This window comes from Lontra canadensis, unplaced genomic scaffold (assembly GCF_010015895.1).
Source record: "Lontra canadensis isolate GAN:19392208 unplaced genomic scaffold, GSC_riverotter_1.0 scaffold11, whole genome shotgun sequence".
Lineage (NCBI taxonomy): Eukaryota > Metazoa > Chordata > Mammalia > Carnivora > Mustelidae > Lontra > Lontra canadensis.
This window is the reverse complement of record NW_022631005.1, coordinates 11591072-11735250: the sequence shown is the minus strand read 5'-3', so window position 1 is coordinate 11735250 and position 144179 is coordinate 11591072. Positions and strand designations below refer to the sequence as shown.

The 144179-nt window shown below is 36.9% G+C and overlaps 1 protein-coding gene and 1 non-coding gene across 5 annotated transcripts; one reads left to right on the top strand and one right to left on the bottom strand.

Moving 5' to 3' along the window:
• Nucleotides 1–25932: 25932 nt before the first annotated feature.
• Nucleotides 25933–136719, top strand: EPC2 (enhancer of polycomb homolog 2). 4 transcript variants are annotated; one of them, XM_032856098.1, is made up of 14 exons: nt 25933–26367; nt 71245–71404; nt 99888–100033; nt 105506–105712; nt 112788–112936; nt 113917–114049; nt 116234–116425; nt 120207–120296; nt 121818–121963; nt 122073–122416; nt 131317–131447; nt 133043–133202; nt 134137–134470; nt 135451–136719. In XM_032856098.1, exons 1-14 carry the CDS (start codon nt 26215–26217, stop codon nt 135521–135523), a joined length of 2418 nt encoding a protein of 805 aa, XP_032711989.1. In that variant the 5' UTR covers nt 25933–26214; the 3' UTR covers nt 135524–136719. The 4 variants fall into 4 exon arrangements, with proteins under 4 accessions (XP_032711989.1, XP_032711988.1, XP_032711990.1 ...); XM_032856097.1 differs by having other exon boundaries at nt 25934–26367; nt 131311–131447; XM_032856099.1 differs by lacking the exon at nt 116234–116425 and having other exon boundaries at nt 25934–26367; nt 131311–131447.
• Nucleotides 52198–52304, bottom strand: LOC116866961. The gene has a single exon (XR_004382524.1). It is a non-coding gene; the product is annotated as a U6 spliceosomal RNA (small nuclear RNA).
• Nucleotides 136720–144179: the final 7460 nt, after the last annotated feature.

Below are 144179 nucleotides of genomic sequence, written 5' to 3'. Positions count from 1 at the left end.
AGGCTAAAATGGTGCCTTGAGAGAAATGGAAAGGTACAGTTGGATCCATACATGACCAGAGAAGTTAAAGAGAAGCAGAAACTGTGAGCAAGATGAGGAAGCCAAAATTCTGAGAAAGCAAAAATGAGAAGATGGTGGCTCAGACCTACAATGAGTAGCTAAATGGCCCCCGAACACAGCCCACCTGTGTGCAGCTGGAGAACTTCCTTCTCTCCATCTCACTATTCCAATTCCTGCTCTTCCTACCACAAGGGTATTTGGCTTTTTCTGGGTTCCCACCAGCAGCAGAAGCACTGCTCCCAAAACACATATGTTGAGGTAACTTGAGTGCGTCTCTGTCACTAAAACTATTTATAGTCTTTTTTTGAATGATGTAATTGTGGTGTGATTGAAGCTTATTAAACACGCACACACACAGCTTTTTTGGGCCTGCTTCCTGGATGTGAGGGAAGGGAGGTGGCTGTATTCTCACTCCCTCAGATGTGTCTTCTAGAAGTCCACTCACACCCTCCAAAGAAAGACCTGGCACGTTCTTGCTTGCTCTTCTACAGAGGGACAGGTTACTTTTGTGGGTCTGTGACAGCTTTAAGAGATTTGAAGTTCATTGACCCCAAATAACAAGAACACTATGCAATTACTCCCCAGCTTCATAAAGTTAATTTTATTCTGATGAACTCTTATCAGGGAGCAGTTGTTCCCTAAAAATCATTTCTTAGAAAGATTAAGTATTGGCTATCTCCCTAAAGAGAACTAGAATGTATAAATGGAAAATGCATCTGATGTCAGATCCCATCACCAGTCCTTCTACTAATACGAAAAAGAAATGTTTTGGAGCAGCTGAGATGTTTAGCTCTGAAAATTAGCCAGTAAGGAGCTACTTGGATAATGTTGACTATTTTTTTTTCTACAAGCCCCCCTTTGAAATAAACCAGACAGAGATTCCTTTCACGTCCATGGGAGTTTTCAGCAAAGGGAGAAAGAAGGACTTTATAAGCTCTAAGCAGCCTGGGAGGCCATTCATAGACTTCCTAGCATTCTCTGCCATTTCCCAGTGTTGAAGGCCCTGAGTGTGGCTTCTCACTATCGTCATTGTCCCTCTTGAGCACTGGCCTGGCAGCTGAGCTCTCTGAAGCTTATAGCTTTTGGGGTATGGGAAGAAGTTGCCATCAGACACGATTACAGCCCGTGTAGAAAAAAAGATGAGCCGGAACCGTGGTGCTGGGGAGATGAGGCACATAAGGCTATTTTCATACCGTCCTGAATCACACTTCCTGTCTCCTGTGCCCAGTGCTCCTACGGCGAGTCTGGAAAAAACCCTGCTGTGGGGGTATGCAGGGAAACCATCCGGACAGGCCGAGATTTCTCTGACTCTGCCTACGGCTGCTTCCAGGAACAAGACCTCTGTCACCTACTTCTTTAGAGTGTCCTCCTCTCAGCTCCATTGCCGCTGGCACTCCACAGACTTTGCTGCAAGAATCCCCAGTCTTTTGGGGGGTCATAAGCAGACCCTGACACCTAGCCAGTATGCTTTGTGTTAATTCACTATCTCCTCTTCTAGAAAAGCCTCATCCTCTTGGGGTTCTTATTTTCTCACATGTATAATGACATGTTCTTTTCAAATCTTGTTTGAAAGGGTAAAAGGTACAGCTTTTAGCCCCACCCCCATCTCTACCACTCTCTTAACACCTTTCATTTATTTGGCAGCTGTGAGTGAATTTCCCAGAATTCCTTCCTGGTAAGCATTTAAAATAACTCAGGATAAAATAATTCTAAAAAGATCTAAATGATAGTGTGCCTAGAGGAATAACCCCATGAGCAGGATCTCAAGATGCACAAGTCCCTTTAAGGACCTCAAAGTGATGTCCATCATGCTTGATTCAATTATAGTCGCTGAACAAATGTATGTGGGTCCAAGGGAAAGTCCCCAGACCTCCCCATTCCATCCCTGTCTTCTCTTCACCACGCTAGGGTCCCTTCTCACTCTGAGCCCTGTACTCTTTGAGATTAGAGCCAGGATGGGCTTTCTAGGTAGATAACACCTACAAAAGGTAATTTAGGAAACTTTGAAAAGATAGACGCTTTTACAATATATTACTCTCCCCATATTAGATTAGAATGCTTTTGGCTACAAGTAATAGAAACATGTAATTGTGGCTGACACCACTGTTATTGTGAGAGATGGGTCCAGGGTTCAATTAGTGGCTCAGTGATGCTGACAAAGAAATAGAAACTCTCCTCTCTTCCCCTCAGACATTTTCGGTGAATTGACTTTTTTCCTGCTTGCCTATTGCCTTATAGTCACATGGCATCGCATCCCCATACCAAACTGAATGGACAAAGGACTCAAGGGCTTTCTCCTAATCAGGGTCTGTTTTTTTGTTTGTGTGTTTTTTAAATCTGAGAAGTCAAAACTCAGTTGTATGTCCCCCGGAAAACCGATCACTGGTGAAGGAGAATCATATTACCATGACTGATGAGAGTAGTGCTGATCCATCTCTGGGGCTATAAATCCGCACAGGATCTTACCTTGCCTGAAATCAAGGAATCTAGCTCTGTGAGGAGGAAGAGGGCCTAGAACAAGGAAAGGGGTTGTTGGGGTGGTAGACAACAGCGTCTACCACAACCACAAAACTCACTAATGCCTGCAAGCCCATTATTTCTCATTGATAGTTTAATCAGACAGAGGCTCTATACCAGCACAAGAAAATTTATTCCATTTTCAAGACATTTATAACACAAAAAAATATTTAGTTCATCCTATTTTTTAGAACAATATCGAATAAGAAATTGAAAACCATGAGAAAAACATATTTATTATGAGCTATAGTGGTATGCTTATAAATCTTTAGCCCCTGGCTTGGGACAGGGGTGGGGGGGGACCCTGATTTATAGTTTGCTGATTTCCATGATATGACTACTCTTAACACGGTCGGTTTCCAGCTGCCAATGTTTTGGCCACTGGCTTACAAATTTCCCCAAAATATAATAATCAGTTCCTGTGAGCAATATAAATGTTTACACACCATCAAATGAATCTAGTCTCCATAATGTGCCAAGCGATTGTGCTGGACATTTGTATCTGTTTGATTTCACCTTTAATCTAGTACTTATACCCTGTGAAGTAGATATTATCATCACATTTCACAGATGGGAAGGTTGGCCTCGAAGAAGTTGAGTCTTTTCCCAATTCTTCTGACTGTAGGTCCCAAAAGGATGCCCATGGGAGCTTAAGGCTGAGAAAGCTCCAGATGCTGGCAATTTTACCCTGGTACCAAATAAGTCCTTACTACTAGAATTGTGAGCACTGTCAACTCTTAATGCCCTTGGAGCGGAAAAGACGAAGGCAAAGTGAAAGTCACCAGAAGCCTTTATTCTTGTTTTGAAGAAAAGAAAAAAGAAAAGAAAAATGTAACGATCTCATCAGAAACATCCAAAACAGAATACCTTCAGTTCTCATTGTGAATGTTCTACATTTGAGAGAAAGGTTAGGGTCTTCTTGTTTTTTATGACATCAAAAAGAAATTTTTCTGAAAGAGCTCACGTTGGCGTTCATTTCTACCTTGAGCTTTATATGGAGGAACAGCCTTGTGGCTCGAATGTATGGGCAACTCTTATAACTCGTGTATTTCCTTATTGTAGAAAAACTCCCCAGGCTTTCCGTGAGCTGTGACACTCACTTTCCACTTTGCCTACCTCCTTGGGTCGTGGTGTGGTGCAAGTGTGGCAATATGAAATGTGAAGAGGTCCCCTAACAGTAAAGTGCTTTTGAAGATGTGGGGTACCACTGCTTTTGTTTCAACAAAACCCTCGGCTCAGGCTGAGTTTTCTCCAGTCAGTGAGACTTTCCTTGTAAGAAGAATAGTCGGGCTCCTTTCCCCCTTCTGATGGCTCTTATTTCACAATGTTTTTCCTCCTGCCTATTGACATTGCAGGAATCAAAATCCTCTTGATTCCAATTCATGGGCCAGGGTTCCTGGCAGTGTCCATGTCCTCCACTATAGGGGCAGGGACGTGAAGCAGCTGTTGTCACATTTCTGGGATTTCACTGCCTTGTCTGTCCCAGTGCTCTACCTCCATAGTCACAAACCCTGCGGGTCACCACCCTCTTCCAGCCTGTTGCTGGCTCCCTGGCCTGGTGCTGGTGTGGAGTTTGGGTCAAGCTAATCTCAGGGAGGGCCCGAGTTCTGCCCATGAGAACTCGGTGCCACTCAGAGCCAGGAAGATGCCAAGAGGACAGAAAGTTTTGCTTCTCCTGACAACAAACTGTTGTGATGTGACACATAGGGCCTGTTCTCTTCCCCTCTCTCTTCCACTTCATCCAGATTCTACCCAGATTACCCTCTCCAAGGTCTGTTCTCTGGTGGTCAGCTTGCCAACACAACACAGGATCTCAGGTTTGCGGTGTTACACAAAACCATGTAAGCGATGGGCTCCCCTATTTACTATCCGTGACTCTGCACACAACCCATTTGCTCCACTCACAGCAACTCTACAGAGGCAACATTCCCGACAGGAACAATTAAGCTCTTCCTCTAACGAGTAAAGCCCACTCCTGCAAACAAATAATTGTCTTACAAAGTTGTCCTCTCCCAGATGTCATAAGCATTTATTAATGAGCCACTAAACACCCTGGAGAAAGAGAGAAGATGCAGTGAAATTGGACATAGGTGAGAACTCAAATCAGACTGGTAGGAAGACACAGAATTTGTGCTACAGGCAAATTACAAAGTGAGACATCTCCTTGCTGAATTTCTGTTCCTTTTTCCCACAGAAGCAAACTCATATTTTTGTGTACGCTGAGAATTAGGAATTAGAAGAAGCCAGCAAGACACAGTAACCACTGTGATTCTTCTTGGAGCACATTATACACAAAGAAAAGCAGATTTAGAATCATCGCCACTATAAAGCATTTGTATACAAAACACATTGTAACAAAAATTGCTTGACTATAACTGAGTCTCTGCTTTCCCACTTGTGATTTTAGAGGCATTTTCCAGTTTTAGGTTTGCAGTGTTTTATAGGGGTGTTGTCTGGTCACATTATACTGGAAGATAATGCCACAACTCTGCAGAAGGCTTTTGGAAAGTTTTATAACAGATTAGACAGGTACAGCTATTCTTAACAAGTGCCCTGTAGATTCTTGGGAAGGCACAAGTCCCTTTTGCAGGGGCAGGGGGTGGGGAGGGGCAGGGTGCAGATTCGAAAAGTCAAAACTATTTCCATCATAATACTAAGATGTCATTTGCCGTAGTTGTTATGTTGACATTTGCCCTGATAAATGCGAAAGCAGTGGCTGTCAAACTTGCTAGTATCTTTGCACAAACCAAGGTAGTAGAACCAGGCAGGAAAAAAGAAAAGAAAGGAAAAGAAAGAAAAAGCAAAGAAAAAGGAAATTCACAGTAAAAGAAAAAGAAAAAAGAAAGGAAAGAGAAGAGAAAAGAAAAAGGAAAGGTCGTTTCAGTTAAGGATTTCTTTGGTGAGCCCATAAAAATTATTAATGTCATGTACTATTGATTCCTGAGTTCACATCTTTTTAATACTCTGTCTGACACAATGGAAAGGACACATGAAGCCCTTCTCTGGGCTGACGGGCACTGCAGCTCAAGGAGAAGCACTTGTGTGAGGATCTGAATTGCCAACTAAGCTACCACTTTCACATGGTTATTTTGTAGAACTTTTCTTGAAAATGAACAAAGCCGGCTTATGATTACAGAGGAAAGTAACAGACAATATTGTTGTCAGTAATAAAACTCGAGCCTTCAAACAAAAACCGCTAAAATAACTAATTTTGGAAAAATTGTATCTGCCACCAGGAACTTGACAGCTTCCCAATACTGAAAGAATTGTCTGACAACAGCAGTAGTGATATTAATGAATGTTTATTTTTTTGACATTGCATAATAAGATGCATGAACATGTGGAAGACGTGCATAACTCAATGAACTACTGCTTTTCAAGAAAACAAATCACGTGATGTTACAAAATCATGCAAGGGTCCCAAGTGCAAGATAGGGGAATGTACCAAGGTACAAAAATTTTATTGATATGGTTTCATATTTCAACCTGAACTAATATTTAAGAAACTACCATTCATTGGGGTGCCTAGGTAGCTCAGTTGGTTAACCAACTGACTTCAGCTCAGGTTATGATCTCAGGGTCCTAGGATGGAGCCCCATGTCTGGGCTCCATGCTCAGTGGGGCGTCTGCTTTTCCCTCTCTCTCTGCCCCTACCCCCCACTCATCCTCTCCATCTCGCTCTCTCAAATAAATAAGTAAGTACGTAAACAAAATATTTTTTTAAAAAGGGAGAAAAACTACCAATCGTTGAGTTTTGGAATAGTATCAAAGAATATCCATAATTATCTGAAAAGGTTACTATCTGGGTGATGCTGGATTTTTTTTTTCATACACTTCAACCAAAATAACGTATCAAAAAAATGTTATTTTTAAGTGATGAAATAAATTAGGTCTCAGTTTTAATTTTCAGTATGGTAAATATTGCTAGATATATAACTCTCATTACAAAAGCTCTTTAGAGATCCTTAATTCTTTTTAAAAATATAAAAGGTTCTTAAGTCCAAAAAGTTTGAGGATACTTGGATTAAATTAGCATGTTGGAAATCTAATTAGAAAGCACTAAAGCTAATCTTGAACAGATGTGCTAGAATTTATGCAGCCAATTGAATCATTGCCTGTAGATTGCATGCTGGTCGGGACCATCGGGCAACAGTTAGAAGCCCCCTGTGCAGTTTCTATAGGACATGAACACACAGTCCTACTACTTTATGATCACAAGACATCTTGAATCAAAACTAGGTTACCTAATTGTCACAAACTTGCTCATTGCAAATCTGACCTCAAAAGAATTACCTATCTCTGGAAGTAAAATCTACCCTCAAAGGATGAATGTTTGCTCTCTCAGCAGTAAACCAATAGTAAAACGCATTTGTCACAAGTCCAACAACATAGGTTGTAGATGGAATTTTGGAAGGTTCCAGGGTGAAAAGAATGCCAGAAGGAAGTCTAGTCATTTATCCCCTTATTCAAAAGGCATTGACTGCTATGGGTCAGTTGTAGAGCTAATTGTTGGGGAGATGGTGCTGAGCCCACAGACCCAGTCCTAGCTCTTGCAAAGCAAGACAACGCATTAGACGAGTAAACATGCACAGGAATATTTATTGGGATAAACACACCAAAGGAGAGAAGAAACAGGATGTGTGGGAGACTAAAAGCAAGGGAGACCATCTTTAGTCTGGTGAGCAGGGAGGCTTCTCTGAGGAGGAAACATAGCAACTGAGACCTGAAGGCTGAGAAAGAGCTCATCATGTGCAGAATGTGGGTGGGGGGGCGGTCCAGACTGGAAGGCACAGGTCTGGGAAGGGCTTGGATCATCCACTTTCTGAAGGGTTAGGAACATTCCACGCACATGTAGCGCAGTGGCTGAGAGCATAGGATCAGAAGTCTGGTCGGGGTTTCAATCACAGCTCGACTCCCAGAGGACTATCTGACAGAGAATTTACTCAGCCTGTGGGCAAGAAGAGGGTGTTTTAGTGATGTATAATTGACATACAGCCTTACTGTGTTTTGGCATTTCCATCGACAAAATGGGAAGTGTAGTGTGCTCCTACAGATAAGTATTTCCTGTGGATTTCATGAGATAATTCATGCAAAGTGCTAGGCTCATGGGAACTAAAAATCAAACAGCAGTAGTGATGTAATACTGGTTTGTAGGAAATGAGATAGTTGGCCGTGGCCAGACTCAAGTATTCTAAGGGCAGTGTCATAGACTTGGGTTAGCTTCAGGCCCCAGGTATCCTTGTTATAATATAGGGATGGTGTGTGTCTTGAGCCAAGCCAGTGTCAATCCCAAAGAAGTTTGGAAGAAATATATCGGTGAGAAAAGCAGTTATCAAAACTCTTAATTCATATGCATGCTTAGGGCTACACCTTACAGAATGGGCTCATCAAAGTCACAGACAGGTGGAGGCTGAGGTTATGAACAGGAGAGAGTGCCAAGCAGTGAGCAGGACAGATGGGAGCATGGGCGACAAGCCCAGATCAGGACTCAAGAGATGGGGCAGGCATAAGCCAAGGCTTGGTCTCAGACGGCAACCAGAATCATCCCTACTAGGCTTCATTACCCTGAAAGGGGATCTAATAAGATCACAATATTAAACATTTGTGCCTGTTAGTACGCTGAGCTAGGCTCCACTTTCTTCATCCATGAACTTTTCATATTGCCCTTGATGAAAACGCTCTCTCCTCTTGGAAAGTGTGGGTGAGGGTAGGGGAGAGCTCACCTAGGCATCATGTTGAGGCTGGCATCTCTGAGTTCCCATGCTCTTTGTATTTTCCTTCTGGCTTTAGGGCCCCTGTCCAGATGGCCATCTGTTCTTTGCTTCTGTAGTCTACAGAAGGCTGGGACGACTTGGGGTCTTTAACTGAACAGCTTCATATTCAAATAAAAAATCTTTACTTAGGTCTTTCAGAAAATTCCAAGGAGGGAGATCTAATATTGCTTGACACACCAGCAAACATCCTAACCTTCCTTTTTATCCACTTATTGTCCCCCCCAACCCCATCCCAACAGCTGCTGTCTCCCCACCCCCAGCCTTCCTCAAAGGACCATGATGGCTCTTCTCACTTTGGTCACTTCTACTTCTCTCATAGGAAAAAGTAGAAGGCTCCATTGTGTGGTCCTATCACATTCCTCAAAGAGAGAGGCAGAGGTAGATTACGCTTCACCCAATCCCTTTCACACAGCCATGTTTAAGAGTATAACGGGGACTTGGAAGCTAGTGTTAGTGTAGTTTTTAATCTGAGCCAGTACAACAAAAATGAAAATTATCAAGTCATGTAGGATTTTTCTACATTGTATCTACTTTCAAGTATATACATATTCCATCTCCCAGTAAAAAAAACTATGTCACAAAATCAATGCTATTTTACAAAACATTGGTATTAAGTCTGAAATAATGTTATCATCCCCCCTTTGGGAATGGTGTGTAATGATACGCTGTGCTGGATGTTTTCTGCTGCCCTCCACTTCCTCTTTGCACACTTCTCCCTGTCTGGGACCAAGGAGACTCACCTTTGTGGACTTAATCAGCAGGTGACCTTGCCTACTTGATTGCTACCAATAAGGAATGATGCAGTCGAGAGAGAGAGAGAGAGAGAGAGAGAGAGAAAGTGAGAGGGAGACGGAGACAGAAGAGAGACAGAGAGATAGAAAAGAAAAAGAGAAAAAGGGTATGTAGCAATTGATTCTCCGTGCTCCCTCCCTGCCTGATCACAGCAAATTGGCTGCCTCCTCTTCTGTGGCCACAGTTTATTGCAGATGGTTTTATCTTTTCTTTTCTTTTCTTTTCTTTTCATTTATTCATCTAATTGAGAGAGAGAGAGAGAGTCGGGAAAGGGGCAGAGAGAGGGGGCGATAAATCCTCACGGAGACTGCCCACTGAGCATGGAGCCCATGCAGGCTCGACGCAGGGCTCGATCCCAGGACCCTGAGATCATGACCCGAGCAGAAACCAAGAGTCAGAAGCTCAACAGAAGCTCAACTGACTGCCTCCCAGGCATCTTGCAGATGGCTGTTCCTATCAATATAGCTTTCTCTTTCCCTTCCTGTAACCACTCTCCCCTCCTATACATCTCCAGGTCTGAAGGTGACAAGAGTGACTCACTGTTAGATCCAGACATGGCACTATCCTTTGATTTCCCAATACATCCTGTAAACAGTTCCCTTATCAAGTCTATCCTCTTCCTGTCAAGACCCTGCCTCTAAAACCCCTCTACTAAATAAACAACAAACAAATCAAAGGGATAAGTTTAGAGCAAGAAAAAGATGAGAAGAGTTTAAGACCACTCATTTAGAAAAGGTGCTGACAGCAGATAGAGAAGAGGATATAGTTTAGTTCTTATCTTGCTTACATCTTCATGAAGGAGAACGGTCTGTTATTCATTCATTAAAGGAAAGGGGAAAAAGGTTTATTTTGTTTTGGATTTAGCCATGAATACAGAATGTACCAGAACCAGGGAGTGATGATTCCACACATTATCCCCCAGTTTCTCCCTGTCCTGGGTTCCCTTCAAGGACTGCTTCTGTTGCTTTTCTTGCAGGTGGAGTCCTGGCATCTGAACATGGGACTGCCAAGTCATTCTTACGGTCCATTGCATGAACCTCAGCTCCTTTTGGGCATTAGCTCCATGGCACCATTTTTGCACCTAACTCCATGCTTGTCCGTGCCCATCCCTTCAATCCCCCAGAGTGTCTCAGCAGAGACTTTCCAGCCACATCATTTCAGAGCTACTCTCCACAGTCTTTCAATCACTCGGAAAGAATATTATTTAAAAGTTTTCATCCACTTGAATTGCGTTGTTTCTTAGACACTTTTGTCAATGGTTCACACCCATACTTCCTCTGAATTTTTAAAAATTTTGTTATTGAGGGCAGAAATTACATCTTCAATCTCTATATCCCATTCTCTATTTTTTACAAAACATTTGTTTATGGAACACCAGCATCAGGTACTGTGCAAAGTACAACAGTGAGTGAAAAAGTCCCAGTTTCTGTTTTCGTAGATCTTATAGCTTAATAGGAAAATAATAAGCAAAGAAACACATTGATAAATGCATAATTGAAAATTTTGAACCTCTGGGTGTGATGCACATGGTTCATTCAATCCCCTAAGCCTTCCTTCTTTGGGCCCCAGCCTACCAGTAAGAACTCCATACACTTGAGGCACCTGGGTGGCTCAGCCGGTTAAAGCCGTTAAAGCCTCGGCCTTCGGCTCAGGTCACTTCAGGGTCCTGGGATCAAGCTCCTTATCGGGCTCTCTGCTCAGCAGGGAGCCTGCTTCCCCGCCCCCTCTGCCTGCCTCTCTGCCTACTTGTGATCTGTTTGTCAAATAAATAAATAAAATCTTAAAAAAAAAAAGGAACTCTATACACTTATAGCTTTTATGGTCATTTTCACACATTTTGCTATATTTTACATTCACAGTGACCTTGTCAGGTTGGCAGGTTTGCCAACTGCAACAACAAAAACTAAGGGTGAGGGTAACTGAGGACTGTAACCAAACGGCCTTCCATAGGCAGGACCAAGACTGGAAGACGTGCTGATGTTTCCTAGATCTTTCCACTCAACCTGCTTCATTCTTCCAGTTACTGATCCTGGAATACATCCTATCCTTGCCTCCTTCATTCATTTGCTCACATAGTTCTTTCTGCCAAGAATGTACTTCTTACCCCATTTTCACCTGGTCACATATCTTTCAAAACTCAGATAATATTTCCCCCTAAAGCTTTCTTGACATAGAGCCAAGCCAATCAGCCAGGAGGTATCTCTCCATGGTTGCTCTTCCCATAGCATTTTTTGTGTGTGCTTCTCTAAGATACCTATCACTTTCTATGTTGCACCATAGTTAACTGTGTACAAGTCTTGTGTCCTCCACCAGGCAGTAGATACCTGGAGAAGATACTGTCTCATCTTTAATCATCATAGCTTTTCTACTTAGTAGAAAGCCTTACTTAGTAGTAAGTAAATAAGTAAGAAAGTAGAAAGCATAGCCAGCATTACTGAATATTTGAATGAATAAGTGAAAGGAGAAAGGTGAATGTCCTAAGGATGTGATCTTTGGAAAAGAAACTGTTTCGATACTTTCCTCCCTCTCCCATATCTCCTCTTTATTTGAGAGCTGAGAGCAGAAACATACTCTAGAAAAGTTCAAAGATTCCCAGTCAGTGTACTGTCTGTTTAATTTTTATGGAGGGATCATCCAGTCACTTACACAAAGTCAATCAGGCAGAGAGCACTAAACTTAGGTCAAGATATATGGTAAACCAATGTAATGTTTGTGAGTCTTAGACTTTTTAAAATAGGCCCTGGGCCAGTGTGCAGCCTTGTACTCTCCACCCTGAGATCAACACTTGAACTAAGATCAAGAGTCAGCCACTTAACTGACTGAGCCACCCCCGTGCCCCTGTGAGTCTTGGAATTTCAACTTATCTCTAAGAACAATGATCCTAGTCCATGATAGGAAAAGTCAGCCACTGAATTTCCCAAGATTCTTTCCCAGTGCTTTCTAGTTCCACCTTCCTCAACACACAGGTGGAAGGCCACCAGGAGACGTCTCTATTGTAGCTTAGGAAAGAAAGATTCCCACTGACAATGGCTTCCCAGCTCTGATACCTGGAAAAAGACAATGTGCATGGAAATTGGGATTGGATCAACAAAACTTGTCTCCAACTCACAGCTTGATTATATTCTCTATGTTTTTTAATAGATGGTCTCTAAATTCATTCTGTTTTTTCTATTGGTACAGAAAATATGTGTTTTTTAATGCTCCTGCAAAAACAATGTAGAACTTCACCCAAGAACTCTTGGGCCTGCTTTTTAATGGCTATTTGGTTGAAGTACTATTTCTCTCATTCTCAGTTTTTATTGTTGCACATGGCACAATATTTACCTGCCAACCCCATGGTGTTATTATAAATAAAAAACACAGCAAATTGCGTGAATGCTATCTAAACTTCAAAAAGCTATACAATCTGTTTACTTAGTTTTAATCAAATAACTCACTTAAAAAACCAGCACAGAACTTGAATAGACATTTCTCCAAAGAAGATATGCAAGTGGCCAACAAGCATATGAAAGATGCTTAACATCCCTTATCATCAGGGAAATGCAAATCAAAACCACAATGAGATATCATCTCACGCTCATCAGGATGGCTACTATAAAAAAAAAGCTAGAAAGTAAAAAGTGTTAATGAAGATACGGAGAAATTGAAACCTTTGCACATTATTGGTAGGAATGTAAAATGTTGCAGCTGCTATGAAAAACAGAATGGAGGTTCATCTAAAAAGTAAATATAGACTTACCATGTGATCTAGCAATTCTGGGTCGGTACTCAAAAGAATTAAAATCAGGGTCTCAAAGTAATATTTGTACACCATGTTCACAGTAACATTATTCATGGTAGCCAAGAAGTGGAAGTAATCCAAGTGTTTATTGCCAGAGGAATGAATGTACAAGTGTGATACATACGTACAATGGGGAATGAGCCTTAAAAGGAGGAAATTCTGACACACACTATGGCACGGATGAACCTTGAGAACATCCCGCTAAGTGAAATAAGCCAGGCACAAGAAGACAATACTGTATGATTCCATTTATGTGAGGTACCTAGAGTAATCACATTCTTAGAAACAGAAAGTAGAATGTGGTTGCCAGAGGCCAGCGGGGAGGGAGAAGGGGAAGTTGCTTGGCTGGTATAGGGTTTCAGTTTTATAAGATGAAAAAGTTGCACAGCGATGTAGATATACTGAACAATTAAAAACGGTTAAGATGATAAATTTTATGTGTATTTTGCTACAGTTAAAATTAAAAATCAGAACAAAAAACACAGAACTCTATGAAACCCAAGGAAATCTCCAGCTGTTGTTAATTTTTCTGATTGACTTCTCTGTCTGGATAGATGGTAAGAGTTGGATGTTAATATTCTTATTAATTGAGTAAAAGGAGGTAATATGTGCTTTACAGATGCTGATTTGCTCTCTACTCAACAGCACTTAATTCATCACCAATACTAGGTATAGGATAGAAAAGGAAAGGTATATTTGTGTCCTGCGAGGGATGGGAGGAAACATATCAAGCTTTGTGAATAGGAATAAAATGCAGGGTGAGCAGTGCAAAGAACATGGGTCGATAATATGGACTTCATTTACTTTTTAAAAAAGATTTTATTGGGGTGCCTGGGTGGCTCAGTGGGTTAAGCCTCTGCTTTCGGCTCAGGTCATGATCTCAGGGCCCTGGGATCGAGCCCCACATCAGGCTCTCTGCTCAGCGGGGAGCCTGCTTCCCCCTCTCTCTCTCCGCCTGCTTCTCTGCATACTTGTGATCTCTCTCTGTCAAATAAACAAATAAAATCTTAAAAAAAAAGAAGGAGAAGAAAGATGTTTCTATCCTAAGAACTCTATATGTCTTAATTCTATAAAATAAAACCATTTTTTCCTTATGTTATTCAAGGGGCATTTAAATATGGGTTGTGGTAATAATAACACCGCTGTTTTAATCCAGTCAAATAATTTTTAAAAAGCTTTCTAGTAGTTACTTTAAAAAAATAATTATAATAAAAATATATCTTAAGTAATAAGGAAATTTAAGAAACCAGTAGTTTAATTAAAAACTTTAACCTATTTTGAGGTCTATATTTTACCATTCTGACCACCTTTGTTTATATTCTAATAAAACCGGTAGGAAAATTGGCAGTCATTTAAGTTTGACTCTAGATAAGATACTGCTAGTTTGTTTGTTTGTTTGTTTTTTTAAAGATTTTGTTTATTTATTTGACAGAGAGAGATATAGCTAGAGAGGGAACACAATCAGAGGGAGTGGGAGAGGGAGAAAGCAGGCTTCCCGCCAAGCAGAGAGCCTGATATGGGACTCCATCCCAGGATCCTAGGATCATGACCTGAGATGAAGGCAGACACTTAACGACTGAGCCATCCAGGAGCCCCTAGTTTTAATTTTTTTTTTTTAAGGACAAAAGAATCATGTCTTCTGGATGCTAAAAGCATTGTTATAATTTACACCTTGCCTAATTTATCTTGAAGGGTCATGGAAAAGGAATCTTATTCGTTTTTATTCTGTATAATCTTAGAACCAAATGAGCATCACAGATAATTCCTCACTTTACAGAGAGGACAATGAGACTGGAGAGGGTGCATGGCTTATCCAACGTCACAGGGTAGCTAATGCCAGGGCCAGATGTGGGTACCAACTTTCTGTGTCCTAAATTGGGGCTCTCTAGTCTATACTGCTTCACTCATATTCAATAAAATAATCCCTGCCAGAAGTAAACAAAACAAGACAACCAATAAATAGGTGGAGAATGAGGGCAGAGGGCAGAGGAAAGGGATGATCACAGAGACTAGAGCTTCATTATTTACAGAGACCATTGGTGGGAAACTCAGAAAATAGTTGCTCCAATCCCAGTTCGCCATAAGTATTTTAAATGAAGCATCTTCTAGTTGGTGGAACCAGACATGAACAGTTGTAGGCTCAACCCAAGATCTCTGCCTATCTTCTCTTGGCTCCTGGTGACCTTCCTCCAGGAAGCATGACTGTAGCAAATTTGGTGGCATGATCTTTGTACTATAATTAAAGGCTGAAGGGAATACTGCAGTATCTTATATTGTTTTGGAACATGGCTTGAGGCTTATGAAATTGGCAGGATTTACTTTCTTCTCTTTTCCTCATGACCCCCCAACTAACCTCTCCAACCCTGCCCATACCTAGAGGAAGAAAAAAAATTAATGGAAGAGGAGAAAGCCAAGGAAAGAAAGAAAGAGAATGGGAGAGGAAAGGGAAGATGAAAATTAGAGAAAAGATGAGGAAGGAAAGAGAAGCAGCAGGATAAATCTATATCAAATACTCTCATGCAGTATCCCCTGGCCTAGCTGTTAAATGTACGTTTCTGGACCACATTCCAGAGCAGCCAAACTGGAATCTTCGGGAATAGCATCATTTAAAAGTAAGTGAAAAGGTTTTTGATAAAATAATTACTCTCCTTTTTGTTAATTTGATTTCAAATTTTGTTATTTTGATTTCAAATGTGCAAATTCATTTGCTTCTTTAAAGCTGGCAAAAAAGAAGTATTCCATTTATTCGCCTTAAAAGTTTTTCTTTTTCTGTTCCACACAATTGTTGATAACGTTACTTTACACAAAGAAGTTGGTGTATTTTCACATATATCAAAGCAGCTCAGAGACCCAGCACCCTCCCTCAAAAGGATGTACTCTAATGAGAAGCAGGATAATATCAAATGCGTCCTCTTCCACCAGAGGCACTGGTGGTGGGGGTGTGGGAAAATCCACACTCCACATAAAACAGTGTGCTCCTTGCCTTTTCCTTTGGGCCCGTTTGTCGTGACATTTTTCTAAATTACAGATCTTTGTTCATTAGGCTTTTGCTTATTGACACCTGGCTGAAGGTAGAACATTGCCTGTCATCCTAGCAGTCCTATTGAAAATCCTATCACATGTTTTCTGCATGGCCAAATCTATTTTCACCATGTCTGTGGTCAGATTTCCACATGGCAGAAATTGCTGTGCTAAACAACCTTGTGCGAGGTGTCTCTACCTGAGTGTGTACGTGCAGTTAGGTATTACATGACATGTTCCGTCAGGTTGTTTCTCTGGGGATGGTGGGTGCAGTTTGGATGCGTGCAACTTCCTGGTGTGTTAGTCATGGCCATGTTAGGAATCCATATTGAAAGGGGCCTGCTGTGTAGTGATCATGTTGTCTAACCGTATTGAACGGTGCCCACTGGGTAAGCGATCATGTTGTGTATCCAGATGTAGCTGGGCCTGCTGTGATAGTGATCACATTGTGTGTAATTGCGCAGCCACCCTGGGAATTTATTGTTATAGATCAGGCAACAGGGCACAGGAGTCCATAATTGTGCCTGCTCTGGGCTGTTAGCTATAATACTGAGAACAAGCATCACCTTCCAGGATGGGAAACAAATCTCTAGTTTGTGGATGGAAATGAAGTTGACATTCTCAATGCTAAGTGTCTTGGGGCTATTCCCTCTTTTGCTATTTCATATTATTTCAAATTAGGACAAGGTGAATCTTCAAGTGATAAAATTTCTATAAGACTAAAGGCTATATAAAAATTAACAAATAAAATTAAGCTTGCATACTCTTTCTTTTTCAAGTGGAGTGCCTTTAGAGCTGTTTGTAAGTTTGTCAAATTAATAAAGAAGAAATATCTTGTCAGGCAACACAACATTGGGAAGGATGTCTGCTCTTTTTGGGCTAAGCTCTTATCTGGAGAAATTTCTAGTATCTCGGGAGTCAGGAAAGGTTAGTAAAACCAAGGCTACCAGTCTTATGCTCTAGTATTTTCCTCTAAATTAAATTATATCAATGGATAATAAAGGAAGGTCACTGGGCAATGGACTTGGGTTAATATGCACACCAACACCAAACACCCAAGTCAGAGTGATCCTCCAAAGTGGAAAGTTGGATAAGTTTACTGTATCTGTGGAACTCTTCTTTTGGAAGGGCCCGCAGGGATGGTTTACAAATCACGCAAGCAAACCAGGATTACTACCTTCTTCCTCTGTGGACACCCCACCTCCCAAATTCAAACGGCTCATGTTTTAGTCACCAGTTTGACTCTGAGAGATATCTGGCTCTTTACAAAGGTAAGTGAGTGTGTACAAGGGCAGACATTAGGGTGGATACATTCTGACAAGTTTGTTGGAAACAATCAGACAAACATTATTTTCAAACATTACTTGCAAATTTTTTTTGGAAGGTCCTCCAGGATGTTACATTATGCTTCCTTCAAATATCTTTTATGATCTTACTTGTGAACATGGTAGCATTATTTTACAGATGAACATAAACTCAGAGACAAGTTAGTTCATGGATTATGATGGGATTTTTCATGGGTAAGTATCTCATCTCTTAATGATTTTGAACAGGAACTAATCATGTTGCTGTTCAGACAGAAACATTAACTTCTAAAAATTAGCTTTAGAATTTCCTAACATAAGAAGAGAATGGAAGCAAGGGACAAAAGAGTGAAGGATAGGAGGTGAGCAGAAATAAGGAAGGAAAAGCAGATCCTTCCCCTCAAATCTTGGTCTTAAGGTCATATGATTCATCTTATAATTATCGAAGAGAACTTTTCAAAAATGAAAAATTAGACTTTTCAGAGTCTGATTAGGTATTTAGACATAAGTGTGTCTACCCTTAATAAAGACAAGACCTTCTCTTTTTGAAGGATCTAATGTTGCCTCTTTGACAGGACCCTATAACCATGATGATTTGAATAATAATAATTCCTGGGACACCTCCATGGCTCAGTGGCTAAGTGTCTGCCTTTGGCTCAGGTCATGATCCCAGGGTCCTGGGATCAAGTCCCAGTCCTGGGGGTCCTGGGATCAGTCCTGGGATCAAGCCCCGCATTGGGCTCCCTGCTCAGCAGGAAGCCTGCTTCTCTCTCTACCACTCTGCCTCTTGTGTCCCCTCTCTCACTGTCTCTTTCTCTCTCTCTGTGTGTCAAATAAATAAATAAATAAATAAATAAATAAATAAATAAAGTCTTAAAAAAAGAAAAAGAAGAATAGTTCCATTCCATGCCTGAAACTGAAATAGGGCCAGGGAATGAGGTGTTAATGCAGATGTAGGTGGAGGGTGGGAGCAATGGTCTGTTTAGTTGTTGTTGTTTTTTTTTTATAGATTTTATTTATTTATTTGACAGAGATTCCAAGTAGGCAGAGAGGTAGGCAGAGAGGGGGAAGTAGGCTCCCCGCTGAGCGGAGAGCCCAATGTCGGGCTCCCAGGACCCTGGGATCATGACCCAAGCAGAAGGCAGAGGCTTAACACACTAAGCCACCCAGGCACCCCTAGTTTTAAATTAAAGAGTTCAAAATAAACTGTAAAGCAGAGGAGAAACTCAAGATTTAGGGGCACCTGTGTGGCTTAGTGGGTGGAGCCTCTGCCCTCAGCTAAAGTCATGATCTCAGGGTCCTGGGATTGAGCCCCTCATGGGGCTCTCTGCTCAGCAGGGAGCCTACTTCCCTCTATCTCTCTGCCTGCTTCTCTGCCTACTTGTGATCTCTGTCTGTCAAATAAATAAATAAAATCTTAAAAAAAAAACAAAACCTCAAGGTTTCATCTTATACGTGCTGCGGTTCTATTTTGAATCATCTCAAGCCATGTAAACAAAAAGACAGTGAAGGGAAAAGAAACTGTAGCTTTAATGCTGATTGGGCCTCTACTATTTGTCAGGCACTGTATTAGTAAATTTGTACCATGTTATTTCATTTGTTCTCATCAGGAGCTTATGAGACAGGCACATTCTCTCCATTTTACAAATAAAGTCACAGAAGTTAAGCAAAATATTAAGGGTCATAACATACAGAGACAAGCTTTATTTCTCTCCCTAAGTGTGCTCCATTATCTGACTTAATTTTTTAATGATTTTTTTAACTATCTCTGTAGAATTATTATTATTTAACTGTACAGAAGGGCTTTGCACAGTGAGAGGTAAGGATTTCTCTTTACCACCACCCCTTTCCCTGCTATCTCATTTCCCTCGCTAGAGGGAATATTTTGGTGGAATATTCCAGAATTATCTCTATGCTTAAAATAGGTTTCACATGTTGCTTTCTTTGGTTAGCCACTCTGGCACATTTTAAATAGCTGGAGCTATTGCATACATGGGTTGAAACATACTACTTAGGCCATTTTATCCCCATGAAATAGAGAAGTAGTAGGAGAAAGGACCAAGAAAATCAGTAGGGCCTTCGAGTAGCAAGCTTCAGACTAAGCTACAGCTGCCCCCAAGCTTAGTGAAAGGCATCAATGTTGGGGAAGAATTGGCCTTCAAACCAACATCTTCTTCTGGAATCCCTTTGTCCATGGAGCTGGGCCAAGATAACCTAAAACGGCAGGTCTGGGTCATTGTAGGCATGGGCCTATGTACCAGTGCTAGTGCTGTGAAGGATCACTGGAGTGGGGAAGTGTGGAAGATGAGGGACTTAGTACAAAAGTGTCCCCTGTATGGCGTTGAGTTGAGGAGCTGATGTCTTCTTTAAGAGGGTAGTCTGAAGCTCCGGTTCCTTCAAAACCAGCCTTGGCACTGTCTCTGAGCTACAAACGCTGCCTGTGGTGAGCCGCAGAGCAGGGGCTGCTCCATAAGTAAAGGCACAACAACATAAGCACTAGAAGCCGTCAGAGCTAGAAAACAAAACTGGCCAAGAGTAGCTATTAGCCCCCAATTAGAGGACGGCCTTCCTGTGGATCTAGTGTGCAAGAACACCCTTTCTCCATGGCTCCCCTCAGCACACTCTCTAACCTGACTGAGATAGCAATGCACACCCTGTTTACGCAAAGGAAAGTTCACCGCTTGGCCCTGGCCGTGGATAAGGCTCACTGAAAGAGCAGGAAGGACAACTTTCTATTCAGGCACTGGTCCTTGGTAAGCCTCTTCCTTTCCAGAAAAGGACATTAATTCTATACTGTACAACCCAGTCATTTAAGGCATATGGGTCTAGTCTTAATTGGGCATTTAGAAGAGCCACACTTTAGACAATTGCGATAAAACACAATTTTGAGCTCTTAGGCACACCGTTCTTCAGGAGACAGTTGAGAGAAAAAACACTCTTTGGGAAGGATTGCTTGGAGGCCATGGAGCTCATTCACACTCCCAGATCTGCATGGGGTGGGGCTCAGGGCATCTGACATTCTAACCCCTGCAGAATTGTTTGGGTCAGTCCACATATGATGTCATTAACATATATGGAGAATCAGTATATGCAATAGCCCTGGGGTGCCTCTTTTGTGTCTTTCATAAGAATACTGTTGAGATGTCTGTCATACCACCTAGTTGTTCTATTTATGAACTCTTGGATATTCTGATTAGGACTAGAAACAATTATAAATCTCCTGAGCAACCATTTTATTTAATGGGTATTGTGAACTGTGAAGCCAACAAGGTTTCCTATTTTCACATGATTGGGAAATTTCATATTACCAGGAAGTTGAGAGCCCAAATGTTATCCTTGTACATTTTAGCTACTCTCAAAACCGCCTGAAATCCTTTCTGAAATAAGGTGAGGCATTTGGGTAAACCAGTAAATATCTAGGTAATTAGCGTATTTTATTTCAATGGTTTCTTTTTCTTCCTTTGCCCAAATCACCTTTTAATAGCTGATGAAAGACAAGCCGCTCTGTTTTTTAACTTGGGAAACATAAAATTGCTTTCCTTTCTGCCTCTTAACAAGTCACTCTGGAGCTTAGGAAGCTCTCAGTATGTTAATACCAGAAGCTTTTGTTTAGGGGCTCTCAATATGCTAATACCAGAACCTTTCCTTAGGAAACAGACCATTTTGTTCTTGGGAACAACAAAGATAAGATCAATAAGGCGTGGCTCTTACAAAATCGACTCCCCACAATTTTCTTTAATTCAGGATTCCAAATGTATATTCCATTCACAAATCTGTGTTTATAAACACTAGTCCTTTGGTAGTGGGAGCGATTAAAAAATAGGTGAAGGGAACCACACGCACATTAGTAACCCAAGGCTCTTGACAATGAACTTCTCTCAGCTAACACTTTGGACCCAACTAGCTTGGTGCTCCATACCTGCTTTAGTTGTCTGAGATGTGCCAGCACACCAGTGAAACTAAACTGCCTTCACAGGGAGAGAGAGAGAAACCACCTTCCAAGGTACCTTTCAGAGATGCTCGTGGAGAAAATGATATGCTGATAGAAGAGGCCAGGGAAGCAACTGGGAGGGACAGATATTACAGGAAACCTGAACAGACATGAGTGGTGTACCTGTAGCTCTGCAGCCCCAGGCTCTCCAACTCCCTCCTGAAAATGATATGAAAGGTCCAGTCGGTTCCATGAATGTCATGGTGGCTTCAGCTGAATGGCAGCTGTACTGAAACAGTGCAATTTCTCCAGGGCAAGGTAGCTAGCTGAATTGGAAAAGATCCTATTTGACCCCCCATGGCCTTTCTCCATCAATCGTGTTTCCCTGTTTCAAACTCAGCCGTTTATTAAAGTAGGTAGGATCACATTCATCACATCGATGGAGCCTAGTTTCTCTTAGAAATCAAAAGTCCTGACATTAAATCTACAGAGTTTGTCTGCTGTTTGAACACACAAATAGTTGTCCTAGTTGAGTTCAGTAGATTTGCCATAAGAGCTTTACTCATTCCTGGTGTCCCCATCAAAGAGCTTGAGTGAATAGCAGCAATAGTCCCACGTGTGGGACACTGTGGGTGTTTACTGGTCAGGGTGGGGCAACAAATGAGACAGGTTGTGGTGTGATTCAAAACTGAGGGTCATGGACCCTCTAAAGCCGTATGTTTTCAAATGTTTCCTTTAATTACGTTTGTTTCATTTTTCCTTGATTAATAAAATACAGAGCTTTGGGGCTGATTATTTTTTAGTCTATCTGGATTCTTTGTGGAACTGGGAAGTACATCGTCAGCTTATACACAAGGTGGCACCCTGTGATTCCAACCAGGTCTGAGAGGAGCGATGCTGCTAAGAGACTGAGCCACAGCCATAAATTTTTATTTAGCATCTTGTTTTTTTCACTATAGCGAATATAAAGATGGTAGTAGATGTTTAGCACGTCACCTTTGAGTTGCAGTCTCTGTCCTTATGTCTCAAAGATTCAGAGTTGCCTCAGTAAAGGGCACTGGGACCAGGGGGTTGATTCTGGTTGATTGTAATGAATGCAGACCCCACATTCAGATTACATATGGAAAACAACGGAGCTTTATTGGTACTGGGCTCATTCCTGGGAACATAAGGGGAGGGGAGGGATGCAGTTCACATACCAACCCAATTAACTTTCAATTGGGTTTGCTGAAATAGGGAGCCAATTAGAAAGAACGTGACATTTACAAAACTCAGAAATAGTTGAATAGCAACTGTGTTTACTAGTTTTGAGGTTTCTCTCAAAAAGTAATTTGTTCATTATTTGGAAGCTGCCTGCCCTGATTGCAGTACAGGGAAATGGAAATTGGAATATAATCCCAATCCTTACAGTTATTTGACCTTTATTCTAATCTAGACTACATTTAGAAAGCAGTTTTAAAACTATTTCTAATTCTTGGGTATTTATATACTATACTTGCTTAGCTAAATGCATGCCATTTGGAACTGGCCCAGAGCATATATGAGCAGACCAATTTTAGGATAACTGTACTCAGTGCATTGTATGTGGAAATTAAAATAGGCTATTAGGCTACACAACCATTTGAAACAGGTTTAGATAAAAACATTTTATGACAGGATTTACCTCAAAAGTTGAAAAGATACTTTGTTTCTAGCTCTAACAAGTATATGGGTATTTAACAAATAGATTAGATATCAACTTTATGAAAAATAGTATTTGTACACAAATAAAAGCTATTTTCCAAATGTGAAACAGAGGCATTCTGTTTTGGGGACTGAACTGGAAGCCAAGAATACACGGGCTGTGTCCCACTTGCAAAACATACTGTGTTATCTGCTTCAAACTATTTTATTACCAGCTCTATAATCATTGCCTATAGGGCAAGAAGAGAGTGGAGATTTGTAGAAGAAATCTGTTACATAGTCAAGGAAAAAGAACAATAAAACAATAACTACTAGAGCAAAAACCTGTTACTGTAATAGCATTTCCGGTTTCAAAAAAGTTTCTCTGAACTGCTTTAATTGGTCCTGAAACTCAGGGTAGGTCATAATAAAAGCAAATCTTGTCAGCAATGGCTAGGTTGGATGACAGGACAATAGAGCATGTGAACTCCAAGCTGGACTGGAATGGGGTCATTATCACTAAATTTCTTCAGGGAAAATCAGTCAACACATCTATGTGAGGAGCCTGCAATATGTAAGGTACAGAACTAGAGATACGGTGATTAACAGAGCAGACGTTGTTCCTGCTCTGCTTAAGGCTACTGCATCTTTAGGCTCTGGGTTATGACTCTATTAATCACAGGTTAAAAGGGTCTCAGTAATCTGGAAGAGCAACTTTAGAATGTTGAATGAGCTTGGACAGCAGTGTGGCACTGATGAGAAAACAAGAGTTTCCGAGTCAGGCTAGACCTGGATTTTGAACCAGTTTGTGAATTATTAGTGTTGAGACTAGGCAAATTGGCTGTCTGAGCCTGTTTCCTTATTAGTAAAACTATAAAATTTCTTCATAGGGTTATAATGAGAATTAAGTGGAATGCAATTAATTGAGATAATATACATAAAGTACTACTGAAGTGTGTGGTCTATTATAGATACTCAGTATTTCCTTTCTTGAAAGAGAGTAACAATAAATATATTGAAAAAACAGTTACCCTTTCTGAACTTGAGAATGCAGAGAAAAGCTCTGGATGACTCCCTCTGCCCCCTTTCAGGCTTGAATACAGTGTTGACCCCCTACCAACAAGATCTTGTTCTTTGCAAAGAACTAGAACTGCGCCAGAGGGGAGTATTCAGAGTAGGACATGACCATAAGCTTGAGAGAGGTATTGCTTACAAGTGAGTCACAGCACCTCCGTTGTTTCCAACAACAAAGTGGATGGGAAACACTTAAGCCTTGCTAAATAGTGCTCGATGTCTTGCTGGCTCAAATGTGTAAGACTATTTAGACAGTGGCATGAAGTCCATACACAAAGTGGGAGGTGGGGAGAAAAGGGAGGTAGGAAAAGGGAGAGGGGAATAAGGAGATGAGGGAGAGGTAATCAAGGAAGAGACAGAGTTTTGATGCCAAATAAAAATGACTGTAGATACCAATTCTTTCACTCTGGAATTCAGGCAATCACCTACTTTTCTCTGAGCCAAACAGAGTATTTATCAATTATTAGAAAACGATAATATGTGTTACACTTTACCTAGGGATTTTGTACAAAAGCTGTAATGCTTAAAGACTAAAGAAGAAAACCTTGGCTAACCAAAGTTGATGTTAACAATAGCTTTGATACTTTTTAAGTTTGAGTCTACTTCATTTCCCCTCTTCTTTAGAACTTTCTCTAACCAGTTCAAGCTAAGGTAATGTATCTGACTCAGCTGTCTTACAGCAGTTATTGCCTGTACAACTCATTTTGTAACTAATCATGTTCTACTGCCATGTGTCATCTACTGTGTAAAGTATTTACGCTTTTTTTCTTTATTTTTTTAAAGAGAGAGGGAGAGTGCGTGTGTGCAAGCAGGGTGGGGGACAGGGAGAGGGAGAAGGAGAATCCAAAGCAGACTCCAGCAGTGGGGGGTGTTGGGCAGGCCAAGATGGGGTTGGATGTCATCACCCTCAGACCATGATCTCAGCAGAAATCAAGAGCCCCATACTCAACGGACTAAGCCACCCAGGTGCCCTGAGTATTTACACTTTTTTAATTTTCCCCCCATCATTTATCTTTCCTGTTGCCCAGTTCTTCAGCTACTTATGACTCTTATTGTTACTCATCTTTCCAACCATCCTGTCATCCCATTAACATGAAAGCTCCATGAGGGCAGGAACTTCAAACCTCTTTGCCTCTTCCACAATACCCAATGTTTTACACACACTTGCCACCTTGGAAATGTATGCTGCCTTGGTTTACTTTTATAAGTTTAACTCTTAAGAACTCGGTTTTTGAAATCTGAGAAATATCTACCACCCATTAAATAACTCTAAGAAGTTTGGGTGACAGGTTCAAGGGCACTTGTTGCATCTGGCAGCCTCAAACATTAACCCTCACTGCTGCCATTCGCATCTTCCCGCGAGGGCGACGATGAGGGAAGATGCATTACCGCGAAGAGTTCTTTGGGCCAGGTACTGAAGAGCATGCAGGGTAGAGGGCCGGGGCTGCATGACCGTTTTCGGGGCGGGCGGACCAGCAGATCTGCGCCGCTCTGAGTGGGCAGACGGAACGGACCCTTCGCACCTCCCAGGGATGTGCGAATTGGAGGATGCGAATTAGCCGGCTTTCGGGGCACCGTGGAGATAGCGCTTTCTAAGTACAGGCTCGGTGGTGGCTGTTGTGCCCTGGCTGACATCTTCCTTTCCCGCTCACGGACTTCTGCAGACACGCGCTGCTCCGCGCGGCCGTGTCTTGCCCGGCGCTTTCCTTCGGGGCACCCAGCAAGCGGCGGGTCGGGGCCGCGGAGGCAGAGGCGCACGCTCAGGGGCGCGTTAACTTGCGCACCTGGCACCTGCCACAGGGCTAGACGCGGCCGGCAAACCGAGGGCCGCCGCCGCCCCCTCTCCCCTGAGCAGCCCGAGGCTGAGCACGCTCCCGCGGGCCAGCCGCGCCGCGGAGAGAGTGGGTGGGCAGGCTAGGGAGGGGAACGGAGAGGAAGGAGGGAGGAAGGGAGGGAGAGGGCGAGGCGCGTCCCCGCGACGGGGGCGCGCTCTCGCGCGGGCTGCCGGGATCGCTCGCCGCCGCTGTGGTAATGTCCGCCATGTTGGCCATGGCGCAGGGAGCGGATCGGGCGGGCGAGCGGCGGATCTAGTGTGTGGAAGCGGCCGCGGGCGGCGGGGGGCTGTTTTCGGGCGGGGTGGGCGCCCATGCTGTGGCCGGGGGCAGTGAGGAGGAGGAGGAGGAGCGGGCCGGCCGCGCTGCACTGAGGAAGGAGGTGGAGGAGGCGGCGGGAGTCCTCCCCCCCTCCCCGCCCGCCCCGCCGCCGCCGCCCGGGCTGTTCCTGTAAGGCGGGGAGACAATGAGTAAACTCTCCTTCCGAGCGCGGGCGCTGGACGCCGCCAAACCGCTGCCTATCTACCGCGGCAAGGACATGCCTGATCTCAACGACTGCGTCTCCATCAACCGGGCCGTGCCCCAGATGCCCACCGGGATGGAGAAGGAGGAGGAATCGGTAGGGACTCGAGTGTTTATTACCCCCCCTTCCCTCCTCCCCCCTCCCCTTTGTCAGTCGGGCCTTGCCATTCACAGAGCGCTTTACGCTCGCTGGAGGGCGCCTCTGCTGCTCCAATGCATGGGACCCTACGCCGGCGGAGTAGCGTAAACCCTCTCGGCCGGCGCAGCGCCCGCCCGCGGCCGCCATGTTGTTGCGTCCCAGTGTTGTGATTAGCTCGCAGCGCCGCTTACGCTGCCGTAAGGGGGCCTTGCCGTAAGCGGCGGCCGGGAATGGCGCAGGGGATGTTCTGGCCGCACTTGGCGTACGGCCTCTGTTTACCTCCTTCCTTCCCTCCAGTCTTTCTCCCGTGCGGGGTTAATTAATGGGCGAGGGATCCTTTGGATAGGAAGGATTTTTCTCCCCCCTCTTTCAAATTTAGTTTTGCATTGGGTTCTTTTTAAAATGACTTATGAAAAGTAAAACGCGTTCAAAACAATCATCTTCTAGCAAGGTAACCCTCGCTCTCGAGCCGGCGGTGGTGCGGCGGGATGAGGCGGTGCAGCACTGCGGCGGGGAAGGGCGGGGGCCGCGACTACCCAGTGGGGTGTAGCGGTAGAGAGCCGTTGACCGGCTAGCTCCCCGGCCGCGAGAGGGACGGCGCTGCCGGCCTGGCCAGGAAGGCGCCGGCTCGGCGCGCAGCGTTAGAAAGCAAATAGGGATGTTTCGCAAGGAGCTGCTGGTGCTGCCCCGTCCCCGCGCCGTGTCCCCGAGAATTGTCATCGAAGAGGAGGGTCTTCTAGAAGTTGAGGATTTAATGCATCTAAATTGACAGTTACGTTTTTTTATAATACACTGCTTTCTGCAAAAATTGTGCTTTTCTCCCTGACGGCATTTTGCATACGGATGAATTTTATCTGGCTTGATTGTGTTTATGACTCTGGAGTGGTGTTACTTGCGTGCGAAGTTCATAGTAACTGCACCCTCAAGAATTTCTTCAATGAACCTGCGGTCCCGCCTTATTGTCAGCCCTGGATGTGCGTGGATTGGTTCTCTTGCTTCTGTGACTGTCAGAAGAAGGCTCGAGGTTTCTGTGATTGGTTTTCTCTTTTGACTATTAATATTGCAGGAAATGCTTTTATGCCTTTGATTGGCTGCTCCAGTTCTGACCTCATTATATTACCCTGTTATTACTACTTTCTGCTGTGATTTAATCACATTTCTCTTTGGTCTTTGGTTACTTGAAAGTCTTGCACTTTGAGTAGAAAATGAATATGGCAATAGTAGCAGGATGAACATTCGATATTCAGCTTTTCAAATAATAAGATGAAACCCCCCCCCCAGCAAAAGAAAACCCAATATTTGCAGTAGATTTAGATCTAAGTCATATGAGAACATTCTTTTTATTCTTAAAGTTTCTTTCTACCTTAGCTCAGTTTTCTATGTGAATGATAATTAAAGTTATAGTATGTAGGAGAATTAATTGAATTAAACTTTAAAAAACACAACTTTGTATTCCACAAAGTTAAATTTATTATTTTATGGGTTTTGATAAAAAAGGAGAGGTAGCTCATGAGTCTTGAAGTATCAATAAAGAATGTAATTCCTTGGATCCCGTTATTTTGGTTTGAGAAGAACTGAAATCAGGAAACTTGTTCTAGAATGAACATTTAGCCCCAGAAGATAAGCTGCTTTTTGTGAACGGTGATCAGCAATATATTTACTGCTTTAGGTCCTGAGTTTGCCGCATATATTTTGGTATTTTATCTGAATTGAGAAAGAAAACTGCAGTTTAGTTATTCTTTTAATGATGTATTAAAAAATAAATGTTTAACCCTTTCCCTATTAACTTTTTCAGAAGTTGTGGTTTCCCATCTAGAGATTGGAAATTAGATTATATTGGACAATTTTCAGTACGCTGCTTCAGCTGCCCAATTTTAGGGAAGAAGAAATCCAACTTCTGATGGAACTAGAGTTGAAACCCCGGACTTCTGACTCTTTGTCCTGTCCTTTCTACCTCTTCAGTGTTCCAAGTGGAGGTACTTAAAATCAAGACAAAACTAAACAAACTCTGACAGTTAAGATTTATAGTATAAAGTCTTTCCCTTCCCAGAATGTCCAGTTGGGGTGTTCGTTTTTTTCTTTTCATCTTTTAAGTTGACTTGTAAGTCAAAAGACTTGTGCTTTCATGAGTGACAGCCAGTTCAGTTCTTCTGGTCTTATTTACAGGATTTCTTTTATTCAGTAGAATTATATGTGCTTCAAAAAAATGTTCTTCCGGGGCACCTGGGTGGCTCAGTGGGTTAGGGCCTCTGCCTTTGGCTCAGGTCATGATCCCAGGGTCCTGGGATCGAACCCCGCATTGGGCTCCCTGCACGCGGGGAGCCTGCTTCCTCCTCTCTCTGCCTGCCTCTCTGCCTACTTGTGATCTCTGTCTGTCAAATAAAAAAAAAAATTAAAAAAAAAAAAATGTTCTTCCATGATCAACAGTTCTAAGCAGCAGTAAAATATAAATCTCATAAATGTTTTGTGTTTCAGTTGAATTGTATTTCAATTCAGCTTCCATTATCAGCATGTTCTAATTACTTTCATAAGTATTTCTTTTAATCATGTAGACTTGTAAAAAAACAAAAACTTTGGCTTGTGGATTTATAATTGTTGCTTTTTGCATTTCTAAACTGTCCACAGTATGACTCCCTTGCTGTTCGGTTGACAAAATCCTTTGACTGCACTTGAACCACCTTCATGGATTTTACTTCTCTTTCTATTCCTGCTCCCCCCCGCCCCCACCAGTAAAATTAAGGACTCTATCGGATTGTTATTAGACTTTGTTTATATAGTCATTGACTCAGTTTTGAGTTACATTTTGATGATACTTAGATGAGGTAATTTAGGTGTTTGGCACTGATAGCACTCTGTCATTCTCTTAGCTCTTCATTTTCTTTTGGACATGCAGCCATCTTCTCTTCCCTTTCCTTAGTTTGTCTTTTGCCTAAGTTCTGCCCTCCTAAACTTGCCCTCCAAGTGCCCTCATGGCACTTGGTTTAGGTCAGATACTGTAAACATATGTTTGTTTAGAACTTAGCCAGAGAGATCAGGTGATCGGTGATTGTGCCACCTCACCTGAGTGTTGTATAGTGGCAGTTGATATTTTTTTATAATACCATTTTTTGAATATTTCTAGTGTCTCAGATAACGTTAAGAACTTTACGTACTATTATTTCATTTAATCCTTTTTAAAAATCAACTTTTTTGAGGTAAAATTTACATACAGTAAAGTGTGTTCATTTAAAGCATAGAGTTTGATGAGTTTTGACAGATGTGTACACCTGAGGAAATGCCACCACAATCAAGATAAAACATTTCAAACACCCAAGAAGTTCCCTTTTGTTTCTTTGCAAGTCAGTCCCTCTCCACTAGTAGTTCAAAGGAACTGCTGATTTGCTTTCTCTCCCTGTAGATAAGTACTATCTTTTCTAGAATTTCATTTAAATGGATTTCATATTCCCTTTTGTTAGGCTTCTTTTGCTCAGCATGCTGCATTAAAGATTCATCCTTGTTACATGTATCAGTCCATTCCTTTTCACTGAATAGTATTCTAGTGAGTTGATATAATATATTCATCCATCCATCTGGATATTTGAATTGCTTCCTGTTCTTGGTTTTCATTTAATCCTTGTAACAGTCCTGGGGAGTATTGTTTTTATTTTATGGAAGAAGAAACTGTGGGTCTCCCTCTTAGTAACTGGCAGAGCAAGTGAATGCCCTTGCCTTTAATATCATAAAAACCATTCTTATAACCACTAAGCTTCATATTGACTTCTTACAGAAGCACAGATTAGCTTCTGAACTGTTACCAAGTTCATTACAGTTTTTGTAAATAATGTTTTACTTTTTATAATTTTGGGAACTTTGAAAAGTGACATCAGTTTGATTGGAATATTAAATTATTAAGTGTAGTTTTTGGTCACTGAACTGTGTCTGATTTTTGCTTTGGGCTTTTCAGATTTTCTGTTTCTTTTTTTTCTTAGAAGTTTGTTAGCTTTGCTTCCCTGTCCTGGCACCATTGTGTTTATCTGAATGTTTATGTTATCTTAAGCATATAAGAAGTTTGTGGGAAACTATCCTATTTTATTATTTAGATTTTATCCTAATAGAATGTAATCTTTGTAAGGACAAGGATTTTTGCATATTTTGTTCCCCAGAACTCTGACACATAATATATGCTTGCTAAATGTGGGTTAAATGTTGAATGAGCCTTTAATTTTTTTTTTTCTGTACGAAGATCTATGTTTTTGTGGAACACTGTGTGTGTGTGTGTGTGTGTGTGTGTAGGTGTGTGTGTGTATAAAATTCATTAGCAGAATTTGGTAAGTTATTCTTAGGGGAATTCTTTTTGGTTTCTTACTTTGGTATAACATATACATAAATGCCAAGCCTTTTTTTTTCCCCCTCTCTTGAGTGAGAGGCTCTTTTAAATACAGAATTTTTTTATGCATAAGGTATGGCTGCATACCTTGTCTTGTGTTAATTATTCTTCACAGGTGTATGTAGGTTTATGTAAGATATCTTTTTGTAGTACATGTACCTTGAACCAAACTCTACATGAAGCAGGTGTTTCTGCTTATTTTTAAAGAAAAAGACCGTGACTGATTTGAATTACTTTTTCTCCTTTTATGTTTTAGTTGTCTAATTTTTGTATTCTCTTAATATTTTAAGGGATATTTTCAATGATAGAGTAGGAATATATTCAGTCTTTCTCACATTTCAAAGTTCTTTTGGCACGGATACATTTCATAGATCATGATAGGGTTCTAGAGAGGATATAAAATACAATTTTGTAAATTGATCTTGTAAAAACATTTAACATTTATTCTTTCAACAAAAGCAAATACTTACCAGGTATCATCTGAGTGCCAGGTGTTACTTAAATATGACATTCGTGAAGTATTTTTTTTTAAAGACTTTATTTATTTATTTATTTATTTGTCAGAGAGAGAGAGAGAGAGAGAGAGAGCGAGCGCACGCACGCACGCATACACAAGCAGGCAGAGGCGGAGAGAAGGCTCCTTGTGGAGCAAGGAGCCCGATGTGGGACTCTATCCCAGGACCCTGGGATCATGGCCTGAGCTGAAGGCTGCGGCTTAACCAGCTGAGCCACCCCGATGTCCTAGACATTAGTAACTATTTTAAAGAGGCAAATATGTCTAAAAGTATTTGTAAGGCTGTGCGCTGGAGTTTTAGGATTAGGATTAAAATTAAAAGAATACAATACAGATCTTGACTAGAGAGAACATAAATGAGTCATTGAAGTCAAAAACATATCTGGAAAGTTAGCATAAACTATCAGGTTAAGTTGACCTGACAAAGAGCATTATAAAAATCTAAACGTCAGTATAGTTAAGAGAGAAAATTGTTTCTAGAATGTATAGAGGGGTTGGAGAGAGATTTAACAACTTGGGCTTTCAGGTTTGGTTGTACAGTGTGTGTTGAAACAAATACTTGAGTGAAGTAATGTTTAAAGCAATTTCTATGGATGTTGGGGTGCCCGGGTGGCACAGTTGGTTAAGCGTCTGTCTCTTGATTTAGGCTCTTGGTTTAGGCTCATGTTGCGATCTCAGGGTTTTGAGATCAAGCCCTGTGTGGGGCTCTGTGCTCTGTGCAGAGTTGGCTTAAGCTTCTCTTCTCTCTTTGCCCCTCCCCACCGCATGCTCATGCACATCCTCTTTCTTTCTCACATAAATAAGTCTTAAAAAAAAAAAAAATTTCTGGGGATGTTAAGTAGACTAAAGGAAGGTTCTTCCATGTTATGTGTATTTTATCTGTGCTTTTCAATCCGTTATCCCCTGCTGATAGAAACTTAAGGAGGGGAGCCCTTTGTCATTTCTGATCTGGTCATTCTCTTAGCTCTTTCTCCCCATTTTTTTGGATACGCAGGTGGCTTTTATTTTTCTTCCCCTTCTTTTGTTCTATGCTATATCTTCAACACTAGAAACTGTTCAGAACAAAGAAAACCCTCAATAAATATTTGGTGAATGAATGAATAAAAGTTAGGGTGGTAACAAGGTTGAAAAAAGGGTAGAATTATACCAGATTGTAGATAGTTTCGAACGTTAGATCCAGGAAATTATAGGATGGTATAGAAAAAAGAGCATTGACTTGCAAGTGTGAAGTCTGTTTCTAGTTTTGTTTCTGTTCTTAGTAGCCAGATGATCTGGGAAAGTTCCCTGCCTTCTCTGAGCATCAGATCATTCATCACTACCATCACAGTTACCATTTATTGAGTGTGTGTTGAGTATGTGCCAGGTACTTTGTTAAATTCAGTAGATGGTTTAGAACTCATTATAACAACAGGGTGTGTAGTAGTGTATTATCTCTTTTCCAAAAGAAACCGAGGCTTTGGAGATTTAAGTGTCTTGCCCAAGGTCACCCCTGCCTGAGTTAGAACATAACAAAACAGTATTTGAACTCAAACCCTATGAGTGATTTACTCTAGGGCTCTGATCTTTACTATTGTATTGCTTCATCTATAAAAAGAGAACTGGGTGATACCTAAGGTTTATTACATTTCCACTCATCTCACTTATTATTCTGTAACAAGGAAGAGTCATTGAAAGTTTTTGCCTCGGGCACTTAGGTGGCTCAGTCTGTTAAGCATCTGCTTCAACCCTAGGTCATGATCTGGGGCTCCTTGCTCAGCAGGGAGCCTGCTTCTCCCTCTCCCTGCTGCTCCCCCTGCTTGTGTGCATGTGGTGTGCTCGCACTCCCCCCCCCCCCAGAAATAAATAAATCTTTAAAAAAAAAGGTTTTGCCTCAGGGAATGATACAAAAGAAGGTTTGAAGTGAATGCCTTTTGTAAACGCATTTCTCTTTTTAAAAAATGTAAAGGAATGATTTATCTATGGTATAAATTTAGGTTTCATCAGTATCATTTTTCTAAAAATGAGGCCTAAAAATATGTAACAGGTGGAATCATTAGGTTAGTTTCAAGTAACAGAAACAAAAAACCAAATCTGGTTTCTTTGATTCCTGGATGTTGCCTCAAAGATTTCCAAAGAAGGCTTTTGAACAGTGAAGGCTTGGGAATGCCTGGAACCAGGGCAAGCTATGGGCCCTTAGCAGCAAGTGACATTAACATCACTGAACTAACAATTCCCAATCTTTTGAGAGTAGTATAGTTAAGGTAGTAGGTAAGAGGTAGTAGTTGAGAGGTAGTAGTTAAGTGTATATGTTCTGGAGCCAGAACAGAAATGGTTTTGAGTCCCCTGGCAGGTTAACTTGATCTATAAAATCACATAGGGTTGTTGAGAATATGAATTGTGGTGCACTTGGGACAATTTGTGGCATTCAATAAGCAGTCAGTAAATATTAGCTATTATTCTCATCACTGTTAAATTTTTTTCATTTCCAAATCCCAGATCCTGGTGTTAAAGAACATTATTGGTTTGGCTTGCTTCAGGTATCTATGTACCTGTAAGTCTGACAGTCTGACGGGGGACAGGGATAGTGATTAGTATTTACGTGCTGTTAAGGGCTACACTTGAGAATGAGGCTTTAGCTGGGTAGCTGCCCTTTAGAGACTTACAATAGTGTGTATGTAACAGAATTACCAAAAGTTGTGAAGTTAAATCGTTAAATTGTTTTAATCCATGGTTTGACCCAAGGTGAATTTGCACATTTAGGGTGTTTTTATAAACCTTAAGTTTGTAAAGTGTTTTAATGAGGTAAGAATGTTTTGCCTATTTTATAATAAAATGGTAAGGTGTGTATTGCAAATTTTAAAGGAAATTTAAATTAAGGACTATAAAAGAAGTCTCCAAAATCTTTTTAAAGAAAGCATACCTTTCATACTAATTTTCAGAGTAGTAAGGGATGTATTTTGTGTGACCTCAAAGATACTATTTAACCTTCCTGGCCCTTAGTTTCCTCATTTGTGAAATAGAATTGGATTGAGTGACCTTTAAAGTGCCTTTGGGTCTAAAAATTACTTGCATCTGTGAATCCACATTTCTACCTACTAGGCATATTATCCAGAATATTAAGTAGATGAAAAGAACTAACAAGTGAGAGACTAAATGTTAGGAAGCTACTAGTAGGTAAGCTTTAACTCTTTAAAAAGTTACTTACTACAATGCTGTTAATTTGGTTTAGAGTCTTTTTTTTTTTTTTTTTTTGAGAGATTCAGTTACATTTTTCTACTATTTGATACTGATTTTTCCTAGAGATCAGTGGAGAAGTCCACTCTGTATGTTTTGGTGTGATCAGTTCCCTTGCTTTCATGAAGTTTTCTTTCACTGTCTTTACTCATCTTACTCATTGCTGTAAATGTTCTGAATTTTGGCATACTTTTTAGCCCATACCATATAAGTTTATTTTAATTTTCTGGTATCTCATGACTCTCACTTGAGAGGTGTGTGCATTTGTGTGTGGATGGATGGATATGGATATATGCATGAGAGAGTGAGAAGATAGACCCTTATTTTCCCAATTAGACGAGATACCTTAAGGAAGGTACAGTCTTCATTTTACTCACCATAGGCTGGATACCTATCCAGACACTTAGGTGATAGAAAGTTTATAATATAGGCATTGACAATATATTGGACACTGGGATTGAATTTGATTGTATTATTAAACATACAGCTCTACATCTTCATTTCATTACAAGTAAAGTTGAGGTAGAAAAACAGTAATGGATGTGTAGGGGTAGCATGAGGAGGAAAGGATGATAGGTAGGAATAAGCCAGGAAGGAGACCAACGTAGATAACAGTAGGTCCGTCACGATTATTTGATTTTATCTTAAAATTGATGCCTGTTTATATTTTTCCTTCTCTCCACTTCAGTGAAACAAAACTTTGGGTTTGTCTAGGCTACCATGCAGCACTGTTCTTTGTGGGATTAATAAGTGGAGGAAGATGATGCCACTTACAGATTTTCCTTAGCACCACTTCCTTATATATGCTTTTTGGTTTCTTTTTTCTTGCCCACTAGTGTCACTGTGCAGTCAGAAGAATGCAGATTGGAAGAGTCAGGCTCTCTGCTAACTCTCTAACTCATATCTTTACTTCCAGCTTTCTCACTTCCTTTTTTGGAGAGGAGTGTAGACAAAGGATATGAGGTTGGGGAGTCCACAAGCAGCTCTTACTTGTAGTGCTAATTTGATGAAGTTAGTACTTTAGAATTGTGGCTTAGGTTCCAGTCATGGCCTCTGCCACTTTCCCTCTGGGCAGGATAAATTACTTCATCTCATTGAGCCACTTTGCTTCATCTGTTTAATGAGGAGTATCTCAAAAGATAATCTGAAAGATTAACATTTTTAATGGACTTAAGTCAGTGTCTTATACAGGCAACTGCTTTTTTTTTATTAATAATAGTTTTCAGTTGTACAGGATAATATGAAGGAATATGGAAAAGTAAAAGATACAGAGTATTTCCATATGTTATTTTGAGGTATAGTTTCATATTTTTTTCTTCAGTCATTTACATATATTTTTATAGTTTTCAAACTTTAGCAAATTGATATGTACATTTTCCTCCTATCTCTCTTTCTGACAGAGCATTTAACAGTCCAAATGATTTTAAGAAAATTAAAGACTTTGAAAATTAACAACAAAGAAAATTGACTCTTTAGCTAATCCTCAGAGTAGTAATTGACTCGTGAATAATTGATAAATATTGTATTTGTTTTTAGAAGTGATTTTTTTTTTCTTGGATTATTTCGTTGGTTATGGGGGAAAGTCAATTTTAGTGATAGAAATCTGTTCAGTGGGTGGTATACACTAGAGAATTAAATGAAGAGAGATGTTCTTTTTTTTTTTTAAAGATTTAATTTATTTATTTAACAGAGAGAGAGATTACAAGTAGGCAGAGCAGCAGGCAGAGAGGGGAGGAAGCAGGCTCCCTGCCGAGCAGAGAGCCCAATGCGGGGCTCCATCCCAGGACCCTGAGATCATGACCTGAGCCGAAGGCAGAGGCTTAACCCACTGAGCCACCCAGGTGCCCCGAAGAGAGATGTTCTAATAAACCAGTGCACTCCGGGATAAACATTTAAGTTTAGAAACTTTGGAAAGCATGGTACTGAGGAGGGTATTCTTGCCATTTGTTTGATCCTTGAGGTGTTTCTTGACTGACACGTTTTTGGCAATTTGTTGGAAGTATGAGACTGTCACAGGCATAGCAGGAAGTTTATTGATACCCTGCCTGCTAATTTCTGGTAGCATTCCAATTGGCATAACCCCCCGAAATTTCTCCTTTAATTTCCAAATGGGGACTGTTGCATCTGATTTAAGAACCATTTTCTAAGGCTCCTTACTTAATCTTTTGTGACTTGGACTTTGCAGTCTGGTAAAACTCGAAATGATTTATTATTTTTTTTAAGTATAATTAACATACATTGTTAAATTAGTTTCAGGTATACAATATAGTGGTTCAGCAATTGTATACATTCCTCTGTGCTCATCAAGATAAGTGTACTCTTAATCCCCTTTATTTCCCTTTCTACCTTTGCCCTCCCCACTGCAACCATCAGTTTGTTCTCTGTATTTAGGAGTCTGGGTTTTTTGTTTGTTTTGTTTTGTTTGTCCCTTTTTTTCTTTGTTCATTTGGTTTTTTTTCCCTCAAATTCCACATGAGTGAAATCAGATAGTATTTGTCTATGTCTAACTTATTTCACTTAGCATTATACTTTCTAAGTCTACCCAGGATGTTGCAAAAATGGCAAGATCCCTTTTTTTTTTTTTAAGATTTTATTTATTCATTTGACAGAGAGAGACACAATGAGAGGGAACACAAAGAGGAGGAGTGGAAGAGGGAGGAAGCCTTCCTGCCGAGCTCTGTTCATCTACTTATGGACACTTGGGTTGCTTCCGTATCTTGGATATTGGCTTGTAAATAAAGCTGCAGTAAACACAGAGGTGCATGTATCTTTTTAAATTAGTGGTTTTGTTTTCTTTGTGTAAATACCCAGGAGGGGAATTACTGAATCATATGGTAGTTCTACTTTATTTTCTTTTGCTACTCTTTTCCACTGTGACTGTCCCTATTTACATTCGCACCAACAGTGCATAGGGGTTCCTTTCTCTCTGTACTCTCACCAGCACTTGTTATTTCTTGTCTTTTTGATTGTAGCCATTCTGATGGGTGTAAGGTAATATCTCATTGTGGTTTTGACTGGCATTTCCCTGATGAATAATGATGTTGAACATCTTTTCGTGTGTCTTTGGCCATTTGTATGTATTTGGAAAAATGTCTGTTGTGCCAAAAAGAATAAGATACCTAGGAATAACCTTAACCAAGGAGGTGAAAGACCTGTACTCTGAGCACTATAAAACAATAATGAGAGAAATTAAAGGTGACACAAACAAGGAAAAGATATTCTGTGCTGATGGGTTGGAAGAACTAATGTTGTTAAAATGTTTTGTACAACTGAGGTGTCTGGGTGGCTCAGTTGGTTAAGCATCTGACTCTTGATTTCAGTTCATTCAGGTCTTAATCTCAGGGTCACTTGATCTCAGGGTCATGAGTTCAAGCCCTGCGTTGGGCTCCACAGCAGAAATGGAGTCAACTTAAAAAAAAAAGAAAAAAAAGTTAACACTACCCAAAGCCATGTGTAGATTTAATGCAGTCTCTATCAAAATACCAATAGCATTTTTCACAGAATTAGGACAAATAATGCTAACATTTGTATGGAACCAGAAAAACCTTGAATAGCTAAAGAAGTCTTGAGAAAGAAGAGCAAAGGTGGAGGCATCATAATCCCAGCCTTCAAGATATAATACTACAAAACTGTAGTAATTGAAACAGTATGGTACAGATATAAAAATAGACACATAGATCAATGGAATAGATTAGAAACCCCAGAAGTAAGCCTGTGCTTGTATGGTCAACTAATCTACGACAAAGGAGGCAAGAATATACAGTGGGAAAACTGGAGCATTTCCTTGTACCATATACAAAAATAAACTCAGAATAGATTGAAGACCTAAATGTGAGACTTAAAACTCCCAGAAGAAAACATAAGCAGTAATAATGTCCCTGATATGGGTGATAGAAACAATTTTCTACATATGTCTCCTGAGGCAAGGGAAACAAAAGCAAAAATAAGCTATCGAGACTACACCAAAATGAAAAGCTTTTGTATAGCTCAAGAGATCATCAGCAAAATGACAAGACAATGTACTGAATGGGAGAAGATATGTCCAAATGACATATCTAGTAGAGGGTTAGTATCCAAAATATATAAAGAACTTCACAGCTCAGTTCCAGAAAGAATAAAAAAAAATGGGCAGAGGGCCTGAATCAGAATGATGTTTTAAATGCATAAAATAAAATCATATAAACCAATTGTATTGAAGGTTATCAAAATATTAAAACAATTTGTGATTTACATGCCTTATTAACATACTGACAGGATCTAGAGTTGAGTCTAATTTGAAGTAGTGATAAGTATAAATAATATTTCAACAAGTGCAACCACTGTTAATATGACAATGAAATGATCTGTGATTTCTGTTGTGTTGCTAGTCCTAATGTTACCAGTACTACTATTTTGCCTTTTGCTGACATTAGTAATTGAAGGAAATGTTAAATTTGGTAGAAGTTAGTGGAATTAGAGAAATGATTATTTTCTCACCCAAGTTTATGGACCCCTCCATTCTTTTTGGGGGGTCTGTGACTTGAGGTTCAGAACACCTCAAGATTTTCTTTGGCCCAAGTGGCAATCCTATTCCTGTGTCATCTTTGTCCCAAATATATATGGTCAGGCTAAAGATTTTATTTCCATTATTACAAAGGAGATGCTACTATAAACAATATGTTACCTTCATGTTTAAGGCATTTGCTAGGTTTTTTTACATTGAAAAATAATAGACCCACATGATTTAAATATAAAAACTTAATAGCACAGATTGATACATGAAAAGTAAGTTGTCCTTCCTTCCCCACAATCCCCAGACACTCTACAGAGGCATCTATTGTTAGTATCGTGTATGTTTATCCTAAAAAACTTGTGAACAAATCCTTTTTACTACATGAAGGCAAATATTTCCTGTATTTTATAATATGTGATCTTAGAGTTAGTTTCTTAATCTAGCATCATAAAGTCAAGTAATTTTGATTTAAAATTTTTTTCCTTTAAAATCTCTGAGGAATTGGGAATTGGCGAATTGTAGCTTTGTGGTTGAATCATTTTAAAGTTTGGATATGAATCCTTAATCTTTTATCCCCATGTGGCAGTTTGGCTGTCTGTAAGCCTTGCGTTATACATAGGACTTCTGTTTATTTTCTTATATACAAGGTAAATATTTTAAAGTCAGATTAACAATTGATTAAGTGGCTTGTCAGTGTATTTTCTCTCTGAGTTGTTTATGGCCTTAAATAGAAGTTTTGGTCAGAAGAGCAACAGTAGTCTACTGTTTTGAAGAAAGCGGTTTATTTCTGGTTATCATGTTGGTAAGCTGGATCTTTCATACAGATTGTACTCTCTAAAACTTTCATTAAAGTGCGTGCTTATTCATCCAGCATACATATCCATGAATACATGGGCCATGTCTGTACTTTTGTATCTATCATCTGGTACAGTGAATGACATATGGTAGTTATTCAGTAAATATTTGCTGGTGGAATAAACACCACCTGCTGTGTACTTCAGATTACAGAAAGGGATAAAATGTACCTGCCTTCAGGCAGTTTATAGTCCCATAGAAAAGAGTTATACATGGATGACTCTGTATAAAGTTTAATGTGTTAGATAGAAGATAGAAATGATATTCTGGAAATTTGTGTCACAAAGGGACATGATTTGAACAAGAGTATGTTTGAGTTCATGCAACAGCTAATTGAGTATAAGATGCTACTGAATTATTTTTTACAAATTAGTTTTGAAGTTATTTCATATGCCAGGAAGCCATGAGGTTTTTTTAGGTGCATGTCATTACTTTTCATCTTGGACAGCGTGTGATGCCCCACAGAATTGTTAGAGGGTTGAGGAGTTGTGATCTAGTGTAGAGTCACCTTTTAGGGTAGGCAAACTTGTGTTAAGAGCTATGCCTGGGTGGCTCATTTGGCTAAGCATCTGACTCCTGGTTTTGGCTAAGATCATGACCTCAGGGTTGTGAGATGGAGTGCCCCAACAGGCTCCATGCTGATGCTCAAGATTCACTCTTTCCATCTCCCCTTCCCTATCCCCACTCTCTTTAAAACAAAAAACAAACAAACAAACAAACAAACAAAAAAACAATTCCTGTTTGAAGAGCTCTGGGAAAAGAAACTTTGTGATATGGAGGATGACCTAAAGAAATAGTACTGCTTCATTATTATACAAGTAATATGCAAAGATTTTATTTATTTTGGTTTAAAGCACAGAAGACACTTTCCATAAAGTACTTAGATGGTTTTCTATACATTATCGGTGCTTCAATCAGTAGTAGTTCTTTTTCAGCTTTGTTTGATGTATCAGCTCATCAACTAACTCAACCAACTTAGAGTTAGTTCATCAGGGCTTTCAGAATACCTCCTAAAGAAGTAACAAAAGATTTAGGTCAGTGATTCTCAAACTTTGTCATGCATCAGAATCACCTGGAGGGCTTGTTAAAAACACTGATCACTGGGCTCCATTCTGATAATTGTAGTTTGTAGTGGGTTTGGAATGGGGCCTGGGAATCTGTATTTTTAGCATGTTCCTCATGATGCCTGTCCCACTGGACAGCCTTTGAAAACTACCAATTTATGAGGGAGAATAGCAGTTCTCATCTTGACCACATAGAATAATCTGGGATGCTTTTGTAAAGTAGATGTGTAGACCTTACCCCAGCTTTAGCAACAGAATCACAATTGATGGGTGATTTTGATTCTAGGTAGAAAAAGGGGTTAGTGTGTGTGCCCATGTCCCCGGCCTGTCTACCTTGCCATTTTACCACTCCTGTCAGAGGTATTTCTCTCTGCTCTGATTAATTCTTGAGCTTTTAAGCTTTTTAAAATTGATTCATTGTGTATATGTATAACTGAAATAAAGTTCAGCTTGACACAACGCACACCCACGCAAATGAACAGTTGACTTTTTTCCCCCCATAGTTATGTTCTGTAAAGTTGCCATGAACAGTGAATTAGGGACTACTGAACCATTGCTCCTAAAGGAGATACAGGGCTGGAATCCTGTGAACCTCTTGTCACAATATTTTTATCAACCAAATCAATGCATAATCTTGTTTTATGTATGTTTCCGTTTTAAAGATACTTTAACATACATTGTTGATTCTAGGCATTGAACTCAACAGCCAGCAGCACTCTAACTTGTGCCTGAATGAAGCTTGTCTTTTTTTTTTTCTTTTAAAGATTTTATTTATTTATGTGACAGAGATCACAAGTAGGCAGAGAGGCAGGCAGAGAGAGAGGAGGAAGCAGGCTCCCCGCCAAGCAGAGAGCCCGATGCGGGGCATGATCCCAGGACTCTGGGATCATGACCTGAGCCGAAGGCAGAGGCTTTAACCCACTGAGCCACCCAGGTGCCCCCAGAATGAAGCTTGTCTTAACACACGTATTTTCTTGGGGCGCCTGGGTGGCTCGATGGGTTAAAGCCTCTGCCTTCAGCTCAGGTCGTGATCCCAGGGTCCTGGGATCAAGCCCCGCATCGGGCTCTCTGCTTGACGGGGAGCCTGCTTCCCCCTCTCTCTCTGCCTGCCTCTCTGCCTACTTGTAATCTCTGTCTGTCAAATAAATAAATTAAAAAAAAAAACCCACAAATATTTTCTCTGTAAGGTGCATCACAGCCTTCTTGTGCTTAGGAACACTAGACAGCACTTGAGCACTTGGGGAGCCTATAAACAATGACATCAACAAAAAACCCACAAAAATGCGAAAAAGTGGCACTAAAAAGGACATTAGAAGTACACTTGTTTACAGTGTGAGAGCTGAAACAAAGAGTGTCACCTTTTTTGACCTCCAGTTGGGAACAGATGACTGGGGTGACTCAAATGCAGCTCTGTACATTCTTTGAATGACTGTGGAAAGTACTGCACATAGTGATTTGGGGGTCACAGATTTTTGTGAGGTGAATTTGCAAACACAGAATTTGAGAGTAATGAGGATTGGCTATACATATGTTTCCCCCTTCCCATTTCTATTTTGTTCAACGAACTACTTACTGATTTTATGATTCACTAGAAATTCAAAACACAGTGTGAAAAACAGTGTTCTGATTCAGCAACATATGTTATATATTATTTACTAGTTATGCAGTGATAGGTAGCTAGTGATATTAAACTATATATATGTAATTTCCCTCATTTAGAGAATATAGGTTTAATCTTGATAATAGGGAGCTGTGGTTTTGGAGGGTACATCATTGGGTTTGTTATTTGTAAAATCTCACTGAATGGATTGTGGAGAGCATCGCATGGGTGCAGAAGTTGGTGGTGGTGGCGGCATCAGGAGCAGCCGCAGCAAAGGCAGCAGAGTGGAGACTAGGCTAGTTATAAAGCCAGTGCAACTGGAAATGTGATTTCTAGTTATGTATTTTCAGCAGATTTGTGACAAGACAATTTGGATGCCTTGTGGATTAGGGGATTTCAATTAAGTCTTAATTTTATATCAGGGATTCTTAATTGAAGTCTCTGGTACTGAGATAGACTTAATGGGGTCTGTGAACTTACTGATTTTTTTTCTTTTTTAACCAGTTATATATGTATGTCTCCTGATTATTCCCCTCATCATCAGATTATTAATGAAGTAAATGACCTGAAGGAGGTTAAGAATTACGTTTTAGGAGATAATACAGATTATTTATCTCATTATTAATCCTCATTGCACTTGAATCACAAAGTTCTAAATTTTCTGAGAATTCTAAGGCATTTTAAAAGCTTTATACTGAATTTACATTGTTGTGAAATGCAGAATTTTTACATGGAAGCATGTCACTGAGGAATATAAGTATATTGAATATAAGAATTATTTTAAGCACAGAATTAATATTTAGATATTGTTTGCCTTTATTACTGTCGGTTTGTATTTAGAACAGTGGCACAGGAAGGTATTCGTTCTGTGGAGTGGTAAAGCAGTACAGAATGATCATTGGAGATGTGCTTAGCCATTTGAACATATCGTAAGGTAGCTAGTATTTCTGTAGATTGGAAAAGTAAAACCCCAAAACATCCACCTTGTTTTATGTTTTTAAAATACAGACCTTTTAATTATAATGTCCTTTATATGCTGATTTGTAAAAATTTCAGAATATACCAAAAATTTATAAAGAGGGAAATGTAGATTCCTTCCAGTTCTGCCATTCTGAGATATCCGTGGTTGACCCTTAGGTGGATGTACTTTCTTCCTTTTCCCCTTCTGTACTTGAATATTTATAGATACATATATATATATAGGGGAGTGTGTGTGTGTGTGTGTGTGTGAGAGAGAGAGAGAGAGAGAGAGAAAGAGAGAAACATTTGGTTTTTAACCTGTCCCTTTCAGATTGAAAAATCTGTGGAAAGACTGGCCCAGCCTGAATCATCTTGGCCATTACTGGATTAGCTGTAGGCAGTGTAGGCTGAGAGTTGGATGGTATACGAGGATTGCGGTTTGCATTTTAATCATTAGTGTAAAGAGAGTTTGGAAGGAAGGAATAGTGATTCCTCAAAACAAGGGAATTTAAAGCATAAATACAGTTGTTTAAAAAATGCTGGTGGGATAGGCATTGATTTTAATTTATTGATACTATATCTAGGTTGTGTTTCATTGTATCTATTTATGGTAATTAATCAGTTCCCTTTTGATGAATATTGGTTGTTATGTAGCCAGAGTTTTTAGTTCTTAATAAAAAATGCTTCAGTTTTTTAATTGAAATTGAGGTGTTTTGCCTCCTCTCTCAGGTTATTACCTTGTTTTCTTGTAGAACTTGTGTAGTTTGTTCTGGTTCACATGGCTCTGTATATGGGTCCATTTTTTTTTCCTCATCTAAATGGATGTACAGTTGTCCAAACAGCATTTTTTAAAAAAATATTTTCTTCCTGGTTTGAGATGCCACTTTCATCATTTTTGAAATTCGTTAGGCATTTGGATTTATTTTTTAATTTTCTGTTTTGTTTCATTGAAGATTTACTGTTTTATTTTTAAAATTTTTTGAAGATTTACTGTTCTAATCCTTTCATTGTTTTATCATATATTTATAAATTTTAAAAGTTTATGGTGAGGTTAGTTACTTCTCCCATTCTTACTGCTCTCCTTTTTCAGAGTTTTCCTTACTATTGTTGCTTATTTTTCCATATGAACTTTATATATTTTGTCTAGCTCGAGGAAGAAAATATTGGAGTTTTTATTGGCATTTACCTTACATTTATAAATTAACTTATAGAAAATTGACATCTTTGTGATGTTGACTTCTTATTCAAGAACATAGTTTGTCTCTTCATTTGTTGAAGTCTGCTTATATTTATTTTTCAGGAGCATTTTCTTCCATTTGCTTTGCTTTTGGTTAAGCTTGTTTTTGGTTAAGCTTATTTCTAGGATAATTTTATCACTTGGTTACTATTGTAAATGTCACCTTTTTTCCCCATTATACTTTATAGCTTGTTATTGTTTGTATTTCAAAAAACTTTTTATATGTTAACTTTATACCCTACTTTAAGTTACCTGATTGTTCTTGTTTTTGCATTGATTCTATTGAGTTATTATACAGATACCATATCGTTTGCTTACAGAGGTAATTTACCTCTGCTTTTCCAAGTAGTTTGCTTCTAATTGCCTTCCCTTATTTAAAATTTCCATTCCACGTTGAATAGTGAAGATAATGTGCATCTTTGTTTTGTTTCTTCAGTGTGACTGCCTATAGTGTTTCTCCATTAAATAAGATGTAGATTCTCCTAAACTGATCTACAGATGGAGAAAACAAAATAAGGAGGCACCTGGTTGGCTCAGTTGGATGAGCATCTGACTCTTGGTTTCAGCTCAGATCATGATCTCTTACCAGTGTTGGGCTTGGTGCTGGGCGTGGAGCCTGCTTAAGATTCTGTCTCTCCCTCTGCACATAGTCCTCCCCACCCCCCAACTCCTTTGCTTTTTCCCTCCGTCTCTCTCCCTCTCTCTCTAAATAAATAAATATTAAAGAAAGAAAACACAGGGGTACTTGAGTGGCTAAGTTGTTAAGTGTCTGCCTTTGGCGCAGGTCATGATTCCAGGGTCCTGGGATTGAGCCCCACATCAGGCTCCTTGCTCAGTGGGAAGCCTGCTTCTCCCTCTCCCACTGCCCCTGCTTGTGTTCCCTCTCTGGCTGTCACTCTCTCTGTCAAATAAATAAATAAAATCTTTAAAAAAAAAACCACAGTAGGCATTTACAATAGAATGTAATAATATATGTGATTAATAAAAATATATGTAAAATCTCCAGTGTTTCTATCATGAATGAGTCTTGAATATTTTTAAGTGCCTTCTTGGAATTTATGGAAATTTTCCCTTCAGATCTTTTCATTATTGATGAATTATAATATTGAACCAAACCAACATTCGTGGAATGTACCCCATTTGTAATGAAATACTAATTTTCTTAAAATATTTTTAGTCTTATTACATTTTTCTCTGTAAAAGAATTTATCAGGCTTTGGCTTCTTGTTGGCCCAAGGTGGCCACTCCATAACTTATAAATTTATATCTGTTTAAGCAACCAACTCTGGCTGAGAATAGTGATTCACTCTCATTTCTAACTTTCCTGGAGATGGAGTATGATTGGGCTAATTCAGATAAGGTATCTAGCATGATTCACTGTCTAGCATGATTGACTGTCTTTGGGAGAAAGTGAGATCATTTACCAGTTTGGTGGATGGCAACACACTCCTGGGGAGAGAATGGTAGTTGAGAGAGTGGACACTGGTGGGAGTGAGACTGATTGCTCAAAAGGTGTCTAATTGTAATTTTGTATTTTGCCAATACCACATTTATAGTTTAGCAAAATTGCAGGTTTTACTGAACAGAGTAAGATTTCTTACGTTATTATAAGTAATAATGTATTATTATTATTGTTGTTGTTGTTATTCTATTACTGGATCACCACTGGCTTTCCTTTTTTTTTTTTTTTAAGATTTTATTTATTTATTTGACAGACACAGATTACAAGTAGGCAGAGAGGCAGGCAGAGAGAGAGGGAGAAGCAGGCTCCCTGCTGAGCAGAGAGCCCGATGCGGGGCTCGATCCCAGGACCCTGGGATCATGACCTGAGCCGAAGGCAGAGGCTTTAACCCACTGAGCCACCCAGGCGCCCCACCACTGGCTTTCTTACCTACTCTATAGGACATGTTTTCAGTGGTTATTTGGAGTTAAGAAAGATCCTGAAGGGCTCTCTGAGTCACCTTCCACTGCCACTGCCCACCCCACCCCAAGGGGGAAACTCTTATTTTTAGTATAGGCATACAGTTGCATATATCCAATTCAGATGAATCTGGAGATAGCATCAGATCCCATAAGAGCTCAGTTCTTTAAGACTGCTCCTCTCCCCCACGTTCAGATGCCAATCACAAGTCCAGATTGTCACATGTGCATCTGACCAACTGGTTATAGATTGGAGTATCAAATTACCACTTCTTTGGGTTCAGTTAATTTGCTAAACTGCTCACAGAACTCAGATACATTTTACTTGATCGTTACTGGTTTACTATAAAAGGATAAAAAGCAGGAACAGCCAGGTAGAAGGAAATGCATAGGGTAGGGTAAGAGAAATTGGCACAGAGTGTCTATACCCTCTTGAAGCATGCTCCTCTCCAATTACCTCCATGTATCCATCAGCCTGTAAGCTCTCTGAATCCAGTCCTTTGGGATTTTTTATGGAGTCTTCATTACATACACATGATTGATAGATCATTAGCCATTGGTGATTGATCTGTGATCTGTAGTCCTTCTCCTCTCCCCAGAGATTAGGGGGTGGGACTGAAAGTTCCAACCCTTTAAATCACATGATTGGTTCTCCTGGCAACCACCTCCATCCTTAGGTGCTTTCCAAAAGTGACCTCATAACATAATCTCAGATGTGTTTGAAAGGGATTTGTTAGGAATATCAAGACACACTTACCACTTAGGAAATTCCAAGAGTTTTAGGAGCTCTGTGCCAGGAATGGGGACAAAGACTGAATATATATTTCTTGTTATCATAGTATTACATGGAGTTTCAAAAGTTAGAATTTATATAGTTATCTATAGTGACATTATTTTGTTTAGCCAGAAGTTTTTATTTAAAAGATAGCTTCTAAAATAGATTTATTGGGGTGCCTGGATGGCTCATTTGGTTGAGTATCTGCCTTCAGCTCAGATCATGATCTTGGGGTCCTGGGATCAAGCCCTGCATCAGACTCTCTCTTCAGCGGGGGGTGGTCTGCTTCTCCCTCTCTGTGCCACTGTGTGCGTGCTCTCTCTCTCTTAAGTGAATAAATAAAATCTTTTTAAAAACAAAATAGATTTATTGAAGTATATTGATGAATAAACTGCATGTACTTAGCATGTACAGTTTGTTGATGTTTGTATGTATACACCTGTAAAAACGTTATTAATACAGTCATGGTTAACAAACATATTTGTCACCTCCAAAAGTTGTTTCCTCATGCTCCTTTATAAGCCCCCTATTCTTTGCAGGCAGTCACTGATCTGCTGTCACTGTAGATTAGTGGTTTGCATCTTCTAGACTTTTCATATAAATGGGGTCATAAAGCATATTATTCTTCTTTGGTTTCTTTCACTCAGCATAATTGTTTGAGATTCATACACACTGTACCATGTATCAATAATGCATGTCTTCATATTGCAAGAGTAGTCCATTTTACAGATATACCAGTTTATTCACTCATCTGTTGATTGGTTTTTGGCTATTACAAATAAAGCTGCTGTGAGCATTTTTATACATCTGTTTTCATTTGTTTTGGGTAAATACCTGGGGATGAAATGGCTTGATTGTATGGTGGGTATATTAAAACTGTTTAACTTTTCTAAAAAACTGTTAAACTATTTTCCAGAGTAATTATGCCATAAAGGTACCTTTTGTGAAATGCATAGTTGAGAACCTTGTTACTCAAAGTTCAGTTTGTGAATATAGCATATAGTTCAATAAAATCCCTGAATTTCAAGTCCTATCCTACACCTCTTGAATCAAGAATGTGCATTTTAGAAAGAGTGCTAGGTGGTTAGATGCACCTTAGAATTTGAGAAGCCCTGGTTTAGAGCAGTGGTACTCAACCTTTCTTTTTCCTCCTTTCTGTAACACCTGAGGGTTTTGATACGTTTCTGTGAACTTCTCAAATGGGTCTGGGAGATGCTGGATGATTTTAAAAGTCTGAAAGATGATATTGATAAATGCAGAGTATTCTGTGCCCCACCCCCACCCCAGTGATTGCTTTCATTATACTGATTTTACTTATGGCAGTAAAGTGTTCATGTGTTGCCCATTTCAAATTTGGTAGTTTCCAGAGGAACTGCTTCCCAAGCATTTTTCAAGTATAGAGCTCTGTAGCCTGGCACAGGGTTGTTTTTTATTTTTGTTTTGTTTTTGTTTTTGTTTTTTTGCTGGGTGAGAGAGACTCCTTTTCTTTTTGTGTAATTTCTTGGATGAGTGATTCCATTTGCTAGCTTTTTTTTTTTTTTTAATGTTCTTGTTTTTACTTTGTATAGCCAGTGATTCTTGGTTTTCACATATAGGTGTCTTGAAATTTTACGTAAGTTTTCTCTCTTAGTATTTAAGAGATGCAAAATAATGTCAGAGATGACTTTGTTAGTCAATAGATAAATTAACTGAATATCAAATAATGTTTTTTAAAGCTGTGTGTCATGATTTATTTTGCTTACTGTTTTGAATTTTCTCTACTAATTTCTGTTGTTGCTTGGATATTTAAGAGCAAGCCAGCTACTGATGTTACTGTCACCTTCCTAAATTAGTGTTGATGTTGAAGGTTATGGTCTTAATCAACATTAGGAAATTCTCAATTTAAAACAAGGTTTCAGAAAACCAACAATTAGATAACAAAAGATTAAACATTTGTTACTTTATGAAGTAGAACTAATTAGTGTTATATAACTTCTAATTGAGTTGTTTTCCAAAAGTTGATTTGTAAGTCAGGTATTTTAGAATTATAATGGGTATGATATAATTAAGATTACAATAAGATTGTTTTCACTTCTACATTTCGTCTTAAGATATTAGTTACTCTAGTCATTAAAGTCCTCTCACCCCCTTTTTTCTTCATATCCCTACAGGCAATTAAGATAGAGAAGCTGTGGGTGATTGAGTTCTTATTCATTGAAAATTTAACACAGCTGTTTTTCAGAAGAGACGAAGCTTTACCATGTTATTAAATTCTAAAAGGAATTTATTGCAAATGGGCACTTATCCATTTAGTTGATAAATGTCTTTAAGTTCAGTTTTACAGAAAAAGGCAGAACGTTAGTAATGTGACTTCATTGTGTGGGAAGGGGTTGTGTTTTTTGTTTTTTTGGTTTTTTGTTTTTTTAGCTAAAGCTAATGTATTTCTTTGGGAGGCAAAATTAATGAAATACATATAACTTTACTTACAAAGGCAGTATTTAGAATAGTAGAGGAATGGATGGGTAGCACGTTGAGAGCAGATATCCCTATCTTCCTAATTTTAAGAGAGAAGCATTCAGTATTTCACTTAAGTATGATGTGATTTTTGCTTTGGATAGATCCCCTTTATCAAATTGAAGAAATTCCCTTCTATATTTTTAGTTTTCTGAGAATTTTTAGAAAGGGTGTTGGATTTTGTGATTTTTCTGTGTATAGAAGTGATCATGGCATTTTAAAAAATTAATGCAATGAATTATATCGATTTTGAAACCAAGGTTGCATTCCTGGGATAAACCCCATTTGGTTCTGTTTTATTCTTTTAATGTGTTGTTGAATTCTCTTTGCTAAATTTTTATTTAGGAAGATTATATCTGTTCACAAGGAATATTTGTCTGTAGTTTTCTTCTCCTATAATGTCTTTTTCTGGTTTTAGTATCAGGTTAATACTGGCTTCATAGAATGAGCTGGGAAGTATTCCTTCCACTTCAGTATTATGGAAAAATTTGTTTAGAGTTTGTATTATTTCCTCCTTAAATATTTTATAGAATTCACTAATGAAGCCATCTGTCCCTGGAATTTTCTTTGTATGAAGGGTTTTTGACTATAGTTCAGTTTCTGTATTAGGGTCATTCAGGTTACCTATTTCTTGCTGAGTGAGCTTTGGGTAAAATTTGTTTCTTTCAAGGAATTTGTCCTTTTCACTTAAATGACAGGTTTATTGATAAGTTTGTAATACTCTAAGGTGATGTTTCCTCTCTTGTGCCTGACATCGGTCATTTGTGTCTTCCCACTTTTTTCCTCATCAGTCTGGCTAGAAACTTACCAATTCTATTGATTTTGTTAAAGAATTAATGTTTGGTTTCACTGATTTTTTTTTTTTTTTCCTGTTGATTTTGTTTCAGTTTCATTGATTTTCACTTTGATCTTGATCATTTCCTTTCTTCTGCTTATTTGGATTTAAATTGCTCTTTTGCTAGTTTCTGAGGGTGGAAGCTAAGGTCATTGATTTGAGACCTTTATTTTAATACACGTATTGAGTGCAGTACATTTCTTCTAAGTGCTGTTTTAGCAGTATTTTTTGACTTTTTGTTTAAATTTTCATTCACTTTAAGATACTTTCTAGTTTCTATTTGATTTTTTCTTTGACCCTGGGGTTATTTAGAAATGCGTTATTTAGTTTCCAAGTATTCAGTGGTTTCACAGGGATCTTTCTGTTATGAATTTCTTTTTCTTTTTTCCCCCCCCATTCTAAATTTCTAACTTCATTCCATTGTGGTCTGAGAACATTTGGTTTGAATTCTTAATATGCTTTACAGAATATGTTCTGTCTTTGTAAATGATTCCTGTGAACATGGAAAGAAGGTGTATGCTACCTTTGTTGGGTGGAGCATTTTGTAAAAATCAGGTTAAGTTACCTGGTAGTGTTACAGTACGAAGTGTCTCCTGATTTTCTGTCTAGTTGTGTGTGTGTGTTTTTTTAAGACTTATTTATTTATTAACATATAATGTATTATTTATTTCATGGGTACAGATCTGTGAATCATCAGTTCACAGCACTCACCATAGCACATACCCTTCCCATTGTTCATAACCCAGCCACCCTATCCTATGCCCCGAAGCAGCCCTCAGTTTGTTTCCTGAGATTAAGAGTCTCTTATGGTTTGTCTCCCTCATTGAGAATATGGTATTAAAATCTCTGTAATTGTGGGTTTGTCTCTTTACCCTTGAAGTTACACTGATTTTTGTTTCATGTATCTTGGAAGTTTTGTTATTGGGTACATAAATGAGTAGGATTAAGTCCTTTTGACCGATTGATCTGTTTAAGCATAATGAAATAAACTACTTTTTTGTCATTTCCTTCAGATTTTCTACATAGATGATCATAATATCTGTAAAGACAGTTTTATTTCTTCTTTCCCTATCTGTATGCCTTTTATTTCCTTTTCTTATTTCACTAGCCAGAACTTTTCAGTATGATGTTGAAACAAAGTGATGAGGGGACATTCTTGCTTTATAACTTATCTTAGTGGGAAAGCTTCAGGTTTCCCACCATTAACTATGATGTTAGCTATAGAAGTTTTGTAGATAGTCTTTGTCAAATTGAGGAAGTTCCCCTCAATTCCTAGTTCACTGAGATTTAATATGATTTTTGAACTGGTTAGTTTTCATTCTGTCGTCTTACCATTTCCCCTTCCTCCCTACTTCTTTCCCTCCTGTCTTTTTTAGTAGGTTCTGTGCCCAGTGTGCAGCTTAAACTACAATCCCTAGATCAAGAGTTGCATGCTGTCCTGACTGAGGAAGCCAGGCCCCCCTAAAAAATATCGAACACTTCATGGATTTGTGTGTCATCCTTGTGCAGGCGCCATGCTAGTCATCTCTGTATTATTCCAATTTTAGTATGTGTGCTGCTGAAGCAAGCACTATTTTCTGTTTCTTCTCTTGTTTGTTTTCTTTCTCTCTTACTCTGCCTTCTTTTGGATTATTTTTTTTATGATTCCACTTTATCTGTTTTTGGCTTACTTGCTATAACTTTTTTTTTTTTCTTTTTGCTTTACTTTAAGTGATTGATATGGGAAATGGTCCTCAGAGAGGTCTGACATATTTCCCAGAGGACACTTGATAACGCCTGGAAACATTTTTGATTTTCATGCTGTGGGGGTGGGGGTGTTACCATCATCCCATGGGTAGAAGTCAGGGATGCTTAAGCATCTTCCAATACCCAAGACCTCCCACAAAAAGGCTTGCCTTGCCCAGAATGTCAGTAGTTCCAAGGTTGAGAAATTCTGTTTAGGGGTTTATAGTATACAGATCATTCTTGACTTACAATGAGGTTATATCCCCCTAAACTTATTGCAAGTTGAATATGTTATAAGTCAAAAGTGTATTTAATGCACCTAACCTACTGAACATCATGGCTTATCCTAACCTACTTTAAATGTACTCAGAACACTTACATTAGCCTAGAGTTAGGCAGAGTCATCTAGCAGAAAGTCTTTTATAGTAAAGTTTTTAATATTTCATGTAATTTATTGAATACTGTACTGAAAATGAACAACAGAATTGTTGTACGGTTAAGAATAGTTGTAAATGTATGGGTTGTTTACCCTCATGATTGTGTGGTGGACTAGGAGCTGCAGCTTACTGCTACTGCTCAGCATCACAAGAGGGCATTGTAACACATATTGCTAACCCAGGAAGAGATAACGATTCAAATTTTGAAGTATGGTTTCTACTGAGTGCATATCATTTTCAAACCATCGTAAAGTGAAAAAAATTGCAACTTGGACTGTCATAACTCGTGGACTAGCTGTATATCTTTAGCTTATCACTGTCTGTCTTTAAGTGATATACCACTTACCTATAGTGTAAGAACCTTATGTATTTCCATATCTCCCTTCCTGAATCTTATGTTATTGTTTCCATACATTTTACACTTGTAGTAAACCCTGTAGCACTTTCTTATTTTTACTTAAATAACCAGTTATTTTTCAAGTACTTTTAAATGATAAGAGAAAGAGGTAGGTATTTATCTTCATAATTATTATTACTCCTTCCCATCAGTTTATTTCATATCCAGACTTCCATCAGGTATCATTTTCCTTCTTCCCAAAGGATTACTGTTAACATTTTTTGTAGTGTGGGTTTGCTGATGACGAATACTGCAGCTTTGGCAAGTCTAAAAATGTTATTTCCCCATATTTGTGTGTGGTAAGGCACATAACAAACATCCTTTTAATAATTTATAAATGTAAATTATAGTATTATTAACTGTATGGGCATTTGTATAATAGATCTCTAATGTCGCCTTTGTTTTTGAAATTATTTTTCCTGGATACGGAATTCTAGCTTGACAGTTTTTTCTTCCAGTATTTAAACAATGGTGCTCCAGTCTTCTCAGTTGCACTGTTTGTTTGTTTGTTTCCCCTAAGATTTTATTTATTTATTTGAGAGGGAGAGTGACACAGGGAGGAAGAGGGAGAAGCAGACTCAAGCCCAACATGGTGTGCCATTCTGGGTCCCCAAGGTCATGATGTGAGCCAAAGGCAGATGCTTAACAGGTTGAGCCACCCAGGCACTCCCACTTGCTGATGAAATTCAGTGTCATCCTTTGTTCCTCTATGTAGCATGTCTTTTTTTTTTTTCCCCCCCAGCCTAGTTTGTGGGAACAGGTGCTCTTCTTGGCCCTGACAGGGACTTTTCCTTCTAGTCCTTTGGGATAGTTCTTTCTTTAATGCCTTATAGTTTATTCACAAACCTGTGCTGATGAGTACTATGCTGAATACTGCAGAGAACTCTCTGCAGATCTCCTGGACTCTCTCTACAGTGCCTTCCTTTTTGGTACTCTGTTTATGAACCTTAGGTACCTTCATCTTCTTAGACTATTGTTTCTGTTTCTTCAACTCATGAAGTCTTTTGGCTTTGTCTTAGTTCACTTTCCTGCTCCATGGCATAGAAGCTTTTCCAGGGTAGTAAGCTGAGGCAATTGTAGGACTGTTTGTTTTGTTTTACTTCTCTTAAGTATCATTGTCCTTCATTGCCTGGTGTCCAGTGTCTGGAAAAGCATTGTTTCACCTCTCATTAGATTTTTTTTGTTGTTGCTTTTAGTAGGAGGATGAATTCATTTCCTGTTACTTCACCTTTTTTCTTTGGAATTTTTCTAAAAGAGTTTTCTTATTTATTTGAGAGAGAGAGTGTGTGCGTGTGCACAATTGATGGAGCAGCAGCAGGAGAGGGAGAAGTAGGCTCCTCGTTGAGCAGGGAGCTTGATGCAGGGCTCTATCCCAGGACGCTGGGATCATGACCTGAGTGAAAGGCCAGACACTTAACCCAGCTGAGCCACCTAGGTGCCCCTGCAATTTTTTTGGTAGTAAAATTCATGTAATGCAATTCACCATATTAAAGTGTGCAGTGGTTTTTACTATAATCAGTGGTGTACATCATAACTGTCTTGTACCAGAACACTTCCATTACCCTAAAAAGAAATCCTGTACCCATTAGTCACCTTCCATCCCATGACCCCTTCCACTCCCCAACAACCACTAAACACTTTCTTTCTCTCTCTCTTTTTTTTTTTTTTTTTTTTTAAGATTTTGTTTCTTATTTGACAGACAGCAGGAGGAAACAAGCGGGGGCGGGAGTGGGAGAAGGAGAATCAGGCTTCCCACTGAGCTGGTAGCTGATATGGGGTTCAGTCCCAGGACCCTGGGACCACAACCTGAGCTGAAGGCAGATGCTTAATGACTGAGCCACTCAGGTGCCCCTCTTTCTCTGTGGATTTGCCTATATCTGGACATTTTCTGTTAATGGAGTCATACAACATGTGGCCTTTTGTATCTGATGACTTCCACTTTATAATGTTTTAAGGGGTCATGCATGTTGTAGTACTTTGTTCTTTTTATGGCTAAATAATATTTCACTGTATGTATGTCATCTGTGTTGGAGTGGAAGTCAGCTGCTGCATCCTTTTAACTATTTTCTCACCCATATAGTCCATACTTGGTCTCTCCAGGTGATTTTAATATGCTGCCAGGACTGAGAATTAGATTTAGAAAGTTAGTACTAGAAGAGAGGCAGGTTTAATTAGGATAAGACAAGATCTTATCTAGAGTCTTATCTTGTCTTCCTCTCTCCTTTTTTTTTTTTTTTTTTTTTTTTTGGTTAAGGAAAGATACCAGATTAGTAGTTTTAAAGATTGGCTGGTTGCTTTTTGTAATATGTACTATTTGAGTAAATTGTAGAAAATGTAGAGGGGAAAACAGAGACCACCTATAATTTCACTAGTTAATACTTTGGCACATTTCTTACTGGATTTTTTTTTAACTCTACATTTATTCATGCAGTCATCTTCACATTCTGTTTGCTTTCCTATATTTGAGATTATCTTCAGTAAGTGATTTTGTTTCCTGCTTTTTCTACTTAATACATAAATATTTTCAGATGTCATTATTTTTCAAGAAGTCTTACTTGGCAATGGATTTAAAGCTTGGAAACATCTTACCAGGGTGCCTGGGTGGCTCAGTCATTGGGCGTGTCTGCCTTCAGCTCAGGTCATGATCCCAGGGTTCTGGGATCGAGCCCTGCGTTGGGGTCCCTGCTTGGGGGGACACCTGTTTCTCCCTCTCCCACTCCCCCTGCTTGTGTTTCCTCTCTCTGTCTGTCAAATAAATAAATAAAATCTTTAAAAAAATTTTTTTAAATAAAACTCACCTTTTAAAAAAAAGACCCTCTTACCAAACTGTTTTCCAGATTATACCAATTTATACTTTAACACATTCACTAGCACTCATTCTTGAAAGTGTCTGTTATACTCATCACAATTTCACGAGCATTGTCAATATTGTCTTGCCATCATGTATTGTTTACATTAATGTTTTGTTTCATCTTGTTATTTTTTCTTCTTTTTTTAAAATTTTAAGTGGGCTTTGTGCCCAGTGTGGGGCTTGAACTCATGACCCGGAGAGCAAGGGTGGTATGTTCTACCAACTAAGGCAGCCAGGTGCCCCTTTTCTTCATTTTAAAAATCATCTCTATGGAAGTGTAATTTATATACAATATAAATCATTTATTTCATGTGTGGTTCTGTGTTTTAATAAACAAATGTACCTGTGTGACCACCATTCCAAACAATAAGAACATTTTCATTCCCCACAAAAATCCCCTTTAACCCTTTTGCAGTCATATCCTCCACCCCGTTTCAGTCAACTAATGATCTGATTTCAATCACTATGTATTAGTTTTCTCTGTTCTCACATGTCATATAAAGGGAACCATGACGGTTCGTAGTCACTTGGCGTCTGGTTATTTCTCAGTATACTTTTTTGGGGGACTTTAAAAATAACTTTTATTACTGAAGTAGCTTTGACACACAGTGTTACATTAGTCTCAGGTGTACAACATAGTGATTCCACAGCCCCATACATTACTCACTGTGCATCATGGTAAGTGTAGTCACAGAACAATGTTATTACAGTATTATCATATTCTTCATACTGTACTTTTCATTTCTTTGACTTATTTTATAACTGGAATCCCCTTCACCTAGTTTTCTCATCCTCCAGCCCCCTCCCCTAAAGTGGAATAAACTTTTTATTTAAATTCAGTTAATTAACATAGTATATTTTTAGTTTCAGAGGTAGAGTTAAGTGATTCATCAGTTGCACATAACACCTAGTGCTCGTCTCATCTCATGCCCTCCTTAATGCCCATCACCCAGTTACTGCATCCCCCCACCTAACTCCCCTCCAGCAACCCTCAGTTTGCGTCCTACAGTTAAGACTCTCTTGAGGTTTATCTCCCTCTCTGATTTTGTCCCATTCTACTTTCCCCTCTTTCCCCCCATTTCTTCTGTTTTACTTCCCAAATTCCACATATGAGTGAAATCATATAATTGTCTTTCTCTGATTGACTTAGTTCAATTATCATAATATCTTCTAGTTCCAGTTGCAAATGGTAAGTTTTTCATTTTTTTGATGGCTAAGTAATATTCCTGTGTGTGTGTGTGTGTGTGTGTGTGTGTGTATAAACATACACCATATCTTCTTTATCCATTCATCTGTTGATGGACATAAGGGCTCTTTGCATAATTTGGCTATTGTGGACATTTCTGCTATAAACATTGGTTTGCAGGTGCCCTTTTGGATCACTATGTTTGTATCTTTTAGTTAAATCCCTTGTAGTGCAGTTGCAGGGTGGGGGGAGCTCTATTTTTAAACATTTGTTTTTTGGAGTAGTTGTACCAGCTTGCATTCCCACCAGCAGTGTAGAGGGTTCCTCTTTCTCCTCAGTATAGTTCTGAGGTATATCATTGTTGTGCATATCATCAGTTTGACCCCTCTTAATTTTTCTTTTTTTAACTCTGTAGTATTCCAATGAATGAATCTGTCCACTTTGTCTGTTTACTTGTTGATGGTATATTTGTATTGTTTCCAGTTTTTGGCTATTGTAAGTAAAAGAACAGTTAACATCCATGTGCAAGTTGTCTGTCAACATGCATTTCACTTCTGGGGTACATGTTTAGTAGGATTGCTGCGTCATGTGATACGCATGTATTTCTTTTAAGCACTTGCCAGAGAGCATGCATGGGGGAGGGGCATAGGGAGAGAGAATCTCAAGCAGACTCCCTGCTGAGCAGGGAACCTAACTTGGGGCTCCATCTTAAGATCCTGAGATCATGATCTGAGCCAAAATCAAGAGTTGGATGCTTAACCAAACTGACTGAGCCACCCAGGTGCCCCAAAATAGCCATGTATTTACTTTGTAAGAAACTGTCCAATAGTTTTGCAAAGGGGTGATATCATTTGACACTCCCACCAGCAGTTGGTGGTGTCAGTTTCTTAATTTAGTCATTTCGTGAGTGTGTAGTCAAAACTTCTGTGGATTCATTTTGCATTTTTCCTCATAAAAAGTTGTTGAGCATCTTTTCAAGTGCTTGTTGGTCATTACTATATTTTCTTTTGTGAAGTGTCTTTTTTAAATCTTTGACTCATTTTGTTTTTAAAAATTGGGTTGGTTTATTATTATTGCGATACAGGAGTTCTTTATTCTGCATAGAAGGGCCCTCACATATGTATTGTGAATATTTTTTCAGTCTGGCATGTCTTTTCATTTTCCGAAGTATGTGTTTTGAATAGCATAATTTTTTAATTTTCAGGAAGCCCAGTACATCATTTCTTTAATTTATAATCTGTGCATTTTGTGTCCTCAGAAATCTTTGCCAAACTCAGGGTCACTAAAATTTTTCTCCTATATTTTCTTACGGATTTTTTTAAGTTTAGGCTTTATATTTAGGCCTGTGGTCTGTTTTGAGTTAGTTTTTATGTAAAGTAAGAGATAAGAGCATAGGCTTATTTTTTTTCCACACTCTGTTCAGACCATTTGTGGGAAAGACTATCCTTGCCCTCATTCAGTTCCCTCATTAGTTGGCTCCTAAAATTCATTATCTTTATGTATGTGGGCCTATTTGTAGACTTTTTGTATGGTTGTTTTCTGTTTTACATGATTTTATGCTAGTGACACTGTTGAATAATTTAGCTTTATGATTTATGATTTAGTTTGTAATCAAATTGTATATGTCCTTCAGATTTACTTTTTCAAGGTTATTTTGGCTATTTTTCTTTTGCCTTTCTATATGAATTTTTGAATTAACTTGTCCATTTCTGTTTTTTAAAAAAACACTTGGGGTTTTGATTGGAATTTATTAGAAATTTAGAAAATTTGGAGGGAAATTTATCCAAGTAAATTTTTTTTGGAAAAGTATTGAACCTTCCAATCCATTAAGGTCTTATATTTCCATTTACATTGCTATGTTAGTTTCACACATGATTTGTTAAGCCTGTCTCTTAAGTATTTAATAGTTTTGATGCTGTTGTAAATGATACTGCTTTTTATTTTCAATTTTTAGTTGCCAATATGTGGAAATACAATTGAGTGTTTAATACTGACTTGTGACTTTGTTAAGTTCACTTAAGTTCTAGGAACTCTGTTGAAATTCCCTAGGATTTTTTCCCTCTATGATCATATCATGTACAAATTATCATGTATAAATTAATTTTATGTCTTCTTTCACAGTCTGCATGTCTGTTTTTTATTTTCTTCCCTCATTATACTGACTATAATCTTGGGTGAAACGTGGGCTAGAAGTGGTAACAGACTTCTTTGGCTTGAATTTCATCTCAGGAGGAAAGTATTCAGTCTTTGACCCCAAGTATGATTGTTAGGTATTGGTTTTCTATGGGTGCCTGCTCTTTATCAGCTTGGGGAAATTTCTTTCAGGGAATTTTGTGTTATGAATGGGTGTTGAAAAAAGGGTTTTTAATTGTCAAAATTCCTAAATATTTTTTATCCTGTTCTTAAAATTCCACTATTTTGAATATTGTGCCTCTGTGATACGTTTTAATAAAAACAAACTTTTATCTCTTAGAGTGTGCCGTGAACTACTGTATCATCACAGTTCTTTGAAGGATATGTTATTTAAGTTTTACACATGAACTTCAAATCATTATTTTCCAAAGGAACTTAAAATTTCTTTGTTTTCTGTTCTCTTCATTGTGGCTATATGAATATTCATTTCTAGTAAGTGAGGTGTGTTTATTGTTTCTCCTTGTGTACTATTTTGGTTTCTCCCCACATCTTTGTTGATTTTAATTACTTTTAGAGCATTTTAAACATTAACATAGTTTTAAAATTCAGAACCATACAAAAGAAATGATGCTCAGAGAATTGTCTCTTTCTCCATTCTACGCTATTCATAATACCATATTCTTTGTAATAAATGATCGTGTTTTTGAAAATTGCTTGTGTATTTGAGAAGAAGGAGCATTGGGTGTAAAGTTTTATATATAGCTATAAGGTCTGCCTTACTAAATTACGTCCGTGAGTAAGTTCTTGCTTGTTCTTTGTCTACTTACCTTATGCTGAGTGAGAGTGGTGTGTTAAAGTCAGTTAATACTATTAGTGTGTCTTTATCAGTCCTTCCATATACTGTAGCTTTTGCTTTATAAAAAGCTGTGTTTTTTGTTGGATAGATATTCTTAAATATGTATAGGATAACCAAAACTTAAAGATACAGACATTCATGAATGATGTGCAGATAATAAAAGCCTTTATTGTGAATGTTGTTTATTGGGGCATGCTTAATGCTTTTTGACTTGAACTTTACTTGTCTGATAGTTAGGATCTGCTCATCTTTCTTACCATCTTCCATTACCTGATAAACTTCATCCATTCCTTTAATTTTCTTTTTCTGAACCACATTTGTGTGTGTGTGTGTGTGTATTGGTGTGTTTATTGTACATGGCATATAGTTGAGTCTTGGGTTATATGAGACAAGTTGAAAATTTTTTTGTTTTTATAGTGAAGTCCATTGCTATTTATTGATATGATTGAATGTATTTGTCTCAACTCTTTTATAGTATTTAATAATTTTTTTTGCTCTTTTTAAAATAATTTTTTTTTTGCTCTTTTTAAAAAAGATTTATTTATTTTAGAGAGAGCATGCAAATGGGGTGAGAGGCAGAGGGAAACGGAGAGAATCCTCAAGCAAACTCCTTGCTGAATGTAGAGCCCAAACAGAGTTCAGTCCCAGGACCACGAGATCATGGCCTGAGCTGAAATCAAGAGTTGGCCACTTAAACGACTGAGGCATCCAGGCGCCCCTGTCTATTTGCTCTTATTTAAAAAGATTGTATTTTGTATTTGAGAAAGTTTGTATTATTTTTCTTCTCCCATTTTTAGATGCTTTATTTTCACTTTGCATGCAGATGTTTGTATATTAGCCTTTCGTCCTTTTCCCATCTTTGAGAGATTTGTGTATGTGTATAAGTAAAATTTTACTACAAGTTTACCAGTTATCTCTTGGGTGGATGAAGAGTGTCCATGTGTGTATGTAAAATATTTTTTGGGTTTTTTTCTTCTGTATGTAAAATTTTACTGGAGTTTTTAAGTTATCTCTTGGTTGGATGAAACCAAGTTGAAGATGGACTGTACTCGCCAATATATAGCCAGTAGTCACTTGTGGCTTTTGAGCGCTTGAAATATGGCTAGTCTGAGTTTAGTTGTTCCATTCAGGTAAAATACACACCAGTTTTTGTAGACTTGTTATGGGAGAAAAGAATGTATAGTATCTCCATAGATTTTTTTAATTGTGTGTTGAAATGATAACATTGTAGATAGATGTGTACATTGGCTTAAATAAAATGTATTATTAAAACTTATTTCACCTCTTCTAAGTGTGGCTGCTAGAAAATTTAAATATATGGCTGACATGTGTGGCTTGCATATTTCTGTTGAACAGTGCTATTCTAGTAGATTTGTCAAAAGTCCCTTATAAAATTCCCTGAGTTCCTTCTGTAGCCTTGCTACTTGAAGAACAGCTTAGCTGAATGTAAAATCCTTGATTCATACTTTTCATTCATTGAGGTTTCTCAAAATGTTGCTTCATTGATATTTTACACTATGTTGTTTTTGAAGTCTGATTTTAGTCTGATTTTTTTACTTTAATAATATATTAGTTTATAATAATTAGTACTGTTATTTTACTATTATTTGGAGTCTTTGAGAATTTTTTCATTATTTTTGAAATAGTTTTATTCAGAAATTTGTCAAAATTGTTTGTTGTTTTGGATTACTTTTGCCAAGTACTTAATAAGCTTTTTGTTAATTGTTGTAGTAAAGAACTCAAAACCTAGAATTTGCCACCTGAACTGTTTTTAAATTTGTAATACAATAGTGTTAACTATATGCAGTGTTAACAGATATGTAGCACTTTTTCATCTTGGAAAATTGCAACTATACCCATTGAGCAAACAGCTTCTTTTTTCCTCCTCTCCTAGTCCCTAGCAACCACCATTATACTTGCTATTTTTAAGAATTTGACTACTTTAGGGTCACCTGGGTGGCTCATTGGGTTAAAGCCTCTGCCTTTGGCTCAGGTCATGATCTCAGGGTCCTGGGATCGAGCCCCGCATTGGGTTCTCTGCTCAGTGGGGAGCCTGCTTCCTCCTCCCTCTCTCTACCTGCCTCTCTGCCTACTTGTGATCTGTCAAATAAATAAATAAAAATTAAAAAAAAAAAAAGAATTTGACTACTTTAGGTATACCTGGTTGGCTCAGTTGGTAGAGCAGGTGACTCTTGATCTCAGCGTTGTGAGTTCAAGCCCCACGTTGGGTGTAGAGATTACTTAAAAGCAAAATCTTGGAAAAAAAGTAATAAGAAAGAATTCGACTACTTTATATAACATATAAATGAAATCATAAAGGATTTGTCTTTTTTATGACCAGGACTGACTTATTTCACTTAGTATAATGTTCTCAGGGTTCATCCATGTGATAGCATGTATCAGAATTGCCTTCCTTGTAAGGTTAATACTTCATTATATGTATATATTAGCCCTTCATCTGTCAGTAAACATTTGGATTCCTTCCACCACTGGCTATTATGAATAACACTGCAGTGAGCATGGATATGCAAATACCTCTTCTAAATCCTGTTTTCAGTTCTTTTGGATATACACATAAAAGTGGGATTGCCAGATACTATGGTAATTCTGTTACTGTTACAGTCCGTGAACATTTTTGGAGTGTACGGTATAGTATTTTTAACTATAGCCACCATGCTGTACATTACATCCCCACAACTTACTACAATTGTAACCAGAAGTTTGTACCTTTTGACTATTTTCACGCATTCCCCCCTCCTCCTTCTTGTAGTATTTGTCTGATCCTGCTATCAGGGTAGTACTGGTCTCGTTAAATGAATTTGGAAGTTTTTCCTTCTCAATTATTTGGTAAGAGCTTGACATATACAGAACACTCCACACAATAACAGCAGAATACCTATTTTTCTCAAGTATACAACAGAACATTCTCCAGAATAGATCACATTAGGCCACAAAACAACTTTTATCAAATTTAAGAAGTATGAAGTCATACCAAGTATATTTTCCAACCACAATGGAATAAAACTAGAAATAACAGCAAAGGAAAACTGAAAGAGTCACAAATATGTGGAAACTGAACAACACATTTCTGAACAAATCAGTGGATCAAGAAAGAAGTCATGGAGGAATTTGGAAAATACTGAGACAAATGAAAACAGTATAACGGTTTTGGTTTTTTTTTTTTTTAAACTGATGAACTCATTTGTGTAGAAAAATTCAAATTGTTTATATCTCTTGTTCTATGTTATTAATGTTACAAATTGAGTCTTTCTACGTTTTGTGTCATTAACATTATTTTATTTAACACTTTTTTTTTTAAGATATTATTAGAAAGAGAGAGAGAGAGCACGAAAGGGGGGAGGGTCAGAGAGAGAAGCAGACTCCCCACTGAGCAGGGAGCCTGATGTGGGACTCCATCCTGGGACTCCAGGATCATGACCTAAGCCAAAGGCAGCCAGCGTCTCAGCCAGCTGAGCCCCCCAGGCACCATTAATTCTTACTCTTATGCTTTTATCGTTTAAGTTCTGTACCAGAATCAAAAATGACTTATGCACTACCATTATAGTATTCAAGATTCTGTATTTGTCTATATATATACCTTTACCAGAGTTTTATGTTTTTGAATGTTTTTGTGTTGTTAAGTGTCTTTTTGTTTCAACTTGAAATGACTCCTTTTAGCAATTCTTATAGACAGGGCTAGTAAATATAAATTCCCTCATTTTTGTTTATATGGATAGGTCGTTATTTGTCCTTTGTCATTTTTGAAGGACAGTTTTTCCAGATGTAATATCTTGATTGGCAGTTTTTTCTTCCAATGCTTTGACTTTATGAGCCCATTCCTTTCTGGCATGTAATATTTCTGATGAGAAATTGTTGATAATTTTATGGCTATTCCTTTGTACATGATGATTTGCTTTTCCCTTGCTGCTTTCAAGATTCTGTCTTTGTCTTTGACTTTTGGCAGTTTGATTACAGTGTGTCTTAGTGTGGACTTTGAGTTCATCTTTGCTGATGTTATTTGAGCATTTTTGATTTGGATTTCTTTCCTCTGATTTGATTTTCAGCCATTGTTTTTTCAAACAAGTTCTCTGCTCCTTTCTCTTTTCTCCTTTTGGGGCTTCCATAATGTTTATATTGGTCTGTCAGCAGTGTCCTATAAATCTCTTAGGCTTTCTTCATTTCTTTACCCCTTTTTTGTTCCTCTGACTAAATAATTTCAAATGATTTCTTTTTGAGTTCACTAATTATTTCCTCTGCTTAATGACGTATGCTGTTGAATCCCTCTAGTGGGTTTTTCAGTTTGGCTACTGTAATCTTCAGCTCCAGAATTTGTTTGGTTCTTTTTGATATTTCTTATGTCTTCATTGCTAGTCTCATTTTGTTCATGCATCAGTTCCCCTGATTTCATTTAACTGCCTATTTGTGGGGGTTTTTGTAGCATGTTGAGCTTTATTAAGATAATTATTTTAAACTTTGTTGTCAAATAATTCACACATCTCCATTTCTTTAGGGTCTTTTTGGTAGGTTTATTTTGTTTCTTTGAGTGTATTTCCTATTTCTTGGTGCACCTTGTTATTTTTTTACTGTAATTTGTGCATTTTATTATTATTTTTTTCTTTTTAAGATTTTATTTAAGAGAGAGAAAAGTGAGAGGAAATGAGTATGAGCAAGGGGGAAGAGCAGAGGGAGAAAAGCAGTCTCCCTGCTGAGCAGGGAACCCAGTGAGAGGGATCACAGGACACCGGAATCATGACCTGAGCCAAAGGGAGACACTTAATCAACTGAGCCACCCAAGCCGGTGCATTTTGTTTTTTTACTTAAAAAAATTTTTTAAGGGGCACTTGGGTGGCTCAGTGGGTTAAAGCCTCTGCCTTCAGCTCAGGTCATGATCCCAGGGTCCTGGGATTGAGCCCTGAATCAGGCTCTCTGCTGAACAAGGAGCCTGCTTCCTCCTCTCTGCCTGCCTCTCTGCCTACTTGTCATCTCCATCTGTCAAATAAATAAATAAAATCTTTAAAAAAAAGTTTCTTTTAAGTTTGTTTACGTTTTGTTCTTTTTCCTTTTCCCTTTACTTCTTCTTTTCTTTTTTTTTTTTTTTTTTTTTTTTTTTAAGCAGCAATCTCTGTATCCAGGATGAGGACTCCCAAGATCAAGAGTCACTCTTCCAACTGAGCCAGTTAGGTGCCCCTAATTTATGCATTTTTCAAAAACAGTCACCTCTCCCAGTCTTTTACGAATTGGCTTCATACTGGGAAGACCTTTTCCAGTCAGTCCAGGCAGAGAATCTGGAAGCCCCTCAAACCTTTTCAGGAGATGCATCTTCTCTGGGCATGTGCACATAATTTCCTGGTTACAGAGTATTGCTAGTTTTTCAGGAGTTTGTTAACTTTTGCTCCCTCTGGTGTCTCTGTGCAGTACTATAATTTCTTTGGTGCATCAGCAGTACTCTGAGTGCTCTCTTGTTCTCTACAGTTCCCAGGAATCCAAAGAATGCTGGCTCTTTCAGTCCGTGCTCTTGAGTTAGCTGAGACAGAAGTTAGTCCCTTGGGCAGTTTCCCAAAAAGCTGGAATGTTGGATGTGCATTCTGCTTTTCTCTTTTCTTCCCAAGAGTGAATCTATGAGCAGAGTGTCTTCTCCTGACTGTACTGAGCATTGTCAATTGTGCCTGTGGTGGTGAGGGTTCTTGTATGTCATCCTGTTCCCTTGTGAGCTTTTTTTGACATGTAGATTCAGATCTGTTATTTACAGACATTTAGGGGGATTGTTATTTTGAATATTCTTTTGCATTGTTTTTCTTCTTCAGGGACTCCAATTATATCAGTGTCATTCCTTCTTTGTTTTACATCTTACTGTCTTATTCATTTTACTTGATCTCATTCTTTCGGTCATTTGACAACCTTTAGGTAACACTTTCTTGTTAGAGTGTATTTTGCACTTGGCTACTAGTAACTTCAGTCTTCATCTCTGAGATTTTTTTTTTCTTTTTTTCCTGAGTTAGTCAGCTGTTTTCATTTTTTTCCTGAGTCTTTCATCCTCCTCTGATCTTAGTTTTTGAGTTTGATTCAAAGATATTTTTCATATCTCTAAATGCTTCTTTGGGGCATATTTAATTAAGTTTGTTCGGTGCATTTTTCTTGAAGTGTTTTTTCTGTTCCTTTCTCCAGAGTGGAGAGAATGTATCATTACAGGTTGGATCTTTTTTAAAAATTTTAATAATAACAGTAGACTTCTAGGTTTTCTTTACTCCCATAGGTTAAGGGTGGTTCACAGTATTACTTATTCCATGATGCCCTCTTCTGTTTGTGTAGAATGATCTACTTTGAGGAATAGGCAAAGAAGTGCTTGTCTCATTTTAGCTGTTTCTAACTAGTGTTTCAAAATCCCCATTATCTTGTTTTCTGTAGGACAGATGGGTTCAGTTTTTATCTTTTCCCTCTGCAGGGATTCAACACCGTCTTTTGATTTTGATCTCCCAGATTTTTGCTACACTCTGTTTAGGGCTGATGGCTCATCCCTCATTCTCTTTATTGTTGTGGCTTTATAAGTTACTTGGTCCTTTATTGGTAAATTAACTATTGTAATTGGTGAAGTAGATAAATGTAGGCATTTAGCCTGCTATTTTTAATTGGGGATTTTGCATGTGAATTTTTAAAATACCAATGAAGAATCTTTGATTTTTTTTTTCCCCCCTTATGCAGCCTCTCTGAATTAATGGATTCTGATACCCAACAAGTTGGGGCATGAGGTTGGCAAGATGAAAAAGAGACATATAAACAAAGATTCAGGTTTCAGCACTGCTGATTTCTACCAATGTGGCCATAGTGCCTTAATTTACTCCTCCCACATCCCCCCAAAAAATTCTGCCCTGCATTTTGTAGGATAGTGATTGGTACCTATTATATATGACTAAAAGCGATGAGTTATTTAGTTCCTTTTAGCATGCTTTTAACAGTTTATCATATACTACTAGGAAAAACAGAAGGCACAGAGAATTTAATTATCTAGGAAAACACAAAAATGTTTAGGTATAATACAGTAAGGTTCAAAAGGATATTTCAGAAGTCTAAGTCATAAGAAGTGACTTCATGTATTTTGGTGGTGAGTCCCTTCATTTAAGATTCAAAACTTACACCACTTTTTAAACTTAGGAAAGTAATACAGATTTATTACAGAGTATTTGGAAAATATGAGAGAGCAAATGCACAGAAGAATATAAGGCCCACCTAAAAAATATTTTGTAGTGTATTCTGTTCTGTATTTTAGTCTTATTTTTTCTACACACATACTCATTTATATTTGTACATGTTATTTATATTATAGCATGTTATAATATACATTATATTTATGCAAGTTATATTTGTACATCTAAACTGGCACCCACCCACCTGTCTCTTACCTCAAAGAAGTATCCTAACATCTTTTCAGGTTAGTAAAGGTCTGCATTATGTTGGTTTTTACTACTACCTAAGAGTTCCATTTTATGTATATAACATAATTTTATATAACTAATTCCTGTTGCCATTTAGACTTTATGGGGGGTTTTTTGGTGTTATAAACAATGCCTGATAAGCATTTTATTTAATCGTTGTTGCCCCTTTGTATGTTGTCTTTGTTGAATTTCCTAAGAGGAGTTGGTAGGTCAAAAGAATACCTGTTTTTTAAAAATTATTTTTATTACCATATAATGTATTTTTTGCCCCAGGGGTATAGGTCTGTGAATCATCAGGCTTACACATTTCACAGCACTCACCATAGCACATACCCTCCCCGATGTCCGTAACCCAACCACCCTGTCCCAACTCCCCCACCTCCCAGCAGCCGCCAGTTTGTTTTGTGAGATTAAGAGTCTAAAAGAATACCGTCTTAATGGAAAAGAAAGCAAGTAGCACTTTTAATAACCAACTAACCTCACAAACATACAATGCAGCATGTAAGAAAGAATCACCATTATTCCTGCCAGTCTTTGCCCCAATAAAGACAAATGAAAACTCTGGTACCTGCTTCCATGTTTGCATGTTTGTCCCTGGCTGTGGTTATTGTATGAAGCTCAGGCCTCTAGAAGCTGTATCATTGTTGGTTTTTTCTGAATTTTTAGGTTGAGAGGCTGTCTGATAATATGGGAAAGGAAATGATAGCTGAGAATTTATTTTTAGAGCTAAATTTGGTCTGTAAATTAAAATGGGGGAGTGTGTCATGATCTGTCTCCTTAATTTCTGGCTACAGCTCTGTCATCTGCCAGCTGTGTTAACAAGAAGAGAGTCATCTATGATCTATTTTTAAATTTCCTCACATGTAAAATTAAAATAATATTAAATCTTCATCTATTAAAGATGTATTTCAGTAATTGGTTAATACCTAAAAATGTTTTGTACTTAGGAGAAAGTCCATTATATAGCAAAAGAATCTCTTCACATCAAAAATGTACTACCAGTTAGCTCAGTTTCCTCTTGCCACCCATGTTTCTAGATTATTAGCATTACAAGAACATGGTTTTTTATTTATTTTATTTTTATTTAATTTTTAAAGATTTTATTTTTTTATTTGAGAGAGAGAGCACAAGTGGAGGGAGGGGGCAGAGGAAGAAGGAAGGCAGACTCCCTGCTAAGCAGGGAGTCTGATGTGGGGCTGGGTCCCAGGACCCCAGGTTTATAACCTGGGCTGAAGGCAGATGCTTAACTGACTGAGCCATACAGGGGCCCCTGGGTTTCTTTTTTTTGTTTGTTTTTAACAGCCCATTCTAGTAAAGATGGAATAGTAAAAAAAAAACTCAAATCAATTTGAGTCCTGAAATTTGACCTTCTCATGTATATACCATAACTAAGAGCAAATCATTTGTTTCTTGAGTCTCATATATGATGTAGTATAATATCTATACTGGTCCCCAAATTTTGAGGAGTTAATAAGCTTGCAATTGTGGTTGTACTTTAAGAATTATAAAATAATATTAAAATACAAGGTGGCTTTTCATATTACATCACTTTATTTGACCACGAGAGGTGAAATGTCAGCAAGGTAATAGGAGAGTATAAGCTTAAATAATGCTAGAAATTGCTCTTTCAGAGCCTGGCTTGCCTAATCTCTTGATGCTGTTGTGGGTGTGTTTGATCCTCTCACAATTTTTTAGTTAACTCAAAAGTTTTTTACTGAAGACTCTTACTAATGATAGTAATATTTATATGAGGAAGTGTATTTAGTGCTCCAACTTGGGGTCCTATCCTATGAAGAAAAACATTTCTTCTGGTATTGAAAGTAGAAAAATTCAAATATAAGCTAGCACCCATCCACCTGTCTTTTATCTCAGTTGCTTGCCTTTTTTGAATGTCTCTGAGCTTTTGTCTGTTTTGGACATTTTATTTTCTCTGCCTGGATTCTTTTTTTCTTTTTTGGTCTTTGCCTTGCTAAATCTAAATCTCTATCAATCCTGAAAGTTTTAAAGATTTTTTTTATTTATTTGAGAGAAAGCAAAAGTGATCATAGAAGGAGAGGGGTCAGAGAAGGAAAGGGAGAAGCAGACTTGATGCTGAACAGAGAGCCTGATGTGGGACGAGGTCCCAGTACCCTAAGATCAGGACGCTCTACTGGCTGAGCTACCCAGGTGCCCTGATGCTGAAAGTTTTAGTTTAGATTTTACTTTCTTTGGGTATCTTTCTCTATCCTCCTTAAACAGTGGTTTGACTAATTAAGAAGAGACAAGTCTGTCAAGCCCAAACCTGATTGTATACTTAGGTATCTTCTACTAGCTAAGTTCCTTAATAGCAGAGTCTGTCATTCACTCTTAGTATCTGGTGTCTACTGGGTGCTCTGAAATGTATTGAAAGAATGATCTGATAAATTCTTAGCCAGTACTCTTCTAGATAAAGAAACCACAAAAGGCCTCTCGGTGATCAGATGAGACTTGAAGGAATTTCAAAAGCAATCCTTTTGGATGTTTAAGAACCTGGAGGAAAGGCAGTGTGGCTACAATAAAGGAGGGTAGGGAGAGGTAGAAGATAAGGTCAGAGAGAAATAAGGTCTTATATTAGTCTGTGATAATTTTAATCTTTAATCTGAGTATGAAGGGGATCTATTGCGGAGTAACGTGACCTAATTTGCCTTCTACAAAGTAAAACTACTTTGTTGAGCATGGTCCCTTGTGGGCCAAGGGAGAAAGTAGGTATTAAGTGGTGAAGAGAATGGAAAGTTACTAGAATCAGGATGTATTTTATAGGAACTTTTGTTTAACCTTAGTTCAAAAATATTTCTTGCTGGGGCGCCTGGGTGGCTCAGTTGTTAAGCTTATCTCCCTTGGGCTCAGGTCATGATCTCCGTCCGGGTCCTGGGATCAAGCCCCACATCAGGCACCCTGCTCAGCAGGAAGCCTGCTTCTCCCTCCCTCTCCTAATCTCTGACCTGTGTTCCCTCTCTCACTGTGTCTCTCTCTGTCAAATAAATAAAATCTTTAAAAAACATATATATATTTCTTGCTGTAATAGTAATGTCTGTTGAATGTAAGTTTTTTCTTTTTTTTGAGTTATTCATATTTTGTACTTTTGAAGTTTCAGGTGTGTACTTGCAGAAGATAATGAAAACCTGTGACATTGTCATTTGCATATTTTCCCATATGCTGGTATTGGTGATAAACACCTCTGTTAATTTAGCAAACAAGGAATCAATTTTCTTTTAATTGAGATGTTAAGTTTTAGTTTGTGAATATGTGTATAATCTTTAAAGAAAATTCTGCTTAATAAAATTACAAACATCTAAGGTGATACCAGGATGAGCACAAGTGTTATCAATGGCAGTGCTTTCTATAGTTCTATGGCAAAGAAACTGTTTATAATTAATTCTTAAGTCACCTTGAAGTTATTAAAAAAAATTTCAAGTAGAATTATGCATTGAATTAACATTATTAAAACGACTTATGTTGCCTACTTTACATTTTCCAGGAACATCACTTACAGCGAGCTATTTCAGCACAGCAAGTGTTTAGAGAAAAAAAAGAGAGCATGGTCATTCCAGTTCCTGAGGCAGAGAGCAACGTCAACTATTACAATCGCTTGTACAAAGGAGAGTTTAAACAGCCAAAGCAGTTCATTCATATTCAGCGTAAGTTTGTTGATTCATTGTTTTCTGTTTGTAATTTAAATTTATCAGCCAGTGAAAATTCTCTTTTATGCTCAAAGAGATTTTAATTTTTCAGTGTGTATATATTAATTCATAGAAATGTAAAACATTAAGGATAAACTCTCTCTGTGCTTACATCTGAACTTGGAAATCATTTTGAGTGTTAGTTGCATTTGGAACATTTGATATTTAGTACAGAATTTTGTGTAGCACTTACTACACCTTATTACTTTACATCTAAAAGTTGGATTAGTGTACTCAGATTTATTATAAAGGTCTAGTGGCTATAATGCTGATTAGGGTCAAATCCTCAGAAAGTTTTTAGAATTAAAATATACCCCTCTACCTTCATCTGATTTTTATAAAATTCTATTTCTGCCTCCCTGCTACTCTTATTTTTCTCCCTATTGTTATATTTAATCACAATCTCTTGCTTTAAAACTATTTCACTAAATTTTATTATTTGTTTACAACTCCTCCATCGCCTTTACCTCTTCTATTGTTATCTTCTCCACAAAGTCTACTGGCACCACAGTGGCCTTCTTAAAGTGTCCCTCTGATCTAATTATTCTCTGGCTTAAAGTCATACTATTCTTTATTGTCTACAGTAGGAGTTTTCAGGGGATGGTTCTAATGTTTTGATGTCTTGTCTGATTGTGTAAGAAAAAGCCCTGGGTAGCTTGTTAAAATAGAGATTCCAGGGCTCTGCTTAAGGCCTACCTGTTTGAGGTATGTGGCCTGGTAATAAGTATTTTTTAAAAGTTCCTCAGGTAATTATGAAACCTCTCCAGATTTAAGACTATAAGACCTACTGTTTTTTATCAGTTCTAAGATGCATATTTTTTATTGACCAGTTTTGAAATGAAATTGCATATTAAATTGCTATTGTTCTGGATTCAGGTCTAGTTTATCTAAAGAAAATCTGTATTTGTTTCTGCCAAGCATCTAGGGACACTTCAACACGTTAAAGTTTTTGCTGTTTATTTTGTTTGTTTTTAGACTACACTTGTAGTAGCTTTAGTTCAGGCTACAGACCTGCCTAGAGTTCAGTTCTCAGGGAGAGAGTTTTCCCTCCTCCTTTCACCTAAGGGCAAGTTGAGAAATGAAGTTCCTTGCTGTTCCATTCTGTATAGCTGGTTTATTTCTTTACCTTAAGCTGAAGTTGTTATCGCTTGTTAGTCTGTCTTTGTGTGGGAGTATTCTATTAAACTTCTTAAGAGACACCAGCAGAAAGCTTTTTTTTTTTTTTCTTTCTTATAGTACATAAGTTCATGGTTCACCTTTTAACTTACGGCAGTTTATATTTGACAGAATTGAGTAATGGCCAAATTCTCTACTTTGAATATAAGACCCTTTGTGATTTTATTTTCCCCTGTCTACTCCATTAACCTCATTTCCTGTTGTTCTTCCCCTCACTCTCTTTACCATAGGAACTAACATAAAATTACCCACATTTCCCTGATTGTTTCGTGTTTCACACTTCCTCGCACATGCTATTCAAGTCATCTTTCGCCTCCTGTAACTCATTTAGTACCTAACTCCCCTAAGAAGCTTACCCTGACTTTTCTCATTGACCTCTGTTTTTTACTCATTTCAGTATCTTTGTACATACCTCTGTTAGAGGACTCACCCTACTTAATTGCAATTGTTTGTAACCATTCTTTCCTTTTAAACCATGAGCTCCTGGGGGCAGGGACAGTGTTTTATTTTCTCTTTGTATATTTAGAGTAAAGTGCATGATTTATAGATACATAATAAATAGTATGTTTGTTGACTAAATTTTTAAAAAATGCCTTTTAAAAAGTCTCTTAGGTATCAGAACCATTTTCCAGAGACCTGACTCTGAAGCAGTCAAGAGACATATGCAGAAATTATTTATGTGATTTGTTTCCTCTGTATTCTTTGACCCCTTTAGTTTATTTGAATTTGCCTTTTCCTTTGTATTGGAAGGGAGATAGCTGTTCATAATAGGAATTTTAAGGATTTTTCAAGCCAAAGTATGTGTTTATTGTTGTTTTGTATTTAGTAATAGTGTAGCTGGACATTAAGGCCATATATAAAAACCATCCTAGAAAACCAAGAACAAAGAAATTGGGTGTAGCCCACCTAGGTTAGGCCCATTAGATACAATAAATATTAATCTTGGGTTGGCTTTTAAATTTCATTTCATTCTGTTACTGTAGAAGATGGAAAAAAATAATAGAACATTATTTTAACTTTCATTTTTTTCTTTTAGTCTGTCAACATATGTATTCACATACTATGTATAATAGCCTCCTGCACATACAGATTTTTACTGTTTTTTCTTTGTATATTTTAAATTTCTTAGATGTTTAGTGTAGTTTGTGGTTGTCATTTTCAGTGCCTGTTAATTCTATCAAATTGATATTCCACAGTTTGCTTATCTTTATGCCTATTACTGGCCTTAAACTTGTCTGAACTAAAATTTAAATTCATGTTATCATTGAGATTTTTTTTTCAAGGAAGGCCTTTTTTCCCTAAAGTTTATTTATTTACTTTTCGTAATCTCTATACCCAGTGTAGGGCTTGAACTCACAAACCTGTGATCAAGGGTCACATGCTCTTCCAGCTGAGCCAGCCAGGCACCCCTCAAGGAAGGGCTTTTAAACATTTTTTGACGTAACTTCTTTCTGGGTCCTTAAGTATAAGGAATTCCAGAAAATACTGCTCTGGCTTTTTCATTTTGTTTTTTGCATGATAGATTTGAAAGTACCCCATTTGCCTGGCTAGAAGAAGACATAATTGCCACAGTAGGATGGCCTACTTCGGGTCCATCACATTGTTTGCCTGGGCTTTGGCAGAAGCTTCTTTATTGGTCCACGTTGCCACTAATGTGATTCTTATCCATTTAGAGAATCTGTTGTCTATCAGATAAAATTTTAGTGTTGTATTTTAAGGCTTTTCTTCTTTGTGCCTCTCCAGCCACAGTTCCCTGTGGGTTCTTCCACTAGGACACCAGCCTTACTGAAATGAGCTGTTGAAAGTAAAGGTCTGTTTCTTTCTCTAGATGGTAAGCTTCTCAGCAGCAGAATTTCGCCTCATTCACCATACAGTCCCAGAATGCAGCCTCAATACATTGTTTTTTCCAATTCCTCTAACCCTTTGCACTTTCAGCTACAAAATAATGTGCTCCTTACGACACTCTGACTTATGCCATATTTTCTCGTACCTCCATGCCTTCGCATACCCCTTTACTTCTATCCTCCACTTGGTACTATATAACTTGTTCTCTGTGTCTCCTCTCCAGGATTATATTTAGCAGCCTTCTCTAAGTAAACTGTTTACCTCAAGCTCTTCTATGTCATGTGCAACACACCCTCATCTTGGGATTAACCGTCTTCAGTTGTGCTTGTTTGCCCTGTATTGTTTCACTAGGCTATAACAGTCATTGAGAACAGGGACACTTTTTTCCTTTTAATTTCACTGCTCCGTAGTATCTACCATGTGGTTAGGTATGCAGTTTAATATTTGCTGAATAAATAAATGAGTGACTGAATGGATGATTAAAGATTATATATACCATCGCATTTTTGAGACATGGATCTTGTAGGGCTCAAAATTGTACACAGAACCAAATACAACAATGAAATTACTGGTATATACAGTGAAATCAAGGACCTGTGTAGATCCAAGTTGGAAATAAAAAGTGAGCTCTGTTATTTACAAGAGTGTCATTTTAGGACATTTTAGGACAGAACACATATATACCAAGAAGGAGCTGAGAGTGGAATGATTCTGGTCTTGGTATGGATGGGAGAACATTGTTCCTTCCTCTTTCAGTACTAGGTCTCCATAGTCACCCGTATTGGTAGTCTGAGGAACTTCTTTAATCAGAATACACTGGGGTATTCTTTCCAGGTTGGAAGCATCTTAAAGCCATATAGTCTGATGACCTAGGATACTCAAACTGTTCCTCATTTGGCTAATTCTTCATACTCGTCAGTTGGATGGCACATCCATAAGACACTGTCTCCATTTTACTTAAACTTAAAACAAATTTACTTTAGGTGCTTTATGTCAGATGTTAAAATTCCTTCATTCCTTTTGGAACTTAAGAACTTCATCAAATTCAGAACCCAAACTTTCCTCCTTGAGGAGATGACTTTGTTTACATTGTAATAAGTTCTTTATTTTGACCTTCATTATCCCTTTTATTTAATATGATGAAATTTTACAGTTAACATTAAGTATCTCAGAATTTAGAACATGAAGGCACTTGAGATACTGTTTCAGTATTGTTTCCTAGTGTTCTGAAGCTAATTTATGTCTAGTTTTGAATTCAGCTAAATGGTTCTTGAAAATCGGACTCATTATCTTGTTTTGAAAGGAAGAGTCTCTTCCTCTTCTCACTGCATTATACCTACAAATACAGATCAGTCTACCATCTCAGCTGCTTCTTGGCTGAAAAAAAGGAGAGTTCAGGAGGACAGATAGGTGGGAAGTGGCAACCTTCTTGTTATCTGCCAGGCACGGAGAGGAACTTACTAAAAGGAGATTGACTTCTGCTATTTGTATCTGCAGCAAAGATAATAAAGCCCTGGGAAAGTGCCAGTCTTTGTGTTCTATTACTATGCACTTAGTACACATGGCTTCTTAGTCGGATAAAACTAACCTTCGTCAGGTCAACATTGGGAAAAGAAAAATTCCACTTACTCAGTGTAAAGTGGACCTGTATATCCCACTAGGTTTTCAGCAGGAGTGAGGTAGATGCTGGCCTAACATCTAACTTCAGTCTCATTATCCTTGCAATATCCTTTGCTGTTCTCATTAACAAAAATGGTAATAATTAACCCTTTATCCTGATGGGACAAACATGTTTTGATTGGTAAGAGTGGGAAAAGATCCCAAATGAAGAGTATTGCTTTGTTTATACGGTAAAACTCCTTGGTGAAAAGGGTGCATTCTAGGAACATCACTTTTTGTAAAAATGTTAGGAGGTGTGTATTAAACAGTTAAATTGAGCACAGATCTCATGAAATGAATCACACATTTAAATTATTAGAAAAAGTGCTATGAGTACAGAATCAGAGTGTATTGGATTTTTGGAGAACACATTCCAGGTCAAACTAGAAAATCTCTTTTGGGGTGACTTGGAGGCATGATAACAGGTATAGTGAGCCAGGCTAGATAGACCCTAAGGGCAACCCACATTCATATCAACTGGCTCTAAGGATCTCTGTTCTCGGGATTAACCTGAGCCTCCTATTCTCAGGTAAAGCTGTGAGTGTGGGTGTAAAGGCTGAAATGGTAGAGCATTACCTGGGTGGCTACTAATACAGGAAGGAGGAAACCCAAAACTCAGAAAGCATTAAAGTAATGCCAGGTGTTTTGGGAAAAAGCAAAATAATCATTTCATGGTCTGGCTAGAAAGGTGAAAAAGAAATCATAGTACAAAGAGAGTCCCTTTGAGGTCTTTATGCATTTATTTATGCCCACTATTAAAAAATTTAAAAATTGGGGTGACTGAGTAAAATACAGTATCACAAATTAAAGACCATAGCTAAAGAAATTCAAGAGAAAACAAATACTACAGTAAGAGGTAAGTCTGATGCATAATAGTGCATATTTTTGGCATGATACAATTAATAGAGAAAAGCAGAAAAGTGAAGATTGGTTTTAAGGTGCATATTTCAGTGCATGTTTCTCAGCACTGAAGTGTTTAGAACTCTCCTGCAGGGCCACACAAAGAAGATACTGTGATGTAACCCAGCACACCTGATTTTGTTAATAGGAGTTACCAGAAATAGGCTTTCAGGATATTCACCTAGCAACTAGCATCTCCATGGAAGATTCTTCAGTGACACCACACTGCCCTGAGTGATGGCACCTTTAGCTTTTTTTGTGTCTCCCTATCCACCATATAAATTTCTTTGATTAGCAAGGAGTTTTAGACCCAGATTATTTGTGGTTCTGTTATTAGTAAAATATTAATTTGTGTGTTTAAATATTAGGAAATTAGTAATTTCATTAGTAAAATATAATTTGCACTTCAAGGAGAAACAGGATTTTAGACTTTACAAAGAGTAATAGTTTATTAATTTTTTCAAAAGCTACTCGTTTTTTCCATAAAACTTAATTTACTTCAGATGGTGCACTGCATTCAGTTGTCATGTTTCTTCAAGCTATTCCTAAGGCTTTTTGTGCTCATACCACTGACATTTTTGAGTACAGGCCTGTTATTTTGTAAAATGTTTCTCAGTTTGGGTTTACCTGTTTCCTTATGGCTCAATTCAGGTTAAAATGGGGTGTTGTTATTATTCTTTTATTGTGATAAAAAAAATAACAAATATTTTCTCTTAATTTGTAAGTCTATATGGCAGTATTGTTAACTATATGCACATTGTTGTACAACAAATCTTTAGAAGCTTTTCATTTTGCTTTACTGAAAGTATACCCATTGATCAACTCCCTGTTATACCCTCCCCTCAACCCCTGGCAACACTGTTTTTGTTTCTGTGACTTTGACTACTTTAGTTAGCTCATCTAAGTGGACTTGTGTGTATTTGTCTTTGTGACTGGCTTATTTCACTTGACGTAATGTCCTTCAGGTTCATCAGTGTTGCATCATGTGACAAGATTTCATTCTTTTTTAAAACTGAGTAACATTCCATTGTATGTATGTATCACCCTTTGCTTATCCATTCATCTGTTGATGGACATTTAGGTTGCTTCTGCCTCTTGGCTGTTGTAAATAATATTGCAGTGAACATGGGTCTTCACATACCACTTAGAGATGCTGTTTTCCCTTTTTTTGGATATATACCTGGAAGAGTGACTGCTGGATCACTTAGTAGTTGTATTTTTAATTTTTGAAGAACACCCCCCCCATTTTACACAACAGCTGCACTCTTTTGTTATCTTACCAATAATGTATAAGGTTCCAATTTCTCCACATTCACACCAATAAGTGTGATGGGGGTGGGCAGTATAGTGGCCATCCTAATGATGGTGAGGTGGTATCTCATAGTGGTTTTGATTTGTAATTGCCTGGTGACTAGTGATGTTGAACATCTTTTCATATGCATGATATATATATATATATATATATATAATATTTACACATATATTATATATATATATATATATATATGCTATTTATATATCTTCTTCAGAAAAAGGTCTCTTCAGGTCCTTTGCAATTTTTTTTTAATTGGGTTTTTGTTCTTGAGTTTAGGAGTTCTTGATATATTCTGGTTTTAACTCCTTATCAGATATATGGTTTACAAGTATTTTCTCCCATTCCATTGGTTGCATTTTCACTGTTGATTGTTACTTTTGCTCTACAGAAGTTTTTAAGTTTGATGCAGTCCCATTTGTCTATTTTTGCTTTTGTTGCCCCTGCTTTTGGTATCATCTGCAAGAAATCATAGCTAAACCTAGCATCGTGAAGGCTTTCCTATTTGTTTTTTTCTAGTAGTTTTATAGTTAACAGGTCTTATGTTTAGGTCTTTAATTCATTTTTAGTTAATATTTGTATATAATATAAGAAAACATATCATCTTAATTTTTTTTTTGCATATGAATTTCCAGTTTTCTCAGCACCATTTGTTGAAGAGACTATCCTTTCTCATGGCACCCTTTTTGATCATCTGCATAGGGTTTATTTTGTGTGTCTCTGCTCCCTTTGGTCTGTATATCTATCTTTATGTTTGTGTGCTGATTAGATTATTATAGTTTTCTAATATGTTTTGAAATCTGAAGTGTATGTTTTTAAGTGAAATCTATCTCTAGTAGGGCTGGTTTTTGAAAAGAACATTTGGTGGAGTCTTCAGTAAAGAGTCTTTCTAGTAAAGGAAATTATTTGTTGCCCTCCAATTTATGTTTTATATGTTTGGAATTTTTTAGAACTATTAAAATTCCTATTTCAGAACTTTCTGATAACTGTACTGAGTTTATTTCCTAGTGCATTCAGTGCTTTGCTGATATTAAAACAAATTATTGTAAAAATACTGCTATTTAATTTCTCGTGCTTCTGACTATTTAGTGGGCTGTGGAGATATAGTCTTTTCAAAGATTTTATTTATTTATTTATTTGAGAAGGAGAACATGCACATGAGCAGGGGTCAGGGGAGTTCCAGAGGAGTCTGATGCGGGGCTTGATCCTGAGATCATGACCTGAGCCCAAATCAGATGCTTAACCAACTGAGCCACCCAGCCATCCCATTTTATGACCTGCTTATTAATTATTTTATACTATGAGATACTAATAACATATATTTTTGCACGTAATATGAAATTGTAGAATTAGTTTGTACTGGTTAAACTCAGATACTGCCTGTACCCAGATGTCTAAGTGAGGCTTTTCCCTTCATTCTGTATTTATTGAATGATTCATTGAAAGTAAATGAGAAATATATGTAATCTGAACAGACAGTAGAGAAGAATCTCAGGTAGTACATAGAGATCACTGACCCAGAATTTTTTTAAGACAAAATTCTTTTTACAAATTAATATTTTATTTCTAGTAGGTAATGCATTCAGATGATTTCAGAATAAAAAAGTATATGAAAAATAGCCTTTAGTCACCCTCTCCTTATAAGAAACCACTTTTATTAGGGTATGTGTTCTTTTAGGGTTTTGTTGTGCGAATTCGGACACATAGGAATTTATATTTTTATACCCCCTTTTACACAGAAGTCAGTATACTATATGTACTTTCTGGCACTTTACCTTTTGGGGGGGGTAGGAGTATAGTCTGGAAATGATTCCGTATTAGCAAGTAAAATGTGTTCTCATTTCTTTTTTACTGGTGCATAATAGTCCTTTGTATTTGGATGTGCCAGACTGTTAACCAGTTTCCTGTAGAAGGGAACTTGGATTGTTTCCAGTCCTTTGTTATTACAGATAGGGTTTAAGTGAATAACTGTGAATATACAGAATTTCATAAAGGTAAAACTCTATGTTTCTTACAGAAATTGCCAAATTGCTGTCTATAGGAGTTGCACCATTTTGCACTTACACTAACAATGTATGATAGTGCTTAGTTCCTCACAGCCTGATGAAAAACTACTTTTGAATTTTTAAATTTTTCCAGTCTGGTGAGAGATAATGGACCTCATCATATTATTCTTTTTAAGTAAAACTTTCATTTTGGAAAAATTTTAGATTTATAGAAAAGTTGGAAAGAGAGTGGAGTATTCCTTTATACCTCTTGTCAGGTTTCAGTTTTCTCTAATAATTACATTACACTTTACTGTGTCAAACCTAAGAAACCAATATTGGCACATCATTATTTACCAAAATCCAGACTTTAATTTCTCTTAGTATAGTTTTTAAATTGGAATTCTTATTATGAGTGAGGTTATGTCATTTTTTTTACTCATTTAGGAGCCATTAACATTTTTATCTCCAGAATTGTTACCATCCTTTGCCCAGTCACTGTTAGAAAACAAGGGAGAGTCTGATGGAGGAGAAGAGAGAAGACCAAGAAAAAACATAATTAGAGGTTGAATAAAAGGATGATTATCTTTATACACTTGTTTTTTTGTTTTTTTTTTTAACATCACTGTTACATCCTTTAGGTCCCATCTAATATTGTTAGGCTATAGCCCCTCCCTAATGATACAAATCTCTCCCTGAATGATTCAAAGAATCCACTTACCCGTTCTCATGTTTTTGAGGTTCCCATAGTTGTCATCTTTGCTACTAATTTTGGCCAGTAATACTTGTCATTTACATAAAATGTGATTCTTCAGAGTAGAAGAGGGATGTAGTTAGTTGGCTAGTTAGCCAAAAAACTAAAAATAATCCTTTTTTTTCTTTGTTTGTTTAATAATCCTTATTACAGTATAAACCTGAAGGGTTTTGGTTTTTGTTTGTTTGTTTGTTTTAGTAGAGAGACTTGGATCAGTATGTGATCTTGTAGAAGTGGTCCTGGACTCTTCTGCACTTCACTTTTTTTATATATTGGGTAGGGAATGTAAGTAAGGTCTGGCCAAGCTTTATAATTATAGGAAATCTTGGCATATGGAAGGCAAGAGTCCTGGCTAGTGGCCCTTGGATGGCTCAGTCTGTTGGGCTTCCAACTCTTGTTTTCAGATCAGGTCATGATCTCCTGGTCCTAAATTTGAGCCACTGCATTGGGCTCTGTGCTTAGCAGGGAGTCTGCTTCTCTTTCTCTTCTTCTCGTTCTGCTTGTCCCCCCCCCCAATCTTGTGCACGTGCTCTCTTCTCTCTCTCTATGTAAACAAATCTTTTTAAAAAAGAGAGGAAGGGACGCCTGGGTGGCTCAGTGGGTTAAGCCTCTGCCTTTGGCTCAGGTCATGATCTCAGGGTCCTGGGATCGAGCCCCACATCGGGCTCCCTGCTCAGTGGGGAGCCTGTTTCCTCCTTTCTCTCTGCCTCTCTGCCTATTTGTGATCTCTTTCTCTCTGTGTCAAATAAATAAATAAATAAATAAATAAAATCTTTAAACAGTAAAAAAAAAAAAAAAAAAGAGTCCTAGTTTTATCTGCATCTGTGATCTCTAGGTATACAATTGAGAACTGCTAGGCTTGGAGGCTGTCAGAACCTTGGAGAGCTCCAAGCAGAGGCAGAGATGCTTTAGATGATGAAGTGGTCCTCGGCTCCCTTGGAAATTTATTTGAAGCCTGAGGACCCTAAAAATTTACAAATTGGAAAAACAGCATATTTCAAGTTAGGCATAAGTAAAGTTTATGATATTTAAGAGCAAAGATTTAGGTTTAGATTAGAGGTTTTCAAAATATTGTTCATCATTGAACTTGTTAGAAATGCAAATTAGCAGGCCCTTCTCTGGATCTGTTGGGTCAAAAACTGGCGGTCAAGCTTAGTATTCTGTGTTTTGAGAAGCCATTCGGAAGATTCTGGTGAATGCAAAAGTTTGAGAAACACTGGTTTAAATGCTTTGATGATATTTATGTAAAGGAGAGACTTCTGAGCCCTTGACAGATCCCTGGACTTCCTTAGGATTAGGAAGTATATATGGGATTCTAGGAAGATGTTTTATTTGAATTGCTTCCTAGTTCATAGGTCTACCTAGTCAGAGTCCACTTTAATGTATACTAGGTCCCATTTAACTGAGATTTAGATATACAATAGCATTGCGGATGTAAGACTTGTAAAACTATATGAGTCTGTTTAATAATAATAATAATACACACTTTATATATGTGCATACAACTTCCAGGGATTTATAGTTCTGAATCCTTATCTGCTAGTTGAAGTCTATTCAGACTCATTATTGATAATTTATATTTCTTAGAGTTAAACACTCTCCGTGTCTATACTCTTGCTCCTCTCTCTGTCTGGGATGCCCTCACATCTACTTTATGTATGCCGTATGGCATTCATATCTATTATTATTTAGAAGATATCTATTATATTGATATCTGTTCTAATAGTATCTATTCCATCATACATGTATATTTGAGGTACAGTCAATATTGGTTGTTTTTGGATTCATTGGATTAATAAACATAATTTTGGAAAGTTGTACAAGAAAGGAAATGCAGAGTTGGAAGAAGAGATAACACCAGTGACTTTGTAAGTAAATGGCATTCTTAGAAAATCCTGTTGTTAACAGTTTGCAAGAAGAGCCTTTACAAACAAGGTGTACTTTTTTCCTCAGTCTTATTAAATTAAAGGGATTGGATATTGGCAAATAGTTTCCAGAAGTTAAACAGTTGGGAAACTTAAAGATACATGACAGTAAGGGCTTAGTTTATACAGATGACGTTTGCTGCTTCTTATATTAAAAAAAAAAAAATCACCAGTGATAATTCATAGGTAAATGTTGGAAATGTTCTTGTCTTGAAATACCTTTAAGTTAAAAACACTATTTAGAGTTCTTATTAATTTTTAACTTTGTTTTTTTTTAGAAATCTTTGAATTCCTAATACATTTGGTTCACAATAGCTTGGATTTGTGTGTGTGTGTGTGTGCATTGCCTTTGCTCATTAAATGTAATTTATAAACTTAAACATGTAAGTCCAAAGTGGAACATAAACAATCTTTTGATTTACCTATATTTTCGCTCCCTTTGAAATTCAAAGAATTTTTTTCATTACTGCTGTTAGGATTAGAAGGGCTTAATAGTGTCTGTGTGGTGTAATGGGGTAAATTTTGAGCTCTATGAATCAAAACCCTGAAATCTGTGCTCAACTCACCAAGGTTCTTAACCTCTCACAGTGTTCCGATCTGTAAGATAAGGTGTTTTCAGCTTTAAATTATGAAACTTTTTAAAAAATTTATATTAACATGTGAATAACTGCTATGTCTGATCTTCAACTTACTTTTTTGTTTTGTATTGTTTTTTAATATGGCTCCAGCAGTAATGTAGTAGAGAGAATGGTGACAGGGAAGAGGAGAAAGGAAGAGTTGAAAGAGGGAGAAAATTCAAAATAGATTTCACGAATAAGAAAAAACTTTCTAAAGATGAAAACTATCCAGATTTTACTTTATGACGGTGAGATGTTTACTTTATTAAAGTATCGCTTGAGTAGCCATATTTAGTTATATAATTTTCCCCCACAGCTGGTGTTTTCCCACCAAAATGAAGAAAAGGAATTATGTGATTAATTGAACAGCTGGGTTCTGGTCTGTGGACTACCCCTAGGAACTGTTAATTTTTAAGACTTTTACTTCTCTGTTTACTAGAAAAGAGTAACTACTATATAATTTGGGTAAAGGTAATTGGAGTCCGGATCTCCCAGCATTTCTCTGTTTATTCTAGTTTACGACTTGACAGGTTTCACACAGATTTAAAAAAAATTAAGACTCATGAAGCACTTAATCTGGGCATCCATATTCTTCTGTTGTTAGTACCTAGGAGATTATTGACCCTCAAAAATGCATATTCAATTCAGAGAAAAATCAGCTTATAAGGAAAGGACTCTGAAAGAATAGTAGTAAATATTGCCTCCATCCTCACCGCCTTTAATATTTATAGCCTCTTGAATTTATTTTCTTTGATTACTCTCCAGAAGATAAGCAACGTTAGGTTATGGTTCAGTGACAGTGCAAGTGAGGATTATGCCATTGCTCGGTATTATGTGCTGGTGATGAGCACAGTGCAGTTTCTCTTGGGTCTTGGTGCACACCATTTCATTACTAAATGCATTGTAGACTGCCCAGATGACCTTAGTTTGCCTATTGTTTTGAAAGATGCTCATTACTGTATGCCGGGTAGAAAGAAGAAATGCAAAACCCCACTGCTTGTAAACTGCTGTCCTGTCCCTCTGCAAGTTTTAAAAGTGAGGATACGTACGTAGGTGACCTATGTGTAGAGCTTCCTTGGCAAACCTTTTGTATTAGTGATATTTTCTTAACAAACATACCCAAATATGGTAGGATACCATGTTCCTTTAATCCAGATGGCTTTGTTGAGCCAATATAATGTAAATTTATGTTATGTGTATTTTTATCATATTAAAAAATAAATTCAAACTTTATTTTATAACCCCCACCTCAAAAAAAAATCCCCTTTGGGTGCAAATTGGACATGAATAGTAACACAGATGTCTAAATTATGTAGATGAGTGCTTGTGGAAGGCTTTCATGTACATTTCTCTCTTCATTTATTGATTGGTAAGATTCATAAAATTTATATACAAAAAGAGCTATGACATAGAGAATCTGTATCAAAATCTTACAAGAAAAATCAGGACAGGTAATCTAGATAAAATTATTTCTTCTGTCCTCAGTAATACAGTTTTGTTGTACAGTCTTCTATGCTACACATGTTTCTCTAATACCAGTTAGCTCAGCAATGATTGCTCATGCCGGGAATGATGTCAGTACTACATGGAAGTTGTCCGGATTCTTTTTTAATTTTTCCTTGCTAAAGAGGACTGGGATAGTGAGAAAAGAATTTTAAAAATCTTTAATAAGGAGGCACAAAGCCTTTAGCTTCGCATTCCACATGCAAGGGCCCTTTCAACTCCATATTAAGAAAATTAAAAATGAGTGCCTCTACCTAGGCTTCATTTTTCCAAGAGAGGTACATCCCAGCCTTGCATAGCTCTTAGCGCGTTGCAGGTTGCGTTTCCTTCTGTATCCCCAGTACAGAAGTCCATTACAATCTGTGTTTTCTCAACACCCACGAGCCGGCAATTCCATTTTGTTACTTTTGTATATTTTTAGTATCCCTTAGAGATAGTAGCCAGCCACTCTGAATGTTATGTATGCTGTCTGATGGAACAGTTACAGTCTGTATTACAGTCTGTATGGTCTCTGATTAAGTTACATAGATTTTTTTGGAAGCCTGTCATTTTTAGTGTATAATTTTACATATAAGGGATTTTTAAAGGAATTACGTGTTTTAACAAAAATGCCTATACTTTTCATGATGTTAATAAATCAAATTATAGTGGCCCATTCTGAATATTAGTGAATAGCTCTTGCTGACTTTCCTAAGTTCATAAAAAGGAGCAGGTGACTTCATAGCCCCAGAAAGAAGTTTCTGGCCAAATTCAAATCTCAACTTTTCAGGGCTTAGACATCCTTAAGGATAATTTCATTTTTTAGATGACAGCTTTTTTGCTGTTCACATTCCTAAGAGCATTTCAGAGAGTTTCTCCTAGTAACTTATCATTATTGATTGTTCTCTTGGTTAATGGGTGATGAGCCTGAGAGATACCCAGGAGAGAAGAAACTACTCGAAAGAGTAAAATTTTGAAAACTACTTACCTAATAAATCTTTGCTTATCTTTATGTTATGTGTATTTTATGTGTATGTTATATGTCTACTCCAGTGTTTCAGAAACAATACATTTTTCTTTACTAATCTAGACCTTGATAAGCAAGTTGTTGTTTTTGTTTTTGTTTTTGTTTTTGTTTTTGTTTTTTTTTGAATGGGCTGGATAGTAAGTAAATGTTTTGGGGTTTGGGTGTCACATATGTCTCTACCACATATTTTACTTCTTCCTTCTTCTCTTTAAAAATTTTTTAAAATTTCTTTATAAAAATGTAAGAATTGAGTAACCCTCTTGGGTCCCCTCCCTCTTTGGGAGCTTCATATTCCATCTAATAAACTTTCCTATTGCTCAATAAACTTTGCTTTGCTGCCCACAACCCCTGTCCCCCCCCAAAAAAGGTGAGAATCTTTTCACACATTCACAGCCTTACCAAAAACAAGCTGCTGGCCAGATATAAATCATAGGTCATAGTTGCCATTCCTTGATTTAGACTGCCTTAACTAAAATACTAATTAAAATCCACTGGTAACTTGCCTAAAACCACTCTACCCCCCGCCCAAGGTAAAATTGATAGAAGAAATCATTTGTGACATTACTGTCAGTCATTTAAGCAGCCCCCACCCCTGGGTAATTTATTATTTCTTCTTTGCTTTAAGTTAGAATTTCACATGTGTGTATTCACAGAATTAAAAAAAAAAAAAAGTCCCAAGTATAATCATGACTGGTTACATGGTTAAATTATGAGTTAATTTGAAAAGTTTCTTCAGATTCTGTCAAAGCATTTGTGACTTTAAGTTTTATAAGTCAAAAGCACATTGGGTACAAATTGTAGTCGTAAGAAAATAACCCAGAGAAATAGAAGTAGTGACTATTAAATGGCAGGTATTACCCTTCAAAGAAATAGAAAAAAGTACTTTTTAGTAATAGACTATTATAGTTTTCAGTTATTCGTAGTTGAGACTTCTTTAAAGTATTTAAAACCCATGATTTCTGTATATCCTGATTATTAAGGGCACTAAAAAGACCTACCCATAAAGTTGTACTTTAATTCCATTTTGTTAAATTATTGGGTAGTCTTGATCTATCTACAGATGGAGTGGAATAGAGTAATAATAGCAGCCTACCAATATGGAACACTATTCTTTTGTACTGGGCTCTATGATATGCACAAATTATTTCATCTAGTCCTAACCAAGAATCTCATGAAATAGGTACGTTTCTTGGCCTTGCTTTACTACCACTTATCTGTTTTCCATCTCTATAATTTTGTCATTTCAAGAACATTATATAAATGGAATCTATAATACTTAACTTTTTTTCACTCAGCGTAATTTCCTTGAGATTTATCCAAGTTGTTGCATGTCTCATTAGTTTGATCCTCTTTTTCGCTAATTATAATTCCATGGTGTGGATGTTCCACAGATTGTTTAACCCTTCTATTCAATGTCCTTTGGGTTGTTTCCAGTTTTTGGCTATTTTGAATAAAGTTGCTTATGAATGTTTCATGTCACCATAACTTTCTATTTTATAAATATAATTTTGTGTAAATATATCAGTTTATCTGTTCTGTTGGTAGACATTTAGTTTTTTTCTAATTTTTTGCTCTTATGAAATACAGCAATGAATGGCCTTACACATGTGTTGTCCATATTTATGAGTACATCTGTGGGTTATAGACCTACAAAGTGGAATTGCTGGGTCTTAAAGAACGTGCATATGTGACTTTGTTAGGTATTGCAGAATTGCCCTCCAAACTGGTTATACTATTTTATATTTTCACTAGTAATACATGAATTCTTGTTTTTTCATATTTTTACCAACACTTATCATTGCTAAACTCTATAATTTCTCGCAGTCTGTTGGATATGAAATGATATTTATTGATTTAAATTTACCTTTCCCCAGTTACAGTGATGTTAAGCATTTAGTACATGAATTACCTCTTCATGTCTTTGGGTCCATTTTTCTCTGGGTCATTTACTGATTTTTTTTAGAGATTCTTTATGTATTTTAGATACTTATCTTTTAAAAAGCTTTTATTATGAAGAATTATGAAGTAGAAAAGAGTAGTACAATGAACTGCAATGAACTCATTACTCTACATTGTAATGTTGTTCCTCTACACCATTTCTCCCCACCCCATGATTTTATATAGCTAATGCAATGTCATGTCATCTGGGAATTTTTTTTTAAATGACCTTGTCTTCAAGTTTTACTTTTCTTTTCTTTCCTTTTTTTTTTTTTTTAAGATTTTATGTACTTAATTGACACAGAGCACAAGCAGGGGGAGCAGCAGAGGGAGAGGGAGAAGAACCCTGGGATCATGACCTCATCCGAAGGCAGTTGCTTAACCACCTGAACCACCCAGGCACCCCTTATCTGGGAATTTCTAAACATAAGCAGCACAACATCTTTCTCCTACCACTCCTTAAAAACGGCATTTTCTTGGGATGCCTGGGTGGCCCAGTCGGTTAAGCAGCTGCGTTCGGCTCAGGTCATGATTCCAGCGTCCTGGGATCGAGTCCCATATGGGGCTCCTTGCTCTGCGGGGAGCCTGCTTCTCCCTCTGCCTTGCCTGCCACTCTGGCTGTCTGTATTCTCTCTATCTCTCTGACAAATAAATAAATAAAATCTTTTAACAACAACAAAAAAAAACCCCACAGCATTTTCTTAATATAATTGGGACTTGAGCATTTATCTCGCCTTTTTCTATGAACCGTATCTCAGGATCTCTTAAGTAGTTGAAGAGGGGATGTTTCTCTTTGTAGAAGTATTCCAGATAATGCAAAACAAGAAGGAATGATAGCATATCACCATTTTGCAGCCCCCAAGGAATTGATGGATCAAGGCAATGATCATTGGTGGGTGACAACATCACAGAGGGAGAGACATTACAATCAGGCTGATATGTGATGGTGATACAGTACACTAAATCCTTTATAAATATGTTGAACTGTCACTTAAAGATGTGAATTTTATGGTATATGGATGATATCCTGACAAAGGTATTAAAAGAAAAAGAAACATAAACACAAAAACTCACTGGCCCAGATCTCTAATAGATGCTCCCCTTTTAAGTGGGCACAGGTCTTGTGAATTGATTTGAGCTCACAAAATGACAAAGCATATAAATGCAGTGAAACCAAGTGTCTAGGTTTAGTGTAGAAAGGGCAGAGCACACTCACGTGTGAGAACTTTCCTGATGATGCTGTTCTGCTGTGTTTGGTGAAACTGAAAACTGTATCCTCCCTTCATCCTCTCCCTTAGAACCCAGACCAAAGTTCCTTACCCTCTTGCTAACCTGACTCATCACATCCTGATTCCTGGGTTCCCCTTCACTCCTGCCTCCTGTTGTAATTTAATTTCCATCACCCTAAAAGGAAACCTCATGCCCATTTACGGTCACTTTCTTTTCCCACCCCCAGCCCTATCCAAACACTGATCTTTCTCTCTTTTTTGAACCTTTCACATAAATAAAATCATATGATATGGGGGGAAAAAAAGAAAAACAAAAATAGGCTAATTCTACTTGGTCTGCAGAGGCACCAAAATGAACATCTCCCTCCACAGTCGGAGTCACTTAGGGAAAAAAGTCTCTGGCATAGGCCCTGTGCTAATAAATATTCTGGGATGAAGCAATTCCCTGGCCTGGTATGGGCTTCCACAGCAGAACAACTTGTCCATATCACTTGCAGGTATGAGGAAGGGCCTGAGTCAGACCGGTGGCCAGCCTTTGCTTGTCACCGAGAGGCTCAAACAATGAAGAAAAATCACATTTCAGTCTCCTCCCCACGTTGTTCCTTCTGTATTGCCATCTCCTTCCCCCACCCTGGGAAGCAGTCTCTTCACACCAGAGTCCAGGGACTGGTGGGGCACCACTCACCACCCTTAATCCCTCACTGAGCCTCCAGCTTATGTGCCTCCACTGCCTGGACAACCCTATGCATGTGCTGGGAGCTGGGGTGGGAGAATCTCTAGATCCTCAAAAAAAGACGAAAGGAGTGAGAGAACCAAAAATTCTATACTTCCTGATGCAGCTTGGTTTATTCCGGAAGTGACAGTGAGGATGTTTATTGTTTTTAGAATCATCATGTATCATGGACTTAAACATATTTTTATTATGATTCAACTCATTGCATTATCTTTATTGATACTCCTATTCATCTATTTTTGGCCAGTAGAAAAAACATTCAGGTTAGCTTTTTAAATCCTTTTGACATGGCTGTACCATACCAAAAGGAAAGAAAACTAAGATGTAATAGGCTCACCTTTGTATTTCCTGGCTCAGATCTGGAAGAATCCCTATCTCCAGAAAGACTGTGTTCTTTTTAGTGGGAAATCTAGGCCCTAGGGGTGTTCATTGCTACTGGGTTGGCCGGTTTGGTGGTTGTCTTTTCAAACATTTCAGTGGTCCTCACAAGGAAATAGGTATTTCAAATTTGAAACATAAAATACATTATGAGTTTATACTCATATTTCTTTTAATTCTAGACTACAGGCATAGTCTTACACACTTTAATTTTACACACTTTCTTTCACATCTAAGGATGTCTGCATAATTACCTTGTTTTATACCACTTTACACCACAATAGTCTCAGAATAGTAATGCCAGTGTGTGCACCAACAATATAATTATCAAAAATTGAAGATTTTTGGTTTGTTGGTTGCTTCATTTTTGCTTTTGGTCTCTTAAGAGTATTTCCCACAAGAAATATAACTTTACTGTATTTTAAAGATACTTGTAATAGAACCCAAACGACAGTTGGCTTTATTTGTTCCATTTAATTTTATTCTTAAGGATTTTGTTCCAAGATTTTGTTTCATACAATGTGAAATCGGTTCTAAAAGTCATATCTATAAAGCGATTTTCAAAGAAGTCTAGTTGCTACTATCCCACATCTGCTTCCCCTGTCCCAGTTTGATTCTTTCCTTACTCCTGATAGTTAATGCTTTCTTAAAATGTTGTCATTTGGAATATTAATCTTTTACTCAATGACTAATAAGTAGACCTATGGAAGGTAAAAAGGTTAAGAAACATACTCACCCACACATATATGGAAATTTGATTTATGATCAAAGAGGCATTACAAATCAGTGGATAAAGGATGAAAATATTTGATAAGTAGTGCTGGGACAATGCTTATCCATATAAAAAAATAAAAATAAGGAATAAATATGGAAAACAAAATGTTAGCATTTTTAGGGGAAAAAAAAAAGTGAGGATAACTTTATGACCTAAAGATACAGCATTCTTAAGACAAAACACAGAAACCATAAAGGAAAATGGATAAATTGTAGTGTATTAAAATTTAAAATTTCTTTTTTTGTTTTATTTGTTTGTTTGTTTATTTTAGATGGGGGGAGGGTGCAAGGGAGAAGTAGGCTCCCCGCTGAGCAGAGAGCCCAGAGACATGTGTCTCAATCCTAGGACCCCAGGATCACCACCCGAGCCAAAGGCAGATGCTCAACTCACTGAGCCACCCAGGCGCCCCTAAAATTTTAGATTTCTATACAACAAAAGAATCCTAAGAACAACCCACAGACTAGGAGAATATATAAATGCACTCCTTTTAGGTAGATTGTAGTAAAGAGAAAACAGCATGCACGTGAATTCAACACAATTGCGTTCAAATTCTGTGTGGCAAGGTACAAACTAATTAAAACACCTCTGAAATCTTAATTTAATTTTGCAATGAAGATACAAATACCATACCTTTCCCAGCTTTGTGAACATTAGAGAAAATGTATCGGAAGCCTTCATTTAGAGGTAAATAGGAATTCTATCAGTGGTAATCATTGTTAAGTGTAATTGTAATTCACAGTACTTAAAAGCAACAGCTGAATTAGGGTTTTGTTAAACTACTGAAAACTAACTGGAAATGTTTAGGGCTATACACAAAGGAAAAACAAAGTTCTGCTTAAAACTTAAAACCTTGAAATAAACTGTATTGACCCTCATGGAAACATTTTTTTTTACAAAGGGTTAAAGTGTATTAAATAGGCACTTTTGACTGTAAGGTTGGTTATGATTATTCATACAACTGAAGCAAAAAAGGGAGAATTAGGGTAAGGATTTTTAATGCTTGTAAACTAGAACTGGAGTTCTTTTACTCGTTTCCTTCCCATTCCTTTTTCCTCACAGCTTTGGTCTTCTATGGCCCGTATTGTAAATGGTACCTTTTCACCTCTTTGCTCCCATCGTTAACACTTTTACTGTGTTTGTTTGGTTTTGGGGGGGCTTGGGTTTTTAAGTTTTTTTAATCACATATTTTTGTCAGATTAATACACATATCATTAGGATTAGTTGAAAATTTTTTCCCCTTATAAGGACAGTCTTCTCCATTCTGAGAGATAGTTACCTTCAAATCCTTTACTTGTTTCTTTTGGTATTTACCTTTATATTTCTAAATAGTGGGCTTATGTAACTATCTTTTAAAAGTTGTTTTAGTACATTCTCTCTTCTATTTAAAATTCTCTCACTTCTGTACTTATCACACTTCCCCTGTCCCATTTTTTGGCTGCAGTTACATTGTTAAATCAGTATTCAGTATATACAGTATTATTCTGCAAATATTAACAGCTGAAACAAGTACTTAATGATTGCATTTCCTTTCTTGGTTAGGTTTTTATTTTCAAAGGAGACAAGTTATCTTTGTTCCTATTTCTTTTTCTTTGTGCCTTTCATTAATTCAATGCACATTATCTTATGGAAGTATGACTCTTTTAAATGTTCAAACAGTTGAATAATCTGTCAGTTTTATTCCTTCCATGGACATTTTTTCCAGGAACCATTAATTTTGCTGTTTTATTCTAGACTGATTGCTCTTAGGCTTGCCACATGGTTAGCTATCATCTATCATCTTGGCAATTTCTTTGCTTCTCTCGGGTTCACTTCCCTCTTTCCTGGATTCCATACTTTACTTTTAGATATACTCCATCCTAATGGAGTACACCTTCCAGTGGCTTTCTAAGACAGGATGTGTGGAAAGGTGCATTTTGGGGGGTTCTTGCATGTCTGATATTTTTATTGTAGCCTCATACTTGATAGTTTGGCTGGGTAGAGAGGGTTTTAGATTGGGTTGGAAACAGTCAACCTTTGGAATTTTGAACACTGGTGTGGTCTTCTAACATCCAGTGTTGAGAAATCTGATGTTATTTATTTTTTGCTATTATAGCTTTAAATTTTGTGTTCTCTAAGTGTTCCTTTTATATAGTATCCTGTTTCTGTTCTTGTTTCATGGATGCAGTAATATCTCTGTGAGGATTCTTTTTTTCTTCTTCTTCTTTCTCTTGCATTGTCTTTGTTTCCTGAGTTCCTTTTTTTTTTTTTTTAATGTTTTGCTGCTCAAATTTCTGCATTACTTGACCATTTATATTTGAGTGAGATCATTTATCAGATGCTGTTTTTTAGGGGAGTAATCAGTTTTTCCATAAAAGAATTCTTAAGGCTTTTTCTTGGGTGGCTGACACTGTTTTTATTTTTATAGCTGAGTTGGGGGGTAGGGATTTCAGGGTGAGATGGCAGTGGATAGGAGTGCTAGGAGAATTCACTATTCAACATGTAGACTTTTGCTTAATATTTCTTCTTTGGTATGGAGCCTTCTACTTTCCCTCAATATGCCTGGTGCTCCAGAATCCACAGACTCTCTGAATCAGGCTTTGCAGATTAAGCCATTAGTCTTTGCCATTTGGGAGGAAAAGTAGCTGCTTAGCTACACTAGATGAGGAAAAGATCTAATTACCCATATAAAGATTTTTAACTAATCTTCCTATTTTCAGAAGGGTCTGACCTGCTCTTTCAGAGAGTAATGGTTGATTTCAGCTCTCCATAAGTATTTAGATGGATAGGGGGAGTTTTCCTGCTTCTAGCTGTGTTCCCTCCACCTCCCTTCCCCACCCCTGCCCTTCCCCAGCCAGACTGTTTTATGTGTCATTGTTCTCCTGTCTGCTAAACTTGTACTTTTTAAGTCTGAAAATTTGATAATTGTTACCTGCTCATTCTCATCACCTCTGTAAATGCCATTTGAAAAAAAAAAAAAATTATTCTGCTTTTATTTTGGAATTTCAGGACACATATTTATGTGTTCATTCTGCCCTATTTAACCAGAAGCAGTCTTCATGTTCACACTTCAGTTAGAGGTAATCTGACCCAGGTATGCTTTAAACCCTATTCTATTTCATAGGTCATTGATCACCTATGGTTAGGTGTTCAAGGGTTAGTTACTCATCTATGGTACGGTTGCCTGTGGAATGGAATATTACATGGTATTAAACATGGAATAGGAGGGTTCAAAGGTAGATACACTGATTAACATCTATAATTACAATGATAGGTTTATGTGAAGAGTTATGAATTCACAGAATTAAGGTAGGGAAATGATCCATGTTTGTTTTACTTTGTTTTTACAAAGCCTGGAATTTAAAACCCTCTCATTTGGCTTACATTCATTGTGTTAGAGAGTGCTTACGCCACATGTCCTAGTGCATACTACTTATGTAAATAACCAGTGAGAATAGGGTGAGTAGAATAAATACTGAGCATAGAGTATGTATAATCTTAGGTACCGTATGATGGAGACTAAAGTATAGAAGGTAGAATGTTCTGAAGTCAAAAAAAGCATAACCACTTGTAAAATAAATTACTGAGTATAGCCTACAATGTTGACTGTAGCTTGCAAATTTTGCTTAGGAGGGCAAAACGTAACATCATTTTTTCTTTTCTGTTTTGGAACTAATTGAGAAACAAACATAGACACATAAAATTTCAGTTTTATTACTAATAAAAATGGTGTGGGAAGACAAGACACAGATATATGACCCCAGTGGAGTTTCTCATACTTAACTCCTGAATTAGGCAAGCTTGCCCTACCACTGGCTGGGCCCTGGTTTGGGACAAAGCAGGTCTCCCCAAACAAGGGCAGAATCAGCCTCCATGCTTGCCACGTAGTAGAGGGCTGATTAGAATGCACATCTTCAGAAGAAGGAAAAACCATAAGATACTATGTATCCAAAGTTCACCATTCAGTTTAAGACACTCCTTCCTTAGCTGAGGAGAGAGTGAAGGGATGGAGAGAAGCTGAAAGTATTCCTCCTGTAGTTTTCCTTACTGAAGATTTGAGTGGAAATGTGGGGATCCTATATTTCCCCTTAACACATAGCATATAATGGGCATAATATTATGTAGTAATAATACTCATGTTCATAATAAGTAATGGGCAGTAACTAGCCCATCATTGTGCCACATTTAATTGCATACCACTCATTTTGAACCATGATCAGTAAACCCATTTTTCTTTTTAGATTTTTATTTTTTGACAGAGAGATCACAAGCAGGCAGAGAGGCAGGCAGAGAGAGAGGGGGAAGCAGGCTCCACGTTGAGCAGAGAGCCCGATGTGAGGCTCCATCCCAGGACCCTGAGATCATGATTGGAACAAAAGGCAGAGGCTTAACCTGCTGAGCCACCCAGGTGCCCCCCCACACACCCTTTTTTTTAAGCTTATATTCCAGTTAGTAGACCTACAGTTCAGTATTGGTTTCAGGAGTAGAATTCGGTTCATCGTTTACATAAAATACTCAGTGCTTATCGTAACAAGTGCCCTCCTTAATACCCATCACCCATCTATCCCATCCTCCACTCATCTCCCTCCATCAGCCCTCAATTTGTTCCTCTTTTTTTTTTTTTTTTTTTTTTTTTTAAAGATTCTGTTTATGAGAGAGAGAGAGAGAAAGCATGGGGGCCTGGTCAGAGGGAAGCAGACTCACCACTGAGCAGAGAGCCCCATGCAGGACTCAATCCCAGGACTCTCGGATCAAAGGCAGTCACTTAACCAACTGAGCCACCCAGGTGCCCCATCAGTTTGTTCTTATAGTTATGAGGCTCTCATGATATGTTTCCCTCTCCCTCTCTTTTTTTTTCACTCTCCCATATGTTCATCAGTTTTGTTTTTTAGATTCCACATGAGTGAAATCATATGGTATTTTTCTTTTTCTGATTGACTTATTTTGCTTGGTGTAATACACTCTAGCTCTTCCCATGTCATTACAAATGGCAAGATATCATTCTTTTGGATGGCTGAGTAGTATTTCATTGTGCACCTATATGTGTGTGTATATATATACACATATATGTGTTACGTATACATCATCTTTATCCATTCATCAGTGGGCATTTGGCCTCTTTCCATAGTTTGGCTTTTGTTGATAATGTTGCCATAAGCAGTAAACCCTTTTAATCTGAAAACTTGTCATTTTTTGGCTCTGAGAAGTTTTCTTGCATTATTTCTTCTTCTGGGTTCTTTGTATTTTCATTCCACTGCATAGCTATGCATATTGGATACTTGAATATGAATATATCCAAGTAAAAGGTAATATAAGGGACTTTGAAAGGTACCTTTAGCAAGAAGTAATATGTGCTCTATCAGCTAATTTTAGACCACCTCTGTTTTATAAATTCTCTAAGCTATAACCAGTCACCTTGTAAATGCCTTGTATATTCAAACAGCAGATTACACTCACTTCTCTACATATACAGTCTCCCTCCCAGAAGTGGAAAGCTATTACCACTTGCTTGTGTATCCTTTCAAAAATACTCTGTGTGATTATAAGAGAGCATATGTGTGTATGTGTGTGTTCTCCTTACCCTTTTAAAAACATATCTTTGTTTACTATATAAAAAATACATTCTGGGACGCCTGGGTGGCTAAGTTGGTTAAGCATCTGCCTTCGGCTCAGGTCGTGATCACAGGGTCCTGGGATCAAGCTGCACATCAGGCTCCCTGCTCTGTGGGGAGCCTGCTTCTCCTCCCTCTGCCCCTCTCCCCTGCTTGTGCTTTCTCTCTCTCTCTGTCCAATAAATAAATGATATCTTTTAAAAAAATATATTCTGGGCGCATATAGGTGGTCCAGTTGGTTGAGCATCAGATTCCTGCTTCCCGCTGGGGTCCTGACCTCCAGGACTGTGAGGTCCTGACCTCCAGGTCCTGCTTCAAACTCTGCACTCAGCATGGAATCTGCCTGAGATTCTCTCTTCCTCTCTGTCTCTGCCATTCATGCTTGCTCTCTCTCTCAAATAAATTTATAAATCCTTAAAAAAATGCTGTGCATTTATAAGAGTATGTATCTATGTATACATACATACTCTATATTTTTAAAATATGTGTAAGTACACATGTACACTATTCTGTACCTTAGCTTTTCTTGCCTGTTAAGATTGGTTTCTTTCCATATTAGTATACATACATTGTTGTCATTCATTTTTAGGGCTTCCATCTACTGCATGTATGTACAAACCATCGTGTTTTTCTGTTCCCACATACATTGCTTGTTTTATATTTTTTACTTCTTACAGTGTCACATCTTACACTCTTGTGTATTTTATCTTTTTCTCTATGTGGGTGTAGAGGATAAATTCCTAGAAATAGTATTGACAAGTCCAAGAGTATGTGTTCTTAATTGAACAAAAAAACAGCTTTAATTTCCTCTTCAGTCCCCCATTCACTCCAAAATAGTATATCACCAAGTTTTAGATTTTAGTCTATTTGATAAGTGAAACATATCTTGTTTTTGTGTTTCCATGTATTTAATCAGTTTTATGGCTTCTGAGCTTGTATCCACCCATACATTTTCCCCTTGCATTTTCTTCTAGCATTTTTTTGTTTTATTTTTTACTATGAAATTTTGTTAAATATATCATTTATTGGTATTAGGAATAAGGTAGAATTCCAGGTTAAGTTTTTTAAAGATAACTAGTAAGTGGGACCCTTTTTTAATAATCTACTTTATCCTCAGTGTTTTGAAATGCCATTTCATTCTTTGTACTTGAGTTTATTTCTAGAGTCTTTTTTCTTCCTTCCTTTCTTTCTTTTCTTTTCTTTTCTTTTCTCTCTCTTTTTTTTTTTTAAGATTTGGTTTAAGTAATCTCTACACAAGCATGGGGCTAGAACTCATGACCCCAAGATCAAGAGTCTCATAATTTTCTGACTGAACCAGCCAGGTGCCCTTGTTTCTAGAGTCTTAATTTTCTTCTGCAGCTTCTCACTACGTTACTAAACTACCATGTTGACAAATCCATACCATCTTTTTTTTTTTTTTTTTTTAAATAATTGCTACTGTTTGGGCATATAATTTGTGATGTTTTATTTTTTTCTATTAGTGAAAAGTATTTATTTTTTAATTTTTTGTTTTAATTCCAGTTTAGTTAATATATAGCATTATATTAGTTTCAGTTGCGTAATACAGTGATTCAGCAATTGGGTATATTGCTCACTTTTCATCAGAGTAAGTCTACAATTAATCCCCTTCACCTATTACACCTCTCCTCCTCCTTCCCCCACTGCCCCTCTGATAATCTGTTCTCTTTAGTTAAGAGCCTGGTTTCTGGTTTGTCTTTCTCTTTTCTTTTTCCTTTTTTCATTTGTTTTCTTTCTTAAATTCTATGTATGCATAAAGTCATATGGTATTTGTCTTTCTTTGGTTTATTGCACTTAGCATTTTACTCTCTAGCTCCATGCATGTCATTACAAATGACAAGATTTCTTTTTATGACTGAATAATATTCCATTGTATGTGTACCATATTTTCTTTATCCATTCATCTGTTGATGGATACTTGAGCTGCTTCCATAGTTTGGCTGTTTTAAATAATGCTACAATAACATAGGTGTGCATATATCCCTATGAATTAGTGTTTTTTTTATTTTTTGGATAGATACCCAGTAGTGGGTAGTAGTATATTGTGGTTCTGTTTTTAACTTTTTAAGAAACCTCCATACTCCACAGTGGCTGCAGCAGTTTGCATTTATCCTCTACAATTTATCCTCTACACCCACATAGAGAAAAAGATAAAATACACAAGAGTGTAAGATGTGACACTGTAAGAAGTAAAAAATATAAAACAAGCAATGTATGTGGGAACAGAAAAACAAGTGCAAGATGGTTCCTTTTTTTCCACATCCTCACCAACACTTACTGTTTGAGTTTTTGATTTTAGCCATTCTGACAGGTGTGAAGTGATATATTTATAGTTTTGACTTGCATTTGCGAGGTGATGAGTGATGTTGAGCATCTTTTCATGTGTCTGTTTGCTGTCTGTATGCCTTTTGAAAAATGTCTATTCATATCTTCTGCCTGTTTTTTTTTTAAGGTTTTACTTATTTATTTGACAGACAGATATCACAAGTAGGCAGAGAGGTAGGCAGAGAGAGATGGAGAAGCAGGCTCCCTGCTGAGCTGAGAGCCTGATGTGGGACTTGATCCCAGGACCCTGGGATCATGACCTGAGCCAAAGGCAGAGGCTTTAACCCATTGAGCCACCCAGGTGCCCCGCTGCCTGTTTTTTAGTTGGATTGTTTGTTTTTTTGTTGTTGAGTTGTATAAGTTATTTATATCTTTTGAATACTAACCCTTTATCAGATAATGTCATTTGCAAATATTTTTTCCCATTTAGTAGTTGTTGTGATCCTTTATTTTTAAAATAAATTAATCTTAGTTATTGCTTTTACTATTCTATTATACTTTAAGTCATATATGAATTAAGATTTTTTCTTCCACTGTGCTTTTAGTCTCTGAAACCAATTTAAATTTTTTATTATTAATTTTTTACACAATAGTCTGTGCAGAGTGTATGTTACATTAGTTTCCTGTGTACTCAGGAACCAGTTTTTAGATGTCCGCTCATGAGCAACTCTTTGGTCAGTGCATTGTAATTTGGAAGTATTCTGTGGTCAAATATAAACACTATATAACTCCATAATTTCTCCTCAGTTTGAAGAATATTTCTTTTCTTTTCTAGCCTTTAATCTAGACAACGAGCAACCAGATTATGATATGGATTCAGAAGATGAGACCTTATTAAATAGACTTAACAGAAAGATGGAAATTAAGCCTTTGCAATTTGAAATTATGATTGACAGACTTGAAAAAGCCAGTTCTAATCAGGTACTGTACCTTGTAAAAATGTCTCCTCTCTTAAAATTAATCCAGTTAGCAACTTTATTTTGCATTTTCTTTAGACCTGAGTGTTTTGTATTCTACTGCCTTTTGAATTTTCCTAGAATTTCTATATACAGTATTTCTTGAACTGAATACTTAAGCATAATTTCTTTGAATAGGAGTATGAAGAGTACTATTCTGACCTTTCTTCTTGTTTGGATATAAAAATAATACTAGCTGCAATGCTATACAACATCTTGATCCTTTTCAAAGGCTAAATTTGCTTGGTTGTATCTCTAAGGCAGATAACTCATACCAAATCCTTCTTAGTTGCTCACGTTTATTAAGGTACTCATTATCATTTTAGATGTATTTTTAATTTTACTTACATATTATTTAAAATTTTTAAGTGAAGAAAAAAATTTTTCACAAGGAGATGATTTTCTTTAGTGGACTATCTAAATATATAGAGAACTGAAAATGGTATAGTCTTTTTGGAAAGCAATTAGACAACATATGTCAGGAACCTTAAAATGTTTGTACCTTTTGGTTTAGTAATCCTGCCTCTAGGAATCATTCTCAAAAAAATTAGTGAAAATGTCAAAGATTTTTGAACAAGGATGTTCACAATAACTTGTCTGTAGGGTAGAATATCACACAGCCATTAAAAACCATTTTGAATATCAGTGGAAATTGCTCATTATATAATGTTAGAGTTCAAAAAAAGGATACAGAATTGTTTAAGTACAAATCTCTGAGATTCATTTAAAGCATTTATATTTATATGTGTGCATTGAATAAAAGATGAAGAAAGCCCAACAAAATACCAGTAATGATTCTATTTAGGTGATAGAATTATTGGTGATTTTTATGTTCTTTCGCTAATTTACTGTTATGTACATGTATAGATATTGTAATTGGATTTAAAAAATAAACTACTTTTTAAAATAACTTCTTGGTGTACCTGTGTGGTGTATTAATATAATGTTATTAATTAGTAAGTTACAGAAATAAATAAATGTTTTACAGTAGACTCTTAAACACTTTTCACTAGTTTACCCATTACAAATTCGTTATTTCCTTTACCTCCCAAGTTACGTCCTTTAAATCCTTAAAGCATTACCAGCTCTTGAGAACATTTTAAAAAACTTTTCTATTGTGAGAGGACTTTGCTGCATATTTTGCCTTTCTACTAATCTTTTTCCCCTATTTGGATGGAAAGTAATAGTTGATGTGCAATCAAAAGAAGTACATTGAAAACTGAATTTTGTAAAATTCAACTTGGTTTTTGAGAGATTGCCTTTTTTTATTGCAAATTTGTTTTAATTATCAGATTGAGTATCAAAAATATTATTAGTGCAGTTTTCCTAAGATTTTGATCACAGGCATTAGGCATGATTTCATTTTTTCTTCTTAATATGCAAACTTTTCTAGCAGTCCTAAGTTTAGTCTTTATTTTGGTATTTCTGTTATTTTCCCTGATTGCTCAGAAATTACTGGTGGTGAAGCCTTCAGCTCTCTGTTCTGTAATTTGCTTTATTTCATTTCTGTAAGTAATAATTATTTAGTACTTGGGTGAACAACAGAGATGACAGAAGTTCTGCCCTTAGGGAGCTTATTATCTAAGTGGGGACAGGATAAACAAAAAGCATTTGTGAACAATACAATTAACGATCTATGTATAATCAGTAAAATACCTATTTTATTTCTCTTCCCTCAGTGACAGGCTTTAAACCCTAAAGCCTGGTAGGCTCAGCATGATAGCACCTGCTTTCATAAGTGTAGACAAAGGTGGAGGTTCATTTTAGGGCCAAGATAATGGTCCTGTTATTAGGACTAAGGATTAAAGATACCAAAGACTATTGTCATTCTAATTGCCTGAACTATGGATTCCTGGGTTTCTTTATTTTTCCTTTTTTGCAGCTGACATAGTAGCAGATCTCAAAGCAAGAAATCAAGTTTGTGGTTAAAGCAATATTTATTAGGTTGATAGAGAAGACATAAAAACAGACTGATCAGACTGATCACAGCCAAATGCTATCATTGTATAGTCCCCATTCATTTATTTTAATTGAGCTTTCCTCATTTCTTTGAACTCATCACCTTTGGTCTTTTGAATATACTTTATTCTTTTCTGATTTTTTAAATTATTTTCTGTGATTGTTCCTCGTAAGTCTTTTACTGAATCCTTCCATTAATTTCTGTAAACATCAGAGTTTGTTGAAATTCTGTCCTTGGTCGTCTTATCCTGTGTGTTTGGGGTTAATATCCCCTTAGCAAGGATTTTTGTGAGGGTAATAAAACGTATATCCTTACACTTGACCTCCTTCTCAAACTCCAGGACATTTTTCTCTTTTTGTGCTTCCTGTTGGCATCTCCACCTAGGTGGTCCACAGACCTTTCAAGTTTACTTTTCTTTTTTTTTTTTTTTTCTTAACTCTCTTAACTACACATGATACTGTATCATGTGTAGTTAAGAGAGTTAACTACAGTGACTCCCAAAATTCACAATGATGTGTTTTTTATCCCTTTTCCTTCAGTCCCTAAATTTTCATTTTAACTCTTCCTCGTGCACCAGTATATTCCTTGCATATTTCATCTTTAATTATCTCTTCTCTCATTTCTTCATTCTCTCTTTGCCCAAAAATATGCCAAGGGTCACTTTTTCCAAGAGAACCCTTTCATTTGACCCCATCTTTCTCTATAAATTACCACCCTTTGTCTCTCCTTTTTTTTTCTCCGTCAGTTACATTTTAAAAAGGTTAGACATGCTGTTTAACGTTTTTCTCTACTCCAGTGCATTTCAGTAGACTGATTGCACCCAGGTCACCAATGGCCTTCTCATTATCATCCATTCATTTCAGCCCATATCCTACTAAATATCCCCATAGTAGTGGATGCTGTTGACCTCCACGTTTCTCGAATCTTTTCTTCTTCTTTCTTCATCTCCTCCTCTTCTACCTCTTGTTGCTCTTTTCTTCAATATCTGTCCTCAGAAATTATACTTGTCTCTTAAGCTACCACTCAAGCACTCCCAGATGGAGTATTTTGTGGTTCTGTCCTGTATCTTAATGCACTAATACTGAGTTCTAAAGTTCTGACATTGTTCTCTCATTGTTTAAATTGTATTTGTCTTGCCTTGATTGTCATATTCTGAGTTTCTGTTGGTGGTAGTTTTATCTTGAAATTTTTTTCCCTAATTTCCCCACAACCTATGTAACACAATGATAGACTGATAGTAGTTGATTATTAATTGTTTATTGCTTTACTGACTATATTTTTAAAACACTACTTTTTTATACATAGTTTATTCATTTATGTATTATAAATGTATTTCTTAAAATTGCTGAACCATGAATCTGTATGTAAACAAACTAAGTGATCCTTGTCCTCATGAAGCTAATGGCAATCTAGAAGAAAAGTCCAACTAGTGGAATAATTTTTATCTCTTCTCCAAGCCCCCAAAGTAAGTAAATCAAACAACTCAGAGGTATCTTGGAAATAATAAATTTTATCACTGACCTTTTTGTCAAGTAAATACTGGTTTCCACTGCTTTCTAGTAGAGAAAGTGCTGAATGGCAGAACTTTTTTCTTAAGATAGAAAAGTAGTAGGATTCTGATTTTGTGGATTTTTAATTGTATCCTAATAATTTGGGACGACTTTATCTACAACTAGTTCTTACCCACTCAAATTGATGCTATCAGCATGATGATAACGATACAAGTGATACTAATTGCCTTAGAATAGCTAAAGATAATCTTACCAGAATGATTAAAACTCAATTACTCAGTAAAATAAAAATACACTGTATAGCAACATAAAAACATCAGTAAACTGAGAAATATGGTTAACATTGGAAAGAAGTGTCAGGATGTTTAATTGTAAACAGTGTGCTGAATTCTTATTATCTGAGATATAAAGAGAGTACTTATCAACCAGGCAGAAGGACCTTTGTAGAAGGAGCAAAAAGCAGCAGAGAAGGAAATCTGAGGCAGTGTTTTAATCCCCTTACATCTCCTGCAGGGAAAATATCCTGATAGTATTATGTAAGAATCTCACTACTGCTCTATGGCTTGATAGGAAGAAACCTATCCTCCTCCCCACTCTAAAGTTAAAGTACGTTCTTGATATCACTAGTGAAGGTTACATTTTATCAGAAGCAGAATGTCCAAACAGTTGGAAGATGTGTAGCATATCACAGCATTGTTTCCCTTGGTTCCCAGGGCACACAAAAGCTCCCAGTGATGTTACGATGCTGTAAGCATGAGGTCGAATTTTATTAGATCCAGAAAGCTTGGTTCTTACTCTACCACTAGACCTTGAACTATTCCAGAGAACTTCAGCTAACAAAGGTGCCCGTTTAAAGTTGATGTTTGGAAGTATTAGTTCTTTCGGCTTGATATCTTGTTCCAGGCTCTGGCCCACCACTTTAAAGACCCAAGTTACTCAGCCATTCAGATGAATTTAATATGACTTCACTGAGACATTGATTAAGCCAAACTATGGCCACATATAATTTTATTGCACTAAATGTAATCATTACATGGACTAGAATACTTGAATTGTCATTGTCAGTATATTCTCTTCCTGTGGCCAGTCTTGGCAGCCAGATTATAAGAAGAAACCAACTAATTAGCCCTGGTAATCACCATCATAGGACTGGAAGTCCAATGACCGTTGCGTTTATTCCATGAAATTATACCAGTATGAGAAATCAGATTTATTTGGTGGGTCATGCTGTCTTCAGTTGACTTCATAACAACCATCAGATCAATTCCTATATTGATCTTACCGTTTCAGAAAGAAAATTTCCCCCTTCATTTTCAAGTTTTAGGAAAACATTTCTTAGGAGATATCTCAATTTGTTTTAAAACAAATCTTCATCTCCAAAATGATAAAAGTAAAAAGATTGGAATGCCCTTCACTGATGTTTTCCAGTCTTAAAACTGGAGTCTTAAAGCTCCCATTATCTTTTTCTAGAGTTCACTGTAGATGGATGTGATTAACCCATAATTCATTCCGCTAAAGCTGATCAATCTATTTTATCTTTACCAGCAGTAAAGAAATAGATATGACCAAGTACGTCAATTTTATATGGACTGCAGTGATAAAGAAGTGGATCCCTAAAATACCAGTGTGACAGTTCCTAGAGGAACCATCCTAGGATCACTATTCCAGACATAACAACAGACTTAACTGAGCCATAAATCTTCTCAAGTGTTGTTCATTTAGGCTTCTTAAATATTATAAGTTGTGGTACTTAGTATCTCTCAGAGCAAAATACAATTTTTTAGATAAATCTTTTTACTAATAAATCCTTTATAAAATTTCAAAATTGAATTGTGTTTTCTGCCATTGTGACGTCTGATCATAATTGTTAGACTGATGACATTTTTTTCTATAGGTATATATAGCTTAACTTTGATTTCTCTTTTTCAAACCTTATGGCTGATGACAATTTGTATTTTTCATTTAGCTTGTAACACTTCAGGAAGCAAAACTGCTGCTAAATGAAGATGATTACCTTATTAAAGCTGTGTATGACTACTGGGTAAGAAAACGTAAAAACTGCAGGGGGCCATCCCTCATTCCTCAGATAAAACAAGAGAAAAGAGACGGCTCTACCAACAATGACCCTTATGTTGCCTTTCGGAGGAGAACAGAGAAAATGCAAACTCGAAAGGTAATGTGCAAATTAGATTTAATTGAGTGTGCCTTAATAGTACTTAAGACCAATTTTTTTTCTGCTAATAACTTCAATAATTTTGAATACTTTGAACTTACAGGGGAGCTAATAACATTGTTAAACTTAACGTTAGAAATCCTGCTCTTCAGTAGCTTCCTTCGGTCGGCTTCTGTTGGTATAATATCTAATACCCATGCCCTTTATAGGTCTGTTTATACCGTTTCAGACTTGAAATTGAAGTAGTAAAAGGAGTTATATATCTTTATGTACCTCAGAAATTTGAGCTCTTCGGTAAATTATATATACATTCTATACATATCCTCTTAGGCAGCTTAAGAACTTATATCTCCTTTGAAACCACATTCTAATTCTTGCAAATAAAAATGGACTTTACTCCCTCTACCTACTATTGGGTCATGAGAAGTAGGGAAAGTTCATTTTCAAGCCTGTTCTGCCAGTAGTCAAAAGTAACAGTGGAATGTTTTTCTTCTTTTCTGAGTTGTCCATTATGGCAAATTTCAAATTGATGAACTTGTCCCCATCTGCCTTTTAGAAGCAGTATGAGCTGGAATTTTGAGAGAAAAAGGTCTCATGTTGTGGAATGATAAGGTATAGAGGAACCTGTTACTTCAGAGGGGGTATTCACTGTCTTCCATTTCTCATAATTAACAGTAAACACCATACATAGTAGTACATTCTCTAACCCGCAAAAAATTGGAACATATAAATGTAAAAGCCATGAGTAATTGTGATTTGGAGGCAAAGCATTTTCTGTGGATTCCTGTTTCTCCTAACATTAAAAGCCTTGTCATTGTCAGGTGTTAATATAACAGCTATGAAGCGTAACAGCTGCCAGGAATAGTGTATTTTAGGAGCAATTCTCCTACTGGTTAACAACCATTTTGTGTAAGTCTTTCTTTGATTTCCCAAGTGTAGATGACATACCCTAACCCAGGCTAAGTTTTCAATTTGGCATTTTAGTTCTTAGCTAAGGAGATCTAAGCTACTTTATGAAGATTTAACATCTTGCTAAGAAAAGACTAACATGAGGTAAGTTTATAAATATAGACAATTGAACATGAGGAAGGAGAGGTTTTTCTGAACCATTGAAAAATCTGAACTACCATCTGCTTTTTTAAAAAAATATAATTGGGGCACCTGGATCACTCAGTCGGTTAAGCATCTGCCCTCAGCTCAGGTCATGATCCTCGGGTCTTGGGATCAACCCCTATATCTCCCTGCTCAGCAGGGAGTTTGCTTTTCCATCTGCCCCTGTTCCTCCTCCTGCTCATGCTTTCTCTCTCAGATAAATAAGTAAACTCTTTAAAAGCAATGTGATTGATTCAGCTGTATTGCAAAACATAGACTTTCAGCAGTGTGTTTTGAAGGAAGAGTATCATTGGACTTCTTTTAGTGAGTGGGTACTTAAAATGAGCAGTATTTATTGACATGTAAAGAATATTCTAAATATTTAAATCCGTTTAATTCTTAAATAGGTTAAATCATTGTTTTCTAACCAGTGTATATTGAGAATTGCTAGATTGAGTTCATACATTTAGGTGCTTCACCATTGCAAATAACTACTACCACTTTTTCCTGACACTAATTTCTACCCTTTCTTTTGTCTGTTATTTTGACCTTCCTCTGTAGAGTGGTCCATTTTCTTTTCTGGTAGTCTTTTTATTCCTCTCTGTTTTCAGTTGTGGGACCAAGACCCCTTCATGCACACTAATACTGCTTAGAAATATTTATGTGTTTCAAAATGAGAACGTTGGAAAAGCAGTCAACAGTAGATACCCCTAGGTGTTCCAGAGGTGGGCAAGCATGGGATATACAAAAATGAATACAGCTAACAATGGTTCTCTACTTTCTTTTCTGTTTCCACAAAATTGAAAACGTGTATATAGCTAGATATAAAGGTTCTAAAATAAAGGACTTTTGAAATATTTTCTTGGCAGTCTAGAATTTAATTCACTTAACTAATATTTAATTTGCAAGTGCTTAAGTACTTAAGGGCATTCTTAAATGAGAAAGTGTTAAGGCACCAGCATGTCTGAAAGCACTGATTGGAAAGTCTTGAATCAGCATGTGTGTTTAATATGTTTAACCCCATAGATACAACTGTTAACAACTGTACTTTCTCTCATCCTTCTTTGTGGCCCAGAATAAACAAGATAGACAGGAGAGGAAACTCAAGAGTAGTTGTTCTCAGTCTGGCTGCATATGACAGTCTCCTTTGAATTATCCTTGGTTACAAAAAGATCTGTGGTTAATTCTGAAGTGCAACAATTTAAAAGTGAAAAAGTGCAGCAGTTTGAGAACCACTTCCTAGAGATTTGGCAGTAGGTCAGAACTATAATATGTAACTGGGAACAGGGAGAAAAGAGTTGGTCCAGAGCAGAGACCATTGTGATGACGGATAAAGAAAATGAGTGGATTTGAAAACAGGATTAGGGCCATCTTAAAAGCATGGAGAAAATGTCAGTATGAACTCACTGTTTTATAGAGAAAGAGTCAGAAATAGATGTGGATCTGTGCATGTATATGTACCTATACAATTACAGGTGTTATTTCTTAAGTTCTGTTTGCTGAGAGGGTCTAGAAGCAATAATGCTGAGTAGCAGTGAGCATGCCTACTACGTAGATCATCATTTTTAAATACCATTTTCTTAGGAAAATGGTGTTTCCTGGTTGAGGGCTAGGAAGGTATAACGATAAGCTTGGAACATTCTGCTATGCCAGAAAGTAAGACTGTTGATTGAAAATTAAGGAATGTTGGACTGATCTCAGACGGCCTGAAGAGCCAGCTTGAAGGGGAACTTTACTAACCAGATGTGGGACAGTTCTAAGTATCAATATAAATATAGAGTAATGAATAACCCATAGTAACCCATGAGTCCATACTGATATAAATAGATGGATGGACAGATGGATGGATGGATGGATGATTGGTAGGTGGATTGATTGATAAAAGAGAAGGGAACACTTTTCCTTAACAGAATTTTACCTTTGAGTGGCAGTGGAATGAGGAAGTTTGAAAATCGCCATTTGGCAACCATGATAGTAATAATAATAATAATAAAGTATTGGGAGGAAATTTGATGAGAAACAAGGTACATAATTTTTTAATTAAAAAAGGAAAAAACAGTTATTTGAAGAAAGCTGACACCATCTTAATCAAGTGAACAAAGTTACCATCAACAGTAAGGAGACAAATAAGTATCATTTAACTCCTGATATAGGAGAGGGATACAATACCACTTACATGATAATCCTATTAAGAAAATATAACCCGAATTAAATTATGGAAAAACATTAAAGAAACCCAAATTGAGGAACATCCCTACAAAAATGAGTGGCTTCTATTCTTTAAAAATGTCAAGATCATGGGGTGCCTGGATGTCATGGTCAGTTAAGCAGCCACCTCTAGGTTTCAGCTCAGATTGTGATCTTGGGGTCGTGGGATGGAGCCTTGTGTCAGGCTCTGCACTCAGTGTGGAGTCTGCTTAAGACTCCTCCCCCCAACATAAATAAATAATTCTTTTTAAAAAATGTAAAGGTCGTGATCACTGTAGAAAGACAAAGGAACGATTCCAAATCATAGGAAATTAAAGTGACATGACAACTAAGTACATTTGTAATCCTGAATCAGATCCTAGACCAAGAAAAAATTTGATATTATGAGTGAATTTAATAATAAAAATTGTCCCACTAATGTCCTTCATAGCAACAATTATGCAGACATATTAAAAATGTATTTAACAATTATATTTGTTGTCAAAAAGGACATTAGTGGGATAATTAGTGAAATATGAATAAAATAAATGTTAATTTCCTGATTTTGAAACTAGTATTGGTTATATAAGAGAGTATCACTGTTTCTGTATAGTCCATATTAAAGTGCTTAGGGATGAAGGGGCGGTAATATATTCAACTAGTCTCAAAAATTTTTTTAAATATAACTACTAATTTTACATATTTGTGTATGTGTTTATGTGTGTGTGTGTGTGTGTGTGTGTGTGTGTGTGTGTGTGTATATATCTTTATCTTAGTCCATTTAGGCTATTGTAACAAAAATACCAGAGACTGAGTTTTTTAAACAGCAAATATTTCTTTGTCACAGGCCTAGAGGCTAGGAGGTCTGAGATACAGGTACCAGCATATTCAGTGTGTGGTGAGGGCCTACTTCCTGGTTCAGAAGTCATCTTGCTGTGTCTTCACATGGTGGAAGGAGAAGAAAGCTTTCTCGGATCTCTTTTATAAGCATACAAATCCATTTGTGAGGACTCCACCCTCATGACCTAATCACCTCCCAAAGGCCCTTCTTCTGAATAACATCACATTTAGGGCTTGGAGTTTCAACATGTATTTTCAGGGTACACAAACATTTAGTCCATAATAGTATAGATTAAATAATATGCATACATACATACATAGAGATAAAGCAAATGTAAAATAATAACATTTAGGCAATCTGGGTGAAGATATATAGGAATTCTTGATACTGTTTTGTAACTGTAAATCTGAAATCATTTCAAAATAAAAGACAGGGCTAGAGAAAGGAAAAATTAGAAAGGGTAGTTATTTGGGTCTAAAGAGAGCGGGAAATGACTGGTTAAGACAGGGCAGAAGCATGTAGGCCGCAAGGAACACTTAGTGAAGAGGAGGGTAATCTTAAAACGTTCTTGTGCACTTTTGAATATTGTTCAGGTGGGATGTGGCCTTGTATTATTATTCATCTTTGAATCTGTGTGTCTCATTATTAGTAGACTTTAAGCCTTTTGAGGGTAGGGGACCTGTGCAGTACTCTATACAGGGGGACACTTTAATATTTGCTCTTGGTCATGTTAATTTTATTCAGTTGGAAGGTATTATTGTTGCCTGCTTGCCAAAAATTTTTGCTCAAAACTGTACTTTAGATTTTGCCTTTTCTTACGTAGTACTAGAAGGAGGGGAGAAGATTAATTTCCTTTTGATAAGGTAAAAGACTTACTAACATAGCATTTTAAAATACAAGTAGGTAGTACCTTAAAAGGTACTTAGTTTAAGTTATGATTTATAGGTGATGATTAATTTTCAAATACAAGAAACACATAAAAGAGTGTAAAACTTTGAGTCTTTCTCAAGTTTTATTTTTTCCTTTATAATCCTCTAGTTATGAAACCTGGCTTCAGGTTCATCGTAATGTCACATTGCATTCTTTTTTAACCACTCTTAACATACTTGATCTTGACAATAGAAGAGAGGAGCAGTACAAAAGATTTGGTTAATATTTACAAGTAATTTTTCACATCACATCATTAGGATATGCTCATAAATCCTGATTTCTTAAACTGTCCAAATTGTCATAACAGGTATTTATAAATTCTTTCTTCCAGAATATATTCCATATCTGCTTTGCTCTTAGCAAGCACACTAAATATTTGTGATCTTTGCTTGATGAAGTGACAACAGCTTTTACTCCTGCCAAGTCTGTGTCCCCAGTAATCTCTTTAATATATTGGGTTTTTTTTTCTTTCAAGGTTTTATTTAAATTCTAGTTAGTTAGCACATAGTATAGTATTAGTTCCAGGGGTAGAATTTAGTGATTCATTGCTTATATATAACACCCAGTGGTCATTACATCAAGTGCCCTCCTTAATCCCCATCACCCAGTTATCCCATATCCCACCCACCTTCCCTCCAGGAACCCTCAGTTTGTTCTCTATAGTTAAGAGTCTCTTATGGTTTGACTCCTTCTCTGTTATTTTATTTTTCCTTCCCTTCCCCCATGTTTATCTATTTTGTTTCTTCAATTCGACATATGAGTGAAATCATAGGGTATTTATCTTTCTCTCACTGACAATTTCACTTAGCATAATACACTCTACTTCCATCCATGCCATTGCAAGTGGCAAGATTTCATTCTTTTTTATGGCTGAGTAATATTTCATTTTATATATGTATATATAGAAAGAGAGACAGGCACACACACACACACATCCGTTATTCATTCATCAGTCTACGGACATGTGGGCTTTTTCCATATTTTGGGTATTGTGGATAGTGCTCTTACATTGAGGTACATGTGCCCCTTCAGATCACTATTTTTGTATCCCTTGGGTAAATACCTAGTGCAATTGCTAGGTCGTAATGTCATATTGAGTTATTAACTCAAGGGTGGAAAGATTGTGTAAGTGCAGTCTGTCTGGATACATAGAATAAGAATAAGATACATAGAATAATAAGATACATAGAATAAGGTCTGTTTTTAAGCAAATAGTTCCATGCCTAATATAAATATTCTGTGGTTATTTGATTAAACAAAATATATTAACCGTAACTTTCGTAGGCAGATAGATGCTGCTAATTACAAATGAGCCTTGTCTAATTACTAAGCAGGACTTTCACTCTGAATTGTTAATTAAATCTTCTTAAGAAGAAGGAACTTCTTAACAATACTCCAAAATTCAGTTTTCACTTGGTTTTTGCCCTGCAATGAGAGGTGTTAATTACTTTGAAACATAATAATTACATTCCTTGAGATGTTTTATATCCGACTTTCAGTTTTATATCTTGAGTTTCTGAGTGGTTTTGCTTGTCAAGGCAAGTGTTTATATTGTGGTATATTGAACCTTCCAGCCCACAATTACAGAGCTGGATGGATGGATAGAGACCCATTTTGGCTATTTTTAGGTAACCTTGATTTGACAGAACTGTTTCTCTCTGTCACTGGAAAACACCTTGCATCAATTTGAATGGACTACATTTTCTGGTACACTACGTTTTGTTTCAGGCAGACTTAAAATTTTGTTTACAATGGAATGATCCCTTCTGTTACTCCATCTTTTCAACAATGGGCAATATTTTTTTTTTTTAATATTTGAGAGCTATTTGCTTATACTTCTATTTTCAGAGTTAAATAGATAGGTTCTCTTATGTAGTTGCTGATTAAGATGATTTTTTACATTTAACATTTTTAACATTTTGCTTTTATGGAACATACTTGGATCTCATAAGATTTTGTTGAATGAAAATGGAAATATGGATATTTGGATTAATTGTTTATTCTTCTAAAATTTATTTTCAATAGAATCGTAAGAATGATGAAGCCTCTTATGAAAAGATGTTGAAGTTGAGACGAGAGTTTAGTAGAGCCATAACAATTTTGGAAATGATTAAGAGAAGAGAGAAAACAAAACGAGAACTATTGCACTTAACCTTAGAAGTTGTGGAGAAAAGGTAACATTGCTACTGTTATATACTAATCACAGCTTTAGCCAGATGTTGGGTAAAATATGACCAAACAGTATGTTTTGTTTTGTTTTTTGCCCAGCTTTAAAACAATTGGAGTAGATTCTCAAATTCTACATTTTTTGAAGAATTCATGTGTTACTATTTAAAAAAAAAAAAAAAACCTAGATTATCAGTTTGGATTTCAAATTTGTGTGTAATATGTATAGCTCCTCTAAGACACTTAATATTTTTTATTTTTTTTTTTTTTTTTTTTTTTTCAGAATCATTGAATTTTATTTAGAAAAGAACCTGGGGGTCATTTTGACCATTCTTTTTATTTAAGTTTCCTTTAAAGTTTGAGGGAAATGAATGTTTAGATGATTTTGTTTTCTGACTAGGTAGTAAGCATTTTTTGTTTCAGTCCATTTTAACAATGTGTTCTCCATGGAGCACCTGGGTAGCTCAGGCATCCAGCTCTTAATTTCAGTTCGGGTCATAATCTCAGGGTCCTAGGATCAAGCCCCCCTCATCCATGTTCAACAGGGAGTCTGCTGGAGATTCTCTCTCTGCTTTTGCCTCTGCGCTTCCCCTTCCTGCACGCACTCTATCTTTAGAATGGATAAATCTTTAAAAAAAAAATGTGTCTCTAATATAATAGTCATTTTCCTATATAGTTAAATAAACTATATAAAACCTAACAGTTTTATGTGATTCCTGAGGTAAGCATTCTAAACATCATTTCTCAGTGTTTGAAAATATTAAATATGTGAGAAATTTGTCTTTTGCGTTCCTTCAGAGATTCCTTGGGTTTTTTTGGTTGGTAAATCCCAAATATGAGCTGCTTTATTCCTGTAAGTTTTCTCTGTTAAGAATAATCTGATTAATTGTTGATTCTATTTGATTAGTTGTGTTCCAGTTCATTGCAATATCATTGTTTTTATTTTTAAACTATAAAACATTTTCTTATATTTTGTTACCTTTCCAAGATATCATTTGGGAGACTATGGTGGTGAAATCCTTAATGAAGTGAAAATCAATAGATCAGACAAAGAGTTATATGCCACTCCAGCAACTCTTCATAATGGAAATCATCACAAAGTCCAAGAATGTAAAACTAAGGTGAATATCCTCTGGGGAGAAGCCCATATGGTAATATTGATCAGACAATTACTGGTTTCATCATTTGTCTTAGTATACGTTGGTTAAGGGAAAACATAATTAACATGCGTTGTTTTTACTATTTGCCAAGCACTTGCTAGGAATTTTTACATACAAATTAACTCATTAATCCTTACAGAAGCCCTTTGACACAGATTTTAACCTGGTATGACTTCTAGATCGTATAGCTGATAAGGGGCTGATTCAAGGTTTAGGTCCAGGTCTAACAACAAAAAACCGTGTGTTTTTCACTATGCCATCTGCTTCCCTACAGAATATGGGTAAACTAAAGTCAACTTTTTATCACTAGCTTTAACAAATCCTTTGTTGGAGTGGCAGGCATCAAAATCTTAAGATTAAAGCTTTCTTCATTGAGACTGTTGAAAGTTACTCTTACTTTCATCATCACTTCCAGAACCAGCATTTATCAACTGCTATCTAGTTGGAGTGATTTGAAGAAGTCCTGTAACATTCAAATCCTGTTTTCTTCCTATTAGAAAGATCTAGACTCCAAGATTATTTTAGTCTCTTAGACTTTGAGGAATTTTATTTATTCAGGATTCATGTGGTACATTAATTAAAGTATTCAATTAAGAAATAATAAAAATTAATAAAACTTTAAGGAGTTTAGTTTTAAATAAGAAAGAAGTATTGACTTGAGTATTTAGATAGAGCTTTCTATGTAGCAGGATTTAAAAAGCAACATAGGGTGTTTGTGGAAAATTCATCTTTTAAAAAATGTACACAATTCTTACTTTTCATGGGTTCATTCTTAAAGGTCAAAGAAGAATGTGGAGCAGGAAGACTCCTCCTTTTATTCAACTGATGTCAATTTAAACACCAAAGTTCTTTCTTATTCATCACAGGCATCTAGCCCACCTACCTGATTTTCAATCACACTTGCCTCTATAGCCAAAAATTTACCAGTGCAATAAATGTAATTTTCTAAGTTATTTTTTTAAATCCATTTTATATAAACTAATGCTTTTTTCAGGTATATGATTGATAGGCATAGAATATGAAATCTTAACCTGAAATTACTGACAGAATCAGCTTTTATTATATATTGATTCCTATTTTAGATTATCTGTAAGAATAAACACTCACCCTGTTTACTAGTGTTAGAAGATACGGTTGCATCCATTGTTGCTCTACCTCATTATACAGAGATAACTGTATTTGCTTGGTCGCACATCCCACCTTAAAATATAGGCAGTTTCTAAGAGGTAGGAGTTTTCTTTTTGATGTCTTAGCTATATCCTTGTATGAGACTTAGCTATATCACTAAATAATTTGCTATTTAAGCAGCACTTTCATTGTGTATACCATTTTTGACCCTGCAGTAGTTTTAACAAAAATGTGGACTACATGGAAAATGTAGAACTTCCTAAATAATTTTTCACTTTCATATTGCTTGTACTTTGGTGCTTAGAATAATCATTTTCAAGCTTTTTAAGTAGTGAATCACTACTTATTAAATGGAATACTGTTATGTTAAAATGCATAGAAACAGAACTTCTCCGCTGAGGAGTGGAGAGCAAGGGGGCCTGGAAACCTACCCCATCAGTCACTTTCTTGCCAGATGGCCTCTCAAGTGCTGTTACAGAATTCTGGGGTACTTGAGAACAGTTTGAACAGTTATTGTTCAGTGAAGACAGTAATTATGCATTCTAAAAAGTAAAAGTTTTTTTTCTAGTTAATAAACTTATTTTTCCTCAAAATAATTACTAGCTGTAGATTGGAAATAAGTGTAGAAATAAATTAATGAATTTATAATCTAATTCAAGTTATTTGAAAAATAAAGTTCATTATCATTAATACAGTGGATTTAAATAAAATTGAATTTAAGTACTTTTAAATGCTTGCATAATAATAGAGCAATTATTAAAAATCACTAACATCTTAGTTTAAGTATAAATAACAATATAAAAAACAAATTAAGTACCATTATGATTTTTAATCACAACTTGCAAAAAGTAAAACATTTTTCAATTTATGATCACATAATTTTTGCCTACTAAAAACAGTAAATAAAATCACCTCCTGGGTAAAAATGTATGTTTTTCAAAGAGCAGTATAGTTTTTCATGATTTCTAAAATGATTTTCATTTCTTCCTTTTGGGGGAAAAATCGTCATGTAAACAGCACCCTCATCATTTGTCTTTGAAAGAAGAGGCTTCTGATGTGGTTCGTCAAAAGAAGAAGTACCCAAAGAAGCCTAAAGCAGAGGCTTTGATAACATCTCAGCAACCCACTCCTGAGACATTGCCTGTGATCAATAAGAGTGATATTAAGCAATATGACTTTCACAGCTCAGATGAAGATGAATTTCCACAGGTGCTTGTTTTAAAACTATTTTAAAGACATTTCCTTTTAGTCTTTTATATTGCTATATTTTAAAACATGATTGACCTCTTAGTTTTGATTCTTATTTTCTTCACCTAATGTTATATAGCATATATACATTTTCCACATTATTTATGTGGCTACTGAAATGATATTTACTTTCCATTATTTTCTATCAGTTGGGTAGAATTTATTCTCTGTGGAGCATTTAGGTGGTTTTCAATTTTACCTTTTATAAAAGTGAACATTACTATTCTTTCCCCCTATATTTAAAGTAGACTATTAGAGGGGCGCCTGGGTGGCTCAGTCATTAAGCATCTGCCTTCAGCTCAAGTCATGATCCCAGAGTCCCACTCCCTCTGTTGTGTTCCCTCTCTCACTGTGTCTCTCTCTGTCAAAAAAATAAAATCTTAAAAAAAAAAACTATTAGAAATGGATTATCAATATTTTAAGATAGTTAATACATAATTGTAAATATTCACCAATAATAATTCCCTTTTTAAAAAAACTGTATTCCACCAGCATTTTATTTTATAACTTCTAATGTAAATTTTGCTGCTTTGTTTGGCAATAACCATTTAATTTTAAAGATTAAGAAGAACTGATTCAAGTTGTAAATTGTGAAGATAGTTCTTTGGTTTATATTGCAACAGTTTATAGCAAAGTGTTTGCTATATATTTTAAAAATCTTTTTTTTTTTTATATTTTATTTATTTATTTGACAGACAGAGATCACAAGTAGGCAGAGAGGCAGGCAGAGAGAGAGAGAGAGGAGGAAGCAGGCTCCCTGCAGAGCAGAGAGCCCGATGCGGGGATCGATCCCAGGACCCTGGGATCATGACCTGAGCCGAAGGCAGAGGCTTTAACCCACTGAGCCACCCAGGTGCCCTATTTTAAAAATCTTAATTTTACATTCACAAGTGCTATTTTTAAAACAAGACCTTTGTATATTAAAAGACCAATTTCAAAAGATAAACATATATTTATAGTTTAGCACCTTGTCTAGCAATACCCTTTTCTTTTTTCTTTTCTATATGGTATAGGCAACCTAAAGAGAATGCTATATAACAAATACATACTATTATATTTTAACACTTTTGCTTCATTGCTCTAAAAGAAAAAACTTTAAAACCAAATTACATATATGTCTAGAAGCAAGATTGTCTATAAAACAGTTTATGGTTGTAACTATTTAAAATCTAGAGTTTACATGAAAGTGTAAAATGTGTCCCCTTTGAGTAGATTATGTATTTTTTTTATTCTTCTATCACTAATTTATAGATATTATAGTATTTATCTGTATTGTAACAAATGCACAAAGGTATGTTAAATTTAGTACACTCTTGAAAAGCACTTAAGGAAATAATTTGTTACTTTTGTCAAAGGATCATCCAGTTAGACTCAGTGCTTTGAAGAGCCATAGGACATAGCCATTTTGAAGGAATGAGGAAGTAATGTCCTAACAAACAGTGGTTTTCCATATAGAAAGAGTAGGGAGGGGCTCTAGGTAGGGGGAACAGCATATGAGTGAAAACATTGCTGAAGCATACGCAGAGGAGAAGAGAGTTTGAGCAGAATGATGCTTGGAGTAGTAGTCGGGTGGCAGATGGCTTCTACTACATTAAATATACTGGGACATTATTAAAGAATTTTAAATAAGAATATGACATGGTTTATTATATATCAGTAATAGCCTTATGTTGGTAGTACTCGGAAGAGCTTACGTAGTTTTGCTTTAGACACCCAGCCCTTTAAGAATGACACATGTGATATTATGACCTCTAGAAACTTTTCCTTTCTTGCTGTAATAAGTCCATCACGTTAATGGTGGGGCACACTCACATGCTAATCGTACATTCCTCATGCATTTAAGGGACCTTTGTTTCTGTTCTAAATTCTCGTGTTTATTCATATCATACCCAGCCCTCAGACCTACATGAAAATTTCAAAATTTTGATTATATTTTGAAACTTTTAGGTTCCTCTCTGTCCTTTTACTAGATCTTTAAAAACCCTCATTAATTTTTATAATGATATCCTCTTGTTACTAAAAAGTATTTACCTACATAATTGGACATTATTCAGTGAGCAGCTATTTTAGGATGTAGCTTTTATAAAATCAGGATTTTATTTCTAAAAAGATCATTAAAATAGTCATATGTTTTCTTCTTTGCCCAGTAAACAAGGAAGAAAGGAATAGGGAGCCTTAAGAGAACAAACATTTTAACTTAAGACTTACCCAACTGATTTGCAGCAGAGCAGAATTAAAAATCCTATCTTTTCTTAGTCACACTTCTGATTCTCCGAATATCAACTCTCTCTTCCTATGTCTCAGACCAAATTCTGGAATCCAGTCCTGGGGAATGGTGGTGGGGACAAAGGGGTGGTATGCCTATGCAAAAAATTTTTAAGACTTTGTAACCCTTCCCTGTGTGTAGTTTAGAAGAGGTAGATAATATGCAAAGGAACCAAAATATAAAATTCACATTTGAGATTTCCTTTCAAATTTCAGGTTTGGGGCTTTTTTCCCTGGGAAAAAGAATCAGCCCCAGCTTACTGTTTCTGTGTCTCCCCCTTAGGGTTGGTGGAGGTATATTGGAACCTCAAACAAATGCCTTTCTCCCCTGGATGACCCTGCTCAGTGGTAATTACCACAGTTTGGAAATAATGTGGAGACACATTTTTCCTCTCAAAATAGGAAGAGAGGGATTTGTGAGGTTCAAAATTTGCAAGTAAATATGGTTGAGCCAGCGTTGTCAGAAAAAGAGATGTACTGCAAAGTGAAATTACGAGACTGCTGAAACTTAAGTACCAAAACTTTTTTTTTTTATTTTAACCATCACAGATAGAAGTTTATCTAAACCGTATTATTTCTCTGCTGTATTAGAGTATATTTGTATATCATTTAATCCATTTTTATGACATTTATAAAGTTTGTTCTAATGGATCAGTGTTGCCCCAGGGGTCCACTCACATTGTATACGGATATTTAATCTAAGATCACAAGGTTCTAGGCAGAATACCTTTTAATTATATGACAGCTTTTTGGAAGTCTTTATTTTTTCTTTTGCTGTCAGGTTGTGGGCTTATCACTTCTCTCTGCAGCTAGTCTACAAGAGGGAAGTCTCCTTTCCTCTTCTAATTTTCTGTTTCTGATCTGCCAAGTTTAAAAAGTGATTTTACTAAACTGTGTGCTTGAAACTAATATTACACTTTATGTTAACTAACTGGAATTCAAATAAAAACTTTTTTAAGAAGTGATTTTTTTTTTTTAAATGAGTAGGGAAATAAGGAATTCTCTTTGAGAAAAAATATATGACCTGTAGTGTCTTTGAGGGGAGCACTGTTCATAAGCCAATTTTTGCTTCCTAGTTTTTGGCTTTATTACAGAGAGAGAAAGTTACTGCATAAAAATACATCTACCTGTGGGTGAAGCATAACTGTCAAAAATAAAGAATGTATGACCGCATATTATTTACAAAATATAAATGGAATATGTTAAAAACTACTAATCCTTAGGTACTTAGATGTTCAGAAGCAATTACACAATACCGTGTTGACTTTCCTGCAAGAGCTAATCCATCCCAAGTAATCATGTTTAACCGTAGAATATCTATGCTAGTCTTTATTTGGGAGAATTTACTGCCTGCTATATGAACTATAGGAGTGATTCACTGTTTGTGGTCAGATTCTGATTTTAGACCATTACAAAAATTGATCTGTTGTTGGCTTTTGAATTCCTAAATGGAATGTTTCATGCCTCTTTTTTCTAGGTACCATCCCCAGTATCAGAACCTGAAGAAGAAAATGATCCCGATGGTCCCTGTGCTTTCAGGAGGCGAGCAGGATGCCAGTATTATGCTGTAAGAACTTTGGTTTTATAGTGTTTTTGTGGACTGGAATTAATAGGTAACTCTTGTCAAGGTAATTTAGTCTTAATGTGAAAACGGGAAGTCCATCAGCATTTTTTATTTAATATCCTCTATACACATACCAGTAAAAGATGCTCAAAGGTACTGAGTACTTTCAGAAGATATTAAAAATATCAGAATCCTTTACTTAGAAATTAATAATTTAAAATTCCAAATTTTAGTGATATAGTTTTACTTTAGGCTTTAATTGTAGCTTAGTTTTAAGATTTATTTATTTATTTGAAAGAGAAAGTGTGTGTGTGCCCCTGCGGGCAGTCAGGGAGTGGCAAAGGGAGAGAGAATCCTGAAGCAGACGCCCTGCTCAGCGCGGAGCCCGATGAGGGCCTCGATCCCATGACCATGATCGTGACCTGAGCCAAAATCAAAAGTTGGCCACTTAACCAACTGAGCCACGCAGATGCCCCCAAATTTTGATTGTTGCTGCTTATTAAAACTTATTTTAGGCAAGTCCATCTTGTGCATATATACCAACTAAGGATCAAACATAAAAGAATCGTTTTTAGACTTTCCTCATAGCAATATCTTATATAATAATTATATTCAAACATTTTGACACACTTAGAAATTGCTTTGTGCTACTAAGTCAAGTTTTGGTACAGCATTACGTCAGCAATGACCCTCACTCCCAAATGCTCAGGTTTTCAGATAAGGTGTGGCTAATTATAGAGTTACACGGATAGCTTTCAGATATGACTTGCAGAGGCCATTTGTCTTGCTTCATTTATGGTAACATCTACACTTCCCAGCCTTTCAGAGTGTGTGCATGTGTGTGTTTAGTGTAGAAGTAGAAAGTTATTCGCAAGTTACACTAATGAGAGAGCGAGAAAATTATTATTAAAAGGTAGAGAAGTGTTAAGGCCCAGAAAAATAAAGAAGTGTCAGCCTGACCCATTTTTGGTTCAAAAAAATTTTCCTTCTGACTTCTCTCAATAGGAAGCCTATGAATTATAAACTTTACTATCTCTACTTTTTTTTTTTTTTAAGATTTTATTTATTTGACGGACAGAGATCCCAAGTAGGTAGAGAGGCAGGCAGAGAGAGAGAGGTGGGGGGCGGGGGAAACAGGCTTCCTGCTGAGCAGACAGCCCACTGTGGGGACTCTGAGATCATGACCTGAGTGGAAGGCAGAGTCTTAACCCACTGAGCCACTCAGCTGCCCCCATCTCTACTTTTCTACATAGATATTAAATGCATATTTTTCTTTAAAGACATATTTCTTCTAAGATATATTCTACCCTAAAATATTAAATTCAATTTGAGTCATTTTGGTGAGTGAACTTTTCATTCAGTTTTATAAAATTTTATCTTGTTAATATCACTTAAACCCTAATTTTACAGTTTCATAACTAAATTTTAATTGATCTGCTAATGCTGTACTTTATTTTTAGCATGATTTGACTTCTCTTCATTTCAGAGTTACTTAGTGAGTTTTAATTTTTGTTTTCTTTTCAGCCTCGTTTGGACCAAGCTAACCACTCATTTGAAAATTCAGAATTGGCAGATTTGGATAAGTTGAGATACAGGCATTGCCTTACAACACTCACAGTCCCAAGAAGATGTATAGGATTTGCAAGGAGGCGAATTGGCAGAGGTGGAAGGTAAACTATTTGTTTTGGCCTGGTTTTTGTTTGTAAGCTGGAAGGAAAGATATAGAGAAAATGTTACTAAGTTCTTCCAGATAATACTTGGTTTTATATTGTTTTTCAGGATCATTATGGACCGAATATCCACAGAACATGACCCAGTCCTGAAACAGATAGACCCTGAAATGCTGAATGGTTTTTCAAGTTCTTCGCAAACTATAGACTTTTCTTCTAATTTCACTCGGACCAATGCTTCCAGTAAACATTGTGAAAATAGACTGTCCCTTTCTGAAATACTAAGCAATATCAGATCATGTCGACTACAGTGTTTCCAGCCAAGGCTACTAAATTTACAGGACAGTGATAGTGAAGAATGTACCTCAAGAAAATCAGGGCAGACTGTGAACAATAAAAGAGTTTCTGCAGCATCTGTAGCTTTATTGAACACCAGCAAGAATGGCATATCAGGTAAGCTCTCATTTTGTTAAAATGCATCCTGCTCTTTTTTTCTCCTTAATTTTCATTATCCACTAAATACGTGCCAAGTGCTCAGGGTAAATTTTGAAGATTTATTTTCATAATCCCACTAAAGAAAGGAATTTTTTACCTTAACCTACTACAGTTTTTTCCCAGTCTAAGAAGCTAAACTCTATTACTGTGCTTCACATTTTAAACAATGTCCTAAAACCTGTAAAACCCTGACTTATATTTTGAACATGTGTGCCTGGTATGGTAAATGTGTAGGCAGAATGCATAGGAAGTTCCCTATGGGCAAAAGGGTTATAAGCTGCTACCGGATTTTCATAGCCATCATGTGCACTTGTTAAAGAAAGTTTCCCTTTTTTGTATATTAGCTTTGCTCAAATGTAGGCATTGCTCCTAGGAGTACCACTGAATTCTTTGTTTCTGAAAAATGATTTTTTTTAAGAAGCTCCCCATGAATAGTTATAATTTTATTTGGTAGCTTACCTCTGAGAGCATTTTTTACTTTAACAAACACTGTGCCCAAATTATTTTAATATTTTTATGACATGTATGTTGTAAATAATGTATAGTATCTAGACGATCTAAAATATAATTTTGATTTGTTTTCCTCTTTATCTCATTTATAAAGTTGGTATAATTTTTAATATCCTTATGATATGTACAAGCAGTGCGTGGTGTCCACAGACAAAACTAGATGTGACTTGACTTACACTGATGATACCCTTTCTTTCCAGAAAACATACGTATTTCTAAATTACTTCCTGGATGGTGGGTTTTACTATATGAAATTATGTTAAGCCTCTTTAAAGTGGTTTTAAATCATTTTAGTTTTTTGGGTTTTTTTTTAAGATTTTATTTATTTATTTGACAGAAATCACAAGTAGGCAGAGGCAGGCAGAGAGAAAGAGGAGGAAGCAGGCTCCCCGCTGAGCAGAGAGCCCAGTGTGGGGCTTGATACCAGGACCCTGGGATCATGACCTGAGCCAAAGGCAGAGGCCTTAATTAACCCACTGAGCCACCCAGGCGCCCGCGTTTTAGTTTTTAAATTTGGTCTCAGTCATGTTCAGTCTTTTTCTGTTACTGGACTGCTTATTTTTAAACTTGACCTAGACATTTATCTGTTTAAAGATTATAATAGAAAATTGAATTTGTTGAGTGTTAGAGGTTTACATGTTGTTCCTCCAAATTAGTTAGTTACTTTTCTCTAAGCAAACTTAGGCAAGGAAAATGGTATCCCATTATATAAAGTTCATTGATCTGTGAAGTTTAATGAGGTTTTGAAGCTGAAATAGATAAATACCGAATATGATTTGTGGTGGTAACCTTCTTAGAAATCTAAAGGTAATAGGAAGTTGATGAATATTAGGTCAGATTATTTTTTTCCGCCAGCCCCATGACAGTGTTCAAATTATTTAACTGAACCAGAATTCCTGTACCAAAAATTACTCAAAATAATTTTTGCCAAAAGGGGAGTTTAAAAATATCTCAATACAGGCATTTATAATTAGATTTGTTAGTAGATTGAGTTTCTTCTCTAACAGTGTGTACCATACCAAAAAAAGATTTTACTTTTCATCTCAACATGAGTATGACCAGATATTTGCAGCTTTCTATTGTACATTCCCAGTAAATTCCAGAAGGATTTGACTTGACTCTTTCCCAGAAAATATGCATAGGTTGTGTAATTATATCATCATTACTCTATATGTATAGATCCAGAATATAACTTACTGTAACTTAAATAATTCCATAATAATTGGCTCTAGAATTTTATGACACTGTCATAATACATCAGCATAATATAAGCATTTGAAGTATCTTAGGCGCGCATGCACCTTTCAGGTAACTTAAGTGACAAATATGTGATGTTAACGTCATAGACAGTAAATTTTTTTAATTTTTACCTTTCCCCTACCATTAAAAAAAATAGTCTTTTTGGTTTGTATAATATTTTCTGTCTTAATTTTTTAGTATTCTCAACACAGTACCATTTCCTTCTTGACAAATTTCAAGACTTATGCAAAAACTAAGCTGCATTAGAATCAGTGTTCTGTTTTTTTGTTTTGTTTTGTTAAAGATTTTATTTACTTATTTGACAGCACAATCGGGGAGTGCAGGCAAAGAGGGAAGCAGACTCCCTACTGAACAAGGAGCCCAATGTAGTACTCGATCCCAGGACTCTGAGATCATGACCTGAGCCGAAGGTGGCTTAACCTACTGAGCCACTCAGGCGCCCCTAGAATTAGTTTTTAAATAGAAATTTTCAGGTATATATTTAATTCTGTTACTAGAGTAAAGGAAGTTTGTATGAAGTTTTCCTTCTTAGCTGTGATCCTCTAGTAGTTATTGAGGCCATGCATTTTATTTATATATATATATATATATATATGCATTTGTTTTGAAACACTAGACACAGGTACATAAATGCATGATGGCACAGCATTTTCTAAACAATTGAAAAGCCATAACAATTTTAAGTACCCATTTGTACCAGTTCTGTTCATTACATAGTCCTTTCAGTTCTGGTTAGGTAATTTAAGTGGATTCCACTACAGTTCAGTAAATACTGATAGAATTCCTTCATCAACTGAAAGAGAAGGATGTAGGAGTTTTTAGAAAGTTGGTAATTATATGTTTGATGGACATAGACGAAAGAATTGAACACTCGTCTGTTTTTTATTTCTTTTAATTCTTTTAATCTTTAGGCCTTTATTAATACTGTTGCCTTCTGCATATTCTTGGTGGACTTGGTCGTGAGAGGGTGTTTGTCTTTTAAGAGTAAAAAGACTAACACAGGACCATATTTTTACCTTACAGAGTCTATCACTGAGCTAGACAAATTACAAGAACTGAATTTTCTGTTTCACAGGTGGGAAATCACAACAAATAAGGGTTTAATCAGAAATAGAAATCTCATACACTTGTCAGTAATATTTATATCACAAGTTTTTTAGTTCTTAAAAAATACTTGAAGGTTAGTGGCAAAGAATTTTATTTTGTTAATAACCCAGTTAATATTTCCCATGCCCTAAATATATTCTGATTGTTGTTTGTGATATCATACTTAAAGGACTTAAAACAAATTGAAATGTATGTCCTAGGTATTAGAAGAACTAAAACTGAAGACTCCATTTTAAAGCAAAGACACATGTCTTATTAACTATTAATAAAGATCTGTTTTCTTAGTTGAAAAAGTCTTCTCAAAGAATAGCAGGACAGAAAGGAAAGATTGTGCTGAACATGGCAAGTGAGTAACCAAGGAAAACTAATTTCACACATAATTATTTGGAATTATTAATATACAAAGCACTATGTTAAGTGAGAGTTGTAGTTTTACAAGATAATAATCCTTTGAAGGAGCTTACAGCACATGGCAAGTATTACATTCTTTATATAATAGATAAAGTTTTTAGTCATTCAAAATTGCAGTATTTAACTATTCATTTGAGATACTGTTCTTAAATCCAAAACTTAAGAAAATGGACTGCACATCTTAAAGTAGTTTTACCTGGGGCACCTGGCAGTTTCAGTTGGTAGAAAATGTGACTCTTGATCTCAGGGTTGTGAGTTCAAGCTCCATGTTGGGTGTAGAGACTACTTTTGAATGAATGAATGAATCTTTGCTGTTTCAGACTTGAAGAGCTGGATTAACTTACATTTAACCTTGGTTTTGACTAACACATGGATGCAATGAGCATTTTTTTCCTCCCATTTGTCTTCATATATTGAATAGATATTAGTAGCCTTTTGACCAGCTGCAAATATCTTAACATTACCAATTTGTAAGTACATCAGTATTATGGACAGTTTTCCAGGAGAAATTCTTGATTTTTAAATTTTTGTCCATTTCTTTTTCATTCTTAAATTGCTACAAAATGTTTGCAAGTATGAAAGTCTTTGAATAGGTAAAACTACATTTTCACAACTAGCCAAGGTACTCACAATGTTTCATTTTTGACTTATGGTTGCTCCCAGAGGCGTGAGAAATAGGTTCAGATTTCAGGAATTAAAAGATTTTAGTTAGATTGCTCAAGGAAATAATACTAAAATTTCAGTTGTAACTACTTAGGTTGGGTATCAGAAGTTAAAATAGGTCTTTAAAGATTTTATTTTTCAAGCAATCTCTACACCCAATGTGGGACTCAAACCTATAACCCTCAGATCAGGAATCACACACTCTACCAACTGAGCCAACCAGATGCCCCTTAAATGGGTCTTTATTTTCTTTATTCTTACATTTGATTTGTTCCTCATTCTTCATCCCCTCACCCTTCACCCCTGACCCTACCTCCCATCTTCACCCTTTGTACCCCCACAGTTTTGCAGTCTGTTCATTAGTTTGCCTTTAACTGTGAGAGTTACATTATAAAGATGTGTGTAGTCCTAGACAAATATGTCAACTTTGAAGGATTGAAAGATTTATCCTCGCAGTAGCTCTGATGGTTTATGTGAACTTTCACTTTCGCTAAGAACTACAAGGTTTAAAATAGGTTGTCTCTCTTCCCCACCCCCGTCAGCCCCAGATCACTCTTTTAAAACTAAAGTGCATATAGTCAGCATTGCTTCAATAAAGCATATGTTAAGACTTTTGTAACAAAGACATACCCTGTAGATGAAGAAATACTGCATAATAATATATACATTTTGACTTTTAGATAACCTTTACTACTATATTAGATGTTCTTCATTAAACTATGAAAACATGGTCTAGGCTAGTGTTTAAAAAAATCCATAGCTTCCCAAGAATACACATTTTATTAGCCCACTTAGAGAAACACTGCATTAAAAATAATTTTAAAAAGGCACACACAAGCACAAAAATCATATGTTTATATTCTGTTGTGAGATGATCATCCAGAAGATCCAGAATGTGTTTCCACTAGATTTTTCTTCTGGTAGCAAATACTCCAGAAGACTTCCCACATAAGAATACTTCTGTGGGCCCAAGTTTAAGAAACAGTGATCTTGGACTTTAGAATTACTAAGCCAGTGTAAAATATAGTGGAGATACCTTGATTATATTTTTGATAGATCACTATCAGAATATTGGAGGGAAAGCTAATAAGGGGTCAGCCTAGCAGACCACCATACAGAAACCACATACCTGAAAAGTGAAAGATGAAATGAGAATGCCTAGGACTTTTGAAAACAAAATCAACATTCCAAGGATGGTGACAAATATTCTAACAAAAAATATACATAGATTCATCTAGTGAGCAAAGCAAATGATAAATCTAAGATGAGTAATGAGCCAGATACCAAAAAAAAAAAAAAGAAGAAGCCAGAAAGCTGAGGGGCTTTAGTGAAAAACAGACTATTGGTTATATACACAAAATATTTAGAAATGCAAGTACACCACTGATGTGTATAGAATGATATATTTGCATATATAAAGAGGAAAGTTATATAATATGTATACCTATCTTTCAGCATGTATTAACCATAGAGATTACTCCAATACAAGGACACTTCCCATATATCTAGATTCCCATATATCTGCTCCCTTCACAAAACAGATTTGTGGTTACTTTTAAACTGACAGGACTTGTAGGGATGGGGTAGCTTAGATTTATGACCAGCATAAATTTCAGTTTTAAGCTAGCAACTTACAAGCAAGTAGTGGAAAGAACTTGGCTTGGCCCTAAGCAATAGAAGCAGATAGGTTTTTTGTTGTTGTTCATTCCCAGTTCCCTTTTTTGCCGCTACAACCCCCTCCCCCACCCAAGGCTTGTCCCCCTTATTATCTATCTCATTTCTAAACAGATTTCTTCACACTATAACTGCGACCTTTCCTGGCGTGTTTTAATGTTCGCCTTTTGATGACTGCAAGTCAGTGTACAAAATAAATTTCTTGTGAAAGTATCTGAGTAATTTATGAAAGGAAGAATAATCAGTAGAGATGGTGCTTTCAGTCAAACCACCTACCAAGTCCACCTACCGTTAAGTCCGCCGTAACAATGAAAATTCAGTATGGTGCCTGTGCCATTAAAATCATACATTTCTTACCACTTTCCATTCACCCTAGCAAAATGAAAGGGTTTTTTGTATGTGTTCCAATTCTGTGCCACAGTTACTAATTGCTCTTTTTGTCTAAAGAGCTGAAATAATACTGAACAATGCTCCTGAAGATTCTGAATGAGGAACATCAGCTTGTTTTCAAGCACAAAACTTGATAGTAAAGAATTAGATGTCAAGAACGAATGCTAAGCTTGAGAGGAAGAGGGAAAAAAATGTCATTTTTTAAAGTATAATCTTAGAATTAAATTGAATTTATATCAGTGATTCTCAATCAGCAATGGGATCAGGGATGAAATTTTTGGCATTAGAGTTAGCCTAGGTTTATAAAGGTTAGGAAACACTGATCATTAATTTGAATAATTTGGATTGAGTCTTGTTGAAATCTTAATGAGTTTTCTATGAGGAAAAGGATGGGGTTCCTGAGCAGATTTATGGTCTCAACAGAAAAGGGCAATAAGTAGACATATCCTCTCTTCCCCAAAAGAGACAACCTTTTTAATATATATGTAAATGATCATCCGTTCATAAAAACCAAGTAGAACACCTATAGTTGGCAGTACTTTGCTATTCATAGACTACCAACCAAGTAATATATTTTTTTTAATTAAAAAGTGCTTTTTGTTCTTTGTACTAATTTAGGTTCATAGTTATTCTGAATTAGTGAGATTTCTGTGTCATGATTTTCTGAATTAAAAGATTTTGGAGAAGAAGATTCTCAGTGTTCTCCTTTCTCTCTGTTTTGAAATAGCCTTAAAAGTATATTCACTTAATTTGGTTTGTTCCTCACATTATCACTGTAACCTCCCATCTTTCACCACAACAAAAAAACTCAGCTCTAGGTGAACATAATGCTGAGGGAGTAGACAGTGCTAACACCAGATTCCAAGTCCATTTCATTTGAATTGGCACACTATCCACCTAAGACTTAAACAGATTTATTTGGGTTTAACTTAAGATTTTTCCTTTCTGCCTTTTATCTAATAAACTATTTTTCATCTCTTTCCCAAGGTTTTCAAACAGCTGGAAATTCATGAATACTTCACATTTTCATTTGATTTTGAAGATTGTAAATTTAGAATTAAAAATACTTTTTTCATTTAAAAATAGAACACTTGCAATGAATTTAACATGTGCAGACAAAGAAAAAATTTGATTTTGTTGGTAATTCAGTAAGATAACTAATGTGTACTTCAAAAACACAGGTAATATTAAAATTTTAGAGTGAGCACTTTCATAGCCCCAGGTCTTTTAATCTCCTAAAAATAAAATTGCTATCTAAAAACTGTTTTTCCTTCATAGTCCAATACAGATTTTAATGATAATATTGCAGAACAGAAATGAAATCCTGTCTAATGCTTTGTCCATCTCTGGGGACTAACTCCCTTTTCATAGATAATAGACTATTATTCATAACATATATTATACCATCACATTTTTTAGAGTTTCTCATTTGTAATTGTACCAAATGGAAAACTTGGGGGTGGGGGGGGTTAAGTAACCTCGGTTGAGGGTATAGTCTTCTAGCTAAACCCCTATAGGTCCTGTTGATTTGATTGCTCAATTGCATTTAAAGGTTGACCCATTAGTTGGTATTTTTGGTGTATCTTTTCTTTCCAACACCACCACAGGACTTTATCACAAGGACACTTGTAGTTTATTTTGCCCTGTATTCGCTTAACTCTTAATGTAGCAGTCTGCATCATCATGGATAGTAAATACTTGCTGATTCAAAGAAATAGTTGGGAGAAAGGAAAGAAAGCAATGAAAAATAGAGGAAAATTACTCTAGTAGTAGATGTATTCTGATGGGACTTAGAATTTCTTGATTTTGATAATGTACTAACTTCTCTGGAAATAGCTTTGTGTCCTCAACTCAGTTCATCAGTGATCTACTTGAAAACCAGTGAATGAAAATGTAGAAAAATTTTGCCTATTACAACTTTTTCTTAGCTAATCTTTTAAACGAAAGTTTTAGATGTCTTTTTTTTTTTAAGATTTTATTTATTTATTTGACAGACGGAGATCACAAATAGGCAGAGAGGCAGGCAGAGACAGAGAGGGGGAAACAGGCTCCCCGCTGAGCATAGAGCCCAATGTGGGGATCGATCCCAAGACCCTGGGATCATGACCTGAGCCGAAGGCAGAAGCTTTAACCCACTGAGCTACCCAGGCGCCCCTTAGATGTCTTATTTTTACTTGAAATCTAACTTTTATTAACACTGTATGAATTATATCGGAGGATACATTCTACCTTTAAATTTCTGAATAATTCTCTGATTTCTAGCCCATATTTATATTTGGGTTTATCTTAAGATTTTTATTTTTATATTTTAGGTTTAACTTAAGACTTACTTTAGCAGAAGATCTATATTGGCTTAAAACTAATGATTATACTAGATGAACATCTTTGTCCTCTACTCTGATTTGTAATCAGAGAAAATGCCCTAAATGGAAACCAGCAATAAGGATCGTTTGCAGTCTTGCAGATGGTCCTGCTTTCTTACTAAGGCCATCACTTAGTCATTACAATTGTTTGCATTAATAAATGAAAGTTTTTCTCATTCTATAGTTACCAAGATATAGTGAACTAAGAGTGATCTCAAAGACACGAAATCTGAATAAATGGTTAGAATCTTCATGTTAGAACTATGTTATACAGTAAATACCTATAGGAACTTTTTTTAGCATGTGACATTAGAAGATCATGGATGTTAGCATAAACCACTTTTGCTTTTTATTGGGTTTTTGCAGATGTATGATTTGCGGTTGCTTTTCATCTTGCACAATCATTTTATATTGTATTCTGCTTGTGTTGTTAAAAGTATTTTAAAACTTTCTGAAATGAATGTCCTTTACCAGTAACAGGGGGTATCACAGAAGAGCAGTTTCAGACACATCAACAGCAGTTAGTTCAAATGCAAAGGCAGCAGCTCGCTCAGCTTCAGCAGAAACAGCAATCTCAGCATTCCTCACAGCAGACACATCCAAAAGCACAGGTAAACTTGTCTTTCAGTCGTGCTTGTATTTCTTTTTTTTTTTTCCTCCCCTTTCGTAATTACATAATTTTGTTCAATTTTAGTCCGTTCACAGAGGATAACCTTGATAGTTTTCTATTTAATGAGGGAAGTACTAGAATCAAATATGGTATTTGTAATTTAGGAAAGAAGCTACTTTGTTTTAAAGCGTTACTGAGAATTTGTAGAAGAAATTATATACTGTTAGAACTATCATCACCACCCCTACAGCCCCCAAAACTTCTTTTTTCTTTTTTCTTTTTTTTTATTTATTGGAGAGCATGAGTTTGGGGGAGAGACAGAGGGAGAGGGAAAAGCAGACCCCCTGCTGATCAAGGAGCACAACGCAGGACTTGATCCCAGGACCCTAGGTTCATGACCTGAGCCGAAGGCAGACACTTAACCCAACTGAGCCACCTAAGCACCCTATATTTGTTTTCCCCAAGAATATAACTTTTCTACCCCCTTCCTAAATTGTGTGTTTAAGTGCCATTTGGATGTGCCCAGTGTGCTGAGAGGTAATTCTCTTGAATTGTACAGTAAATTTAAACAACATAGCCCCTTGTCTATTTGAATAATATTCCCCTGAAGAAAAAAAAATTGCCGTCAGGTGAAGTTGCTTTCCGTAGGCATGATTAAATGGATACGCTAGAGATAAGAATAAAAATAACTTATGAAATTGTAATTGCCAGAAGAAAGTCACCCTGCAAGCACCTTGATATAAGCCCTGTAAGACTTATTTTGAATTCGTGACCTCCACAACTGTATGAGAATAAGGTTCTGTTGTTTAAGCCACTAAAAATAAAGCTGTAATTGGAAAGTTGTTTCAAATTTGAACCATCTGAAAGAAAGACATCTAGCGTTTTAGGTCTTAAGTTTTGTTGCTTCATAATTCCAAAAGTAATTCTGAAGGAATAACTGAGATGAGCTTAGTCTTCGTTGTATTCTGTGAGCTCTCAGGTCAGCACCTGCTGATGGAAGTTCAGTTCAGCCTCGGGATCACTAGATACGTTAACCTTGCAAATCCTGAATCCAACATGAAAATGTCAGTGACATCAGGACCCCTCAGCATTCTTCTAGCATCCAGTTGGATTTGGGACTGGCCACCATTCTAGAGCTGTTGACTGTTACTAACAGCCAACCAGTTTCATACAGAATCAAGAGTAATAGCCATTAAACTTTGTTTGCTTTTTCTGAATCTCTTGGGTAACTAGCCTCCTGCAGGGTTAGACCAGACATGTTTTTACATTGTGATAAAAGTGATGGTTAGTCCCTATGATTTCATTTTGTCCACAGTATCTAGATTATCGAGTATTTTTAAAGGAATTCATTAACACTGGAAAAATTAATAGAGTATTAAAGGTTTGAGGTTTTTAATTCCCTAGTTCTGTCTCCAGAATAGTTGCTTCTCAGTTTTTAGTCATTTCCCTGCTTCATATGCCAAAAATAGTCTGTGGAGTCCTAGATCTCTTAATCTAAACACCTCTAACTGTTCAAGATGAAAAAGGCATCTTTTGATTTGTGCATTTCTTAATCACATCTGAAAAATTGAAAGTGTAATTTTGTTGATCTTACAGGGCTCAAGCACCTCTGACTGTATGTCTAAAACACTTGACTCAGCCAGCGCCCACTTTGCTGCATCCGCAGTGGTCAGTGCACCTGTTCCAAGTCGTGGTGAGGTAGCCAAGGAACAGAACACTGGCCACAACAACATAAACGGTGTTGTCCAACCTTCAGGTAAGCCTGTGGTTTCGTGTAGTACTTATTAGCTCAAAGTTGTAACTCACTGATTTGAGATATGGTTATTATTTAAATGCAAGGTGAAAGCATTGTACAAGAAGTCAGGACTCTTCAGAATTTCTTTGGATATGTGTGGTGGAATAGCTGAATGTTTTCTAGAATTCACATAGCGCCTGCTCCGTTTCCTCCTGCACCCACTAGATACCTTCTGTGTAACTTTTCCACCCTGCCTAGTTTTATCCGTGTACTATCAGTTCCCTCAAATGCAAGAAAACATATTGAGCTAATTGCTGACCATCACCATGGAATTAATCCATGCAGTGATAAAAAGGCAAAATACAATCCATGTTGACCTCTCAGTAAGTTTGAAACTGGGTTTACCATCCTACCAGCCCATCAAACTGCTTTCTCTGACTCCTCTTCTTGAAATACAGTAATACTCTGGATCCTTGTCTGCTTCTTACTACCCCTTGAGTCGTCAAAGACTTGCTGTTCTTATCAGCCTTCAACAACTACTCAGACCCTAGGCTTTTCCACTTGCTTTTAGATATGCCCATGATCCTGATTGCCCCTTCCTTACTGATTTCTTCTTGCATGTGTAAATTCTGATGCAGTTCAAAACTATCATTTCCACATGCTCTCAACCTCCAGAGAGGACCTTTCTGGCCCGCTATTTCCTACTTTCCAAATAGGGATGCAGCAGAATACTTTGTAAAACCCTTTTATGCAGGCCAGTAGAAAGGTCTGTCTTTGGGGTTGTAACAGGTAAGTATGTTGTGATTAGGAGCTCTCTTTGAAGAGGTTATTATGTGGAAAATTAATATGGCATTTAATTAGAATATTGATGTTTGTACTTTTTATTAAACTCCTGGTTTTTTGAGAGTTTAATGTCTCATGATACAAATTGAATGATTTTCTTTTCCTCCTTCAGGAACCTCTAAAACATTATACTCCACCAATATGGCTTTATCATCCAGCCCAGGGATTTCCGCTGTACAACTTGTAAGGACAGTTGGCCACACCACTACAAACCACTTAATCCCAGCATTGTGCACAAGCAGTCCTCAAACACTTCCCATGAACAATTCCTGCCTGACAAATGCAGTGCACCTCAATAATGTCAGTGTTGTTTCTCCAGTCAATGTGCATATCAATACACGGACTTCAGCACCATCGCCAACAGCCTTAAAACTTGCCACAGTTGCTGCCAGTATGGACAGAGTGCCAAAGGTTACTCCTAGCAGTGCCATTAGCAGCATAGCAAGGTGTGTGTGTGTTTCCAGTACTATCTATCCTTCTCTGCTGGCTATCCTGTAGGAGGAAAAAGACTTCTTTTTTTTTTTTTTACTGCCCAAGCAATAGTTGTTTATTGATTGACTTGCTTTTTAAACAGATACTGAGATCTGCTTAGTGTCAAGTTCTTTGACTTAGATTCTTTTGTTTGAGGTCACTGGTAGGATGCTTAAATGACAGTCATATAAAAGTATTAAAAACAAGGGGGAAAAACATATCAAATTAAAAACAATAAGCCCCCAAGAAATACATCAAAAAATACTTTAGAAGCTTCAGTCTTCTGTTACTTTTTTGTAGCATAGACGGTTGGGAAGGTTAGAGGAGTTGTAATTACTTCCATGTAAGAGCTTTTATTTTCAAATCAAAATTTGTGTTCCCTTCAGTATTACACACAAAGGGAAAGTAAGTTATTTTCTCTATATAATAAAATTGAGAATATTCTGAGATTAGCTAAATCTGTGATAATATATTTCAGGGTATGTTTTTATATTTCTCTCTGATACTAATACATGAGAACAGTGCATCAAAACAGTTGAGGTGCATGAATTAATAACTACATGACCTTAAACCTATAAAATTGAAGTATAATGTAAAGTAAGTAATACTGTGCTTCTAATGATTATTCTTTTTGAGCATTATATGCTTCATCTATTGTAAAAAACTTGGATGGTCCTGTGTTACATTTCATGAGTAGTTTGTCATTGGCTTCTACTAAAATACTATGTTAAATTACTGTGTTTCCTAAGTAAACAGTTAAAACCAAGTAATTACAAATTAGTAGGATTTCTTAGCTGAAAAAAAACTTACCCTCTTTCCTGTATAGAAATGATAAAAATGGGAAATACTCTTGGGAAGTACGTGTTTAGTTGTAGTTACATAAAAAGTGTCTGTAAATACTGCTAATATATTCTAGAGAGCACTTATGTTTATTTTACTCTTGGCCTTTTTTTAGAGAGAACCATGAACCTGAAAGATTGGGCTTAAATGGAATAGCAGAGACAACAGTAGCTATGGAAGTGACATAACCTAAAACATGTGGCTTTTGACCTGTGCTGATGGTGTGCAGTCATTCATATTCCAGCTGAATGCAAAAGGCGACACACTCTGTGGATCACAGAGTGTAACAATGGACCTAAATGGACTACAATATATCGGATATTAAATCGATATATGATGTATATTTTGTAAAATTGGGAAAATCACTACCTTGTAAAATAGTTTATTTGTATCATCAATATTATTTCTGTTACTTGAATAGTAGATATTCATCATCATGCTTTTGCACTTGAATTTGCAACTGAATGGATTTTAAAAAATAATTCTTTAATGGGATCATGAGCATGAAATGGGATCCTGCATCACTTGTTTTAACTATTTATTTTGCCATGTTTACATTTTGTATCTTGTAAAAATAAATCCAACTTTGTGTCTAAAAAGTTAAAGATTCATAGCTAGGAAATGAAATTCTTGTAATTTTTTTCTAAAGGAACTGTAAAGTTTTCACTTGGTTCATTTTGTTTCACAATTTGACTAGATGGACTTTTTGGTAAATACTAGTGGCATTTCACTGTCAAATATGAAGTTCAAGGCAAAATAGTATTTTCTATTACTGTGCAGGGGAAAGGGATGGATCGATACATGCAAATTTAATGTAGTAACTCACTTTTCCATATATTTTGAATGTATATTTCTATTTATAATACCAGTTTATAAAAAATAATTACACAGGAAAAACGGACTAGGAAAAATTATGCATCTAGCACATTTAAACTGTGCAGATAAGAAAATTTTTCAAGGATTACATTTTATCTGAAGACTGCGTATTTTAACTGGCTTTAAAACTGTAACACACCACATAAAGGATATTTTACCAGGTATGTATTGCATCATATCATTGCAATAATTATTGGAAGTCTAGATATCGAGCCATCCCAGGTGTTGGGAGGGGGGGAGGGTTGTGGCAAGATTGTCTTTTCAATTTTGGAGAGTTTTCCTGTGGCTACAAGGCAAGTAACGGGTTGGAAAAAAGTCTGACTGTAAGCGTTGGACACCTTCATAGTGTAGTGTTTTAGTGACTTTTTTTATACGGTTCTTGTAAATTAGATACGTGTAGTGGTGTTTCAGAATGTTTGTTTATGCACTAGTTCAGACAACTTTCCCTGTTACTTGTTCTTGATAAGTGAAAACTGCAGGGAAATAAAAATACATATCAAAACATGGACATGCTGCATATGTGTTTATTTCACAATGTGCACACAATATAAGTGAAAACTTAAGGGAGATGATAGCACTTAACAGCACTTTTCATTTTCACAGTGCTTTCCAAGCATTAATGAAAAGAATTATAAGAAGCTCATCTGTGGGCACTATTGGGTTTCAGATAATCCAATATAAACTACCTTTGATATGAAAAGTTCTTAAAATATTTTACGGAATGTAAGCAATTTGCAGTATAACATTCATTGAACTCTCATAAATGAGCCTCATTTTATAAATAAAAGTTTAGAGTAGAATTATATTGCAAGGGGGTTTTGTCAAGTAAGTACTGGGAAATGTAAATATTTTTAATGAATATGATTAAAACCATTTCAAACTTACATAATTTTATACTTTACATTTTTTATATCTGCAGTCCTGAAAGTTGTAAATTGATATGTCAGTTGAATTAATGGGCCAAGATTTCTGCTGAGAGTGGTTTTTATTCAGGTCCTAAATGTGTAAAGCAATTTATGGTCAAAACCACAGAAAAAAATAAATTTAATTTCTTCATTGGTTGTGACCTGATAGGATCCATGCTCGTTTCTGCCATACTACCTCTGGAGTTACTCATTGCTGATGCTATAAAGGAAATAATTTTGATTTGATTTGTATTATGACTGTGTTCATTCTGCTTTTAGTTGGATGTATCTCCTTGCTATTAAGAACTTAACAACTTTAGTGCCAATTTTGGAGAAAGCTTTTTTTTCCATTTTACTAAGTAAAGCATGAAGTGAATTTGCCTTATGTGATATACATGTTATAAATAATTGAAGTAAAACAAAAGAACTATCCATTTGTACAGTTTCTGGAAATGTGGCAAATCCAGAACTTATCAAAGACTGGTGACCAATTTATTTGTTCCTTTTGAAGTAAAATAGAAAAATAAGCCTTCCTTATTTTGGTGGTTGTAACTGTTTCACAGATGGCATTTCAGTTACTTGCACACACATTTTTCCAGTTTTTTTCAAAAACTTAAAAGTGACAAAATACTTACTTTCACCTTACTAAAGAACTGTTTATCTTTGCACTGGCCCTCCACTGGGCAGTACCACCATACCTTGGTTTCTGAGGAAACTAGTATTGGTACTTGTGGTTCCGTAACCTTATAGAGACCTTGGAGAGTGGGTTTTTTGTTTTTGCTGGGATCAATAGGTTGGTTGGTTGGGTTTTTTGGGCTTTTTGTTTTTAAACAAAAGGATAACTCTCATGTCCTGGGGTATCTTATAATTTGATATATAGAAATATTTATATAAACTTACAAGATAATCATTATGACCAGTTATTATGATGTGGCTATAAGTATATTTGAGGATGTTTTACATACCTTTTTTTTTTTTTGGCAAAAGACCAAAGGAAAAATAATATCTGGAGGACACATTTACAAAATTACATATGTCACACACACATTCTTTTTTAAAAATAGGAAGGTACAGTATTTCCACCTGCGCTTAGTGTTTAGTGTTTATTACCAAGGTTGGTTTTTCTGTGGGAAGAAGAACAGTAAGGAAGACTAACATTTTAGAGACTTATCCCTAGTATATACTACTATATTTGAATGTAGTGTTATATTTTGAACAGATTTTTTTGATCAATAATATACTTCTGACAGAAATGTCTCATTCCTTAACTAACTTGGCAAACTATTAAATTTCAAAATGTTAAGTGTATTTCAAGAAATTTACTATTATGTAAGACAAGAAGTTTTTTTCATTAGTAATTGGAATATACTCATGTCTAACATCGCGGAGCATGTAGTTTTCTCTTAGTGATTTTTTTTTTCATTTTCTAACAATTATGTAAGTACCAGTAATATCCCCATTTTACAAATCAGGGAAGTGAAGCTTGGAGAAATAAAACAACTTGCCCTATGTCACATAGCTAGTAAGTTACTGAGCCAGGAATTAAATTTAGGTAGTCACCACACTTCCCATCTTTAAAGTGGAAGAAGTTCTCTTCAAGGAAGTACTTATTGTACTTCTCAGTCCACTTGGCAGCATCTGTAGCAAGCAGAGCCTCAACCTTATTTAGAAAACAGCCTCCCCCACTCTTACACCACCAGGCAATCAATGTTTTGTTTTGTGTTTCCAAGACTGAGTGCATTGGATCCAACTTTGGCTTCTAGCCATCCACCAAGCAACCCCAAATCTGTTTATCCTCCGTCAGCCAGACTTAGCCAGTAAGTGCTTACAGCTCTCAATCAGCACAGGGCCTTGGGAGCTAGATCTGGGCAAGGACTTGGCTGAATTTTAGCCTCTTCTGGACCTTGGTTTCCCCATCTGAAAGATGAGCAAGTTCCTGGGACACCTGGGTGGCTCAGTGGGTTAAGCCTCTGCCTTCGGCTCAGGTCATTATCTCAGAGTCCTGGGATCGAGCCCCGAATTGGGCTTCCTGCTCAGCAGGGAGCCTGCTTCCCCCTCTCTCTACCTGACTTTCTGCCTACTTGTGATCTCTCTCTCTGTCAAATAAAAATCTTTAAGACAAGCAAGTTCCCAAGATTCCAGAAAGGAGGCCACTAACGAATTGGTGAAGGATTAAGTACAGCCCATGTCCCATTGTTTTCTCCCCAAGGAGCTAAATGATATGGGAGCTAAGGCTGAGCATACAGTTACTCCAGAGCTGCTTTTTTAAAGTCATTAATGTCATCAAGGCAGACTAGCATATGGGCAATTGTATTCCAAAAGGTAAAGCAGCTGAGTTTGTGGAACCAATAATTCTAGCTAGCTTCATGACTACAGGTCTCCAAAGGTCACAAGGAATCTATTATTTTTCAGAGGTGTCAGTGAAGAAAACGAGACCATGAAGAAAACAAGTTTTCAGTGAAGAAAACAAGGCAGAACACAGTAGAGTAGAGTATCGGAATTTATCAGAACAGAATTTAGTGAGTGTGGTTTTAATCCTTTCTCTACCATTTAATTGGCAGGTGATTTTAATATCTTCATATCTATGAACTTGGATCAGAAGATGAATGGGTAGAATTAGATAATCTGTAATATCACTACCACCTCTGATACAACAGGGATCAAATCTCCCACTTCCCCAGGTGGTTCCCTTACTTTCCAGAAAAATCACTGTCCCTGTTATTTTCACTGTCCATTAATTTGCCATCAGTATTCAAAAGAATCAGTAACAAATCAGACCTTATATACCTTCCTACTATATGCCTTTTCCATTCGCATTATCTGAAGGGGAACTGTTTAATTTCAAATGGGCTTTGAACTTTTTAGTTGTGGCTTACTGCAAAGCTTGAAATTTAAACATAGAGAAGAAGGAGGTTAACACTAAGCCACATATTTCTCCAGCAATGACTTACTTGGTACCAAATTTTAGGCTTGGGCTTTCTCTAAGTGAGGTCTTCTGTGTCATACTAAGATTAAGAGTTCTGCATGTACTTAAGTATTTGTGTACTTCAGATGTTATGTTCATGAACTCCCCCTTGTAATGTCATTGTGTATTTGAACAAAACCCCTACTGGACTGGCTAACTGATTAGAATACTATTGCAAGTCAAGGTGACAAAATATCTCCGTACATTGACCCTTCCTCAGAGTGAACATTATCCTCAGGAAAGCCTACGATTGTGCAATTACCTTTATTGCTAGAACAAAAGAGGTTAACTCCAATCACAAAAAGAAAATTATCCCACCTTTAGCATACAAACTATTGATTTAGTCAACAGCATATTCTACAACAATCACATTTTCCTTTTGCTAATGTTGAAAACCTTTAACCATTGGTGCATAGAAGAACAATGTGTTCTTCCTCTGCTCAGTGCGAGAGACACCAGAGGTCATGGCATGCAAACACAATTTCTGTCTTACTGATGCCTGTCTCGTGCTGTTCTCACTGCCATAAGTAGCTTTTGGCCAGTGGCCACATGAGCCCAGAGTAGGGGTAACCAAGATGCAGGATCTCAGCTTTATTCAACATGGCATCTATGCGATCTGCTGAGGAATAAACTTCTACAAACAAACCATATATTATATTGTGAGTTAGGAGCAAGCTAAAATGAAGGTGGAACTGCTCTTTGTTCACATCTGGAAGCTCAAGTAGGGAAGAATCCACTTCTAAGCTCCCTCAGGTTGTAGACAGAATTCACCTCCTTGTGGCTATAGAACTCCTGGCGATTTGCTTTTTCGAAGGTAGCAATGGAAGAGTGTCTGCTATGTGAAGTCCCTGCTTCAGAGAAGACTAGACCTTCTTGACAGGCTCGTCTGATTAGCTCAGGCTCATGCAGCCTGATCTGCTTTAACTTAGTCAACTGATTAAGGATCTTAATCACATTTGTATAATTCTTTCACTTGCTCTGCTCTGTTAGAAGCAAGTCATAGGCCTTGCTCACACTCAAAGAGGAGGGAATTACACAGAGATACTAAGGGGAATTACAGGGCCACCCACAGGCATACCTGTCCCACTGGTGTAATTGGATTAGCCCTGGCCCACTAATTGCTCTCTCCCTGCCTTCCCCCATCTCAGTATCTTGGATTAACTTCAAAAGAAAAACATATTTTTAATGAACATTTAAGGTACACTGTAGTGCAAACATTTTTCCATTTTATGAATCATAAATTGCACAGTTCTGGGTGTTAGGCAGGAGGTCAGGTCCAGTCTGGCCATAAGGTTGGCCGTCATCAGCGTGAAAGCCTTGTGGAAACTGGGGTGGATGAGATCAGGTAGAAAAAGAGGAGGAATAGCAGAAGAGTGAACAGTCAAACCTCAGCCTCCATGTGGCCAGAGGAGTGGGGAGGGACAGAAGAGACAGGTAGCAATCAGGGAGGAGGAGCTGTGATCCAAGGGCTTTTAATTTCCTTCGGAAGAACCATGCAGAGATAAGAGTGCAAATGGGTAGATGTGAGTGTTGTGGTTGGTAAAGAAATAAGAGGTGGTGAGAGTTCAGCAGGGGGATGAAAAGTAATGACACGATGAGAAAGCCTGACTTCAAGTCCTTGCCAGCACTTCTAGCCACCACAAGCACTTCAGAGAGCTTTGAAAAGTGCAGATGTGTGGGAGTCTCATCCCAGGCTGGTTGAATCAAGATTTCCAAAAGTAGGGATACCAGTATTCTTTGTTGTAGTTCTTTTGTCTGTTCATGTGATCAGTTCATTGATTGTTTTGTTTGTTTGTTTGTTTGTTTGTAAGTTCAATAGATGGTGTTTGTTGGTTGGAGGTAAAGTTAGGAATGACCAGTCTGATCTTTCTGTTGACCAGTTATAATCATAGACGAGTAACTTCACTAAAAAGCTCAGAAGGGATTTTCTTAGTTATCAAATAAGGAGGGTTAAATAATTTCCCTAGTCCCATTAGCTCCAAAGAAATACAATGAATGCCTCTCACTGAGCAAACTCCATACTCAGCCACTGCTGAATATGAAGCATTCCTTATAAGAAATACTGTTCCCCTCTCTTAATGTTTTCAGATTGTATGCCTTTAAAAAATAATTCTTAGAGTTCTCAAATTAACATGGTGGTTATGTAAATTCTCTACAGCAATTGGTAAATATACCTCATACTTCCCCCTTTCAAGAAATCTAAATTCTAATCTAACCACCTCCAGAACATTATCGTGCTCAGAGAAAATTACTCCCCATATTGATCTAACAACCTCTTTTCAAACACTCGTTCACTCCAGTGTTACAGGTCTTTGGGCCCTCTAGACCTCGGCTGTCAGCAGCCACTTTCCAACTGTATACTACTACTCTGGTATTTGATGACAAGAACAAAGTTACTGTCTTCAGGAAGCCGTTGAAGAGAATTTTGCTTGTATAACATTACACAGCATTGGAGCTTCTCTTTCCCAGGACCTCTTTGCTTCTGTGTACTACTTTCTGCCATGGATTTGAATACTATTTTTATCCCAGAAACTTTACAATTTTAATCTTTATCATAGAACTCTGCTCTAAATTCCACTCTTCCACATCCAAGGCTCTGTTGACACCAGCACTTCCAAGTCTCACAGACCTGCCAAAACATGTCTTGCCTGCATACTTCCACATCAGCCTCCACCACCTCCTCAGGCCATGTCCACACAGCCCAGGCTCTACCCTCTCAGCTATGGCACTGCCACGCACCTAACCATTTTGATTCCTCCCTTTCCTCATCCCAGCCCTGTTCCAATCCATCCACAAGTCTTCTGACATGAGCTCCACAATGTGCATGGTGTCCATCCATTTTTCTCCTTGTTCAGATCACCACTATCTTGTCCAGAGCACTGTGGTCTCCTGCAGGATGGCAGTCTCATGACCCTTCTCCCCACTTCCATTCTTGCTCATTTCCAATCAGTTCACTCACAGCAAATCTGATCCTTTAAAAATCAGCCCTTTGTCTGTACTGTCATTTGCAAATATCTTCTCCCATTCCGTGGGTTCCTCTTTGTTTTGTTGACTGTTTCCTTTGCTGTGCAGAAGCTTTTGATCTCGATGAAGTCCCAGAAGTTCATTTTCGTTTTTGTTTCCTTTGCCTTTGGAGACATATCTTGAAAGAAGTTGCTATGGCCGATGTCGAAGAGGTTACTGCCTATGTTCTCCTCTAGGATTTTGATAGATTCCTGCCTCACGTTGAGGTCTTTTACCCATTTCGAGTTTATCTTTGTGTACAGTGTAAGAGAATGGTCAAGTTTCATTCTTCTACACATAGCTGTCCAGTTTTCCCAGCACCATTTATTGAGGAGACTATCTTTTTTCTCCTCTGTATATTTTTTCCTGCTTTGTCGAAGATTATTTGACCATAGAGTTGAGGGTCCATATCTGGGCTCTCTACTCTGTTCCACTGGTCTATGTGTCTGTTTTTGTGCCAGTACCATGCTGTCTTGGTGATCACAGCTTTGTACTAAAGTTTGAAATCAGGCAATGTGATGCCCCCAGTTTTGTTTGTTTTTCTTTTTCAACACTTCCTTAGCAATTCGGGGTCTCTTCTGATTCCATACAAATTTTAGGATTGTTTGCTCCAGCTCTTTGAAAAATGCCAGTGGAATTTTGACCAGAATGGCATTGAAAGTATAGATTGCTCTAGGCAGTATAGACATTTTAACAATGTTTATTCTTCCAATCCATGAGCATGGAATGGTCTTCCATCTTTTTGTGTCTTCTTCAATTTCTTTCATGAGTGTTCTGTAGTTCCTTGAGTGCAGATCCTTTACCTCTTTGGTTAGGTTTATTCCCAGGTATCTTATGGTTCTTGGTGCTATAGTAAATGGAATCGATTCTCTAATTTCCCTTTCTGTATTTTCATTGTTAGTGTATAAGAAAGCCACTGATTTCTGTACATTGACTTTGTATCCTGCCACATTACTGAATTGCTGTATGAGTTCTCGTAGTTTGGGGGTAGAGTCTTTTGGGTTTTCCATATAAAGTATCCTATCATCTGCGAAGAGAGAGAGTTTGACTTCTTCATTGCCAATTTGAATAACTTTTATTTCTCTTTGTTGTCTG

Coding starts and splice junctions, on each gene's coding strand:
- EPC2 (XM_032856097.1), top strand. CDS start 26,215: ATGAGTAAACTCTCCTTCCGAGCGCGGGCGCTGGACGCCGCCAAACCG. Junction 26,368..71,244: donor TGGAGAAGGAGGAGGAATCG/GTAGGGACTCGA, acceptor TACATTTTCCAG/GAACATCACTTACAGCGAGC. Junction 71,405..99,887: donor GCAGTTCATTCATATTCAGC/GTAAGTTTGTTG, acceptor TTTCTTTTCTAG/CCTTTAATCTAGACAACGAG.